Below are 144,179 nucleotides of genomic sequence, written 5' to 3'. Positions count from 1 at the left end.
TCTCTCTACCTTGTAGCACCCCCTATCTCCCTACCCCAGAACCACTTTCTCAGGCCCTCGTGTAGGCCAAATTCATTCACAAATTTTAAGAGAGTGACTTGGAGTAATTTTTCGCCACTTTTGAGAAAGTAGCAGGGCAGCTAAAATTGCCATCAGATATCCAAGAGAATAAAGAACAAGGAAAAGTGCATCTCAGGAACAGGCCCTTCGGCCCTCCAAGCCTGTGGCGATCATAAAGCCTGGTATGATGCCCTAACTAAAACAACATCTTCTGCCCTAAATCGGGCCGTATCCCTCTACTTCCTCCCTATCCAGATGCCTCTTAAATGTTGCTAATGTGCCTGCTTCCACCACCTCCTCTGGCAGTGCCACCACTCTGTGTGAAAAACCTACCCTGCACATCTCCCTTAAACTTGAACCTGAGGGCAGCACAGCGCGCAGTGGTTAGCACATCTGCCTCACGACACCAAGGTCCCAGGTTCGATCCCGGCTCTGGGTCACTGTCCATGTGGAGTTTACACATTCTCCCCGTGTTTGCGTGGGTTTCGCCCCCACAACCCAAAGATATGTAGTGTAGGTGGGTTGGCCATGCTAAATTGTCCCTTAATTAGAAAAAATAATTGGGTACTCCAAATTTATTTAAAAAAAACTTGTACCTGTGCCCCCTTGGAATTGACACTTCCACCCTTGAAAAAGCTTCTGACTATCCACCTTGTCTATGCCCCTCAGTCTCCATCTTTCCAGTGATTACAATCCTAGTTTAGTCAATCTCTCCTCATTGCCAACACCCTCGAGACCAGGTGATGTCCTGGGGAACCTTCTTTGCGCACACTCCAAAGCTTCCACGTCCTTCTGATAATGTGGTGACCAGAACTACATGCAGTACTCCAAATGCAGCCTAACCTAGGTTTGATACAGCTGTAACATGATTTCCCAACTCCTGTACTCAATGCCCCGGCTGATGAAGACAAGCATGCCATATGCCTTCTTAATCACCTTGACCACCTGTGTTGCCACTTTTAGGGAATTTTGGACCTGCATGCCCAGACCCCTCTGAATGTTGATGTTCCTAAGGGATCTGCCATTTACAGTATAATTTATACTTGGGTTTGATGCTCCAAAATGCATCACCTCGCATTTGTCCGGATTAAACTCCATCTGCCATTTCTGTACCCAAGTCTCCAAGGAGTGCAGGGAGGAGTTAAATGGCACTAATGGACACAGCATGTTTGAATCATTGAGGATAATTAGTCTAACCTGCTGATCATTTCTGGAAATGTGTTGCGGCTGTCTGGAGAGAATGGAATTTAATTTTCTACAGTGCCTCCCATGAATAAAGTCTGCCAACATTCAGTTTGTAATCTTACGTGAAAATTGATAGTTGGTCATGTACCAGAAGTTCCCTGATGTTTGTGAACTTGTACTTGTAACGCAATTCAATCTTTCCGGAGAGGAGGAAATAAGCAAAGAAAGGGTGATTTATAGAGCAGAAAAGAGTTCATGGGTGGGATTCTCCACCAGTGGGATGCTCCATTTTGCCGGCAGTCTGGGGATTTCCTGAAGGCGTGGGGCTGCCCCACAATGGGAACCCTCATTGACCAACCAGCATAACAGAGCATCCCGCCGGCATGCTGAAACAGAAATGTGGCGCGGTGGTGGTGTGTGTGTGTGGGAGGGGGGGGGGGAAATCCAGCCTCAGATTTCTGGTGCGGCGCGCTCATGCGATTCTCCGTCTCACCAGCCGGTCAGTGTGGCTTCCCATTGTGGGAAACCCCAAACTGTCGGAAACACCCCAGGCTGCCGGCAGAATGGAGAATCCCAACAGTGGAGAATCCAGCCCCATATCTTCAGTCTTGCCTTCTCACTTCGAGCATTAAACTTTTGAAAGTTCTGAGGAACCCAGCACTTTATCGTGTTATTTCCAGAGAGAGGATGTTCCACAAAAACCACCCATTTCCAAATGGCCCTGTCTGCAGCTGGAGAACAGTTCATCAGGGACAATTCTTAGACTTTGTTCAAGTTGCTGTGCTTAATTATAGATCAGACAGTGTGTAGAGTGTAATCCAGTAGAACCTGATTCTCATCTGATATCCACTTGGCACACACTTTCCAACAAGCATTCCAGATTAACGTGAAAACCGGGTTTCCTGACTTTCCTTTCCCCTCCCTCTTACCCACGAATTCGGAGACCAGCTGAAAGATCCCAATTGAGACCCCGCAGAAATCAATTAACACAGCACAGGCTGAGAATTAAGTCTGTCTTTATATGGTCTGTATAAACAAAGGTCTGCAGGTTAGCACGGTAGCACAAGTGGATAGCACTGTGGATTCATAGCCCTAAGGTCTCGGGCTCAATTCCCCGCTGGGTCACTGTCTGTGTGGAGTCTGCACGTTCTCCCCGTGTCTGCGTGGGTTTCCTCTGGGTCCTCTGGTTTCCTCCCACAGTCCAAAGACGGGCAGGTTAGGTGGATTGGCCATGATAAATTGCCCTTGGGACCAAAAAAAAAGATTAGGAGGGGTTATGGGGATAAGTGGGTTGGTGCAGACCTGATGGGCCTAATGGCCTCTTTCTGCACTGTATGTTCTATGTGAGGTGGGTTGGCCATGATCAATGCACAGGATTATGGAGATCGGGCGGAGGAGTGTGCCTCGGGTTACAAAACAGGACTGAATTATAGTTTATTTTTATATTAAAAGTATATATTTATGTATGGAATCCCTACAGTACAGATGGAGGTCATACGGCCCATCGAGTCTGCACCAACACTCTGAAAGAGCACTCCACCCAAGCCACCTCCTCCAGCCTATCCCAATAACCCCTTAACCTAATCTATGTCATGATATGAAGACACACACATAATGATATACAGACACGCAGCTAATGGACACAGAGAACAGGACAATGACCAATAAGCAGGCAGGATACTCAGGGGTGGGATCTGCCTATAAAAGACACAAGGCACTCACGCTCCGCCTCTTTCCACTGATGAACATCTAGAGAGTCGGTCAAGTGTGTTGTTACAATCTCACACATCCACCACGTGGCTAAGAGCTAGTCTGGTTCAGTCAGACAGAGTAACCACACTTAAATTAGCAGAGTCGAACTCACAGAGAACTGTGCTAACTGTGCTATTAGTTCAACAAAACTGATTGAACTAACTTCAAGGTCAGGAGTATGTTTTTGATCCAAGCTGCATCCAGTTGCAGCCAGTGTTAGACCTGTGTAACTAACACGACATGATACCAGGGGACTACTAATTTAAGGTGGCTTCCCTCAGTCCATTCCGTGATGACCAGCAATTGTATCCCGGCACCATGGAGAAGATTCAGGCTCCTCATCAGCTCAGGACCTCCAGCAATCTCAGTGCCAACTGGCGGATATTCAAGCAAAAGTTTCTGCTGTACACCAAAGCCTCAGACCTCGGGGGTGCATCCGATGCAAGAAAGACCACGCTTCTGCTCTCAACAGCGGGTGATCAAACCGTCGAACTCTTCAACTCGTTTAACTTCACCGCAGGCCAGGACAAGACAAAGTTTCAGACCATCCTGGACAAGTTCGATAGTCACTGTGAAGTGGACACCAATGAAATCTTCGAGCGCTACATATTCAGACAACGTCTTCAAGGTAAAGATGAATCTTTCAATGCCTTCTTAACTAGCCTCCGCCTGCTAGCGCTGTCCTGCAACTTTGGTGATATTGCAGACTCCATGATCAGAGACCAAATCATCGTTGGAGTTCACTCTGATCCTCCGAGAGAGCAGCTCTTAAAAATCAAGCGTATGACCCTACCAGTCGTGATTGAAACATGTACAGTGCATCAGTGCATGAGCACGCAAAAAATCGGAATTCCCAATACAAATCGGCTGAAAATGAGAAACTTGCCTCCCACTAGGCAGTGAGTTTGCAGGCCATCTCCCGGATGCAGCGCCTCGGCATTGAAGACAGCGGCCATCTCACGTGCTTTTCCTGGAGTCCCACGCATGTGCGATGCGAACGGGATAAAGAAGCGGCCGATACCTACTCTGCGCAGGTGCAGATATCTGCCGACCGCACTGCGCATGTGCGATGACGTACACCGTGTCATGACGCCCGCCGTCATGACGTGCCCAAACTGTGGCAACGCTCACTTAAAGGGACACTGCCCTGCAAGAGGCAAGCGATGTTTAAACTGCGGGAAACCTGAACGCTATGCAGCCTTGTGCAGGTCTGGACCACCAGTCAGAGGCCAGCGCTCCCAATTCCGACGACGGCGCACCCAGAATGTGCAACGACGATTACAGGATTCTGATCCTGGCAGTACAATGGATCCAAAGGACGAGTGCCTGGAGTCCGCCTACCGAGTGGGCATCATTACCACAAGTGAACATGCCACACCTAACTCATCTCGCATTCAGACCATCCTCGCTATGGATTTGGAGGACGAATGGCGGCGGTGATGCAGGTCAACCGCTGCTCCATCCAGTTCAAGCTGGACACAGGTGCTTCTGCCAACCTCCTCTCACAGGCAGACTTCAAATGCATCAAGAAGCCCCCCAAGGTCCTGCCAGCTCCTGGACTATAATGGTAATGCCATCCTGGCACTGGGGTCCTGCCATCTACTCGTCTCCAGCCGGAGTACCCATGCACAGCTAAGGTTTGAAATTGTCAAGCTGGACAGGGTATTCCTACTGGGTGCGCATGCCTGCAAAAAGCTAAACCTGGTGCAGTGGGTTTATTCAATGACATCCTCCAACATGGATCTTCAAGCTGGCATTGACGACATCCTCGCTCAGCCGGGAATCAAGGAATTCTCGTTCTTCTCACAGGTGCACAAAATATACACGCGTATCGACTTCTCAGCAGTGGGGAAATCGGTTCTTCCAGGAATCATAGGAGAAGGATACTCCGCAATAGTCATCTCCAACCATGCTCCGTATTACATGGATGTGAGGTTGGAAACGAGCCGTGCCCAGCGCCCCACATGGAGGCTGGACACGGACTGCCTGGCCGACAAGGCCTTCTGCCAGAAAACATCACAGGCCATAGGTGACTACTTGAATAACAGGAAGAACATGGAGGTCTCACTCTGTGTTCTCGGAGGCACTGAAGGCTGTGATCAGAGGGCAAATTAAAGCCTACAAGGTGCATAGCGAGAGGGAGGCCAGGCAACAAATGATCGACTCCATCCTGAAGGTCGACAGAAATTATTCCGAGGCCCCGACCGTAGAACTGCTGGCTGAGAGGAATAAGCTACAAATGGACTTTAGCCTGCTATCTACCAGGAAAGCAGTGTACCAACTCCTCCAGACATGGGAGACTTTTTATGAACATGGAGAAAAGGCTGGCCACCTATTGGCTCACCAGCTGAGAAAGCAGACAGCCATAAGGGAAATAGTGCAGGTAAAGAATGGCAGACGCAGACTGGTAGCGGAAGAAAAGAGGTTAATCGAGCAGTCGAGACCTTCTAATGAGGACTGTACACCTCCGAGGCCCCGACGGGGACACGGGGATGAAACAGTTCCTCGACAGACTGGAAATACCAGTTTTGGGGGACGACAGATGGGGGGAGCTGGAAGTACCAATAGACCTCCAATCATGGAGAACATCATCTCCATGCAGGCGGGGAAGGCGCCAGTACCGAATGGGTTCCCGATGGACTTCTATAAATAATTCGCACCGGCCCTGGCCCCACATCTAAGGAACATGTTCGCAGACTCACTGGCAAGGTGCGCTTTGCCTCCTACACTAGTGCAGGCCACAATTTCACTGATACCCAAAAAAAACAAAAGACCGGACAGAATGTGGATCATATAGGCCCATTTCGCTGCTGTATGTGGATACAAAAATACTCGCAAAGACCTTGGCTAAAAGGCTGGAGAACCGTGTACCAGAGGTGATCGCTGAGGACCAACCGTCAAGGGTAGGCAACTCATTGCGAACATCAGGCGGCTCTTGAACATATTAATGGCCTCCCCACAGCAGCCCCCCCCCCCCCCCCCCTCCCCAGCCGCTGGGGAGAAAATGTCATAATATATATCTATGTATATAGTGGAGTGAGTGCAGACAGGCAGTGATTGACACACAGGATGACCAGTAAGCACACAGAACAGAGCAGCCAATCACCAGACAGGACACTACCACTATAAAGCCAGAGGGCGCTAGGTTTCCCGCTCTCTCTGGACCCAGCCACTGAGACAGTCAGAGTTCGTGAAAAACACCATGTGGTAGTTAGTAAGTCTGGTTAGGCTAGTACTAGGTCTCCAGTCCAGTCAGCATTGTGTCAACCCACAGTTGAACATGTATAGTAGTTAAGACGTTAAATAAAATTGTGTTGCATCTTATCGAGTGTTCGAGGTCTGTCTCTCGCTACACTGCATCAAGTGCAGTCCACATCGATCCAGACTGCCCAACACATCAGAGAACACCAGAGGTGATCGTCTCCCTGGACGCAGAAAATCCTTCGACAAGAGGTTGAATGGAACTAGCTCCTGGAGTTGCTGGCACAGTTTGGACTCGGAGCAGGATTCACCATCTGAGAGAGACTCCTGTACAACGCTCCCATGGCAAGCATTCGAACTAACACTACCATCTCTCAATACCACCAGCTACAAAGAGGCACAAGGCAGGGATGCCCATTGTCCCCACTCCTGTTTGCATTAGCAATCAAACCCCTGGTGACAGCTTTGCGAGACGCGAAATGCTGGAAGGGCATCCAAAGAGGAGACAGAGAGCACAGAGTCTCACTCTATGTGGATGATGTGCTCCTGTACATCTCCAAGCCACAGGAAGGACTGCAAGCAATCATGCGGATCCTGAAAGAGTTTGTAACCTTCTCGGGTTACAAACTCAACCTGGGCAAGAGTGAGGCATTCCCAGTGAACCCAAATGGGTGAGGGACAGAGCTCGAGGGGCTCCTGTTTATAATAGTCCAAATCAATTCTGATACCTGGGGATCCAAATAGCCAGAGACTGGACACAGATCCACAAGTAGAACCTGACCAGCCTGGTGGAGGAAGTCAAAAAGGACCGACAGAGGTGGGACACGCTCCCAGTCTCCCTGGCAGGGGAGAGTGCAGATGTTCAAAATGAACATGCTGCCGAGATTCCTTTTCCACTTTAGGCCCATACCGATCTTCATCCCCAAGGCCTTCTTCCAAAATGTTGGGAGCGTAATTATGACGAGTGTGTGTATTGGGGAGGGGGGAAGAATCCATGAGTCCCCAAATCAAAACTGCAAAAGAGGAAAATAAAGGGAGGCCTGGCACTGCCAAACTTACAATTCTACCATTGGGCAGCAACAGCAGAAAGAGTGAGGGTGCACGAACCCAACTCGGAGTGGGTGCGGATGGAAGAGGCTTCCTGCAATGGAACAACCCTCCGGGCCCTAGCCACGGCAGCACTCCCATCCCTTTCGATGGAATACACATCTAACCCAGTGGTAACGGCCACACTGAAAACGTGGGGCCAACAGCACTTTGGGCAAACCAAGATGTCCCCCATAGTCCCCGTCTGCGGGAACCACAGTTTCCCACCAGCCATGCTGGACGCAACTTTTAAAAAATGTACACAAGACGGCGTAACACTGACAGTTAGGGACTTTTACATAGGGCACAGACTACTGACAGTGAACAAACTGATGGAGGAATGGGGATTGCTGACAGGACAGGAAATGAGGCACCTGCAAATAAAGCACTTCCTATGCAAAGAGACAGCAGGATACCCCTGGGACCCAGAGACCACACTTTTAGAGTAGCTGATGAACATGGACAGTAAGGAGGGGGGACTCTGTGGGAAAATATATGGGAAAATATACAGACAGCTACTGGACAGAACCCGAACCCCACTGGATGAGACCAGACGGAAATGGGAGGGTGAACTGGGGACGGAAGTGCGGGGGGGGACTCTGGAGCGAGGAGGGCCAACTCCACCTCCACCAGCGCAAGGTGATGCACCATCAATTACCACAAGATAAGAATGGTGGAACAATCGAGGCTTTATTGAGCAAGATGTTGTGCCTCCTGTAGCTGGAACCAGAATGGCTGCAGCGCCGGAGAGCACACACTTTTATACGCCGCCTACTGGGCGGAGCCAGCAGGCAGGGGTTTACCATTGTACCTGTAATATACGGGTAGTGCCATAATACGTATAATATGCCACTAGTGGTGACTACCACATTCACTCCCTGTTAAAAAAAAGAGTCTGGCGGGGGTGGTGGAAACATTACAAATTAAGTCTGTCGAGGGCCTTGACCCTCCTCTGCGATCGCCTCAATTCTGGTGGTGATGTGGGCGCCGACTTGGTCACCTGCGACTCCGGGAGTGTGTTTTCCTCGTCTTCGTCACCCCTGAGTGCATCCAGTGGGAGGACGGATCCTACTGGGGTGGGGGCTGCGGTGAGGTTCGCTGGAGGGAGGATGAGTGGCGGAGGGGTGAATGAGGCAACTGGGGGGCGGGTCGGTGTCAGGTCGGGGGTCATGGTTGGGGATCCAGCAGGTGCCAGGTACCGGAGGGAGACTGTCCTGGCACCTGTCGGGGTGTGTCATCTAGGCACACTGCGGATTTGCATGTAAGAGATGGACTTTTTCGACCAAGGGGTCCGACTTATGAGTCTGCAAATGTGTCCGGAGCAGAACGGGTCCAGGAACTGCCAGCCATGTTGGGAGCGAGACCCTGGGGGTGGACATCCTGGGGAAGGCAAACACACGTTCATGAGGGGTCTCATTAGTCGCAGTGCAGAGGAGCAACCGGATGGAGTGGAGCGTGTCGGGGAGGACCTCCTGCCAGCGAGAGACCGGGAGAATTTTAGACAGAAGGGCCAGCAGGACGGCCTTCCAGACCGTCCCATTCTACCTCTCCACCTGCCCATTTCCCTGGGGGTTGTAGCTGGTCGTCCTGCTTTAGGCAATGCCCTTGCTGAGCAGGAATTGTTGCAGCTCATCGCTCATGAAAGAGGATCCCCGATCGCTGTGGATGTAGGTGGGAAAACCGAACAGAGTGAAGATGACTGTGGCAGCAGTCATGTCAAGGCATGGGATGGCGAAAGGGAACCGGGAATACTCATCAATCACGTTCGGGAAATACGTGTTGCGGTCGGTGGAGGGGAGGAGCCCTTTAAAGTCCATGCTGAGGCATTCAAAGGGGCAGGAGGTCTTCACCAGGTGCGCTCTATCTGGCCGGTAGAAGTGCGGCTTGCACTCTGCGCAGACTTGGTAGTCTCTGGTGATGATCCTGACCTCCTCAATGGAGTAGGGCAGGTTGCGGGCCTTGACAAAATGGAAGAACCGGGTGACCCCCGGGTGGCAGAGGTCATAGTGGAGAGCCCAGAGTCGGTCCACTTGTGCGCTGGCACATGTACCGCGGGATAGGGCATCAGGGGCTCATTGAGCTTACCTGGGCGATACAAGATCTCATAATTGTAGGTGGAGAGCTTGATCCTCCACCTTAAGATCTTGTCATTTTTGATCTTGCCCCACTGTTTATTATTAAACATGAAGGCAACCGACCATTGGTCAGTGAGGAGAGGGAATCTCCTGCCGGCCCGTTAATGCCGCCAATGTCGCACAGCTTCAACAATGGCTTGGGCCTCCTTTTCGACAGAGGACTGCCGAATTTCGGAGGCATGAAGGGTGAGGGAAAAGAATGCCACTGCCCTGCCTGCCTGGTTGAGGGTGGGGGCCAGAGCTACGTCCGATGCATCGCTCTCAACCTGAAAGGGGAGGGACTCGTCGATCGCATGCACCGTGGCCTTGGCGATGTCTACCTTGATGCGGTGAAGGCTTGGTGGGCCTCAGCCGCCAGGGGAAAAACTGTGGACTGAATGAGTGGGCGGGCCTTGTCCGCATAGTTAGGGACCCACTGGGCGTAATAGGAGAAAAACCCCAGGCATCGTTTCAGGGCCTTGGGGCAGTGGGGGAGAGGGAGTTCCAGGAGAGGGCGCATGCGGTCGGGGTTGGACTCTAGGACTCCTTTTTCTACGACATAGCCAAGAATGGCCATGTGGTTGGTGCGGAACACGCATTTTTCCTTATTGTATGAGATTAAGGAATTTGGCGGTATGGAGGTTTGCGTTGTGGTCCTGCTGATCGTGGCCGCAGATGGTGCCGTTATCTAGGTACAGGAAGGTGGCCTACAGTCCGTACCGGTCAACCATTCGGTCCATCTCTCGCTGGAAGACCGAGACCCCATTAGTGACACCGAAGAGAACCCTAAGGAAGTGATAGAGACGGCCATCTGCTTCGAACGCAGTGTACTGGCTGTCCTCCGAGCGATGGAGAGCTGGTGGTAGGCGGACTTCAAGTCTACTGTGGAAAAGGCCCGATACTGCGCAATCTGTTTGACCATGTCAGATATGCGTGGGAGGGCGTATGCGTCGAGTTGCGTGTACCGATTTGATGGTCAGACTGTAGTCAATGACCATCCTGTGCTTCTCCCCAGTCTTCACTACCACCACTTGAGTTCTCCAGGGGCTGTTGCTGCCTCAATGACCCCTTCCCGCAGACGCTGTTGGACCACCAACCTGATGAAGGTCCTGTCCTGGGCACTGAACCGTCTGCTCCTAGTGGCAACGGGTTTGCAGTCCGGGGTGAGGTTCGCAAACTGGGGGTGGATCGATCTTGAGGGTCATGAGGCCGCAGATGGTGAGTAGGGGTAGTGTTCGCCGATTTTTAAAGTTAGGCTTTGGAGATGGCACTGAAAGTCCGGGCCGAGTAACAGAGCAGCGCAGAGGTGGGGGAGGACGTAGAGCCAGATGTTGCTGAACTCTACGCCTAGGACGGTGAGGGTGGCGATGCAGTACCCCCGGATTTCAATGGAATGGGATCTGGAGAACAGGGATCTGGGTGATGGGGTGTACCGGGAGGGAGCAGCGCCTTGCCGTAGTGGAGTGGATGAAGCTCTCTGTGCTCCCGGAGTCAAAAAGGCAGGTCGTCTCGTGCCCATTGATCTTCACCGTCGTTGTTGCAGTCGCAAGGGTGTGGGGCCAGGGCTGGTCCAGGGTGATAGAGGCGGGGCTGCGGCAGATGCTGGGAGATCCCGGGCTGGTCAGCGGTGGCGGAGGTAGCAGCAGGCGATGAACGGCCAGATAAGCAGGGGTCCTGAGGAGCCGTCCGAAATGGTGCCGAAGATGGCGGCGCCCACGGGCCGCACGCGGGGGGTATAGAAATGCCTGGCCTGGAAACAGCGGCGACCGACCGGGCCTGGCAAACAGAAACAAAGTGTTCTTTCTTCCCACACCCGTTGCAGGTCGCGCTCTGCGCTGGGCAGCGCTGCCTGGGGTGTTTGTTTTGCCCTCAAAAATAACACTTGGGCCCCCAGGGTTGGCTGGCTGCCACATGGCGCAGGCTTGCGGTGAGCTGGAGTCAGCAGCTGCTGGGGCCCACGATGCCCACGAGGGTGTCGCGCGGTTGGGGGCGTAGGACTGAACGTTACGGGAGGCCACTTCTAACGAATTAGTGAGCTGCCTAGTTCCCGCAATATCGAGCTTACCCCCTTCCAGTATTCGCTGGCGGACGTATGCAGACTTCATGCCCGTGACGTAAGCGTCCCTAATTAAAAGTTCAGTGTGTTGGACTGCCTGGCAGTCACAGTTCCTACCGAGGATCTGTAGGGCCCGCAAGAAATCATCCATAGTCTCCCCGGGGAGTTGCTGTCTCGTGGCCAGGAGTGCCTGGCGTACACTTGGTTCACAGGTCGAATGTAATGTCCCTTCAGGAGCGCCATTGCTTCGGAGTAGGTGGGCGCATCTCGGATGAGGGGAAAAATGTCAGGGCTCACCCATGAATAGAGGACTTGGAGCTTCTGCGCGTCCGAGGGTTTTTCAGCAGCTGCTCTGAGGTAGCCTTTGAAGCAGCTAGCCAGTGGGCAAAGGTAAATGTGGCGTTGGCTGCTTGAGGGCTCAGCTGCAGGCAATCAGGCTTGATGCGGAAATCCATCGTTTAAAAAATGTTGCTCAATAAATTGATGCACCGTCAATTACCACAAGATGAGAATGGTGGAACAATTGAGGCTTCATTGAGCAAGATGTTGTGCCTCTTGTAGCTGGAACCAGAATGACTGCAGCACCAGAGAGCACGCACTTTTATATGCCGCCTGCTAGGAGGAGCCAGCAGTCAGGGATTTATCATTGCACCGTTAATATTCAGGCTGTGCTGTAATACATATAATATGCCACTAGTGGTGACTACTACACAAGGCTCAGCCTCATGCAGTTCAAAGTGATACACAGAGCACACCTGACCAGAACCCGAGCAGATTCTTCCTGGAGGTGGAGGACAAATGTGAATGGTGCCAGAGGGGCAGGCCAACCACACCCATATGTTCTGGGCATGTCCCAAACTTGCTGAGTCCTGGACAGCCTTCTGAAAATGAAATGAAATGAAAATCACTTATTGTCACAAGTAGGCTTCAATGAAGTTACTGTGAAAAGCCCCTAGTCGCCACATTCCGGCGCCTGTTCGGGGAGGCTGTTACGGGAATCGAACCGTGCTGCTGGCCTGCCTTGGTCTGCTTTCAAAGCCAGCGATTTAGCCCAGTGTGCTAAACAGCCCCTCTGAGGCAATGTCCAAGATTGTGGGGGTGAGGGTGAATCCATGCCCAAATGTGGCAATCTTTGGGGTATCAGAGCAGCCAGAGCTACACATGGGGAAGAGGGCCGACGCACTAGCTTCCGCTTCCCGAGTCGCACAGAGGACCATCCTGCTCGGCTGGCGATCAGCAGCACCACTATCTGCTGCAACCTGGCTAGCTGGCCTTTCAGAATTTCTCCACCTGGAGAAGATCAAATACACCATGCTAGGGTCGGAGGATGGCTTCCTTACTGCATGGGGGCAATTTGTTGGCCTGTTCCAAAACCTGTTCCAAGGCCAGCAACAGCCAATAGATAGGGAATCGGGAGGTATCAAAAGGGAAAAGAAAGAAGGACAAGGAGGAACGCAAGGGACGCACAACCTAGGAGTGAGGGGGTGGGGGTGGAAAGCAGGCAGAGAGCCTGGGAGGGACAAATTGGCACAACACTGGGGGAGCTCTCTCCCCCCCCCCCCCCCACCAGCCACAAAAAGAGCAAAGAAGAAGCCGACAGAGGGAAAATTGAAAAGTGGGGGAACAAAGAGAAAGGGACACCTCCAGACTGACAGCAGGGTTAGGGAAAGGGGGGGGGGGGGGGGGGGTGAGGAGGGACATGTCGAGCTAGACGTCAACAGTATGTAAATAAAATAAAGAAAAGTAGGACAAGGAATTTTTTTCTACATTATATAATAAATGAAAACGAATGGCAAATGTACATAGTTTTGAAAAATGGCAATAAAAAGATTTTTTTTTTAAATTGTGAAAGCGACATCATGGCTGATGAGGGCGAGAGATCAAAGGTTGGACATAGAGAGGTGCGATAGTGGGGTTCCGGGCCGGACACAGGCTGGGCTACTGGGGTGGAGGTCGGTAATGGGCCGTGTGGCCGAGGCGAGCCCCCTTGGGATTGGGACATGGGACAGTGTCCAGGCACAAACTGCCATTACTGCAGCCTGCAAGTCAGCCATCTTGTTGTGCACCCCACTGACCACTCACCTCAGGGCCTAGTGCTCGTAGATGGTGAGAGGGGACATGTGGGGACGCAGCCCGCAGTGCCAACACAGGCCACCATCTAGCCTGGTCGGTTTTCAGTCAAAACCTGGCTCTTTGCCATTTAAAAAAAACTCCACCCTCTGCTTCCACTGCCTTTTGAAGAAGAAAGTCCCAGAAACGCACAACCCTCTGAAAGAAAATGTTTCTTCTCAACTCCTTCTTAAATGAGTGAGCCATTAATTTTAAGCAGTGACCCCAAGTTCTTGATTCTCCAACAAGAGGAAACCTCTTCACATCCTCTCTGTCAATACCCTTTAGGAGCTTAAATATTTTGATCAAGTCGCCTCTTCCTCTTCTGAAGGTGAGCAGGTAAAGGATAATGGAGGAGGAGCCTCCACCTTTGCGCAAATCCGGCTACTTATGTTTATGAGAGCAAAGACTGATGGGAGGATGGGAAAATTGACAGCAATACTGTCATATTGGAGGCCATTCAAGTCAGCGAGATAGTACGAGATAAAAGTCAGGATAATAGCTTTGGCTCTCTGAAGCAGTGTTCTTGAGTGCCAAAAGCTATTCTTTTGGCTGGAGAAAAACTTGAGCAGAATGGGAACTTTAGTGATCTCTGTATATGTACATGAAGGGTTAATGTGTAGTCAGTACAGTCAAATGATCACTAGAGGGCAACACTAACAAGGGGTATATAAACTGTTTTCCCGATTTCTTTGTAGCTAGAGGATAGACGTATAGCAAGCTCAGAGTGTAAAGTACATATTTCATTGCTAATCTAAATCTACCTTGTCTAATTCAAACACTAGTAAAAGTATTGAAGAAATGAACTCACAAGTAAATTGATTAGTTATTCAATAAATAAATTGTTATCACTGGACGACTTTGAGCACTCATCATCTAAGTTAAATTGAACTCGGCATAAACAAATAAGAAACAAATATTATTCCCATCTAATATAACAGGATCGACCTAGTTGTCATGGTCTACGTAGAAACCAACAACAATATATGTGGAAGTAAGAAAGAGGTTTGAGTGATAGCGTTTGAAAGGCTAGAAACTAGGAGGATATATGAAGGGAGAATGGGGGTATGAAAGGACTTGGAAGGGAGGTGAGAGATCATAAGAACGTTATCAGACAGCTGGACTGATATTCCAGCCTTTCTACCCAGTCTGCCTCATCATCCACATTCCTCTCATGCTGCCTTGGATATTTTTAGGCTTTGGTTAATATATTATTAGAATCACTTATTCGCTATTTGCTAATAGATTTTGTCAACATTTATTTTGGGGATTTTGTTTTTATTCGTCCATGGGACATGGGCGTCGCAGGCTGTGTCAGCATTTATTGCCCATCTCTAATTGCCCTTGAGAGGGCAGTTAAAAGTCAACCACATTGCTTTGGGTCTGGAGTCACATATCGGCCAAAACAGGAAAGGGTGGCAGATTTCCTTCCCGAAAGGACATTAGTGAACCAGATGGGTATTTCCGACAATCAACAATGGTTTCATGGTCATCATTAGACTTTTAATTCCAGATATTTTATTAAGTTTAAATTCCATCACCTGCCATGGTGGGATTCAAACCCGTGCCCTCAGATCATCACCCTGGGTTTCTGAATTACAATACCACTATCCCACAGCCTATCCTTGATTTACTGGCCAACCCTATTTGTCACAGAGAAGTTGGTGGTTGTCGGATTTCTTCATGAACCACTGTCTTCTGTGCAGTGAAGGGACTCCTGCTATAGGCAGGATTTTTCAGGTGGCAGTTTCCTGCCCTACCATGTGAAGCATAGGTGGTGAACATATTTCATGGAACCACTTTTAAGAATTTTCCCATGATCTGGATTTTTTTTCATCTTTAATTAGAAATAAAAAATATTTCCCGACCATAGATGTTACACGAACCGGTCTGAAATGACTAGGGTTAGCTCCGTCTCCTGTTAGTAAATTAGATATCGCTTCGACACTCTCCAATCCTCTGGTACACATTTGGCCTTGAATTTCCTGAAAATTTACACCACAGTAATCAAGTACCTGGGGTGGGATTCTCCGTTTCAGAGCTAAGTGTTGACGGTGGGACTGAATCGGTAGACTTCTACAACAACAAAATTTAAAGCCAGTCCCGGATCAATTCATGATCCGCTAATTGGATAGCACCGGCCCCATCGGCCCCACATTGTCCATCCATGTGCTTCAGAAACAAATCTCCTCACACTTCTCTGCATTGAACATCATCAGCTGCCTCCCAGCCGAGCACCAACTTGACTGTCTTTTGTGAGATTCTGCATTGTCCTCCTCACAGTTTACAGAACTTCCCAGTTTTGTATCATCCGCCAATTTAACGATTGTCCTCTGCACACACCCAAAATCTGGATCATTAATATGTCAGGAAAAGAAAGGGTGCAATACCAACCCCTAGTGGTTAGCCAGAGAAATATCCACTTAAAAAAAATATATATTTTATTCAGACATTTATACAAACAAACAACAAGGCACAAAACAAATAAGAACAGAAGTAAAGTTGTACAACATAATAAATAATCAACACCCATTCCCTCCACCCCCCTCCCTACCTCTCCTCCCTTATTGCCTTCCGCATTTTAATCCTCTTATTCCCCCACCACCTTATCCCTCTGCTGACCCCTCATTCTTCCTTAAAGAAGTCAATGAACGGCGTCCACCTCCGGGCGAACCCAGCGACCTGATCCCCTCAAGACGAACTTGATCCTCTCCAACTTCAGGAATTCCGCCAGGTCACTCACCCACACCCCCCGCTTTCGGCAGCTCCTCCACCCGAGCAAAATCTGTCTCCGAGCTTTCAGGGAGGCAAAGACCAAGACATCGGCCTCTCTCACCCCCTGGACTCCCAGGTCTTCCAACACCCCAAATATTACTACCTCTGGACTTGGGGCCACCTGTGGACTGTGGGCTATCTTCACCCCCAGTACCTTGGACATTACATCTTCAAATCCTGCCAGAACCACTTCAATTTTGGATATGCCCAAGATATGTGGACATGGTTCCCGGGCTCCCCCTTGCATCACCCACACCTGTCCTCCACTCCCTCAAAGAACCTCCCCCCCCCCCCCCCGCACACTCCCACTCCAGGCAAAAAGCAGCGGAGAGTGCGGGCACCTCTGCCTTGCCCCATGGTGCAACCCAAAATATCCCGAGCTCACCTGGTTCGTCCGCACACTTGCGACCAGCGCCTTGTACAGCAACAGGGCGCAGCCCACAAATCCCTGCCCAAACCCAAAACCAAACCATTCCAACACCTTCCACAGAAACTCCCATTCCACGTGGTCAAAAGCCTTCTCCCCATCCATCACCACTTCCACTTCCTGCCACTCTGGGGGCATCATAACGACGTTAAGCAACCTCCCCACGTTTGCTGACAACTGTCTCCCTTTCACAAACCCCGTTTGGTCCTCACCTATCACCCCCAATTCGCGAAGCCAACACCTTTGGCAACAACTCAGCGTCCACATTGAACAACAATATCGGACGGTAGGATCCGCAGTGCAAGGGGGAGATCCCCCCTCTCTCTAGCCCCATTAAATGTCCTCACCAGCAATGCTCCCAGTCCCCCCCAAAACGTTTCATGAAACACAACCGGGAGCCCATCCGGGCCTGGTGCCTTCCCTGGCTGCACCGTCCCCATACTCTCCATCAGCTCCCTCAACCCGATTTGGGGTCCCCAATCCCTGCACCAACTCCTCGCCCACCCTGGGAAACTCTAACCCATCCAGGAACTGTCGATTTCCCTCTCCTCGGCCAGGGCCTCTGACTCCAATAATCTCCAATAAAAATCCTCAAAACCCCATTTACCCCCACCGGGTCCAGCACCTCCCTTCCTGTCCTGTCATTCACTCTATCAATCCCCCTCACCACCTCCTGTTTCCTAAGCTGGTGGGCCAACAACCTGCTCGCCTTCTCCCCATACTTGTATGTTCCATCCCTGGCCCTCCATAACTGCCCACTGCCTTTCCCGTGGATACTAATCCGATCGTCATCTGGAGCCTCTGGCTCTCCCTAAACAATACGACCTCCAGGGCCTATGAATACCTCCTGTCCCCCTTCAGAATCTCCAACACCAGCCTTGCCATCTTAGTCCGTTCCGCCTTTTCCCTGTTTCCCCCAATCAAAATAAGCTCCCCCCCGAACCATCGCCTGAGCGCCTCACAGCGTGGCGGCCTTGACCTCCCCCATGTCATTCAGCTCCATGTACCCCCAAATGGCGACCCTCACCCGCTCACACACCACCTCATCTGCCAACAGCCCCACATCCAGCTCCACTGCGGATTCTGACCCTCCCCCTCCACTGACCCGGTCCACTCCAAATCCACTCAGTGCGGCGTGTGGTCTAAGACCACAAACGGTGTATACTCTGAGATGACCACCCCTGTTCCATCTGCCAACAACACCCTGTTCACCACAGAAAAGCCAATTCAGGAGTACATCCTGTGCTCATGGGAAAAATATGAAAATTCCTTTGCCCTCTGCCTCGCAAACCTCCACGGGTCCACCCCCTCCAACGTTCCATAAACTCCTTCAGCTCCTTCGCCACCGCTGACACCTTCACCGACCTCGGGCTTGACCGGCCCAAACTGATGTGTTATCTGTGCTGGTCTAACATCGACTGCAACTGGATGCAGTAAAACGAGAAACAGGCTTCCGACAGAGGATATGGTCCAACACTGTTTTATTGAACCTGTTGATTGCTGTACATAATCTGCTGTGCGTTGACACTCTATTTACCTCACTGATAACCTCCTACTGGCTTGACCAGACTAGCTCTCTATCACATGGTGATGATGTTCATTGGCCTGTGCACTGTGACTATCTCCCTGGCCGTGTCCTGTGAGAGAGAGAGAGAGAGCCTTAATGCCCTGTGGGTTTTATAGTGGTGGTGTCCTGTCTGGTGATTGGTTGTTCTGTGTCGTGTGTGTTCATTGGTTATCCTGTGTGTCAATCACTGCCTGTCTGCATCTCATGATATACATGGATGGAGATGATGACATATCCCCCTTTTTAAAATAAATTTTGGAACGTGGCTGTATATGCATACAGAACTGAGTATGTGGGGAATGAATGAACATATGTACATGGGAAGGTGTATACCGTGCAGATACAGAGCAAACTGAACAAAATTTACAAGATTTAAGTCTATAGATTCAGTCTTTGTGGTGGGCGCAAAATTCTTGTCGATCGCCGCAGAGGTGGAGGAGGGGACCCTGGCACCTGGACATGCGGGTTGGCTACCATCTCGGTGGCCTTGTGGACAGGTGGGATTGCTGACAGATCAGTGGCCTCGTGGTGCAAGGCGTCTGGAGGAGGCATGATGACACACAGAGAACTGCGGTCGGGTGATGGGCAGGGAACTTTACGCAGCGCCCTCCTGTTGCGCCGTAAAATGGAGCCATCAGCCATTTGGACAATGAAAAACCTGGGAGCAGCCTGTCTGACGACAACAGCTGGGGCTGACCAACCTCCCTCAGGCAGCTGAATGCAAACGACATCGTCGGGAGCCAGCGCAGGCAGATCCGTGGCATGAGCATCATACGTGATCTTTTGCTGGTCCCTGGATCGCTGCGCCTTCTGCAGCACCGTGAGGTGGTCAAGGTCTGGAACCTGGATGGCTGGAACAGCCGTCCTCAGGTTACGGTTCATGAGCAACTGCGCCAGAGACAAACCAGTCGACAGAGGGGTTGCCCTGTATGCCAATAGTGCCAGGTTGAAATCTGAGGCTGAGTCTGCAGCCTTGCACAGCAACCACTTGACAATATGGACCCCTTTCTCGGCCTTCCCGTTTGATTGCGGGTAATGGGGACTGGATGTGATGTGACTAAAGTGGTAGGATCGTGTAAAGTCGGACCACTCTTGGCTGTAGAAACATGGATCGTTGCCACTCATTACCGTGAGTGGTATCCCATGCCTGGCAAACGTCTCTTTGCAGGTTTTGATGACTGACTTGGACGTGAGGTCCGACAGTTTCACCACTTCTGGGTAACTGGAGAAGTAGTCGACCAGGAGCACGTAATCATGTCCATTGGCGCGAAAGAGGTCTTTCCCACCTTGGACTACGGAGAGGTCCCGATCTTGTGCTGTTGCAGCATTTCCTTGGACTGAGCTGGTTGAAACTTCTGGCATGTTGTGCAGTTGAGGACTGTGTTGGCAATGTTCTGGCTGATGCCAGGCCAGTAAACTGCCTGCCGAGCTCTGCGTCGACATTTCTCGACCCCCAGGTGACCCTCATGGATCAGTCTGAGCACCATGTTTTGCATGCTTTGGGGAATGACGATTCAATCTAGTTTAAGAAGGATCCCCTCAACAACCGTCAGCTCGTCCTGAATGTTGATGAACTGGGGGCACTGCCCCTTTTGCCAGCCATGGGCGAGGTGCTTCATCATACGTTGCAGGAGGGGGTCTTTGGCAGTTTCTTTACATATTTGTATAACTCATTCATCAGTGGCTGGGAGGTTGCTGGCACACAGCTGCATCTGTGCTTCAATGTGGCCAGTGAAGTTGCCCTGTTCACAAGGCGTGGTGACGGATCGGGATAGGGCATCCGCGACGATCAGCTCCTTACCTGGTGTGTAGACGAGTTCAAAGTCATATCGGCTGAGACGAAGAAGAATTCGCTGCAGCCTAGGTGTCATGTCATTTAAATCCTTCTGGATTATGTGGACTAAGGGCCTGTGGTCTGTTTCCACCGTGAACTTTGGCAGGCCGTATATGTCATGAAACTTGACTATTCCTGTCAGGAGACCCAAGCACTCCTTTTCGATCTGGAAATACCGTTGTTCAGTCGGAGTTATGGCCCTGGAGGCGTATGCCACTGGAGCCCAGGACGAGGAGACGTCTCGCTGGAGGAGCACCACCCCAATGCTGTCCTGGCTTGCGTCTGTGGATATCTTGGTATCCTTGGTTGGGTCAAAGAATGCCAGTACTGGGGCTGTGGTGAGCTTTGCCTTCAGCTCAAGCCACTCCGCTTAACGTGCGGGAAGCCACAGGAACACTGTTGACTTTTTACGAGATGCCAGAGGGCTGTGGTGTGGGATGCCATGTTGGGAATGAATTTCCCGAGAAAATTCACCATCCCGAGGAAACAGAGGACGTCTTTTTGTCCTCTGGGGTCTTCATGGCATTGATTGCCAGCACCTTGTCAGCATCAGGTTGCACACCCTGCTGTAAAATGTGGTCACCCAGAAACTTGATAGCGGACCTACCAAATGAGCATTTGGCCCTGTTGAGCTGGAGGCCGTTTTCATGAATCCTCTGGAAAACTTGTTTGTGGCGAGCGATGTGATCCTCTGGCATCATGGACCAGATGATCACGCATCCGCATAGACTCACACCCCCTCGATGCCCTCCATCATTTGCTCCATTATGCGATGAAGTACTTCGGAAGCTGATATGATACCAAAAGGCATGCCGAATGGAGTGTTAAACGTGCACAGCGTCCAACTGGACTCATCCAGCTGTATCTGCCAGAACCCACGGGAGGCGTTCGGCTTGGTAAAGAATTTGGCATGAGCCATCTCACAGGTTAACTCTTCACGCTTTGGGATCAGGTAGTGCTCGCCCATGATGTTGCGATTCAGGTCTTTGGGATCAATGCAAATGTGGAGTTTACCAGAGGGCTTCTTGACGCAGATCATGGAGCTGACACAGTATGTTGGTTCCGTGACCCTTTGAGATGATCCCCTGGTCTTGGAGCTCTCATAGCTGCGTTTTCAGATGATCCTTGAGAGGAGCCGGCACCCGGAGAGGTGCATGGATGACTGGGATGGCATTCGGTTTGAGCAATATCTTGTAACGATATGGGAGCGTGCCCATTCCATCAAACACGTTGTGGTATTGTGTGAGAATGTCGTATATCTCAGCCTGGAATTTTACATTGGGCGAAGCAGTCGCTGGTGTCGAGGACATGGCATGGACGCGCTGGACCAGATTTAGGAGTTTGCATGCGTGAGCATCGAGCAGGGATGCCGGACGATCTCGAATTGTAACGTCACTTTGATTGCCTTGTGAGATACACCTAGCTGACACAATCCACTGGCAGCTATGGCATTGCCATTGTAGTTAAGGAGCTGGCAGGCTGGTGGAATAATGCTAGGTTGGTCTTGGATGCTGTCGAGGTCCGACTGTGATATGAGGTTTGCAGATGCGCCAGTGTCCAATTTAAATTGGATGCGAGACTGGTTAACCATGACAACAGCACACCACTCGTCGTCAAGATCCACAGCGAGGATTGAAAGGCGGTTTGCAGGCGCGATGGAGGCCAGCTCACACATGATGATTATGCCCACCCGGTAAGGAGACTCGAGGCAGTCAGCATCGGGGTCCGTTGGGCTGTCGGGATCCGAATCCTGCATGCCTTGTTGTATGCGGCGGACAGCTCTACGCTGCAGCTGGGATCGCTGGCTGTTGGTCGGTGGAGCGGACCTGCACAAGGCCGCGAAATGCCCAGCTTTCCACACTATAGACATCGCCTTCCTTTGGCTGGACATTGCCGCTTTAAATGGGCGGAGCCACAATTTGGACACGTCAGGACGCTGAAGTCAGCGCATTCCGTGCGCCATCGCACATGCGCATCGGGGTCTTTGGCCTCATTGTCCACCCGGTCATGGCGCGCATGCGTAGGGACCCGGGAAAAGCGCGTGAAACGGCCACTCTCCTCGATGCTCAGGCCTTGCATTTTTGCGATGGCCTGCACCATTTCTGCCTCATGGAAGACTAGTTTTGCAATTTCTGCCGCCCTTATGCGGGAGTAACGATTCCTGGCATGCTCATGGGCAACGCATGTTTCGATGGCGATGGAAAGGGTCAACTGTTTGATTTTGAGGAGCTCCTCCCGCAGGGAGAAGGACTGGACCCCGAAAACGATCTGATCCCGGATCATGGAATCAGCCGCTGAGTCATAATTACATGACTGTGCCAGGATACGGAGATGGGTCAAGAAGGACTGAAAAGGTTCATCCTTACCCTGAAGCCTCTGTTGGAAGATGTACCGTTCAAAGCTCTCATTCACCTCAATGTCGCAGTGGTTGTCGAATTTAAGCAGAACCATCTTGAACTTCGTCTTGTCTTCGCCATCGGCAAACGTGAGCGAGTTATAGATGTGGATGGCGTCGTCCCACGCAGTCGACAGGAAAGCGCGATCCTTTGGGCATCTGATGCTGCCTCGAGGTCGGAGGCCTCGATATACAGGAGGAACTTCTGTCTGAAGACTTTCCAGTTGGCGCCGAGGTTGCCGGAGATCTGGAGTTGCGGAGGAGGTTGGATCTTTTCCATGCCTCTGGATGGCTGCGTGCTGGTCGTTGCAGATTCACTCGAGGTAGGTTTTTTAGAGTTAATAGCTCGCTGGTACCATGATGTGTTATCTGTGCTGGTCTAACATCGACTGCAACTGGATGCAGTAAAACGAGAAACAGGCTTCTGACACAGGAGATTGTCCAACACTGTTTTATTGAACCTGTTGAGAGCTGTACATAATCTGCTCTGGGTTAACACACTATTAACCTAACTGATAACCTCCTACTGGCTTGACCAGACTAGCTCTCTATCACATGGTGATGATGTTCATTGGCCTGTGCACTGCGACTATCACCCTAGCCGTGTCCTGTGAGAGAGAGAGAGCCTTAATGCCCAATGGGCTTTATAGTGTTGGTGTCCTGTCTGATTTGCTTCTGTGACGTGTGTGTTCATTGGTTATCCTGTGTGTCAATCACTGTCTGTCTGCATCTCATGATATACATGAGTGGATATTATGACACAAACTTGGCTCAATGACCATGTTAAAATGCCCCCTCCATGATCAACCGGTGAGAGTCCAGGTTAGGAATACTTCCCAGCACCAGCCTCATCAACTCGACATCATCCCAGTTTGAGGCATAAACATTTACCAGGACCACCGGCATCCCCTCCAGCTTCCCACTAACCATCACAAACCTTCCCCCCCCCCCCCCCCCCGAAACCTTCCACCATGTTCCCCACCACGAACGGCACCCATTTGGTCACCAGCCCCGCCACTCCCCTCGTCTTCATGTCCAAACCCGAGTGGAACACTTGCCCTACCATCCTTTCCTCAGCCTTGTCTGATCCCCTATCTTTAAATGCATTTTTTGTAGAAATGCCATGCCTGCCTTTAGACTCCTAGGGTGTACAAACACATGGGACCGTTTGACCAGCCCATTTAGCTCCCTCACGTTCCACGTGACCAGCCCCACCCCTTTCCCGGCTGATCAATCCCATCACTATTTGGGTCGGTCCTGGCCTATATCATGCGACCCTCCATGCTCACCCTCGAATGTCCACCGTTATCACTCCATTTCCAGCTACATTATGCCATCCACACCCTTGTCAGCACCCCCGCCCCCTCCCCCAATCAAAACAACAACCCCAACCCCCTCCACTGCACCAACCACCTGACCAACCCTCTCTGTGCTCCTGTTAACTAGCTCGCCCAGCAAGGCCTCCAAACCTCCTCCCAACCCCCACTCAATCCGCACTCCCTCAGGAAACAGAAAAACTGAAAAAGGTGCATTCACCCTTGATGCTCCCCAAGCACTTCACCACCAAGTCCAACAAAACATTTCAAAGGAGAAAAAGCTCTCCAACAACCACCAAAAACAAACACCTACTCCAAAGTTCAATGTCCTCCTTCTGCTGCCAGTCCACTTTCTCTAAAATACTCCATAGCCTCCTCTGGTGTACCAAAATAGTAATAATAATCTTTATTATTGTCACAAGTAGACTTACATTAACATTGCACTGAAGTTACTCTGAAAATCCCCTAGTCGCCAAACTCCGGCTCCTGTTTGGGTATACAGAGGGAGAATTCAGAATGTCCAATTCACCTAACAGCACGTCTTTTGTGACATGTGGGTGGAAACCAGAGCACCCGGAGAACATGCAGACTCCGCACAGACAGTGACCCAAGCTGGAATTGAACCTGGGACCTTGGGAACCGGGTACAACACTCTAAACATCACCCCCTTCTTGAAGAGGGCAGCCTTGACCCAGTTAAATCCAGCTCTCTTCTTTGCCAGTTCTGTGCCCAGGTCTTGGTGCACCTGCAGATCGTTCGCCTTCCAGGTGCCCTTCCTCGTCTGCCTCGTCCACCAAAGAATCTTCTCTTTGCCCAGAAGCAGTGCAAACGCACCACCATTACTCTCGGTGGCCTGTCCGCCGGTGGCCTCCTCATCAGCATCCTGTGCGCTCGGTCGATCTCCAGATGCCAATCAATGGCCCCCTCCCCCATCAGCTTTTCCAACATCTTGGCCACATACGTGATACCCTCAGTTATCCCCACAATCCACAAGTTTTGCCTTCTGGAGCAGTTCTCCAGATTCTCCACCTTCTCCTTCAGCCTCTTTTGGGTCTCCCGCATCACCCCCATTGGGTCTCCCGCATCACTCCCACTGAGAAATTTCTATTAACCATGACTCCCAGCCACTTGTCACATATTGAGTGCATGAGCACCCTCCTGAAAAACAAAGCTGCTTACTGATGAAAAACATTCAGCGCTACATGAATGCAGCCAACAATGCCCTATACCTCCAAAAATGCAGTCATTTTTGCAAATTATATCTCTTCCTTGTCTGTTTCTATAGGAAACATAATGAAATGTTGGCACGTTGCAACCAGTATACCCGAGGTCTGTCGGATCCCTATATCCACACCATAAGTGCTGCTGATTATTACAATCAGACAAGGAAGGGTAATATGACTTCCCTATTCTCCCACTCCTCACTTGACCGTGACCAGTTTTGTTTTCCTTCTTTTATGTATTTATTGAGGATGTGCTTTGCCAATTTTGTAAGACACACATGAATACTGTCAAGGGTGTACTGAATTACTTAAACTGTTCTTAGGTAAAACAAAAATGAGAAGTTTATTGAAGCTATTTCTGAACTAAGAAAAAGAGCAAAATGTGACAGAATTCATTAGATCACACATTCATCTGGACCCACACAAAAATAAGTACAGATGGCAGAATAAAGCTAATAAGGATTTTACAGTCCATGAGGAAAAAATGGATTAGTTGTTCCTGTATTGGGCTTGATGCAGTGCTTCAACAATGGGGACGTCTAGTTTAGCTGTTCTCTTGAATGCAATTCAGATTTAAATTTATTTTTCAATATAAATTTAGAGTACCCAATTCTTTTTTCCAATTAAGGGGCAATTTAGCGTGGCCATTCCAGCTACCCTGCACATCTTTTTGGGTTGTGGGGTTGAGATCCACGCCGACACGGGGAGAATGTGCAAACTCCACATGGACAGTGACTCGGGGCCGGTATTGAACCCGGGCCCTCAGCAACGTGAGGCAGCAGTGCTAACCACTACGCCACGGTGCTGCCCCTACTTGAATGCGATTCGTGGAGAAGCTTTACCTGACTTACAGTAGATTTCTTCTCAGGTTGGTTACTTTACAAATTGAAGGTACAGGACTGCAACAGCTTGTTTCAGCATTGTCCTTTTCAATTCTTCCACTCTCCTGCCTGGCAAGGTTCGCTTGAAATGCCTTGCTTGGGCTTGATTAGTTCATATCTGCTGCAACTATAGTTTCTGAATTGGCAATTGAATTTTGACGATTCATTTCAGAGTCGCTACTCATTTGTAGCAACTTAGCATGTCTGTGCCATTTCTTTAAAAACCCTACACATTTGCCTGTATAGGTTTTCAGTTTAAAAGCCAACCAGTGAAAAAATCAGAAATTATATTTTCAAAAACATCTTCAAAATATCTTCAGAAAACATCCGCTTGCCAATGTCCCCAGCAGTTTGGAAAGAGCCTGAGATATAAATGTTTAGAATCAAGGTGACCTTCACTGTCAGTACATGATCATGTTTTGGACTCAAATTCACATTCCAACACGTGTCACAGGTAAGGGATTGCTGTCCTGTGGAAATGCAGCCGCTCTACACACACCACTCCTTTGCAAGATTCAGGTATGATGTTCTATTTCTAAATGTTTATGTGCAACAATACTTCTGCAGCTTTCTTCTTAAACCCCATACAGGTCTTTGCTGTCTTCCTTGTGCTGCACTTCCACATGATTTGGGGGCCTTGTGGGTAAATCCAGCATCCAATCATGTTCATTAATTGAAAACTTTCATAGACTTTCATAGAATTTACAGTGCAGAAGAAAACAAGTAAACCTTATGTTTAACTTCCGCACTATAAAACATTCTTCTGCTGCCTTTGTGTTATAAAACAGCACCTTTGTTTAAAATGAATATCTATGAAACCTTCATCAATTCTGAATTAGCGGTTAGGTTTTGCATACAGCAACCCGATGCACCTGTACCTTCCTTTGTAATGTTTATTTTCGGGATCCAGCAGTTTGTCCTGTGTCTGGTGGGTGGTTCCTGAAGTCACTCTTGGCTCCACGAACAAATGGTGTTTACCCATATTTAACTGGGCTCAAATATTTCCAGTGATCTTCACACTGCCGTGATAGCTGTGATTTGTCAGAGTCAGTCTTCATCTCGGAGAAAAGGTAGGAAAAATTTCCGGTTTCAATATGAGAGGTTTTGAAATTTAAGAGAACCCAAATTATAACTCAAATATATTCAATTTAACATTGAGGTACGTGGAAGATTTCTCTTGTGTGTAATGTTTAATGGGATCGTAACCTTGTGGTCTATAGTTTACCATTACTATAGCACGGAGGTAATGCACCCTCCTTCAAAATATTCAGGTTCTTTTTAAAAGTAACAGAGAATTTTGGAGGAATCCTTTAATGTTCTTCAACTCTGATGATTGCAGTTCTACTCTGACTTTCCGATCGCTATAAAACAATTTCATGTTTGTATGAACCTAAAAGTAACAGCTTAAATTTAGAAAGTACTGATGGTGCTGATGTGAATCTTGAATGCACGCAGACAAAATATTAGCGTTTGCACCATTTGGAGAACAACCCCGAGTCGAACAACCACAGTCCAAAGATGTGCGGGTTAGGTGGATTGGCCATGCTAAATTGCCCGTAGTGTCCTAAAAAGTACGGTTAAAGGGGGGGGGGGGGGGTTGTTGGGTTACGGGTATAGGGTGGATACGTGGGTTTGAGTAGGGTGATGATGGCTCGGCACAACATCGAGGGCCGAAGGGCCTGTTCTGTGCTGTAATGTTCTATGTTCTATGTTCTATGTTCTGGCATTAATGTCAGGTTTAAAACTGCCAAAGTGACCTGTTAATTTTTGGGATATTTTTAAAAGGCTTATTATCGAGACTCCTTGGAGTGGCACGGTGGCACAGTGGTTGGCACAGCTGCTGCAGCGCTGAGGATCTGGGTTTGATCCTGGTCCTGGGTCACTCTCTGTGTGGAGTTTGCACATTCTCCCCGTGTCTGCCTGTGTTTCACCCCACAATCCAAAGATGTGCAGGTTAGGTGGATTGGCCACACTAAATTGCCCCTTAATTGGGAAAAAATAATTGGGTAATCTAAATTTATTTTTAAAAAATTATCGAGTCTCCTTAATATTACAAAGAAATTGACAATATCACTTGCTCTGTGACAATATTTAAAGTGTCATCTTTGGGTGAATGGCATTTGTTGGAACTTAATGTTTGGAATTTAGTGTTCTGGAGCTCCACTTGAAGTGGGCATGATCTGAGTCAGAGCCAGATAAAGCTGACAGTATAACTCCAGACTCAATAGCTGCACTTAACATTATACAGAGGGAGGGTGGAACGGTGGTGCAGTGGTTAGCACTGCTGCATCACGGCACCGAGGACCCGGGTTCGATACCCGCCCTAGGCCACTCGTGTGGAGCTCGCACATTTTCCCCGTGTTTTTGTGGGTCTCACCCTCACAGCCCAAAAATGGGCAGGATAGGCCACTCTAAATTGCCCCTTAATTGAAAAAAAAATAACTGGGTACTCAAAAGATACACTACACGGAGGGGATTTTCCCATAGCTTCCAGAGAGAGACAGCAGTAGATGTTCTGGACATGCCCATCCTGGTACATATTAATCCACTACAGATTCTCAGCACAAGTATATTTGCCTGGTTGTGTCCCTGTAGCCGCTGAGACCTTGGGATGTGTAACGGTGCTATATAAATGCATGCTCTTGGTAGAAATTCTTTATTGAAGGAAGATTTAATACAAAACAAATCTTGTTTTATGCTTTTAGGTTGAGACATTGGAGAAAAACATGAAAAGGTAGAATTCTCAAATAGACCCACTGAATGTTGAACTGCACAGCAGGTTAGTCACATCTAAAGAAGAGGAATAACTGAATGTTTAAGGTGAAACCCATCAGCAAAGTTATCACAAAGTATATTCACCTAAAACATTAACTGTCTTCACCTTATCGAATGTAGAGAAGGCTAGTAAATGTTTCTAACAATCAAGTTTTTCTTTAAAATATGATAATAAAAGGGATTGTTGAAATCAATCGTACAGCTGGTATAATTTATACCAGAAAATAGCTGTGATGGCCATGTTACAAGGTCAGACAATGATGGTCCAATAATAAACAAGTGGGCAGCAGGGTAGCATGGTGGTTAGCATAAATGCTTCACAGCTCCAGGGTCCCAGGTTCGATTCCCGGCTGGGTCACTGTCTGTGTGGAGTCTGCACGTCCTCCCCCTGTGTGCGTGGGTTTCCTCCGGGTGCTCCGGTTTCCTCCCACAGTCCAAAGATGTGCGGGTTAGGTGGATTGGCCATGCTAAATTGCCCGTAGTGTCCTAATAAAAGTAAGGTGGGGGGGTGGGGTGGGGGGGGGGGGGGGGGGTTGTTGGGTTACAGGTATAGGGTGGATACGTGGGTTTGAGTAGGGTGATCATGGCTCGGCACAACATTGAGGGCCGAATGGCCTGTTCTGTGCTGTACTGTTCTATGATCTAAGTGTTGGGACTGTTTTTGAAGACGGGTAGATTGGTTGAAGGGTAAAACCAGTTACCAAGAGAAATGAATGTTATTTCAGCACAACCAAGTTTAAATCTATTCTTCCTGTTTGATCATTCTTCCCATTTTTCCACATCCAGTAAAAACAGTCTGGGTCAATGATTTAATTTAGGTAATAACTTGGGTTTCGATACCCAATTCGATGAATTATTTTTTATTGAAAGTTCCTGGTAGCTTTACGGTTATCCCCAAGTTTTAGAATCCAGATAACATACCAGGTACGGAATTCGTACCTATTATCATAAATTCACATTCTGGGAAAAAGGTGATGTGCTACACGATCATATAGAATAAATGATAGTTTAACATTCTGAAGTCTGCTGTGCACATTTTCCAATATTCTGAAATGATAAATGGATGAGCAAACACCAGACCCAAACGCCAAACTGCGATTTGCCTACCAAAAATGTCTGGGGGTGGGGGTCTGCATCCAGCGACACAAGAATCACAAAATACGTTGAGTGGAGAATCGCTCGTGAGGCGAAAATAATAGCTGGTGCCTGCCGCCTGACAGAATGCCATGCTTTGGTGCCTCAACGGTGGCATTAATGCATTCTACTCCGCACATACAATAAATGCCATTGGCATATCATTAACGGGCCTGATCTGATATTCTCCGGGGCCTCCGCGCTGCTCCGCCTCCGCCAGGAGGAACTACCGATGGGAAATTTCCCTTGTGGTTTTAAAAATCGTGAAACAGGCGGGTGGCTGCTGAGGGAGAGAGAGGAGATAGGACATGCAGAGGCATGATAGTGGGCTGTCGTTCCTGCCACTGGGAAGGCTGACTGGGGAGGGGCATCTGCCAGGGCTGGGGTGAGCAGCAGGGGGGTGACGGGGATGAAGAAGCTGTGAGGTCGCGGTGACCCCCTTGGGACCGGGGTGTCCAGGCACAGAACACCATTGCCACTGTCTACAAGACTGGCATCGTGCTGCGCACCCCACTGATCACCCACAATGGCCCGTGGTAACGCAGAGTGACACGAACCGTATGGGTGCCCCCGCCCCACCACCTCCCGCACTCCACCCCCCCACTCTGCAACCCACCGATTCAGTCCTGGGGTCAACACAGGGCAGGATTCTCCATTTCAGAGACGTGTTGACACCAGGACAGAATCGATGGACTTCTATGGGCTAGCACTGGCACCTTGTGGAATGCGAGCGATTCCAATGGAAAATGGTGTTGGATTCGTCGGGGTCGAGAGGCTGACAAACTACAGCCGCATATACTATGGTGGTTACCACTGTTACTTCACAGCGCCAGGGACCCGGGTTCGACTCTCGGCTTGTGCCACTGTCTGTGTGGAGTCTGCACTTTCTTCCCATGTCTGCGTGGGTTTCCTCCAGTTTCCCCCCACAAGTCCCGAAAGACATGCTTGTTAGATTAATTGGATACTCTGAATTCTCCCTCAGTGTACCCGAACAGGCATTGGAGTGTGGCGTCTAGGGGATTTTCACAGTAACTTCATTTCAGTGTTAATGTAAGCCTACTTGTGACAATAATAAAGATTATTATTGTTATTAATATAGGCACATGTCACAGGTTTGACAGCCGGCTTCTGGAGCGACCAGGCCTGGATGGGCCTGGCTGCTGCTCGGGGGTCCCAGGTGGCGTGGTGCCACCCTGTTCTGCCAGCTGCCAATCAGATGCACCAAGGAAGTGAGGGGGGGAGGGGAGGGGAGGAGTCCGAGGCATGTTATGGTATTCTGGCACACCCTTGCGGGAATCACCGGCACGAGCCCCATCACTTCCTCTTCCCTCAGGCTGCCCGATGGTGCCCGGGCTACCTCATGGGGTGGGGGTGTGAGCCCCCGGCCACCTGGCATTGACAATCCTAGAGGCCCACAATGGTCCCGATCAGGGTCTCGATGCTCATTGCCATGGAGCACCTCCCTCTGGGTCTGTGACACATCATGCTTTGACTGTGCCAACACCTTCTGCGTCTGTGCCACATCAGTCAGTGACTTCACCTCCCTCTGGGTCTGTCCCACATCAGCCCCAGCCTGTCCTCTGACCGTCCGCCTACTCGGAGGTTCCTACCGTGGCATGTGTGTGGTGTGCACCAGATAGTGCCTCTGGAGCCTCTTCACTAAAGTGTCCAACTGAGGTGAATGTCTCTGGGATGGTGGAGCGTGTTGGTGATAGCTGGATCGGGAAGTCAGTGTCATTCCTAGGCTGGTGCTCCGGGTTGTCTTGGGCTGCGGCTCGACCACTGTCCATGTCCTCTTCCTCACTGCTTATCCACTTGGGTTAGCATTGTGATTGGGGCCGGGGCAGGGTACACCAGAAGGTCCCGCCTCATCACCAGGAGGTCCTGCAGGACATAAGACATGACGCATGATTGGACAGCAGGTTTGGGTGGTGATGGAAGGGGAAGGGTGTCGGGAGTGGCGTGGGGGTGACGGTGGTGATGGTGTGAGGGTTGTGGTGGTGGGGGGGGGGAGTAGGGGTGCTTTGGGGTGTTGATGGTGGAGAGAGATATGGAGGGTGTAGGTGAGGGTGGTGACAACGGGGTCCCCAATGCCGACCTACGTCTTGGCAACTGCCCTCTCTCCGGGCCTACCAACCAGGTCTAGTACCCGCTGCTCTGCTGTGGTGAGGGACCGCAGATCCGGCAGCCGCCCTCCAATCTTTTCCCTCTCCCAGCGGTTGTGGGCCATCTTCTCCTGGAGTGGGAGACAGAAAATGCACCGTGTTAGACAGTCGGACACATACAGCACAGGGTGTGGCTGGGGCACCCGGCCATGGCGGCCAGTAGGGGTTGGTTTAGCTCACAAGGCTAAATCGCTGGCTTCTAAAGCAGACCAAGCAGGCCAGCAGCACGGTTCGATTCCCGTACCAGCCTCCCCGGACAGGCGCCGGAATGTGGCGACTAGGGGCTTTTCACAGTAACTTCATTGAAGGATACTCGTGACAATAAGCGATTTTCATTTCATTTTCATTTCATAGGGGACCCCAGTTCAGCTAGCTTTCAACTCTGTGGTGCCCCACTCTCATCCCTCTCCACCCCATTCACCCCCCTCACACCCTACAGTCTCCACCTCCGCCACCCTCAGGGTCCAGTGGGAAGGTGTGATGGATTGGCCAGCATGCATGCTGGAATCACCCACATGGGTGGTTGAAAATGCTGCCATGGGCAGGTGTCAGACGTTGTCAAACAGTGCGGAGCACAAGAGCTCATCCCAGAGCGGGTCGCCATCATCCTCTATCTTGTGGTCCAGACCCGCTATTACTGCCAAACCAGGGTTCGCACCCGTTAGTGAGGCTGGTAGGAATCACGGAGGGGGTTTTAGGACAGGGGGATGGTCAGCCCAGGGGGTGGGGAGGGGGCAGATGGGAGGTCCGTACCGATGGCCAGGTCCCCAGTCAGTGAACCTGGAGACAATTAGAATGCCCTGTATGCGTTGGCCCTGGCGCACACGTTATGTAGCCTCCTGTGCCTGTCTGGGCCCCATGTCCTGCCCATCCTCACCCTCTTCATCGGATGAGGCCTGCCGTTCTGCCTCCTCCTCCAGCGTGTTGCCTCTCTGCTGTGCAATGTTGTGGAGGAAACAGCACCGGCCCACAACGGGCTATCCATCACAAACCGAAAGGGGTTCCACTCGATGAATGTGCAGCTGGTGTATGACCATGAGCTATACTATACTATAGCTAGTGCTATACTGGAGGGGCGCGCAGAGTGATCCAGGCACCTGAAAAACATCTTCAGGATGCCGAAGCATGCTCGATCACGTCCCTGGTCACAGATCAGGCATCGTTGTAGCGGTCTCCGCGTCTGTCTGTGGCCTCCGGATAGGTATCACCAGTCATCACCACAGTGGATAACACCTGTTGCCCTGGAGCCAACCCCTCAGCCGGGGGGGCATATCGAAGAAGTCAGGAACCTTCGAATGTGTCAGGATGAAGGCATCATGCACACTGCCTGGTTATCGGGCGCAGACGTGCACAATGTGCAGCTCATGGTCATACACCAGCTGCACATTCATCGAGTGGAACCCCTTTCGGTTTGTGAAGGATAGCCCGTTGTGGGCCGGTGCTCGTGTGGGGTCATGCATCCCGTCGTCACCCCTGGATCTGGGCATCTCGGTGATGATGACATACCCCACTGTCCGGGCATCATGGTGGTCTTGATGCACATTGAATCTGATACATTGCGCCGACCTGTCTTGCAGGGCCTCCGTGATGTCACGAATGTACCTGTGCTCCAAGGTCTAGGAGATTCCGGACAGGTCCACACTCAGCACCAGGAAGAGCCCTGTGGTGAAAAAGTTCAGGACGACGATTACCTTGACTGCCACCAGGGGCAGGTGTCCTCCTCCATTGCCCCACGGTGCCATGTGCACCATCATCTAGCAGATATATCACCTGCTCAGCTGGAATCTGCAACATGTTCGGTTCGGCAGGTCCTCAAGTGACAGGTGCTTCTTGTACACACGAGGCCTCAAGCGGTGCCTCCTTCCCACCTCCTCCTCGGCCTGTTGGATGGTTGGCCCTCTATCCTCACCGGCTGGATCCTGTTCCTCTGGGATCGACTCCACTGCTGCAGGGTCCTCCTCAAGCAGCTCCTTCTCGTACAACCTCAGTGCATCCCTCAAGCCTGTGGCGACTAGGAATTTTTAGTTTATTTATTCGTTCATGGGATATGGGCATCACTGGCTGCGGTGGCATTTATTGGCCATCCCTGAGGGTGTTCAAGAGTCAACGACATTGCTATGGATCGAGAGTCAGAGTTCAGCACCATCTGCAACTCCTCAGATAATGAAACATTCCATGTCCAAATGAAGCAAGACCTGGACAATATCCAGGCTCGGGCTGACAAATGGCAAGCTACATTCGTGCCACAGAAGTGCCAGGCAATGACCATCTCCTGCAAGAGAGGATCTAACCACCGTCCCTTGACATTCAATGGCATTACCATCGCTGAATCCCCCACAATCAACATCCTGGGGGTTACTATTGATTAGAAATTGAACTGCACTAGCCACATTAATACTGTGGCTACCAGAGCAGGTCAAAGGCTAGAAATCCTATGCCAAGTAACTCACCTACTGACCCCCAAAGCCAGTCCACCATCTACAAGGCATAAATCAGAAGTGTAATGGAACACTCTCCACTTGCCTGGATGATTGTAGCTCCAAGAACACTAAAGAAGCTCGACACCATGAGGACAAAGCAGCCCGCTTGATTGCCCCTTCTTCCAAAACATTCAGGCCCTCCTCCACGACGAACAGTGGCAGCCTTGTGGACCACCTTCTGAAGGGCAACTAGGGATGGGCAATAACTGTTGACCGAACCAGTGATCCCCACATCCTGTAAATGAATAAATAAAACATATTCCCCATCCTGGGAAAGACTCCAACCTGAGAACCTCCAGCCCAGCCCAAGCATCCCCTCCCCGACCGCCACTTTTCATTAAGGACCCCCTCGGAACTTTGGAGGTCAGTGAAGAGAGGGCACTCACCCCCTTGCACCCCCTCAATATCCCTGGCATCTGGTCCCCACTTAAAGGAACCAGTAGCAATTCACTCCCGGGTAACTTCCTGCTAATGGGGGGTGGGGATGGAGTTGTGGAGTGACTACCTGGAGGCTGCTGCATTCAATTTTAATCTCGCTAATGGGATTAAAATGAAAGCAAATGAGCTGTGATCAGAGGCGGGATTCTCTGTCCCCCCCCGGCCGGGTCGGAGAATCGCCAGGGGGCAGTGTGAATCCTGCCCCCGCCGGCTGCCGAATTCTCCGGCTCCGGGGTTTCGGCAGGGACGGGAATCACGGGCCTGTGCCATGGTGGCACTCTATCCCTCCGTACCGGCTGCTGTCAACCTCCGCCATGGCCGGTGGAGAGAAGAACCCGCTGCGCATACGCTGGGATGACGCCAGCACACGCTGGCGCTCCCACGCATGCGGCAACTTATGACGGCTGGGGGGCCATTCGGTGCTGGTTGGCGTGGCGCTAAGCCTTCCGGTGCCGGCTGGCGTGGCGCCAAACACTCCAGCGCCGGCCTAGTCCCTGAAGATGCGGAGGATTCCGCACCTTCGGGGCAGCCCGACGCCGGAGTGGTTCATGCCACTCTTCGGCACCGGAGTGGCCCCCCCCCCCCCCCCCCCCCCCGCCGGTTTTTGGAGAATCCCACTCTAGGTTCTTGTAATTTCCATCACAATCTGGTCAAGATTGGAAGACTGATTTGCGCCCGGCGCAAGTCCCGTTTCAGGTCTCCCCAATTGTCCTGACATAGTGAATTTGTGCCAGGCGCGGTACGACCAGTGAATCATCCTCATAGAGGGCTGGAGTCTCCGATTGTGAGACTATGTCCTCACACTGGCGTGGGAACGGTGGCGTATTACGAGCGGAAATTCGGCGCAAATCGGCCACCGATCCTCCATTTGGCTGGGGGCTAGCAGCTTGGCTGAAAGAACACAGCAGCACAAGTTAAAAGCATAGGCTCCAGTACAGGAAGTAAATCTGCTCCACCCAGCCTTATCCTTTTTGTTGCAGGCATTTCCCTGGGCTTATTTCCCGGAGTGTAGCTTGTGATGGTGCTGGCTGCCTCAAGGCAAACCAATTTCCAGGAGGGACTGCAAATAGGCGTAGGCCGCTTATTTGAATATGCAATGGTCCCACTGCCTGCATCAGATATGGATAAATAAAGCCTTTTGTTTTTCCTTATTAAATACAATGGTTGTGCGTGCTTTCTGTTTATCCTTTTTGGGGATTTAAGCGGCCATGTTGCACCTGGGGGGACCTCCCCAATGCAGGATGCTTGGATTTTGCAGCTTTTTCAGTTTAGCCTTTCCAACACTTTTCCCTTGCTTATATCTCACATCCTGCTTTAAATTAATGTTTTGTCTCCACCCCAATATCACTTCTTTATAAACTGATTCAAAGCAGTTACAAATTTCACTCAAATTTCTCTTTTTCTTATTGGGTGGAATTTTCCCAAGTGTCAGGTAATAAATGAAAACCAACATGTTTCTCTCCAGAAACACAGCCAGGGGGTGGAATTCTCCGCTCCCGTGATGAATTGCCGAGTTCACGACGGCCTTGGAGGCCGCTCCTAGCAACTTATTCACCCCCACCCGGGGGGCTAGGAGCGGCGCTCCGTTATTCTCGGCCGCCGGGCCTTGACGCAAGCACGCCGAGAATGACGCGACGGCAGCGCCTAAGTGACGTCAGCCGCGCATGCGCAGGTTGGATGGCTCCAACCCGCGCATGCGCGGCTGACGTCATGACAGCTTCAACCCGCGCATACGTGGTTGCCGTCTTCCCCTCCACTGCCCCGCAAGACGTGGCGGCTTGATCTTGCGGGGCGGCGGAGGGGAAAGAGTGCGTCCCTTTGAGACGCCGGCCCGACGATCGGTGGGCACCGATCGCGGGCCAGTCCCCTCCTGACCACGGCCGTGGTGCTCACTCCCCACTCTGCCCCAAACAAGCCACAAACGAGCATCTGCCGCCCATGTTCACAACGGCAGCGACCAGGTGTGACTGCCGCCGTCGTGAACCAGTCGGAAACGGCAGGCCGCTCGGTCCATCCGGGCTGGAGAATCACCGGTCGCCGTGAAAAACTTCGGGGGGGGGGGGGGGGGGGGGGGTGCTGATAAGGCCAGCAAGCCTGGCTTCACAGAGATCGGGACACCGTTTGTAAAGGGTGTCCGGTCAGCGTGAAAAAGGAACTCCCTCCCATCCTCTCACAACCATGGAGGGATCCCACGGGTGCGATTCTCCAAGCTCGCGATTCTCCGAGGTGTGGAGATAGGCGCCATTTGCGCCGGCACATTTGGCGCGGCACCGGCTGCGACCCGCAGGAATCTCTGGACAGGATGGACCGAGCGGCCGCTCCGACATGACAGAGTCCTGCCGCCGCTGTTCACCCCTGATCACTGCCGGCAGGAACTCTGCGGGAACGCTCGGGGGTGGCCTGGTTGGGGGGAGGGGAGGGGGCTCCTTCACCGGGGGGGGGGGGGGGGGGGGGGGGGGGGGGCCCTCCGATGGGGTCTGGCCCATGAACAGGGCCCACCGATCGGCGGGCTGGCCTCTCCCCCTCCCGGGCGTACTTCCTGGCGCGGCCGGTCCCTGAACACAGACCCTAAGTTGGGGCGAACAGGGCCCGGGCACAACCTATTCTAGCCCCCACAGGGGGCCAGCATGGCGCTGGAGCGGCGGGGTGAACCGCTCCAGCGCCATGCTGGCCCCCTGTGGGGGCTAGAATAGGTCGTGCCCGGGCCCAGTTCGCGCCGTCGTGAAACGCGACGGCGTTCATGACAGCGCGAACACTTGGCCTCCATATCGGAGATTCGCCTCCCACAAGCTTCAGGTCGGCACCCACTCCAGCACCATGGAAGTATTGGGGGCACTCCCCGCTCCACCACTGCACACATTACACATTCATCGGTGCACGCCCCTCCACCCCAACCCCCCAACCACACGTAAGAGGCAGCCCTGGGCAACACCCTGCCACTGCCCCTCCAATACCAAGGGGTGCCCAGCCTCGGTCCTCAACCCTGGGACCACCAGGCACCTCTGCAGTCGTGGCATGGTCATCACAACTGGTTTTTATTTTTGCCAGGCGTCGCATTCTGCAGGAATGAATGCTAAGGCGTCAAGCTATTTAATGAGATTTAAATATTTTTTTTATTTTAGAAATTTAGAGTACCCAATTCATTTTTTCCAATTAAGGGGCAATTTAGCGTGGCCAATCCACCTACCCTGCACATCTTTGGGTTGTGGGGGTGAAACCCATGCAAACATGGGAGGAGGGGGAATGTGCGAACTCTACACGGACAGTGACCCAGGGCTGGGATTGAACCCGGTCCTCAGCGCCGTAGGCAGCAGTGCTAACCACTGCGCCACCCTGCCGCCCATGAAATTTAAATCAATGTAAATTTATGGAAATGGGTGTGGACCTGATCATGTCACTGGTGGTTTGTGATGGGGGTGGAGATGGGGGGGGGGGGGGGGGGGGGGGGGGGGGGGCAGGGAGAGACCTGAAAAATCAACCCCACTGTATTTCACACTAGTTAACTGTATTTTCACTGATATATTTGCAGATTACTTCACATTATAATACTTGATTTAAGGTTTTTTCCTGTTGTTTCCTCATTGTTGTTTTAATTACTTTCTTAGCCTCTTTCCTTATTTTCTCAAATTCCTAATGGCTTTTATCACGGCTGTAAGAAAGAACTAAGGGGCATTTCTATACCACCTGTCATGACCTTTGGATGTCCTTGCTTGCATTACACACACCTGGGACTCTCAAACATTTTTAAGGATCCATTGGCTGATGCCGAGATTGGACAGAGAATAGGTTCCGATGCCAAAATCGCGTTGGGCGCCGATTTGATGCCAAATCGCAGTTCTCCATCACCTCAAAAGCGACGTCTGGTTTCCGGAATGCACATACAGTAAACACCATTTGCATGTCATTGGAGAGGCCAACCCGGTATTCTCCGGGGCCTCCACGATTCTCCCCCTCCGATGGGCTGAGTTCCCGATGGCGCAGTTCGCAGTTGTACTTCTAAAAATTGTGAAACCAGCATCATGGCTGATGAGGGAGAGAGAGAGGAAGTCAGGACATAAAGAGGCGTGACTGGGGGCTGACGGGCCAGACACTGCCCGGACTGGCTGGGGTAGGGGGGCTCCCAGCCAGGGCCGGGGAAGGGGGAATGACGGGTGACCAGGTCGAGTGGCAGGGGAAACCCTCCCATGGGCTGGGGCAGTGTCCAGGCACAGACTGCCATTGCTGCGTCCTGCAGGCAGCTAAATAAAAGCAAATTACTGCGGATGCTGGAATCTGAAACGAAAGAGAAAATGCTTGAAAATCTCAGCAGGTCTGGCAGCATCTGTAGGGAGAGAAAAGAGCTAACGTTTCAAATCCGTTGACTCTTTGTCAAAGCTGGAGTGGCCAACCCTGCAAGATAGCAAGGCAGCTATCTTGCTGCACACCCCACTGACCATCCATCTTGGCCCCTGGTTTGCAGAGTGACACCGGCTGTATGGGTGTCCCACCCGTGTACCACACTCTCCAACATCCCCCCTCACCAAGTACATGGACGCCACCCGCCGGCAGCGCATCAGATGGCCCACCCAAGGGCAATGGCCACAGTCCCTAAGAGGGTACTGGGCGGGGACCGCGGAATATACCGCTGGCAAGGACAGTGCCAACCGACAGTACCCTCGACATCAGGAACAGGGTCTAGAACCACAGGCCCTCACGGTGCAGCCACCGATGGGGCAAGGGTAGCGGGGAGTGGGGGGACATACAGGGGGAGCCCGCATTGCCAACCAGGGCCACCAGGTACCCTGTTGGACATGGTTGGGCATGGGGGTATGCACCATGCCAACATTTCGGCCTTTCACCCCCTGCAGACAGTGGATATTGGAATTCAACCAGCAATGATGGCCTTCCTCCTAGTCGCCGCAGCCCTGGGGAATGCCCTGCGGCTGTACGAACTGGTGCTGCTCAAGTTAGAGAAAGCTGCAGCAATGGGGCGTGCAGTAGTGGAGCTGTGATTCCCACTCTGTGACCTGCGTCCCCGTTGGCAGCCGTCTTCTGAGACGACTGGGCCTGGATGGGCCGGCTGCAGCTCGGGAGTCCCAAGTGGCTTGGTCCACAATATTTTGCCCCCCAGATGCACTAGGGACAGGAGGGGGTGGAGTCCGATGTTCTGTGGTATTCCGGCACCTCCCCTGCAGGAGTCGGCCCCACCATCGCCTCCTCCCTCCGAGTGCCCGATAGCCCCCGGCTACGCCATGGGACGGAGGTGCGAGCCGAGCTATCCCTTGAGGCTCCTCCACCACCTGGCGCTGCTAGTCCTGGAGGCCCGCTCTGGTCTCACCAGGGTCTGCTTGCTCGTGGCCATGGAGCACAGGGAGTGGACTACTTCCGTGAGGGACTGCGTCACATCACGCTGTGACTGTGCCACTGCCTTCTGGGTTTGTGTCACATCAACCAGTGACCGCGCAATCTCCCTCTGGGACTGAGCAACCTCCCTCTGTGCCTGTGCCATGTCAGACAGAGCCCGAGCAATGCCGCGGACATTCTCAGCCTGCTGTGACTGGGCCACAACATGGAGTGTTGTACGATTTCCAGGTGGCTCTGGAAGATGGTCACCTGTGAAGCGGAAATACTGACCTGGGCCGGGGCCAACGCCCACACAGAATGCACAGCCCTTGGACATACTGATCCATTGCCAAAACCCTCGGTCCCAATGCCTCCTTGTGGGAGTTATCCCCTTGTCCCACCACACCAGGGGCATGCTGGTAGCAAGCAGATCTGTGTCCACGTGATTCCCATCCACGGGGACTGTCGAAGCACAGTGTCATTAAGACTTATTAGCATGCTCCCACTGGCGTGTAGTCAGGGTCCTCAATCCCACTGCCAGTGTGGGGTCGGGGTATCATGAGCAGATCGACGCCCAGCATCGATCCAGATTTTGTCCCTGATGGAACCATCAATTCACCAGACAGGTGTTTCCAATATGAATCTAGGCTTTAATCGACTTACTTCAGAGCCAGCCTGTTACCCATTGATGAACTCTTAGTGAACTCAGGCTGACTCTGGACAAGGGTATTTATACAGCAGCACTAGGGGGAGGAGTCATGGGCGGAGTCAATCTGTCCAGTGGTCGAATTGTCCGCTGTGATCTGCAGAGTACCGGGGTTGCAGCCTCTTGCGGTGGCTGGACAGGTGTTGTGTGCTGGGGTACGATGGCGGACTCCAGGGAGGGTTGTATCCGAGCTTCATACTCCCCTGGTTCGACCGGGGACTGGGGACGCTGGGGGCTGGCCAGCGTGGGTGTGCGGAACTGGTGGAGCGAGCTCGTGGGCTCGGGAGTGTGAGGGAGGTGGAGGGTGAGAGGTCCTTCTGTGGGGGTAGAGGGAGCGCTGGATCCGGCGGATGCCAGATCCCGGAGGGATACTGTGTCCTGACGGCCGTCAGGGAACTCGACGAATGCGTACTGGGGGTTGGAGTGGAGCAGGCGTACCTTTTCAACAAGGGGGTCGGTTTTGTGTGCCCTGACGTGTTTCTTCAGCAGTACGGGGCCCGGCGTCCTCAGCAATGCCGGAAGTGAGACACCCGTGGTAGTGCCCCTGGAAAAAATGAAGAGCCTCTCGTGAGGGGTCTGATTGGTCGCCGTGCACAAAAGGGACCTAATAGCGTGGAGCGCATCTGGGAGGACGTCCTGCCACTGGGAGACTTGGAGCTTTCTAGACCGGAGGGTCAGTAGGACGGTCTTCCAGACCGTCGCGTTCTCCCTTTCCACCTGCCCGTTCCCCCTGGGGTTGTAGCTGGTAGTCCTGCTTGAGGCAATGCCATGTCGAGCAGGTACTGACGCAGCTCGTCGCTCATGAAGGACGAACCCCGGTCGCTGTGTATGTAGCTGGGGAAACCAAACAGGGTGAAGAAGCTATGCAGGGCCCTAATGACTGTGTGGGAGGTCATGTCGGGGCATGGGATAGCGAATGGGAAACGGGAGAACCCGTCTACTTGTTAGTTGAGGGGAGTGGCCCTTTGAAATCAATCGCAAGGCGTTCAAAGGGCCTAGAAGCCTTGACCAGGTGGGCCCTGTCTGGTCTATAGAAGTGCGGTTTGCACTCCACACAGATCGGGCAGTCCCTGGTGACCGCTTTTACCTCCTCGTTGGAGAAAGGCAGGTTTCGGGCCCTGATGTAGTGGGCGAACCGGGTGACCCCCGGGTAGCAGAGGTCATTGTGGATGACTTTTAATCGGTCGATCTGTGTGCTGGCGCATGTCCCGCGGGATAGGGCATCCGGAGGCTCGTTGAGCTTCCCGGGTCGATATTTAATATCGTAATTATGGGTGGAGAGTTCGATCCTCCACCTCAGAATTTTGTCGTTTTTAATTTTGCCCCTTTGCGAGTTGTCGAACATGAAGGCAACCGATCTTTGGTCGGTGATGAGGGTGAACCTCCTACCTGCGAGGTAGTGCCTCCAGTGACGGATAGCCTCCACAATGGCTTGTGCTTCTTTCTCGACTGCCGAGTGTCGGAGTTCTGAAGCGGAGAGGGTATGGGAGAAAAATGCGACTGGTCTCCCTGCCTGATTTAACGTGGCTGCAAGAGCGACCTCTGAGGCGTCGCTCTCAACCTGAAATGGGGTGGATTCATCCACCGCCCGCATGACCGCTTTGGCGATGTCCTCCTTGATGCCGTCGAAGGCCTGGCACGCCTCAGCTGACAGGGGAAATCGTGTGGCCCTAAAGAGTGGGCGGGCTTTGTCCGCATATTGAGGGACCCACTGGGCGTAGTAGGAGAAGAAGCCCAAGCACCGTTTGAGGGCCTTGGGGCAATGGGGAAGGGGGAGTTCTGGGCCCAGGACTCGTTTTCCACGACATAGCCGAGGATGGCTAGTCTGGTTGTGCGGAAAACGCATTTCTCCTTGTTGTACGTGAGATTCAGTTTCTGTGCCGTCTGGAGAAAACGGTGGAGGTTGGCGTCGTGGTCCTGCTGGTCATAGCCGCAGATGGTGACATTGTCCAAGTACGGAAACGTGGCCCGCAGCCCGTACTGGTCCACCATTCGGTCCATTGCTCGTTGGAACACCGAGACCCCATTATTGACGCCGAAAGGGACCCGGAGGAAATGGAAGAGGCCGCCATCGGATGCCGTGTAGTGGCGGTCCTACGGGCAGATTGGGAGCTGGTGGTATGCAGACTTCAGATCCACCGTGGAAAAGAGCCGGTACTGGGCGATCTGGTTTACCATGTCTGCAACCCTGGGGAGGGGATACGCGTCGAGGAGCGTAAATCTATTTATGGTCTGACTGTAGTCGACCACAATACGGAATTTTTCCCCGGTCTTAACGACCACCACCTGAGCTGTCCAGGGACTATTGCTGGCCTCTATAACCCCCTCACTGAGTAGCCTTCGGACCTCTGCTCTGACAAATATCCTATCCTGCAGGCTATACCGCCTGTTACGAGTGGCTACAGGTTTACAGTCCTTTGTGAGATTGGCGAAGAGAGGAGGGGGGGAATTCGTAGCGAGGCTGCAGATCGTGAGTGGGGGCAGGGGCCCTCCGAAGCTGAGGGTGAGGCTCTTGAGGTTACATTGGAAGTCTAGGCCCAATAAGAGTGGCGCGCAGAGTTCGGGCAAAACGTAGAGTTTGTATTTCGAGTAGCTAGCGCCTCAGATTGTGAGTGTCGTGGCGGCGCGTTCCTGGATCTGGACCGAATGGGAGCCTGAAGTGAGTGAGATAGTTTGCTGCACGGAGAAAACGGGGAGCGAACAGCGTCTTACCAGGTCTGGATGTATGAAGCTCTCCGTGCTCCCGGAGTCGAAGAGGCATGGCGTTCTGTACCCGTTGATATGGACCTCTGTCATCGAGTTTCGTAGATTCTTTGGTCGTGATTGGTCCAGGGTGACTGCGCTGAGTTGCGGGTAGTCGGCGCCTCGATCAGCTGTGCTGGAATGGCCCCGTGATAACTGCCCTCTTGAGTTCATAGTCGAATTCTTCCGCAGAGTTGTCCGAGCGCAGCGATGCCGAGCGCAGCGATGCCGATCGCACGTGGTGGGCGGCGAGGAAGATGGCGTCCAAGATGGCGGCCCCCATGAGCCGCACGTGGCCGGCCGCGTGGTGGAGATTTCCAAGATGGCGGCCCCCAAGGATCGCACGTGGCTGGAGGGGGCGGAGTCAGGGCATAGGCCGCAGCGTTTCGGGCCCCGCGGGCCTGCGTGTGAGGGGAGCGATTACTTCGAGTAGCTGAGGAGCTGGAAGCCAGGGCCCTTTTAGCGAGGCACACTCTTGCGTAATGGCCTTTTCGCCCGCAGCTGCTGCAGGTCGCGTTGCGGGCCGGGCAGTGCTGCCGCGAGTGCTGGTTCTGGCCGCAGAAATGGCAGGCTGGAGCAGCATAGTGGCTGACTGGTGCAGCATGGTGGCCGGGCGGCCGCGTAGCACAGGCCTGGGGGAGTCGCTGGTCGGGGCCCCATGATTGGGTCGCGGGGTCTGCGGGGAATGAGTTAAGGCAGCGGAAGGAGACCTCCATTGTGGTAGCAACTTCCGCAGTCGTTTCTAAGTCCTGGGCCCTCTTTTCCAGCAGTCATTGGCGCACATAGTTAGACCTGAGGCCCGATACAAAAACATCGCGTACGGCAAGTTCCCTGTGTTCAGCCGCGGTAACCGCTTGATAATTACAGTCATTGGACAAATTATTGAGTTCCCTTAGAAATTCGGCGAGTGATTCTGTAGGCCGCTGGTGGCGAGTCGTGAACACATGGCGAGTGTAAACTTCATTAATAGGCCTTACATAAATTTTATCGAGAACTGCTCGCGCCGCAGTATATGAACTGGCCGAGTTTAGTTGCGTAGAGATTCTGTGGCTCACCCTCGCGTGCAGTAGACTTAGCTTCTGATCCTCTGTCGTTTCGGCTGTGCTCGCTTCTGCCAGGTAGGCCTTGAAGCACCGCATCCAGTGGGAGAAGATTTCTTTGCATCCTGCGGGTCGAGTTCCAGGCGTCCAGGCTTGAGGGCCGATTCCATAATCGATCTTTACTGTTTTTAAGTCGATTAAATTGATGGAACCATCAATTCACCAGACACGTGTTTCCAATATGAATCTAGGCTTTAATCGACTTACTTCAGAGCCAGCCTGTTACCCGTTGATGAACTCGTAGTGAACTCAGGCTGACTGTGGACAAGGGTATTTATACAGCAGCACTAGGGGGAGGAGTTGTGGGCGGAGCCAAGGGTGGAGCCCAGTACAAGTTCCTGAGTACTCCCAGAGCTACTCCCCCTAGTGGTAGGATAGCGCTACTGTGCTTACAAAGACAGTGTGAATTATCATATATATATATAGTGGTGAGATAACCACTGTAGTTATGTGTACTGCAGTAGGGGGATGTATGCCTGTACCTGTAATACAGGTTCCTCCGGTAAGCCCCTGCCGGCTAGCTCCGCCCACAGGGAGCTTATGTATAAATGTATGAGAGCTGCTCAGACCCTTAGTCTACTGTTGCAGATGGAGGGACAACATCGTACAGCAATAAAGCCTCTATTGTACTAGTCTCTCGGCTTTGAGTATAATTGTTAGCGCCACATATATATATATTACGTTCACCACAGTCCCAACGCCCGATTCTCTGTCCCATCGGGAATGCGATCCTGGCGTGCCGGGTTGGAGAATCCCATCCGAAGTGTGGGCAAGTAGCGGTGTGGATCTCACCCAAACAATCGATGGGAAACACCCTGCCAAACTCGCCCAAAATGACACTTTGAAATGTTTTGGTTAAATTGCGCCCGACATTTCTAGCCAGCTTCCTCTCGTATTTTCATTTCCTTCTCCAGAATAATCTTTTAGTCCATTCCTGCTGCTCTTTATAGTCTGACCAATCACCTGACCTGCCACTCATCTTTGTGAAATGATGTGCTTTTCCCTTGTGTTTGATGCTTTCCTTAGTTCTTTACTAAACCATAGTTAGTGAGTCCTCTCCTTAGAATTTTTCTTCATAGTAAGAATATTATTTTGTATATTTTGAAATATCTCCTTAAAAGCCACTGCTGCCCTATTGATTTATCCCATAGCCAGGGCCGGTGCTAGGAATTGCGGGCCCAATTAGAAAAGTGATGGCGGGGCCCCTACTCTACAAAAGTAAAAATTTATGTATGTTTATATTTCGTGTAGTATGCTCGTCTTTAACCAAAAAAAAACATTAAATGCTTGATATACTAAAATTTTGAAAGACAATATGAAAGTTTTATTTTTTTAATCAGTTTTAGTTTTGAAAAACGTCTTTCACCTGATGCGACTGTTAGAATACAGAAAAGGCTTCAAACGGTAACTCTGTCGCCGCTGGTGCGGGGGCCCCTTAAGGTGCGGGGCCCAATTTTATAAAATTGGTCAAATAGGCTTAAAACCGGCCCTGCCCATAGCCTTCACTTCAGCTAGCTCAACTTTAAGGCAGTCATTGTTGCCCTTATTTAAGTTTAAAATGTTAGTCTTGGACCCACTATAGTTTTGTAAGAGATGGAGTCTAAGCTCTACATACACCAAACCAAAAGTGATAAAGGAAAATGTAACTAACGTGTAAACATCGTACTTGATGAAAAGGATAATTTGAATGACATGCAAATGTTATATTCAAATTTAGAATGTTGTAAAGGAGGCTTGACTTAAATGTTACTGATATATTTTGAGAATACACATCATTATTTGGAATGTTGTCATGTGGGACAATGACATAAGATAGATGATGAAAGATAAAAATAAACAAAAAAATGGTATGTTTTTAATTTGGTGAAGGGTGGATGTCATGATAGCTGACCACCCGGTGGAAGGAGGGTGGGTGAGTGCCATGGGAAGGGGTTCAGCGCCCGGTCCAGGTGATGTTATAAGCGGGTGCAGGGTGTGGAATCCACTGAGGGGGGCTGCTGAGGCCAGGTGTGCGGGGATGACAGCTGTGATGAGACTATTGCGGTGGCATCCTCGGAGCTCTCCTGCAAGGTGGTCTCCTGAGACACTGGAGAGCGGGCAACCCGGGATGGGCCAGCACTGTCAGCTGAAGGACTTGGGGGAGAATGAAAATGTGCTGAGTGGGATGGATGGGTCAGTCAGTATGGCAATAACGTCTCACGTTTGACAGGTCCTCCGGATGGAGCCCAATGGTTCCTCACCTCTGCGACGTCCGCCAGCCTCCGCATTGGTGACCGCCCTATCCTTGGCCATACCAGTCATCTCCAGGGCACGCTATGCGAAGGCGGTGAGGATTCTGACGTCTGGCACCCCTCCGCCACTCTGGGCCCTCTCTCGGCGATGTACAGGAGTTCAGTGCTACTCAGTAAACAAGATATGTGAAGAGATCAGATCAGTCCATAAGAGGGTCATTTAGAGTCTGGTAACAGCGGGGAAGAAGCTGTTTTTGATCCGTTTCTCAATATTTACCCTGTTCACACCCCTAGGATTCTTGAATATTGCTATCACGTCTTTTCACAGCCGTCTTTTTTTCAAGGAAAATACTCCCATCCTTATAGCTACGTATGTTTATATCCCTGGAATTATTCTTGTGAACCTTCACTATATCCTTTCCAGTACTTTGACATCCATCCTCGAGTACGGCACTCAGAACTGGACGCAGTCCTCCAGGTGCGGCCTAACTAGGTTTTATACAAGTTCAACATGACCCTCCTTACTTTTGTACTCAGTGCTGCTATTAATAAAGCCAAGAATACGATATGCTTTATTAACTACTCTTGCAACATGCCCTGTCATCTTCAATGACTTATGTACACATACACCGAGGTCAATCTGTTCCTGCACCTCTTTCAGAGTTTCTCCCTTTATTTTATAGTGTCTCCCTTTTATTAGCTTCCTTCACGGTCAAATATAGGTCTTTGCTCCTGAAGTGTTGGGCACTGTGGACTTGTGAAGCAGACATATGCCACCAACACTGAAGAAGGTTCAACACTATTTTATTAACTCTTATAAAATAATAGGCATACTATAACTGTGGGTTTACATGATGCTAGTTTAACTAGAGACCTGTGCCTGTCCGAACCAGTTGAATCTCTCAGCACATGGTGTGAGTCTGTACTGTACTTGATGAGCTCTTGTGCTTCTGAGAGGCAGCATCCAGAGTGAACGGGAAAAGTGATGCCCTCTGCCTTTATAGTGCATGTGTTCTAACTGGTGATTGGCTGCGGTGTTTGTGCATGTTGATTGATCCTAGTGTATGTTCATCAATGTGTGTCTGCACCATGGTATACTGGTGTATATTATGACAGCTCTGATACTCCAAAAAAAGTGGCACCAATTCCACATAAAATATAAGCACTCTCTGAACACCACCCCTTTAACCATATGTTAATCTTTCTAACTTTCTGGCATGTGGCTGGGGGAATAATTCAGATCTTCCCATCCCTCAAATCAGTTTCCTAAACTCCCTATGAAGCCCTTTCTTTCCTCTACGGTCAGCTCACTTGATGACTGGCTGCTCGTTCTTCTGTTCCATTATCTTTTCTCATCATTTTGAAATGTTCCTTACCCTCACACTTGAAAGACAACAGTGCCAAAAACTATTGGTCTGTTCTGGAAAATAAGTGTTGCCTCTCTAGTTAAGGACAGATTCCTTGCTTGTGAATATGGGCTAGATCTGACTAGATAAGAAAGTCATACACTTTTAAATTGGAATAGATTATGTTGGCATATTAAAATAAATGTAAGTCAAAATGTAACAGGAATTTAGGATTCAAGGCAAAATAATCAGTCACTCTATTCAAAATTTTTCAGATATTACTATCAATTTTGGGAGGCACGGTAGCACAGTGGTTAGCACTGTTGCTTCACAGCGCCCGGGTTGATTCCTGGCTTGGGCCAATATCTGTGTGGAGTTTGCACATTCTCCCCGTGTCTGCGTGTGTTTCCTGCAGGTGCTTCGGTTTCCTCCCACAAGTCCTGAAAGACAGGTTTGTTAGGTGAATTGGACATTCTGAATTCTCCCTTTGTGTACCCGAACAGGTGCCATAATGTGGCGACTAAGGGATTTTCATTAGGCCATTTCCTGGTTGGTTGTGATTTGACAACAAACCGTGTGCAATACAGAATTATTCAATGTAACCTTTGTCTACAGTCCTCACATTAGTTCTGTAACACATAGGTGCCGCATAGGAGACTGTTAAATACGTTAAGAGCACATGGTGTTCAGGGTAAGATCCTGGCATGGATAGAAGATTGGCTGACTGGCGGAAGGCAGAGAGTGGGGGTAAAGGGATCTTTTTCAGGATGGCAGCCGATGACTAGTGGTGTGCCTCAGGGGTCGGTGCTGGGACCACAACTTTTCACAATATAGAATAATGATCTGGAAGAAGGAACTGAAGGCACTGTTCTAAGTTTGCAGATGATACAAAGGTCTGTAGAGGGGTAGGTAGTATTGAGGAAACAGGCAGGCTTCAGAAGGACTTGGACAGGCTAGGAGAGAGGGTAAAGAAGTGGTAGATGGAATACAATGTGGAAAAGTGTGAGGTTATGCACTTTGGAAGGAGAAATGGAGGCATAGACTATTTTCTAAATAGAAAGATGCTTCGGAAATCAGAAGCACAAAGGGACTTGGGAGTCCTTGTTCATGATTCTCTTAAGGTTAACGTGTAGGTTCAGTCTGCAATTAGGAAGGCAAATGCAATGTTAGCATTCATGTCGAGAGGGCTAGAATACAAGACCAGAGATGTACTTCTGAGGCTACATCGGGCTCTGGTCAGACCCCGCTTGGAGTATTGTGAGCAGTTTGGGCCCCGTATCTAAGGAAGGATGTGCTGACCTTGGAAAGGGTTCAGAGGAGGTTCATAAGAATGATCCCTGGCATGAAGAGCTCGTTGTATGAGGAACGGTTGAGGACTCTAGGTCTGTACTCGTTAAGAGTTTAGAAGGATGAGGAGGGATTACTGAAACTTACAGGATACTGCGAGGCCTGGATAGAGTGGCCGTGGAGAGAATGTTTCCACTTGGATTGGATTGGATTTGTTTATTGTCACGTGTACCAAGGTACAGTGAAAAGTATTTTTCTGCGAGCAGCTCAACAGATCATTAAGTAGATGGGAAGAAAAGGGAATTAAAGAAAATACATAATTGGGCAACACAACATATACGATGTAACTACATAAGCACTGGCATCAGATGAAGCATACAGGGTGTAGTGTTAATGAGGTCAGTCCATAAGGGGGTCATTTAGGAGTCTGGTGACAGTGGGGAAGAAGCTGTTTTTGAGTCTGTTCGTGCGTGCTCCCAGATTTCTTTATCTCCTGCCCGATGGAACTAGTTGGAAGAGTGAGTAAGCCAGCTGGAGGAAAAACTAGAAGCAGAGGACACAATCTCAGACTAAAGGGACGATCCTTTAAAACAGAGGTGAGGAAGAACTTCTTCAGCCAGAGGGTGGTGAATCTGTGAAACACTTTGCCGCCGAAGGCTGTGGAGGCCAAATCACTGAGTGTCTTTAAAACAGGGAGATAGGGCAGCATGGTGGCACAGTGGGTTTGCCCTGTAGCCTCACGGCGCCGAGGTCCCAGGTTCGATCCCGGCTCTGGGTCACTGTCCGTGTGGAGTTTGCACATTCTCCCCGTGCTTGAATGGGTTTTGCCTCCGCAACCCAAAGATGTGCAGGGTAGGTGGATTGGCCACGCTAAATTGCCCCTTAATTGGAAAAAATGAATTTGGTACTCCTAAATTTATAATTAAATTTTTAAAAAAAACAGAGATAGATAGGTTTTTGATCAATAAGGGGATCAGGGGTTATGGAGAGAAGGCAGTAGATGAGAAAAGTATCAGCCATGATTGAATGGCGGAGAAGACTCGATGGGCCGAGTGGCCGAATTCTGCTCCTTTGGCTTATGGTCTTATAGTCTTATAACACACTCTGATCTAATCTGACTTGTACTGGTGGAATTCTGTTTTGGAATTCATCCCGTACACCTTTTATATTCTTTCAGATATTGGCTATTTGTCCTCCTTGCCAGTCCAGGCTTTCACAGTCTCTTCCATCTATTAATGATTCAATCTTGCACTAATTGCTGTATTTTGCTTCTGTTGGAGGAGACATCAGAAGCTGTTTCTGGTGACTGTCCTTTAAATACAACAAGTAGGTGTCTTGCTGTTGTACAGTGGAGCAATCCAGCATTACTTTAGAGAAGGAATCACAAGGTTATGCAGATATTCTTCAACTGCTGTTCTGCATTTTTGATTTTAAGCAATCAGCTATGAAGGTTGTCAATCATCATGACGGTTTCATGTATTTTTGATTAAGGCTCAGGATCTGTCCCAGCTTCCTGAAATGCCTGAATGCAATTTTGGGGCTTTCGGGAGCCTGTCATATTAATTTATTATTGCCACCTCCTGCAATATATTGTCATGAATCCCTGGGCTGGGTTCTCCGCCCTGCCGCGCCACATTTCAGTTTCACCCCGCCGGCATGATGCTCCGTTATGCCGGCCAGTCACTGGGGGACTGAATTCTCCGTTCTTGGGGCTATGTCTCCACGCCGGCGTCAAAACTGTGTTTCTGGCATGAAATGGCCACAAATTCCTAGCCCTGCAGGGGGCTAGCAGGGACCTGGCGTAGATCTAGCAGCTTTTGCTGCAGATACGGGCGCCTGCAATTCTAGGTCGGAGGCCGCACGTGTGCACGGTGGCGGCCTCCAGTCCAGCGGCCGCTGGACCCTAACAATAAACCAGCGATCGGCCGTGCGTCCAACCTGTCCGCCTGCACAAACATTTCCCGGCCGCCGATAAGGCTTCCCCTGCCCTCCGATCGGCCCGTCCCCAACCAGGGCGGCCGTGGACTGAGTACGCAGCAGCCAAGCGAGTATCTCGACCGGCTGGACCACATTAGATCCACGCAATTGGGACTTTGGTCGGGGGTGGAGAATGGCCCCAGGTAGATCCCAGGAGTGTGCCACTTTTCGGGGCCCGCAGAATCGGGAACTGCTGCCAGTCCCGATTCCTGGCAAGAAAATGGATTCTCCGCCTCGCGCCGGCTACGATTGCGTGTCGGGGTGCGGAGAATCCAGCCCGGGGTTTCCCATTGTGGGGCTGCCCCGTGCTGTTGGGAAACCCCCTGGGCTGCCGGCAAAACAGAGCATCCTGCCGGCGGAGAATCCAGCCCACTTCCAGGTTAGGTAACATAATCACTTGCCTTGCCTGAACGGTGCACTTGCACACATTCATCTATTTTACTGAGCCTTCAATCTTTGCGGTGGAGCCATCTGGCCCATGCACCAGCATGTACACATTGGATGGCAAGAAAGAGTATTCCATTGAAGTTGAAGATTTGTTGCACTGGCACTGTTTTTTGATGTGAGCAGAAATGAGCAGGAGAGTTGCTGCAACATCGGTTGTGACTTGTGACCAGATGATGGAATGTTCAGAAAAGGAATGCTCAGCACTCTACCTGCTGGTCATTCTACGCTGAAACAATTTAATCTGGAGCTCAACAAGCGGAAGAGATGTTGAGGCTGGGTTTGAGCAAAGAGTCCTGCTTTTTTCTGTGAGGTGATTTACAGGTGAGTTAAGATAACCATCAAACTGCATTCATATACTGCCAGGAACCTCTGGGTACCAGCCAAAGTCTTGACAAGAATGATCAATCAGCTCTGCAAGAAACCACAGGCTGGATTCTCCCGAAATGAGACTACATTCCCACGCCGGCATAAAAAGGTGGAGTTTTACTCCCAAAATTCCTTTGAAAAAGTTAGACGGATTCAAGCCCTGCAGGGGGCTAGCAAGGACCCGGAGTGAATCTCGCAGCTTTTGCTGCAGATATGGGCCCCACACTTCCGGGTCAGAGGCCGCACATGCGCTAGACGGTGACCTCCAGCGGCTGCACCGTGCTCCATGGCGGACTCAGACCACGGACAAAAATCCCGATCGGCCATGTGCCTGAGCATGTAACCCCGCACATTTAATCACCGGCTGCCCACAAGACCCCCCTAGTTTCCAATTCGCCTGCCACCTACCAGGGACTGAGTCCGCAGCCGCAATGCCAGCATCCTGAATGGCAATAGGTGGTTAGTTCCATGCTGCCGGGAACTCGGCTGTTTGGGAATGGAGGATTGCTGGGCGGGTCTCTGGCAATGGGGCCCTGGTCGCGTGTCATACTCGGTGCCAAGAGAATCGCCGGACCGGTGCCGGGCCTGATTAAGGCATGAAACTGGATTCTCCACCCCAGCGCCGGCCGCGATTTCGGCGCAGGGCTGCGGAGAAACCAGCCCCACATATCTTTCATGTGTCACACCACCCTGGTTAGTGCATCGCCAGTTCTAGCCCCACTTGACTGGAGTTGCAACACAGGTAAAATTTGGTTTTATTTAATTCCTTGGCTGATCCAAATGAATTGCAATCACCAGGTTTGTAACTTTAACATAAGTAACCTTTCATTATGTGCAGTACTATAATTGAACGGAATGTAATTGACTATGTAACCAGCCCTTCCTAACTACCACCACGGTCTACACACACATACACAGCCAAAAACACAGAGGGGAAAGGGTGGAGGAAAGAAAATATTGATAATAATAGAAGGATACAGATCTTTGATGCACTGGGATGATTTTGGGTTAGGGTCTTTAGGAGTTTGTTTTAATTTTGATATTTCTTCCCTCCAGGCCTGAGATGGTTTTCCCTGGAAAGGTACTCTATGTTTTCTGCAGACTTTGTATCATTCCAGGTTCACAGCAAAGGATGGGCTGGGCACTCAGTGTTCAGCACAATAAAAGAGGAGCTGCATTCTCCGCTGCCCGCTGCTGATAACGGAATTCCGGATACAGCGGAGAATCGAACATTGGGCATAAAACGATGCTCCGTTCCGCCGCTGGAGTTGGGATTGAGATCTGCGTCCTGTGCCAGTGGGAGGATGCAAAAAGGTCATTAAGACCAATTTGTATCCTATTAAGAGGCCAGGCACTGTATGGGGCTGGATTCTCCGATCCCTGACGCCGAAATCACGTTCGGCAAAGGGGCGGAGAATCCTGATAACGCCCAAATCGGGGGCGGCTCCGCCTTCGCGATGCTCTGCCCCTTGCAAAGCGGCATACTCTAGGGGTACGCGACACGCCTTATTCGTGGCCTCAGGGTAGGTGGATTGGCCTCACTAAATTGCCCCTAAATTGGAAAAAATGAATTGGGTACACTAAATTTATTTTAAAAAATCTATGCCTGAGGCCCGCCCCGTGATGTTCCGTCCCTGACCAGCCGAGTTCCCGGTGGCGTGGGATACCTGTGGTCTCACTCTTCGCCAACTCTGCATCGTGGCTGCGGATTCAGTTCAGCGCCTCTACGGGCAGGGGGGCTTCATTCGGTGCGGGGGGGGGGGGGGGGGGGGCACTGCAGTGGGGGGTGGGGGGGCAGAATAGGACGTGCGAGTGGTCGAAGGGCTGGACTATTTTTGAGGTCCAGGCCCGCGGGCTGCGTCCGCCATGAAGCACAACAGGGAATGCTCTGGGCCCTATCGCAGCTAGAGCCAGGTGCTCTATGCTGCCTCCTTGCTAGCCCCCCCCGGAGCAGGAAATCGGTAGTTGTTTTGCGGCAGCTTTCCTGGCATGGGGACTTAGTCTCCCAAACGGAGAATCCAGCCCTATATTCTCCAAGCTCACATGATTCTCCAGTCCTCTGTGCCAAGAATCACGTGGGCAAAAATTGGTGCAGGTCTTGACAAATGTGGCACTGCTGTGGTGGACCTCGGTGTGGGCCAAGGTGTAGCTCGAAGGGAGTTGCCCCCACACTCCATTGGAAGGGTACCCTCCTCCCCTCCTCCAAAACAATGCAAGTTCTGTCTACCCCATCCCCGCCAGAGATTCCCACCAGAGACCTATCAATTAGAGAGACCCCCCTATAAGAGGCATCACTGCCTGGAAGCCCCCTCATACGAGAGACCCCTTCCTGGAACCCCACCTCATAAAAGAGACCCCTTCCTTGAAGACTCCTCATAAGAGAGACTTCTTCCTGAAAGCCCCCTTCATAAAATAGACCCCCTGCCTGGAAGCTAGAAAGAATTCCAAAAAGTCACTGCTTTGATACTCACTTGTGTAATACACCCTCTGGCTCAGGCAGAAGAAGCAGCTCCTGTAAATTTCTGGAAAGAGAAAAGAGTCAGTTGGGTTTAAACCATGAACATTTATGCTTGTCGAGGGATTATTGGGCCGCCATTTTGAGCAGGTGGTCCTGTAGAGTGGTACAGTGGCTGGACCCCCCTCCCCCACCCCCCGCAATGCAAATCGGCACCCCCACCCCAGGATTTGCTAGGTCACCCCTCGCAGTACGGGGGTGACCTGACCCCCATCCCCACAACTCACTCCCCCCCCCCCCCCCCAGAGAGCTTCCCTAATTAGAGAAACCACACCAGAGCCCCTAATTGGAGAGACCCCCACCAAAGCCCCCCCCCCTCCCCTCCCCCCTCCCCCCAATTACAGAAACCCCTACCGGAGATGCCCCAATTAAAGAGACTCCCACCAGCTGTGAAACTAACTGCAATGTTTTTTTAAAAATAATTTTTATTGAAGAGATTTTTTTACATGAAAATATTTACCCCCCCTAACCATAGACTATTACAAAATATTCCCTCTTAACAAATATCCCCCCCCCGCCCGACCCCCCCGCGCGCGCTGCCCCTCCCCCTCCCCCCCCAAAAACAAACAAAGCAACAATTAACATCAAACATGAACTGCGAACAAATTTGTCCGCATTACAACCTTAAATAGCCCACCACACCCGTTGTTGCCACCCCCCCCCCCCCCCCCCCCCCCGGGTTGCTGCTGCTGCGACCTCTGCACCCTATCTTTGATCCAAAAAGTCGAGGAAAGGCTGCCACCCGCCTGAAGAACCCTTGTACCGACCCTCTCAGGGCGAATTTGACCCTTTCCAACTGGATAAAGCTTGCCATGTCATTAATCCAAGTTTCCACGCTTGGAGGCCTCGCGTCCTTCCACTGTATCAGTATCCTTCTTCGCGCAACTAGGGATGCAAAGGCCAGTACTCCGGCCTCTCTCGCCTCCTGTACCCCCGGCTCCACCCCAACCCCAAAAATCGCTAGTCCCCATCCTGGTTTGACCCTGGATCCCACCACCCTCGACACCGTCCTTGCCACCCCCTTCCAGAACTCCTCCAGTGCCGGACATGCCCAAAACATATGGACATGGTTCGCTGGACTTCCCGAACACCTGACACACCTGTCCTCACCCCCAAAGAACCGACTCATCCTTGTCCCCGTCATATGGGCTCTATGTAGCACCTTAAATTGAATGAGGCTAAGCCTCGCACACGAGGAGGAAGAATTAACCCTCTCCAGGGCATCAGCCCATGTCCCATCCTCTATCTGCTCTCCCAGCTCCCCCTCCCACTTGGCTTTCAGCTCCTCTACTGATGCCTCCTCAGCCTCCTGCATTACTTTGTATATGTCCGATATCCTCCCCCCTCTGACCCAGACCCCCGAGAGCACCCTATCGCTCGCCCCCCTACTGGGGAGCAAGGGGAACCCTTCCACCTGGCGTCTAGCAAATGCCTTCACCTGCAGATGTCGAAACACGTTTCCCGGGGGGAGCCCGAATTTCTCCTCCAGCTCTCTCAGGCTCGCAAACCTCCCATCTACAAACAGATCCTTCAGCTGCCTGATGCCCACCCTGTACCAGCTCTGGAATCCCCCGTCCATATTCCCCGGGATGAATCTATGGTTCCCTCTTAACGGTGCCTCCATCAGACCTCCCACTTCCCCCCTGTGTCGCCTCCACTGCCCCCAGATCTTGAGGGTGGCCGCCACCACTGGGCTCGTGGTATACCTCGTGGGAGGGAGCGGCCATGGCGCCGTTACTAGGGCCCCCAGGTTTATGTTGCCACAGGACGCCCTCTCCATTCGTTTCCAAGCTGCCCCCTCCCCTTCCATCATCCACTTGCGCACCATCGATACATTAGCCGCCCAGTAATACCCCGAAAGGTTGGGTAATGCCAGCCCTCCACTCTCCCTACTCCGCTCCAAGAAGACCCTCCTCACCCTTGGGGTGCCGTGCGCCCACACGTAGCTCATGATGCTGCTCGTCACCTTTTTGAAGAAGGCCCTAGGGAGGAAGATGGGCAAGCACTGGAATAAGAACAGAAACCTCGGGAGGACCGTCATTTTAACGGACTGCACTCTGCCCGCCAGCGACAGCGGCACCATGTCCCACCTTTTAAATTCCTCCTCCATCTGTTCCACCAGCCTAGTGAAGTTCAACTTGTGGAGCGTCCCCCAGTTCCTTGCCACCTGCACCCCTAAATATCTAAAACTCTTTCCTACTCTCTTCAACGGGAGTCTCCCGATTCCCTCTTCCTGGTCCCCTGGGTGTATCACAAATACCTCACTCTTACCCAAGTTTAGCTTGTACCCCGAAAAGTCCCCGAATTCTGCTAGCAGTTCCATCACCTCCGGCATTCCCCCTTCTGGGTCCGCCACGTATAGCAGCAGGTCGTCCGCGTATAGGGATACCCGGTGCTCCTCCCCGCCCCTTGTCAGCCCTCTCCACCCCCCTGAGCCCCTCAGTGCCATCGCCAACGGTTCAATTGCCAGTGCGAAGAGCAGGGGGGACAAGGGGCACCCCTGTCTGGTCCCCCGGTGGAGCCCAAAATACTCCGATCTCCTACCATTCGTCACTACACTTGCCGTCGGGGCCGAATAGAGCAGCTTCACCCATTTAATAAATCCCTCCCCAAATCCAAACCGTTCCAGCGTCTCCCACAGGTACTTCCACTCCACCCTATCAAATGCTTTCTCCGCGTCCAATGCCACCACTATCTCCGCCTCCCCCTCCACTGCCGGCATCATGATGACGTTTAGCAGTCTCCGCACGTTCGTATTGAGCTGCCGCCCTTTCACAAAACCCGTCTGGTCCTCGTGTATCACCCCTGGCACACAATCCTCTATCCTGGTAGCCAGGATCTTTGCCAGCAGCTTGGCGTCCACATTCAGGAGCGAGATAGGCCTATATGACCCACACTGCACGGGGTCCTTGTCCCGCTTCAAGATCAGAGAGATCAGTGCCTGCGACATTGTCGGGGGCCGAGCTCCCCCCTCCCATGCCTCGTTGAAGACTCGCACCAGCACAGGGCCCACCAGATCCGCATATTTTTTGTAAAATTCCACCGGGAACCCGTCTGGCCCCGGCGCCTTCCCCGACTGCATATGCCCAATCCCCTTGACTAGCTCCTCTAACTCTATCTGCGCCCCCAGCCCCTCTACCAGCTCCTCTTGGACCTTGGGGAACCTCAGTTTGTTCAAGAAGCCCTCCATCCCCCCTCCCCTCGTCGGCGGCTCTGACCGATACAGCTCCTTATAGAAGTCTCTGAAAACCCCATTTACTTCTGGCCCCTTCTGCACTATGTTCCCACCCCTCTCCCTCACTCCCCCAATTTCTCTAGCCGCATCCCGCTTGCGGAGCTGATGCGCCAACATCCTGCTCGCCTTCTCCCCATACTCATAAATCGCGCCCTGCGCCCTTCTCCACTGTGTCTCCGCCTTTCTGGTGGTCAACAGGTCAAACTTAGCCTGCAAGCTACGCCGTTCCCCCAGCAGCCCCTCCTCTGGTGCCTCCGCATATTTCCTATCCACGTCCAGAAGCTCCCCCACCAGCCTCTCCCTCTCCTGTCTCTCCCTCCTTTCCCTATGTGCCCGTATGGAGATCAGCTCCCCCCGGATCACCGCCTTCAGGGCCTCCCATACCATCCCCACCTGCACCTCCCCCGTGTCATTAATGTCCAGATATCTTTCAATGCTCTTCCGGACCCTCTTATACACCTCCTCATCCGCCAGCAACCCCACATCCAGGCGCCACAGCGGACGCTGGTCTCGCGCCTCCCCCATTTCCAAATCTACCCAGTGTGGCGCATGGTCTGAGACCGCTATGGCCGAGTACTCCACTTCCCGTACTTTCGGGATCAGTCCCCTGCTCAATACAAAAAAGTCAATTCTAGAATAGACTCTGTGGACATGGGAGAAAAAGGAATACTCCCTCGCCCTCGGCCTCCCAAACCTCCAGGGGTCCACCCCTCCCATCTGCTCCATAAACCCCTTTAACACTTCTGCCGCTGCCGGCCTCCTACTCGTCCTTGAACTCGATCTGTCCAACACGGGGTCCAGCACTGTGTTGAAGTCCCCCCCCATGATCAGGTCCCCTGCCTCCAGGTCCGGAATGAGGCCCAGAAGGCGCCTCATGAAGCCAGCGTCGTCCCAGTTCGGGGCATACACGTTAACCATCACCACTTTCTCCCCCTGCAGCCTACCCTTTACCATGACATATCTACCCTCTTTATCCGCCACCACCTCCGCCGCCACGAACGACACCCTCTTCCCTACCAGGATCGCCACCCCTCGGTTCTTTACGTCCAATCCTGAGTGGAACACCTGTCCCACCCACCCCCTTCTCAGGCGGACCTGGTCCGCCACCTTCAAATGGGTCTCTTGTAGCATTGCTACATCCGCCTTCAGCCCCTTCAAATGTGAGATTACTCTCGTTCTCTTGACCGGCCCATTCAGCCCCCTCACATTCCAAGTGATCAGCCGGGTCGAAGGGCAGCCCGCCCCTTTCCCCTGCCGACTAGCCATATCCTGTCCCCTGCTCGCCCCGAGTCAGCCCTCCCTTTCTGACCCGCTCCCCATGGCGATGGCGCCCCTCCCCCACCCCTCCAGTCCTCAACTTCTCCTCCCTGGCCTTTTCAGCAGCAACCCGGTGGCCCCCCCCTTCCCCCCTCCCCCTCCCCCCCCCCCCCACCCCCCTCCCCCCCCAGGCTAGGACCCTTCCTAGCCGCGATGCACCCTCCATAGTACTTCCGTAAGTCAGCTGGTTTACGCTGACCCGGCTGCCCCTGCCACACTCCGGCTCCTCCCGGCATGGGGGACGTCCCCCCCCTTACCACCCCTCCTTGACCCTACTCCAGCGCGGGAAAGGGAGCCATTGCTGACCACGCCCCTTACTCCCACCCCCCTCCCTCCTCTGCCCCGTGCGCGGGAAACCAGAGGAAAGCCCGCGCTTTCGCCCTGCCCCTCCCCGCCCCTCCATCTTCAGTTCCACCCCCGTCCCCGATCTCACACCGATAAATACAAAACAACCAAAAACCCCACAAGAAACACATACCCCCGGCACTCCCCCCCCACCCCGCCCTCCCAACATAACATTATAAATAACAGGAAAAAGAGAAAAAAAAAAAACTGGTATAGAGAACAAAAAAGGTCCAAAAATACGGCCAAGTGAAAATCCAACCAAAAGAAAGCCACGTGACCAGCTTAAAGTACCAGAGCGGCAACGACCGCCAAGTATCCCCTGGCTCTAGTTCGAGTCCAGCTTTTCTTCCTGGACAAAGGCCCACGCCTCCTCCGGGGACTCGAAATAGTGGTGCTGGTCCTTGTAGGTCACCCACAAGCGCGCTGGCTGCAGCATCCCGAATCTGATTCTCTTGGCATGCAGCACCGCCTTCGTCCGGTTGAACCGGGCCCGCCGCTTTGCCACCTCCGCACTCCAGTCCTGAAAGATCCTCACCGTCGAGTTCTCCCATTTGCTGCTCCTCTCTCTCTTGGCCCACCTCAGCACCCTCTCCCGGTCACTGAATCGCTGGAACCGAACCAGCACCGCCCTCGGGGGTTCGTTTACTCTTGGCTTCCTGGCCATTACTCTGTAGGCCTCCTCCAATTCCAGGGGCGAAGGGACGGCCCCTGCCCCCATCAGTGAGCCCAGCATTTCTACCACATACCCCTGGAGGTCCGACCCCTCCAGCCCTTCTGCCAGGCCCAGGATCCTCAGGTTTTTCCGCCTCATGCGGGTATCCATCTCCTCCAATCGGTTTTGCCATCTCAGGTGGAGTGCCTCGTGCACCTCCACCTTTCCCACGAGGACCGTGGCCTCCTCCTCCCTCACAGTCATCTCCTGCTGCAGCTCCCGAATTGACGCCTCTTGGGTCGCCTGTGCCCCCATCAGCCTGGTGGTCGTCGCGTTCATCGACTCCAGCAGCTCCACTTTCAGCTCCGTGAAGAAGCGCAGGAGAGCGGCCTGCTGCTCCTCCGCCCATTTCCTCCAGTCCTCGGGTGCGCCGCCGGCCGCCATTTTGGATATCTTCCCCCGCTTTTTTCGGGGAGCTGCTGCCGCTTTTTTTCCTGCCCCACTTCGGGTGACGACCATAAATTGTTCGGGGTTCACCTCTGGGAACATTCCCCCACCGGGAATTGCCGTTCCAGCGCCGTTAGGGGCCCTCCAATCGGCCCGAAAACACCTTCCTAACAGGAGCAGCCAAACGTGCGACTTAGCTGGTCATAGCCGCAACCGGAAGTCCCAACTAACTGCAATGTTGATAAACCTCAGGTATGAATGACAGTTCCTAGACCACAAAGACAGTTTAAGTGCTTTATGTTAGTTTCACAGCTGGGTACTTCAAAGCCACTCAAGTGTGAAGGGGAATGAATGGAACAATACAGACAGCTGTGTGTGTGAGGAGACTATCAATCATAGCCTAGTGAAAACAATTCCATCAAAAAATGATGAATGAATGGCTTGCAGACCAAAGATCTGAAGGAGTTTAAACCCAAGTGACTGGTTTTCTCTCTCCAGGAATTTACAGGAGCTGCTCATTCTGCCTGAGCCAGAGGATGTATTACACAAGTGAACTTGCTCATAGTCCAGTATCAAATATGGATGTAAAAGACTTAACTTCCTAAATATTCAGATGTAATGTAGAGGCCACACCATTTATAATTATATTTCTGCACATCTTTTGACTCATTAAGTCAAGGTCTTCTTCATGGTTTTCCATATTTCTTGGAGTTTTCGAGGCAGTTTGGATGATCTGTAACATATGGCCACACATTTGATCCCAAACTTATTTATTGGGCTGTCTTTTGATGCTAGGATAGTCAACCAGTGTGCATTGTCAGGAAGAACCATGTTATGACCAGCTGCGGAAGTGTGCAAGGGACCTCACACCACCCCGCCACCCCTTCTTTTACAGAGAAACATACATAGAAAATAGAAGCAGGAGGAAGCCATTTGGCCCTTCGAGCCTGCTCTGCCATTCATTCTGATCGTGGCTGATCATCAAATTCAATACTCTGACCCCACCTTCCTCGCCATATCCCTTGATCCCTTTAGCCCCAAGAGCTATATCTAATTCCTTCTTAAAATTACACAACGTTTTGGCCTCAGCTGCTTTCCGTGGTGGTGAATTTTACAGATTCACCACTCTCTGAGTGAAGAAATTTCTCCTCACCTCAGTTCTAAAGGTTTATCACATGCATCTCTGATTTCCTGTCTAATGCTATTCCCAACATTACCACTGCAGTTTGATGGTCTGTATCCCACCCCTATGAATGCTGTTTTCCGCGTGGTGTTTCTTAACTCAAGTCATACAGATTGCACATCGTTTATGCTAATATCTTTCCTCAATATTGTATCAATATTGTCTTTAATCAACAATGCAACTCCCCCATCTTTTCCTTTCTGTCTGACGTTCCTAAAAATTGAATAGCCCTCAATGTTTAGTTCCAAACCTTGGTCACCTTGTAGCCATGTTTCTGTAATCCCAACTAAATCATACCCCTTTTCATCTATCTGCACAACTAATTCATCCATTTTATTTAGAATGCTCCGAGAATTCCCATACAAAACCTCAAGGCTAGTCCTTTTAAAGTTCCTTGTCCCGTCCCTACTATTTAAAAAAAATATAAATTTAGAGTACCCAAATTTTTTTCCAATTAAGGGGCAATTTAGTATGGCCAATCAACCTACCCTGCACATCTTTGGGTTGAGGGGCTGAAACCCACACAGACACTGGGAAAATGTGCAAACTCCACCCAGACAGTGACCTGGGATCAGGATCAAACCCGGGTCCTCAGCGCCGTACGTTGCAGTGCTAACCACTGCTCCACTGTGCTGCCCTCGTCCCTACTATTTTTTTACTGTGTCCTTATCTGATTCTGGCCCTTAATTTCTCTGCCGTTCACTTTTCTTATTCTCCTTGGTGTTTTTTTCTCTGTTCTTGATTCCCCCTGCTCTGAATCCATACATCGGTTCTCATTCCTATGCCATATTAGTTTAAACCCTCCCCAAACACTCGAGCAAGTACCTGCCCTCCCCCAAGGACACCAGTCTCGGTCCTGCCCAGGTGTAACCCATCCATTGTGTACTGGTCCCACCTCCCCCAGAACCGGTCCAACTCCTCATTGATCGGAACAGGTTTCTTGAAATGTAAAGGGATGAATGTGCCAATTCAGTGTATCCAGTTAACTGTTTACGCACTGATTGCAATTAAATCAGTCAAATAGGTTTATTTTAATTGAAAGAAGACGTTAGATTTTATTGTGCTGGGGGGGGGGGGGGGGGGGGGGAGGAGGAGGGGGGGGGGGTTTCAGGGGGGCATTGTATATGTTAATTTAATTTATTTTTTATTTATTTTGTTGTTCATTGGGTTTGGGGGGGTGGGGGGGGGGGATTTGTGATATGCGTTGTTACGGGTCCATGGGGTGTTTATTATTGTTATTATTATTCTGTTATACATTTTTCAAAAAATTTCAATAAAAATTATTTAAAAAAAAAAGATTTTATTGTGCTAAAAAACCCACCCATATATAAAAAATATTAAAAAGTTAAACATCCAAGCCCTGCACACACAAGCACACGTGCAAAATTATGTGTTACAAAGTAAAGGAGGCAGCACAGTAGCACAAGTGGCTAGCACTGTGGCTTCACAGAGCCAGGGTCCCAGGTTCGATTCCCCGCTGGGTTGTTGCCTGTGCGGAGCCTACACATTCTCCCCGTGTCTGCGTGGGTTTCCTCCCACAGTCCAAAGATGTGCAGGTTAGGTGAATTGGTCATGCTAAATTGCCCCTCAGTGACCAAAAAGGTTTGAAGTGGTTATATGGTTACGGGGATACGGTGGAAGTGAGGGCTTAAGTGGGTTGGTGCAGACTTGATGGGCCAAATGGCCTCCTTCTGTACTGTATGTTCTATGTTAATTTTTGGACAAATTAAGATTTAATCAAAAAATAAATGAATAAAGAGTTGACTGGTTGTAAGTAGCTCACTGCGCTGGAAGGAGAAATCCAAAAGCTCTGGTTTTGGGCTCCTGAAGTTTAAAGTTGTAACTTCTTTCCTGGAATGTTATGGTGGAGATTGATGCCTTCTTTGAAAATTTTCTGTCTGCTGCCCACAATCTGATAGAAGGAAAGAGTAAAAACTTAATTGAAATGGTGAGAGAGACAGAAGAGGCAAGCTGATTTCTACCCTGCAGCCGGTGTCTTCTGCTGCAAAACAAGCAGTGTCCCTCTCATAAAAATGATGCTCAAAAGGTGGCAAACTGTTTCTGTCACATGATGAGGGTCCATTGATACACGATGGAAAGTTGAGACTGTCTGCTCATGGTGGCAATGTTGTTTCTGCCAGATGGTCAAACCAATGAGTGAAAATAGAGGGTAACAGTTGCTTTTTCGTACTTCGTAGTGCATTATCAATTTCAACAGCTCTGTCTTTTGTTACTGGACTAGGCTGGTGTCAGGAGGTGGAATTCTCCATTTCTGAGACTAAGCGTTGACGCCAACACAAAATCCGTGGACTATCACGACAGCAAACCTGGACCGATTCTGCTACTGTTGATGGGCTAGCTCCGGCACCACGTGGAACACAATCGATTATAATGAGAAACGGTGCCGGACTCACCGGGTTCACGATTGACACTCAGGAGGCTGACAAGCTGCAGCCGCATTTACACACTCCACTCCCTTTTACACCATCCCAGCCAGCAAGATGGCAGCAAGGAGAGCAGCACCCTGCTTCATGGAGTCCCTCCTGGACGTCGTGGGGAAAGGAGGGTGACCCTGTACCCGGATCGGGAAGGAGGTTGTCAGCTGCTGCCATTCGTTGTGCCTGGGCGCAGGTGGCAGAGGTGGTCAGCACCACCAGTAACACCGTCCGGACTGGGCAGCACCCTTTCAGCCCCCTTGATCTCTGCTACCCAAGGCTGTCTTCACTATGAGGTTATCAATTAATCCTACCTCATTGAACAACACCAGGTCCCGTGCTGTCTGATTGGCTCCACAATGTGCTGTTCTAATAAACAATCACAAAAACATTCTACGAACTTCTCATCCAGGTTATCTTTGTCCATGTGACTTTTTCAGCCTATGTGCAGAGTAAAATCCCCATGAGCTCTGCCATACCTTTCTGACAAGCTCCCCTGGCATCGTGTTTCAGGCACTCAGCACCCTCTGCATAAAAAACCTCCCTCGCACATCTCCTCTAAGCGTTGCCCCACGGACTTTAAACTTATGCCCCCTGGTGACTGACCCCTCCACCGTGGGAAAGAGTCCCTGCCCATTCACTCTATCCATGCCTTTCATAATCTAATAACCCAGAGATTTATTACTTTTGAGGTTCTGGTTTTTAATTTAGTGTCTAGCTCCTCATACTCTCTTCACAGAACCTCTTTCCTAGTTCTACCTATATTGTTGGTACCTACATGGACCATAACCACTGGTTCCTCAGCCTCCTGCTGCAAGTTCCTCTCCAGCCCTCAGTGGATATCACAAACCCTGGCACTGAAATTGTGTTTGGAATATTGGAATCAGGCCTCTGGGATATCCTGACAGTTTTCTTTTTCTTTGTGCCTGCACAGTCACACCCAAGATATTTCTTCCGCGCTGCTTAGGTTTCTGGGTTCTGGAACTGCCTTATCCTGTATCACCCGGTGAAATAAAGCACCTAGCTTTGGTGAACAGAATAGTTCCACAGAATCACAGACGTGTTAAGGTACAGAATGGGGATACTCGGCCTCTATATTTGCTAATAGCTGTCAGACTGTACATTCCTGTGACACTTATTTATTACAGTTCTGGTACTACTGGAAGGGCTTTGGATGTAAATCTTGCAATTGCCTTTCAAATTGTTACTGTTGCCTTTCCATATGCCTGCCAATAAGAATCATCATGATAGCCACTAATGTTTCATCATAAGTGGTCTGATGTAATGATACCATGGCCTGGATTTTCTGCCACTTAGCTCCTATTTTTATGCACTTCAACTTGGCTCTACATTTCTGGCTGGGTCTTCCAGGCCTGGTTTCTTCATAGATGTGAAGAGGACATTGGCAATTTTAAGAAAGCATGTGATCCAGATTGCATCGGGCGGAGCGAGTCGGGTGACTCGTGCAAGTTCCCTCACCCGGTGCAGACCCTGAGTTGGAGCTCTGACATGAGTCACCTGTTGTCCTTGGCTCCGCGCCAGGTGCAACGTGGTGGCTGAATTGTGCCCTAAGCCTGCAGGCCTTCAAGGTTCAAACAAAGGGCTTTATTCAGGAGATGTTAAGACTACAAGCTGTTGTGTTACATTGCACCTCCATTCTCTGTAACATCTATACTCCCCGTTCTGTGCTTTTCCGGAACAGCGCTATGGATGGCTTGTTGAAAAGTCAATGTCGGCTCAGCTAGCAACTTCCTCTGAGTTGCCGCATTGGTGATTGCACAAAACAGCTGGTCTCGTAACACCTCTGACAAAGTTTCACCATAGTCACATTTACTCTTTGTATCTACTGTGAGTCACACAGTACTCTGCAATCTTGCACAGCCTGGAGAAGAACTCGGCAAGGGATTCCCCAGGGGTCCTCTCTATAGTGTTAAACCGATAACGTTGGACTATTACAAATGGGGGTTGGATTAAAATGTTGTCCCACCATAGTCACAAGCTCATCAACCATTTTACTGTCAGGTGTGGCTGGGTAAGTTGTCATGATATGCAAACATGTAACCAATGAACACTCAGAATAGGACACAACCAATGGGCAGTCAGGAGACTCAGAGGTGGCATCACCACACGGGGGCATGACATAAACACTATAAAAGGGATGAGGCACTCACACCCTGCCTCTTTCCACAGACCGACATCTAGAGAGTTAGACAGGGTTGATCAGCAGCATCACACCCCAGCATGTGGCTTAGAGCAAGCTGGTACAGTTAGACTGAGTTACTACAGTTAGATTAGCAGAGAGTCGAACTCATTTGAGAACTGTGTTAATAGTTCAATAAACACGTTAAACTCATTTCAGAATCTGGAGCATCCTTTAGTTAAGACTGCATCAAGTAGCAGCCTGTGTTATCCGAAGCAGCATAACACAACATGATACCAGGAGTGACTGTTCAATCTATTTATTTCAACTCAGCAAGATCCGTGACAACCAACTACTGCATACAGGCACAATGGACAGTAGTACCAGAACTGTAATGGCGCATCAGAAGTGTGGAACATCGAATGCGTGACTCTGATCCAGTCAGTGCGATGGATCCAGATGATAAATACCTGGACCACACTTACCGAGTGGGCATCATTACGAAGTGTGAATATGCCACACCGGACACATCGCAAATCTAATCAATCCTGGCCGTGGATTCCGAGGACGAATGGCATGCAGTGATGAAGGTCAACCACTGCCCCATCCAGTTCAAACTGGACACAGGTGCCTCCGTCAACCTGATTTCACAGGTGGACTTCAAGAGAATCAACAAGCCCCCCACAATCCTTCCAGCTGCCTGCAAACTCCTGGACTAGAATGGGAACGCAATCAAGGCACTGGGATCCTGCCATCTGCAGGTGTCCAGCCGACACACACAAGCAAGCTTACGCTTCGAGATTGTTAAACCAGACAGGACGTCCCTGATAGGTGCACACACCTGCAAGCAACTGAACCTCATTCAAAGGGTCTACACCATGATGCCGTCCCATTTGGATCTTCAGGCCAGCATCAATGACATCCCAACACAGTACCCAGATGTATTTAGCGGGATGGGCACGCTGCCGTACGAGTACAAGATTCTACTGTGGCCTGATGTCAAGCCAGTGTTCCACGCACCACGACTAGTCCCTGCTCCACTGAGAGAGCGTCTGAAGGCAGAGCTCATGAGTCTACAACAAAACGGCATCTCCAAGGTCAGCATAACACAACATAAGTAAGGCTTTTTATCATCCCAAACGTTGGTGCACCACCGGTGGTTAGCAAATTAACCACTTGGTGTTCGTTTTCAGTGATGTAAGTAGTAACGCATTTTTGGTGTGCATTGGTTCCAACTCTCCAGCGCAGCATCAAATACATCCAAACGTCTGTGAAGAGGCATATTGCATCAGAAAAAAACTTCCTATCTGTATATAAAAAGTTTAAGGAGGTGGCTTTGGCAGCAAAGACAATACTCCAATTTTATCCCTTGTCACCAGTTTTGTGAGGGCCAGGAAGAATCCGGCACGGGTTTGTAGAGTCAAGCAGAAAGTAAATTTATTTCAAAGAAAACACAGGACCAGTAGTTCACTACTGGTTCCCTCGCTAGTCGGTACCACACTGGCCAGCTCTATTTGTACAGATGCACTGCTAATGATTGCCCAAACCCCTCTCATTGGGCAATCTCATATTCCTCAAGTACCATGGGGCTAACCAAGTGTCCCCAGCCAATAGGATCCGGGAAGGTTATAACACACTGTTACATCAATGCGGACTCTCAACAGAACCACTTCTCCAGTATAGGTTTTTAACACTATCTTTGAGGATACGTCAGAGCTTTTCTTGATAAGTAGTTTCTGGTACCAAAGAGACAGCCGCACCAGTGTCCACCTCTGGCTGACAGTCCCGGAATGGAGTGACCCAGTAACTGTTTGTTTCACTAGGATTAGACAATACCTTTAATCACAAGTCACCTGAGGACTGTGAATTGAGTTTCTTCTCATGTTCTTTTTGTACTGCGTGGAGGATGATTTTTCCTTTATTCATTTTCCCATTTGAATTATTTGGCTCTTTCTTTTTTGAACTTTTGCCTGAAGCGTGCTTCTTTTTTTAACAAGCACGTTCACTGTGGCCATTTCTGCCACAATTCCTGCACATGTTGATGCCTTTGCACCAACTATCTGCTGCTGGGAAACCAGTTTTTGCACATCTATGGAAAATGCGATTCTATGTCTGTGTTCCAGTTTTGGCTGACATCTTGTGAATCCTTGTGCTTAAACTCAACTGTTGAGCTTTTGTGGCTGCATATTCACTGAAACCTTTCATCATCACAGAAAGTTTCGGTTTCATGAACGCAACCAAGAAGAAGGTGAATCAATAATGCAGTTTCTACCCTGAAAAGACTGGCTGAACACTACGGATTATGATGAAATAATGGAAATAGTTGAATTATTGTGGGTGTTGTAGGCAGCTGAGGCTGAGCGACAACATATTTGTGAGGTTCTGCTCAGAGTGTAGAGAATCACTAGATGGCAGTGTGGAGGCAAAACTGTATTGAAACTACCTTCCAATGATGATATACCCTGCAAAAGAATATTAGTTCTTTTTGAGGCTCTGCTCACAGCATTGAGGAGTAATAGAAGGTTCAATCACCTTGTGCTGATTTGTTTTTTAAATTTAAAAAAATGCAGATGAGAGAAATTGATCAGAAACTGAGGAAAGGAATTGCAGTTATAGGACATCTGGGGCAATGCTGTAATCTAGAGGGGAGGAAAAACATCAGGCACGTAACTCTGAATTTCATGCAACCACATCACTTCAGCACTTCATTCTCCCATCATGATCAGGCGTCAAGGACACTTTGAATGTCACTGCAGCCTGACTGCACAGTGTTGGAGGCTTTGAATCATATCTCCATTGTGCATATAATAGAAACAGAAAGTGATGAAAATACTCAGCAGCTCCAGCAACGTCAGTGGGGAATCAATGTTTCAGATTAAGGATCTTTCTTCAGAACCAGAGACCCTGTTCTGAAGAAAGGTGCTTGACCTGAAATGTTAACTCTATTTCTTTCCCTTTGATGGTGTCAAACTTTCTGAATATTCCCAAAACTTTCTGTATATATTTCAGATTTCCAGCATCCACTGTATTTGTTTTTTTGACGCGATATAGAAGTTTTCTAATCACATATTTGTATTCTCTTTTCCAGTTTTTTCAATATTTCTGTGAATTTCAACCTGTGTAATGATGGCTCAACGTATGTTTATATTATGCTGCCTTTTGTTGTTGCTAGTCTGTCAACATGCAGACGTTGAAGTTGGCCGGCAACATCGTTCAAATCCTCCTCTTCGGGTGAGTAACTACCTTCTATAAATTCCAGATTCCAGATTCTCGAATTCCAGATTTCCAACATAGTTTCTAACTGCTCGGAAATGACTGAACTTCCTCTAATCAATTGTTGGAGCCAAACTTTGCAGGTTCAATAAGCAAGGAAGTCTCGTGCCATATCCCCTTCATCTCTAGGAGCCGTTTAATCATGTTGATCTTCAGGGAGGGGCTTCAGGTGAGCATCTGGTGGGATGTAAAGCAAAGAATCTCATTGATGGAGCCCACCTCCTTGCCCCAACTGGTTTATTTTTGCCCTCTTTGGGCGATAGACATAGAAGTGTCATAAGACAGCAAGAGCTATGAAGACTCTGCATGCTGAACATTTCCAAAATACACACCTGATTACAACTGCAAATTCACTGCACCAAACCTGAACAGAACTTCCGCTTCAGACTTGGACCATGAAATTATTTCACTGGAAAACACTGAGCGATTGTGTAGCACATTAGAAATTCCTGCACCACTGTGGTAGTCACCACTGATGTATATACTGTATATTTAGGATGTCGATATAGGTGCTTTACAGTAAGGCCCCTGTACTACAGGTACTGCTGGCTCCGCCCAGTAGGTTGAGTATAAATATGTGTGCTCCCCGTACAGCAGCCATTTGGTCAGCTGCCGTAGGAGGCCACACATCTCAGTGTAATAAAGCCTTGATTACATCCTACTCTCGTCTTTGCGTAATTGATAGAGCATCAATTTATTACACTGAGTTTTTCAGAGATGGACCTCCGCATCAAGCCGGATTGCCTGCAGCTGCATCCTCGAGCAGACAACGCCAAAAAGGACTTTGAACATTGGCTAGCCTGTTTCGAAGCGTACATCGGGTCTGCGCCAAACACAATTCCAGAAGCTCCAGATCCTTTACAGATGGCTGAGCTCCAACATCTTTCCCCTCGTCCAGGATGCGCCGACCTACGCAGAGGCCCTGGTGCTACTGTCGGAAAATTACACTCAGCGGACTAACAAAATCTACGCCAGACACCTCCTCTCCATGCGGTGCAAATTTCCCGGTGAGTTGGTGGAAGATTTCTGGCGCGCCCTGCTCACCCTAGTTAGAGACTGTGACTGTCAGGCTGTTTCGGAACACTCGAATTTGCTGATGAGAGACGCATTTGTTACAGGCATAGGTTCTGACTACATCCGCCAGCGCCTCTTAGAGGGGGCCACGCTCGACCTCGCGGTGTCAAAAAACTAGCACACTCACTTACGGTCGCATTACACAACATTCAGGCCTATGCCCCCGACCGCGCGGCCCAACCCCCTGTGCATTGTGGACTCTGCAGACAGCCGCCCCATCGTGGACCCCATCAGCGACCGCAATCAGCCAACCCCACACCTGTGCCGCGCAGCAGCCAACCAACCCCGGGGGGCCCAAATGCTACTTCTGTGGGCAGTCAAAACACCCCCGACAGCGCTGCTTGACGTGCAGCGCCCTCTGCAAGGCCTGTGGCAAGACATTTTGCTGCAGTGTGCCAGGCCCGCTCAGTCGCCGCTATTGTCCCGGCACCCCCCCCACATACGGCCAGTGGGCGCCGCCATCTTCCCCTCCTCGGACCATGTGCGGCCAGTGGACACCTCCATCTTGCTCGACTCGCAACACGTGCGGCCCGTGGGCGCCGCCATCTTGTTCCTCCCAGGACGAATGGGTGCCACCATCTTGCCTTCCTCACGACACGTGCAGCCCCAGGGCCCTGCCATCTTACCCAACTCAGGACCTTTGCCCGTCTCATCCGGCCGCTCAACGCCTGCTGCGCCTCACCTCGGTCATGATTGACCAGTCTCGACCACACAACCTCGCGACTGCTTCAACTAACGTGAAAGTCAACGGATATGAGATCTCTTGCCTGCTGGACTCAGGAGCACTGAGTGCTTCATTCACCCCGATACGGTAAGGTGCTGGACCCTCGCGGTACACCCCGCTAACCAGAGAATCTCCGTGGCCTCCGGATCCCACTCCATGGCGATCCAGGGGTATTGCATTGCCACTCTCACTGTCCAGGGCATGGAGTTCAGTGGCTTCCACCTCTACGTCCTCCCCAACCTCTGCGCTGTCTTGCTACTCGGCCTGGACTTCTAGTGCAACTCCAGAGCCTAACCTTGAAATTCGGCGGTCCCGTATCACCCCTTATTGTGTGCGGCCTCGCGACCCTTAAGGTCGACCTGCCTTCCATTTTTGCAAACCTAACCCCGGATTGCAAACCCGTCGCCACCAGGAGCAGACGGTGCAGCGCCCAGGACAGGACCTTCACCAGGTCTGAAGTCCAGCGGCTGCTTCGGGAAGGCATCATCGAAGCCAGCAACAGCCCTTGGAGAGCCCAAGTGGTAGTAGTCGTTGACTACAGTCAGACCATCAATCGGTACACGCAGCTCGACGCGTACTCCCTCCCCCGCATATCTGATATGGTCAATCAGATTGTACAGTACCCGGTCTTCTCGACAGTGGACCTGAAATCTGCCTCCCACCAGCTCCCTATCCGCAAGGCAGACCGCCAATACTCTGCATTCGAAGCAGATGGCCGCCTTTACCAATTTCTTAGGGTTCCCTTCGGCATCACCAACGGGGTCTCGGTCTTCCAACGGGAGATGGACCGAATGGTTGACCGGTACGGACTGCGGGCCACCTTCCCGTACCTGGACAATGTCACCATCTGAGGCCACGATCAGCAGGACCATGACGCCAACCTTCCCAAATTTCTCCACACCGCCACTCTCCTCAACCTCACGTATACCAAGGAGAAGTGTGTGTTCAGCATGAGCAGCTTAGCCATTCTCGGCTCTGTGGTCCAGAATGGAGTTCTAGGGCCCGGCCCCGATCGCATGCGCCCCCTCATGGAACTCCCCCTCCCCCACTGCCCCAAGGCCCTCCAACGGTGCCTGGGGTTCTTTTTGTATTATGCCCAGTGGGCCCCAAACTATGCGGACAAGGCCCACCCACTCATCGAATCCACTGTTTTTCCTCTGATGGCCGAGGCTTACCAAGCCTTCAACCGTATCAAGGCCGATATCGCCTAGGCCGCGATGCACGCGGTCGACGAGACGTTACCATTCCAAGTGGAGAGCGATGCATCAGATGTTGCTCTGGTCGCCACCCTCAACCAGGCAGGCAGACCCGTGGCATTTTTTTCCCGCACCCTCCATGCCTCCGGAATTCAGCACTCCTCCGTCGAAAAAGAGGCCCAAGCCATCGTTGAAGCTGTGCGGCATTGGAGGCATTAGCTGGCCGGCAGGCGATTCACTCTCCTCACTGCCCAATGGTCGGTTGCCTTCATGTTTAATAACACACAGCGGGGCAAGATCAAAAACGATAAAATCTTGAGGTGGAGGATCGAGCTCTCCACCTACAATTATTTGTAGATTTTGTATCGCCCCGGTAAACTCAACGAGCTCCCCGATGCCCTATCCCGAGGTACATCTGTCAGCGCACAAGTGGACCAACTCCGGACCCTACACAACAACCTCTGTCACCCAGAGGTCACACGTTTTTACCATTTCATCAAGGCCCGCAAGCTGCCCTCCTCCATCGAGGAAGTCAGGGCGATCACCAGAGATTGCCAGGTCTGCCGGAGTGTAAACCGCACTTCTGTGCTCCTGGTGAAGGCCTCCCGCCCCTTTGAACGCCTCACCGTGGATTTCAAAGGGCCCCTCCCCTCCACCGACCGCAACATGTATTTCGTCAGTGTGGTCGATGAATAGTCCCGATTCCCCTTTGCCGTCCCATCCCCCGACATGACGTCTGCACTGTCATCAAAGCCCTCAACACCACCTTCGCTCTGTTCGGTTTCCCTGCCTGTGTCCACAGCGACCGGGGATCCTCATTCATGAGCGATGAGCGGCGCCACTGCTCAACAGGGGCATTCCCTCGAGCAGGACGACCAGCTACAACCCCAGGGGAAACGGGCAGGTGGAGAGGGAGAATGGGACGGTCTGGAAGGCTGTCCAGCTGGCCCTACGGTCCAGAAATTTCCTGGCCTCCCGCTGGCAGGACGTCCTCCCCGACGCACTTCATTCCATTTGGTCGCTCCTGTGCACCGCGACTAATGAAACCCCCATGAACGTCTCTCTGCCTTCCCTAGGATGTCCACCTCCGGGGTTTTGCTCCCGACAAGGCTGGCAGCTTCAGGACCCATTCTCCTCCGTAGATATGTTCAACTCCACAAGGTGGACAGGTTGGTTGAGAGGGTACAGCTACTTCACGCCAACCCACAGTACGCTTACGTTGCGTACCCCGACGTCCGCCAAGACACAGTCTCTCTCAGGGACCTGGCACCAGCTGGTTCCCCGCACACACCCCCCTCCGATCTGGCGCCACCCTCCCTTCCCTCGGCAAACCCCACCGCAGCCCCCGCTCCGGGACAATCCATCCTCCCCTTGCCCACACCCGGTGATGAAGAGGATTTCGACACGCTCCCGGAGTCACCGAAGACCAAGCCGCCGCTGGAGTCACCACCAGCACTATGGCTCTCTCGACGACAGATCAAGGCACCGGACCGCCTGAATTTGTAATATTATCTGTACTTTTAAAACACAATTTTCTGTATATAGTTCTCTGCCACCCCCACTGGACTCATTTTTGACAGCGGGTGAATGTGGTAGTCACCACTGATGTATATATTGTATATATAGGATGTTGATTATAGGTGCTTTACGGTAAGACCCCTGTACTACAGGTACGAGGGTAGATCCCTGCCTGCTGGCTCCGCCCAGTAGGCAGAGTATAAATATGTGTGCTCCCCATACAGCAGCCATTCCGTCAGCTGCTGTAGGAGGCCACACATCTCAGTGTAATAAAGCCTTGATTACATCTTACTCTCGTCTTTGCGTAATTGATAGTACATCAACCACCATCTGAGTGAAGGTGCCAATCTGTTTAAAAGGGAAGTAAGTTTTACTGGAATTTCAGAAATGTGTGTGAAAATTTTATGCCTGTGAGTCCATAATGTTGTTGGAACTCCACGGAGAATGAAACTCTTCATTGTTATATTTGTAAAGAATGAATATGTTCTGTTTTTTTATTCAAATGGATCAATTACTGCTGAGCCTGGAGGATTTCACTCTGATTTGCATTTTTTCTTTTAAAAAATGCAGAAAAATTGTATTTGCATAATTTGGAGATACAAAAGGAAAATTCAAATTTCATATACAGATGAACTTCTAAATCAGAGTTTTATCCATCAGCACACCTGGTACGATTTGTTGTCTGTTCAAATTAGACAGAATGTATATATCTGGTGTATGAAACTTTGAATTTGAGTTTATAACAGATATGGTTGTCTGTAATGTAAATGTGAACTGTTGTGCAAGCCAGAAAAGCTTGACAATTCACTGATTGCGATAAGTAAAAGGAAGGCTTGCATTTCTATATATTTTAACATTTATTCTTTCATGGGATGTGGGTGTTTTTGGCAAGGCCAGCATTTGTTGCCCACCCTAATTGCCCTTGAGCTGAGTGACGTGCAACACCATTTCAATGGTCATTAAGAGTCAATCACATTGCTATGGGTTTGGAGCATATCAGGCCAGACTGGTTAAGGGTGGCGGATTTCCCTCCCTAAAGGACATTAGTGACTAGATGGACTTTTACGATAGTCGATTCAGGGATCTCATATGAAGACTAGCTTTTCAAATCCCAATTATTAATTGAATTCAAATTCCACCAGTTGCCACAGTGGATTTAATAATCTTTATTAGTGTCACAAGTAGTTTTGCATAGACATTGCAATGAAGTTACTGTGAAAATCGCCTATTCGCCACACCACACTGTTCGGGTACACAGAGGGAGAATTCAGAATGGCCAATTCACCTAACAAGGACGTCTTTCAGGACTTGTGGGAGGAAACTGGAGCACCCGGAGGAAACCCACATTGAACCCTCACCCCAAAGCATCAGCCTGAGTCTACATCTGTCTATGACATTATCATTATGTCACCATATTGCCCCGAATTCCATGTCTTCAAGATGTCCCAAAGCATTTTACGATTGAAGCACTTATAAATTGTAGTCACTGTTGTAATGTAGAAAACAAGGCACCCAATTAATGCACAGCAAACTCCCACAACCAACAATGTGATAATAACCAGATCATTTGATTTAGTTGAGGGATTAATATTGGTCAGTCTGGAAGAACTCATTTTCTTTTCATTCAAAATACTATGGGATCCTGCCAATCTGAAAAATGGCACCTCCCTCAATGAGGCAACTCGACAGGAGTACACAGGGATGTTGACCTTAATTTTGAGTTCAACGTTGTGGAGTGGAACTTGAAACCACAAGCATCAATTTTATTTCATACTCCATATTGATAAATTTTTCCACAGTGTTTGTACTATTGCCTTAAGGCGCTGAGGACCCAGGTTCGATCCCTGTCCCGGGTCACTGTCAGTGTGGAGTTTGTACATTCTACCTGTATTTGCATGGGTCTCAGCCCTGCAACCCAAAGATGTGCAGGGTAGATGAATTGGCCACGCTAAATTGCCCCATAATTGGAAAAGGTAGAATTGGGTACTCTAAATGTATTATTTTAAAAATCCATGTTGTGAATGAATAGAAGGCTGGAATGCAATGGCCAAATCAACAAATGGTAACAACAGATGTGGTTGTTTTTAAAATGCCCATTTTTTAGACCTGTTACTTACAAAACTCCATTGATGCCTGTTTCATTTCTGCATTCTATCACTATCAATTATTCAAAGTCCCATTTCCTGTTAAAGCACTTGCTGGAATAGATGCAAACAATTGTATTGCTGCAGAATTATTAGCTGATGGCATTGCTGTGAATAGAGGTTGATTTCTACATTGAAATAATCTTGATAGTTATGATAGACAAAAATATATCAGACTTGACCTGCTTAATTTTCTGATTTGGAGCTCAAGTAAGATTATTTTGCTAGAGATTGGCAAAATCAATTTTACGAAGGATCTTTACAACCAAAAAACAGAGTGCCTTTTATCAGATCTGCTTGACTAGATTGAATCTTGGTGACAGCTTTGTTTAACTCCTTCCATCACCAAGAATCCAGCTATGTAATTAAAACAAAATTGGACAGCTCACCAAAAATGGATGCGGTGATCTCCCTGTGTGATGAACCTACCCCTTTGATGAAAATCAAGGCAGCATGCAGACATCATGCTGTCTGCTCATGCTAATGATAACCATATGCAGTAAGCACCAAGTCTAATGTTCATTTGCTACACATGTCAGCAGATGCCCAAAGTTGTAATTTCCAAGGGCAACTTAAGGTTAGCAGCTTTTAAAAGAGAGATCCATGGTGGCTGGAGCAGCTGCCGAGAGCAGGTTCTCGCACAGGCATCATAAGACCATAAGAAATAGGAGCAGAATTAGGCCACTCGGCACATCGAGTCTGCTCTGCCATTCAATCATGGCTGATATTTTCTCATCCGCATTCTCCTGCCTTCTCCCCATAACCCCTGATCCCCTTATTAATCAAGAACCTATCTATCTCTGTCTTAAAGACACTCAGTAATTTGGCCTCCACAGCCATCTGCGGCAGAGTTCCACAGATTCACCACCCTCTGGCTGAAGAAATTCTTCCTCATCTCAGTTTTAAAGGAGCGTCCCTTTAGTCTGAGATGGTCTTCTCTGGTTCTAGTTTTTCCTACCTGTGGAAACATCCTCTCCACGTCCACTCTATTCAGGCCTCGCAGTATCCTGTAAGTTTCAATAAGATCCCCTCTCATCCTTCGAAACTCCAACGTACAGAACCAGAGTCCTCAACTGTTCCTTATACGAAAGGTTCTTCATTCCAGGGATCATTCTTGTGAACCTCCTCTGGACCCTTTCCATGGCCAGCACAGCCTTCCTTAGATACGGGGCCCAAACCTGCTAACAATACTCCAAATGGGGTCTGTCCAGAACCTTATACAGCATCAGAGGTACATCCCTGGTCTTGTTTTCTCGCCATCTTGACATGAATGCGAACATTGCATTTGCCTTCCTAACTGTCGACTAAACCCGCATACAGTATTAACCTTAAGAGAATCGTGAACAAGTTCTCCCAAGTCCCTTTGTGCTTCTGATTTCCTAAGCATTTCCCCATTTAGAAAATAGTCTATGCCTAAATTCCTCCTTCCAAAGTGCATAACCTGACACTTTTCCACATTGTATTTCATTTGCCACTCCATTGCCCATTCTCCTAGCTTGTCCAAATCCTTCCACAGCCCTCTTGCTTCCTCAATACTACCTCTACAGATCAATGACATATGGAGCTTTGAACGTAACAATGATGGCCAGTTCTTAAGAAAGGGCATTTTAAAAACAAACCATATCTGTTGTTATCATTTGTTGAGTGAACTATGCAGTAGTTCGGTCATTGTGTTTTTCAAAGAAGTTCTGCTTATTAATAGTTTCTCGCACCACAAAGCCACTGCTGCACACCCCAGGCGGCACCTCAGCAATCCTAGAAATCTGTTGCAAGACAGGTTGCTAAACTGTTCTCACACCCACATGTCCCATTGAGCACTGGTATCCATACCATTGTCGCAGTAGTGCTGCATGGCAGTAAGCTGAATGTTGATGGTCTCAGTCTAAGCTTCCACTGTATCACCCAGATGTTGAGTGGATGCTGCCAGTGTTGCAATGGAAGCTACAATATTTACTACCAGTCATCGGTGATGGAGTTGGAAAGAATGGGCTCCAAACTCTGTACAAACTCATGTGGCATGGTGGCACAATGGTTAGCACTACTGCATCGCCGTGTCAGAGACCCGAGTTTGATTCCGGCTTGGGTGACTTTCTGTGTGGAGTTTGCACACACTCCCCATGTCTGTGTGGGTTTTCTTCCGGGTGCTCAAGTTTGTTCCCATAATCCAAAGCTGTGCATGTTACAGCACAGAAGGCGACCATTTGGCCCATTTTTGTCCATGCCAGCCTGAGGACACATAGGTGCCCTTTCTAATCTCACCTTCCTGCACCCGGCCCAAAGCCGTGTTGCTTACAGTACTGTTTTTATATAACATCAAAATTGGGCATGGATGCGATGGGTATGGTGGTGTGGAGGGAGTTCAGATCGTTGCGTGTTGGAACATCTTCTAAAATCCGTCCGATCTTCAAATGAGCCTCCCAAGATGGGTTGCCACGGTAATCAGCCACCTGCTCCATTGTGTCCGGCAGGCCATTTTCAGACCTGCTGCCATTTTTAGAACCTGCCGTAATTTCCCTGTCTCAGACAACACCCAACCCCTCCCCCGAATCTGGAGGCTAGCAACAAATTGAAGTTAGCCCACTGGGTGGCAGAAAGGAGGGTCTCATTTCACTGTCCCAAAAAGGTGCAGGTTAGGCAGATTGGCCATACCAAATTTCCCCCGACTGTCCAAAGATTAGGTGGGTTTACGAGGATAGGATGGGGAAGACAGTGGCAGAGTGGTATTGTCACTGGACTAATAATCCAGACACCCAAGATAATGCTGTGGGATCCCAGGTTCAAATCCCACCATGGCAGATGGTGAAATTTCAATTCTATAAAAAACTGGAATGAAAAGTCTAATGATGACTAAAACCATTGTCGGATATCGTAAAAACCCATCTGGTTCACTAATGTCCTTCATGGAAGGAGATCTGTCATCCTAACCCGGTCTGGCCTATATGTGACTCCAGACCCACGCAGCAATGCGGTTGACTCTTAGCTGCCCCCCACTGAAATGGCCTAGCAAGCCATTCAGTTCAAGGGAAAAGTAGGGGTGGCTGACAAATGCTGACCCAGCCAGCGACCCTCGCATCCCAAGAACGAATAAAAAAAAAAGTGGGCCTAAGTAGGGGGTGTTTTCGGACGGTCGGTGCAGACGCAATGGGCCGAACGGTCTCCTTTTGCACTTTCGGGATACTGTGAAATCTATCCTAGTCTTAAATATATTCAACAATGGAGTATCCATATCTCTCTGGCGTGGTGAATCCAATGAGAATCCCTGCCTGTTTCAATGAGAGTGCCTCTCATTCTTCTAAATTCCAGATAACAGAGACACACTTTACTCAGTATCTCATCATAGGACAATCCTCTCATCCCAGAGACAAATCTAGTGAACGTTCGCTGTACTGTCTCTAATGCAAGCTATACCCTTTTTAAAATATGGACACCAAAACTGCAGAAAGTGTTCCAGACGTGGCCTCACCAAAGCCCTGTACAATTGTAGCAATACTTCTTTATGGTACTAAAATCCCCTTGCAATAAAGACCAACATGCCATTTGCCCTTCCAAATGCTTTATGATAATTAAAAATTCCCTGTACGAGCACACCAAGGTTCTATAAACAGAAACATTTACAAGTTTCAAAACCATTTTTTTCAAATATTTTTTAAATCTCCTCCTTTTTCGCATTTTCTCCCAAATTTACACACAACAATAAACAATGATCTGGAACGAATGTAATGTAAATCCCCATATCAATAACAACGATCCCATCCTCCCACCAAACCTGACATTAGCCCGCATGTTAACATAAACAAATGACAAAAAGGAATCAGGAATCAACCATAGTCACCATTAACACATACAGTCCCTCTCCCCCCAACCCTCCCAGCACCCTCCACCAATGTTTGATGGGATCCAGTTCTCGAAAGTGCTGAATGAATAATGCTCATCAATTGTAGAACCCCTCCATCCTTCCCCTTCAAATTTGACCTTTTCAAGCGTCAAGAGTTCTAGCAGGTTCCCCCGCCACGCCAGGGCACAGGTTGGAGAGGTTGATCTCCACTCTAACAGGATCCACCTTTGGGCGTTCAACAAGGCGAAGGCTACAACATCTGCCTCCGCACTCATTTCCAATCCCGGCTGGTACGACATCCTGAATATGACCTCCCGACGGCCCAGGTCCAGTTTCATGTGCACCACTTTAGAGATTACCCTAAACGCCTCCTTCCAGTAATCCTCCAGCTTTGGACAGGACCAAAACATATGAACGTGATTTGTGGGGTGCCCCCCGCAACGTTCACACACATCTTCTACCCCCTCAAAGAGCCGCCCTTGTAAGGTGCGCTCTGTACACCACCTTCAGCTGTATCACCCCGAACCTCGCACACGAGGTGGAGGCGTTCACCCTCCGGAGCACCTCACACCAGAACCCCTCCTCTATACCCTCTCCCAACTTTTCCTCCCATTTTGCTTTGATCCCTTCCAGTGGTGCTTTCTCCTCTTCCAAAATAGCCCCATAAACCACTGTTTTTACCCCCTTCTCCAGTCCCCCTGTCGTCAGCACCTCCTCCAGCAATGTGGATACCGGCTCTACTGGGAAGCTCTGTATCTCCTTTCTGGCAAAGTCTCGAACCTGCATGCATCTAAATATTTCCCCCTACTCCAGCCCATACCGCTCCCAGCTCCTTCAATCCCGCAAAATGACCCCCAAGAAACAAATCTTTTACTGTCCTAATTCCTTTCTCCTCCTATCTCTGAAAATTTCCCATCCCACTTCCCTGGCTCAAATCTATGGTTCCCCCGAATCGGCATTTCCCTTGACTCTGCCCCCAACCCAAAGTGCTGTTGAAACTGCCTCCAACGAAGCTATTACTACTGGACTCCCTGAGTATTGGGAGCGGCGCTGTTACTAGTGCCTTCAATCCCGACCCCCTACCCAATCCCGACCCCCTACCCAAACTCTCCTCCATGCTGACCCATTGGGAGTCAACCCCTTTGACCCAGCTCCGTACCTTCTCCACATTCGCCGCCCAGTAATAGTACATCAAGTTCGGAAGACCCAAACCCCCTGCCTGCCTTCCTCTCTGTAGTATCACCTTTTTAATTCTGGCCACCTTCCCTCCCCATATGAACGAGGTAATCATCCTTTCAATCTCTCTAAATAATACCTTTGGCAGGAAACTCAGCAGGCATTGAAAAATAAACAGAAATCCCGGCAGTTCATTTTAACCACCTGTACCCGGCCTGCCAGTGACAGAGGGAGACCATCCCACCTTGCCAGATCAGCTTTCACCCTCTCCACCAAATGAGAATGTTGTACCTACAGAGCCATCCCCCCACTCCCCCAATCCCGAGAAACCTGCACCCCGAGGTATCTAAAGTGAGTCCCTCTCTTACGGAATGGAAACCCCCCTCACCCTGCCCCCACCCCTGGCCGAGACATCATAAAATATTCACTCTTGTCTAGATTTAATTTGGACCCTAAGAAAGACCCAAACACCCGAAGCAGCTCCAGTATTCCCCCTATTGACACACTTGGATCCGACACTTATAATAACAAGTCATCAGCGTATAAGGATGCCCAGCCCCGCACTATCCCTTTCCATACCCCCAAACTTCTTAATACGATGGCCAACGGCTCAATCGCAAGTGCAAACAGCAGGGGGGACATAGGATATCCCCGCCTAGTCGCACGGTGGAGAGAAAGTATCTCGAGCTGATTTTATTTGTGCGCACACTGGCCCTCGGCTCCTTATACAGTATAGTAGATTTACCCAGTCCACAAACCTGGGTCCAACTCCAAACCGCTCTAGAACTACCATCAAGTACCCCCATTCTAACCGGTCAAATGCTTTCTCGGGGTCCATTTGCACAATCACCTCTGTTTCCTTCCCCTCCGCCTTTGACACCTCACCCGTGCAGTTAAAACCTCTATATTCCTCGATCACTTTTTCAATTTTGTCACAGAACCCTCAGTCCCACATCTAACTTCCACCATGGTCTCTGCACCATCCCCCTCTCCAGTACCTATATCCACCCAATGTGGAGCATGATCTGATATTGCAATTGCTGATTACTCTGACCCTTTAACCCCAGCCAGCAGCACCTTCCCCACCATGAAAAAGGCAATCCGTGAGTAATCCTTATTGACCGCTGAGAAAGACGACAACTCTCGCTGCCTTGGGTGCAGAAACCTTCAAGGGTCCACCCCTCCCATTTCCACCATTAGTCCAACCAGCTCCTTCACCCCCACCCCCTTGACGGACTAGCGAGCGTGGCCATGTCCTGTCCAATTTGGGCTCCTGCACCATGTTCCAGTCCCTCCCCCCCCACTGTCAGTTTGTGTGTGTCCAAGTTGGGGATGGCCCCACACACCTTCTTCGCAAATCCCACATCATCCCAATTGGGACCATATACACGTGCCAGTGCCACTAGCCTCCCCTCCAGCACCCCTGTCACAATCACGTACCTACCCCCTGATCTGCAACCACCTTCTCCATTTGGAACCGTACCCTTTTGCTGACCATTACCACGACCCTTCGAGCTCTTCCGTCAAATCCAGAATGAAACACCTGACTAACCCAGCCATTTTGAAGTCTCTCTTGGTCCCTCACCCTCAGGTCAGTCTCCTGCAGTATTGCTACATCGACCTTCAAACTTTTAAGATGTGCCAGCACCCTTGACCTCTTGACTGTGCCTCCCAGCTCCCTCACATTCAACATGACTATCCTAACTGGGGGTCTCTCAACCACCCCTGCCCTTCTTATCCACCATCATCATACCACCGGGCCCTGCCCCATGAGCCTGACCCGTTCCTTTCCATTATTAACATTGAACCCCCTCCTCCCTCCTAGTATCCTCTCCTGAATTTACCCTCGAAAAAAATCTCTATCGATCCCCCGGCCGCCCCCATTTGCTCGCCTCGTAGGCCCATCGAAACCTGCTACTCAGGCTCCAATGTTCGCAGCCCTCCTCTCACCTCACCTCCATTCACTAGCCGACTTTAGTTAGCTAGCGAGGGTGATCCCCCTCCCCCCGCAAAAGGCATACTGTCCCCTCCCACCCAGTCCCAGAAGAAAAAGAAAAACAATCTAACCCATGCAATTTAACGAAATAACATATTACCATTGCAACAAAAAAAAGAGCTAAAATGCCAATCAAACCAAACAAAAACTTCAACTCTATAACAATGTGAAGTCAAGTAAGTTACAATACAAGTCAGTGAAAAGAAAGTTACAACATTTATACATTTTCCAGCTCCCCAATCACAGTCCACGATCCCTCTTCCAGCTCCACTCCTCACTTCTGTCCCAAACATTCTGCCTTCATGAACGCCTCAGCCGCCTCCACCGTTTCAAAATAAAAATCTTTGGCATTGTAAGTCACCCTCAGTTTTGCCGGCTGTACCATACCAAATCGCAGTTCCTTGTTGTACAGTGCCGCATTCACTCAGCTGAACGTTGCTCGCCTCTTTGCCAACTCCACTGTCAAGTCCTGGTAAATCTGAACTGTAGCACCATCCCACTGCCACCTCGCGTTTCTGCTTCGCCCAGTTTAACATCTTCTCCTTCATGTGGTATTTATGGAAGCAGATAATTACTGCTCTCAGCGGCTCATTCACTTTAGGTTTCAGCCTTAACAACTGATAAACTCGATCCAGTTCATACCGGGAGGGGTCTTCACCCTTCCGCATCAACCCTGCCAGCCTCTTTGCATGGTACTTACATGGCCTTGAGCCCTCTGCCCCTTCAGGCAAGCCCACAATTCTCAGATTTTGCCGCCTCGAGCGGTTCTCCAAGTCCTTGAGCTTTGCTCGGAGTCCTCTGTTTATCTCCACCATCCTCTGTAGTTTGTCTCCCATCGAGGTGAGCTGGTCGCTGTACTGTGATATGGCCTCCTCCACTTCCTTCATCTTTGCATCCTGTTCTCTCACCTTGGCCGATTGCTTTGCCACATCCACCCTCACCAGGACGATTGCCTCCTCCACCAATGATTTATCATAGAATTTACAGTGCAGAAGGAGGCCATTCGGCCCATCGAGTTTGCACCGGCTCTTGGAAAGAGCACCTTACCCAAGGTCAACACCTCCACCCTATCCCCATAACCCTGTAACCCCACCCAACACTAAGGGCAATTTTGGGCACTATGGGCAATTTATCATGAGCAATCCACCTACCCTGCACACCTTTGGACTGTGGGGGGAAACCGGAGCACCCGGAGAAAACCCACGCACACACGAGGAAGATGTGCAGACTCCGCACAGACAGTGACATAAGCCGGAATTGAACCTGGGACCCTGGAGCTGTGAAGCATTTGTGCTATCCACAATGCTACCGTGCTGCCACACAGGATTTCAGTGCAACCGCCACCTCCTTCCTCAACGCCTCAATGTGCCTCGCAATCTGCTTCTCCAGCTCCACAGCCATCACCTCGGTCATCCTTTCGACTGTAAGTAGCGCGGCCCCACCACTCGGTCCGGCATCCGCCATCTTGTCAGCGCTTTTACTGGTCTTCTCCTTCGGCAGTGAACCCACGTTTCCTCCCTTCTTCACAGCTGTTTTTGGCATCCCTTAACCACTTAGTATTTTTCTCTTTCTTTCTACAATCTCGAGATAAATAAATAATAAAATAAATTTTAAAAAAAATTAAATAAAAAAAGTTAGAATAAAAATAATAAAAAAATATATTTTTAAATTTAAAAAAAATTCAAAAATCAAAGTTCAAAAACTCTCTACTCCTGGGATCGGACTTACTTCAAACATCCTAAACATTCATTTTTAGCGCGGGGCCACCCGGTGTGCGCTGCTCCCTCTCTACATTTGTGCTGGATTCAGGCCTCGCCTCAGGCCACGCTCCTACCCCGCCTCGGGGTTGATGGGGCAACCTCCGGTCACGGGGGTTCCCACCGGCTCCAAACCAGCCCGACTTGGCACCCGTCCCTCAGGCCCCAACTGTCATAATATACATCTATGTATATAATGGAGTGCAAACAGGCAATGGTTAACACACAGGATGACCAGTAAGCACACAGAACAGAGCATCCAATCACCAGACAGGACACTACCACTATAAAGCCAGAGGGCACTAGGTTTCCCGCTCTCTCTGTACCCAGCCATTGAGACAGTCAGAGTTTGTGAGCTAGCCAGTGCAAACACCATGCGGTAGCTAGTAAATCTGGTCAGGCTAGTACTAGGTCTCCAGTCAAGTTAGTATAGTGTCAACCCACAGTTGAACATGTAAAGTAGTTAAGACATTAAATAAAATCGTTTTGCATCTTATTGAGTGTTGGAGGTCTGTCTCTCGCTACACTGCATCAAGTGCAGTCCACGTCGACCCAGCCTGCCTAACACATCACCAACGGCCGAAGAAATTGCGACCGGCAAACCCACGGGTTAATCCCCAGAAAATACCGAAATGCCACCGACCGGCAGGAGCCTCTCTCCAGCGCGACCGCTGTGCTTGCACGCATCACCGGAGGTCCAAGTTTCAAAACCTTCAAAAGCTATTCTGCTTTTCTACTCTTACAGCCAAAATTAATAACTTTTGATTTCCCCATATTACACTCCATCTGCTGCCTTGTTGCCCACTTACGTGGACTGTTTATATCACTTTGCAACTTCTGTGTCCTTCCCACAGTTTACATTTCCACCTAACGTCTGATCATCAGGAAACTTGAACTCAGTACTGTGTTGATTTATTGATATAGATTGTAAATTGCTGAGGCCAATTCATTGATCCTTGCAGCACTTAGTCACAACCTACCAACAAGAATATGCCCTACTTATGCCATTCTTTGCCTCCAGTCCATTAACCAAAAATCCATGCACAATAATGTATATCCCCGGATAATGCATATCCATCAAATCCATGAGCCCTCATCTTGCTTTTAACCTTTTCTGTGGCACCTTATAGAAAACCAGGCAATATGCATTTACTGGTTCCTCTTGATCTACCCTAGTAGTTACAACCTCAAAACAACTCAATAAATTTGTCAAACAGGGATGGAATGTAACCAGTGGACCATCTGGCAAAAACCTAGGCACCTGAAAGGACAACTGCAAACCCAGAACTGTCAAACCTACAAAATGCTCCTTACTAACATCTGGGGCTTGTGCCAAAATTGGGAGAACTGTGCCATAAAATATTCGAACAACAGCCTGACATAGTCATACTAACAAATTATATCTTGCAGATAATGTCCTAGACAACACCATCACCATTCCAGGGTATGTCCAATCCGACCTGCAGGACAGACCCAGCAAATGTGGTGGCACAGTGGGGAGGGAGTTGCCCTGGAGTCCTCATCATCAACTCTGGGCCCCATAATGTCTCAAGTCATCAGGTCAAACATTGGCAACAAAATCGATCCCGGCCCCGGGTCACTGTCCGTGTGGAGTTTACACATTCTCCCCGTGTCTCCATGGGTCTCACCCCACAATCCAAAGATGTGCAGCGTAGGTGGATTGGACATGCTAAATTGCCCTTTAATGAAAACATTTTTAAAAAATCGTTGTGGAGGAGACCAGCACATCAGTGCAAAAGATCAGGCTGAAGTTTTTCCTACAATTTTCAACTAGAAGTGCAAGGTGGACGAAGTATGTTGGCCTCTTCTGGAGGCCCGCAGCAACATAGATGCCAGTCTTCAACCAATTTGATTCCCTCCATCTGCATTGGATACTGCAAAGGCTATGAGCCCTGACAATATTTTGGTAATAGTACTGAAGACTTGAGCTCCAGAACTTGTGCATCCCTTGCCAAGCTGTTCCAGTACAGCTGCATCACAGGCATCTACCTAGCAAGGTGGAAAATTGCCCAGCTTTGTCCTATACACAAGAAACAGGACAAATCAAATCAGGCCAATTACCGTCCCATGAAATCAACTTTCAATCATCAGTAAAATGATGGAAGAGGTCATCAATAGTGCAATCAAGTAGCTCTTACTCGGCAATAACCTGCTCATTGGGCTCTGTTTAGTTCCACCAGGGTCACACAACTCCTGACCTCATTATAACCTGGGTTCAAACATGGACAAAAGAGTTGAATGCCAAAGATTAAGTGAGAGTAACTGCCCTTGATGTCAAGGCCGCATTTAACTGAGTGTGATATCAAGAAGCCTGAGCAAAACTGGAGTCAATAGCAATCAGGGAGAAAGCTACGCTGGTTGGAGTCATATAGAACACAAATGAAGATGGTTATGGTTGTTGGGGATCTCCAGGGCAACACTGCAAGAGTTCCTAAGGGTAGCACGGTGGCACAGTGGGTTAGCCCTGCTGCCTCACGGCGCCGAGGACCCAGGTTCGATCCCGACTCTGGGTCACTGCCCAGGTGGAGTTTGCACATTCTCCCCCTGTTTGCATGGGCTTTGCCCCCACAACCCAAAGATGTGCAGGCTAGATGGATTGGCCACGCTAGATTTCCCCTTAATTGTAAAAAATTAATTGGGTCCTCTAAATTAAAAAAAAAAAGGGTAGTGACCTCGGCCCAATCATCTTCAGATGCTTCACCAATGGCCTTCCTTCCAACATAAAGTCAGAAGTGCGGATGCTCAGCACTATTCCCAACTCCTCAGATAGTGAAGCAGTCCATGTCCAAATGCAGCAAGACCAGGACAATATCCAGGTTTTGGCTGATGAGTGGCAACTAAAATCTATATCACACAAGTGGCAGACAATCACCATCTCCAACAAAAGAGAGGATCTTACCATTGCCTCTTGACATTCAAATGCATTACCATCACTAAATTCCGCAGTATCAATCCTGGGGGTGACCAGCTCAACTGGACTAGACATATAAATATAGTGGCTACAAGAACAGGTCAGAGTCCAGGAATCCTGTGACAAGTATGTCACCTCCTGACTCCCCAAATCCTGTTCACCATCTACAAGGCACAAGTCCAGAGTGTGATGGAATACTTTCCCCTTGCTCGGACGAGGACTGCAACACTACTCAAGTATCTTGACACCATCAGGACAAAGCTCACTGGATTAGAAACTCTTCCACAAATATTAATTTGTTCCACCACTGATACGAATGAGCAGCAGTGTGTACAAGATGCACTGCAGGAACTCACCAAGACTTGTTTGGCAGCACCATCCAAACTCACAACCACGACCATCTCGGAGGACAAGGGCAGCAGATGCATCGTAACACCACCACCTGCAGGTTTCCCTCCAAGTGACTCATCATCTTGACTTGGATGCCGCTGGATCAAAGTCCTGGAATTCCCTTCCTAGCATCACTGCAGGTGGATCTATACCACATGGTCTACAATGGTCCAAGAAGGCTGCTTATCACCAGCTTCTCAAGGGCAATTAGGGATGGGCAGTAAATGGTGGCCTAGCCAGCAAAGCCTACATCCCATGATCAAATTACAAAGATCTAATACTCCCAAAGATGTTTTATACATTTTATAGATGATGGGCTGGGTATTACTGAAGTAAATTTCTGCAAATGTCCATTATCTAATCAACTGTTCAGCCCATTGTGAAGAGATGGTTCCGAGATTGTTGGATGTGAAAAGGGGGAAGTGGAAAATTAGAAGTCAAGTGAAAATCATTGATCTTGTCACAAGCATGTTTGGCACAAGACAAGTGTGGAAGTCTGATTGTTAACATATTATTTCAAAGTGAAGTTATGAAGTAACATTTGTGTTCAGTTTCTTGATCACATTTGTTGTTACTTAATCGGACAAACTTTCCGAAATTGAATGTGTGAACTGAGGCAACATTCTAACAAAAACGTATCTTCACTGTTCCTTCCAAAGAATTGGTAAATGTTGTGAATTTGCAGTATTTTTACACTGAACTGTGCAATCTAATAACCTCAATGCATTCTCATTTAGGCAGAAGAAACTTCCTTAACAGAAGACAGTAATATTCAAATCCATCTCAACAGACAGAAGAGAAATGGTAAGAGATTAGCACATGTTATTATTTTAGGACTTCCCAGAGGTTCCCTAAATGTGAAGGTGACATTCAGGAATGATTTCCTAACTTTGGCCAGGATTTCCGCAAAAGATTGGATGGACCAGTCAAAAGTCGATTGACTTTCAACAGGATCGGAAAATCCTGCCCTTTATCCTTTTGGACTAGGAATTGTTTAAAATTGTCAAATTGGCTTAGAAATAATAACATTATTCTAGTGTCATTAGTCAACAGAAAAACAACACACGATTGGGGATAATCAAAGCCTGAATTTCAATGTATTAGGAAGAAAACTATGGTCATTGTTGTCAACCTTTCATTGAAATCCTTTAAACTCGATGAGTCGTTCACTATCGTTGTTTATTCATAAAGGTCAGGAACTCCACTCTGTCAGATTATCATCCAGATGTAAATCATTAAAGTCACCTCATTAAGTCTTCCCAACACTGTTGAGAATAGACTTTTGATCTACAATATAGCACATTGACATTCATTCCAAGGATATAGATTGGGCAAATTAAATTAGTCACAATACCATAGAGGAGGAATTCCTGGAGTGTATACTGGACGGTTTTCCGGATTGATACATTGAGGAACCAATTGAAGAGCAGGCCATCCTAGACTAGGTACTGTGTAATAAGAACAGAATCATTGGTGATCTAGTTGTACGAGACCCCTTGGGGATGAGCGACCATAATATGATATAAATATATAATTTTTCATCAATATGGAGAGTGAAGTAGTTAATTCTGAGACTAGGGTCCTGAATCTTAATAAAGGAAACTACTATGGTATGAAGCACAAGTTGGCTATGATAGATTGGGAAACGTGACTTAAACGGATGACTGTGGATAGGCAATGGCCAGCATTCAAGGAGCACATGAAATGAAATGAAATGAAAATTGCTTATTGTCACGAGTAGACTTCAATGAAGTTACTGTGAAAAGCCCCTATTCGCCACATTCCGGCGCCTGTCCGGGGAGGCTGGTACGGGAATCGAACCGTGCTGCTGGCCTGCTTGGTCTGATTTAAAAGCCAGCAATTTAGCACAGTGAGCTAAACCAGCCCCTCTGGGTGCGTATTGAGAAGGAAACTCCCAGACGAGACTGTAACTGTAGGTCAATTAGCATATTGATGGCCCATCTCCGAGAACAAAGGATTAACATTCAAGTAACAGATACTAAGGCAGACACCCCGGCGCCAGAAAAGACACAAACAAAACAAGGCCAACGGCCACCAAAGACACACCCAGCCATCAGGGCACCCACCCCTTTATTGGTTGAGATCAATACCGATGATCAAGATGCAGTCCAATTAATTGGGGCCAAGTTCAAGGCCCGTCCAAAAGCGCGCGAAGCACCCTTTGGGTATAAGAAGGAACCCCCACAAGAGATTCGCTCTCTTGGACTCGGCTCTCGAAGCAGAGAGACCCGTCCACCAGCTGCACCAGAAGCAAGTAAGCCCAATGTCAACGCTCGCCATCAGACAGACGACCTTGGGCAAAATGCAACAATTGGTTATTCCTGTCTGGCACAAAAGTAAAACGGAGAAGGTGGCCTGTCCATGGCTTACAAGGGAAATTAGAGATAAAATTCGATCCAAGAGGATAGCTAATGTAACCCTATTATTTAAAAAGGGAGGTGCAGAGAAAACTGGGAGTAGTAAGCCTGATGTCAGTAGTGGGGAAAATTCTAGAATCCATTATCAAAGATTTTATAGCACAACACTTAAAAAATAGTGTCACGATCAGACAGTCATCATGGATTTATGAAGGGAAAACCGTGCTTAAAAAATCTACTGGAATTTGGGGAGGAGTAACTAGTAGAGTTGATGAGGGGGAGCCAGTGGATGTGGACTTTCAGAAGGCTTTTGGTAAAGTTCCGCATAAGAGATTAGAACATAGAACATAGAACATCACAGCGCAGTACAGGCCCTTCGGCCCTCGATGTTGCGCCGACCGTGAAACCCCTCTAGATTAGTGTGTAAAATTAAAGCACATGGGATTAGGGGTAGGTATTGAGATGGATAGAAAACTGATTGGCAGACCAGGAAATAGAGTAGGAATGAACGGATCTTTTTCACATTGGCAGGCAGTGACTCGTGCAGTACCTCAGGGATTGGTGTTAGCACCCCAGCTATACACAAATATATATTAATGATCTAGATAAGGGAACAAGATGTCATATCTCCAAATTTGCAGATGACACAAAGTTGGGTGAGCTGTGAGGAGGATGCAGAGGTCCTTCAGTGTGATTTGGACAAGTTGAGTCAGTGGGCAAATGAATGGCAGATGCAGTATATTTTGGAGAAATGCGAGGTTATCCACTTTGGTAGCAGAAACGAGAAGGCAGACTATTATCTGAATGGTCATAAATTAGGAGAGGGGAATGTGCAATGAGACCTGGGTGTACCAGTCACTGAAGGTAATCATGCAGGTACAGCAGGCGGTAAAGAAGGCTAATGGTATGTTGGCTTTCATTGCGAGAGGATTCGGGTACAGGAGTCTTACTGCAATTATACAGGGACTTGGTGAGGCCACATCTGGAAAATTGTGTGCAGTTTTGATCTCTTTACCTGAGGGAGGGTGTTCGTGCTTTCGAGGGAGTACAGAGAAGGTTTACCAGACTGATTCCTGGGATGGCGGGACAGACCTATGAGAAGAGATTGAATTAGTTAGGATTGTATTCACTGGAGTTCAGAAGAATTATGGGGGATCTCATAGAAACCTATAAAATTCTAACAAGAGTAGACAGGGTAGATGCAGGAAGGATGTTCCCAATGATGGCTGTGCCCAGAACCAGGGGTCACATCTGAGGATACAGGGTAGACCATTTAGGACAGAGATGAAGAGAAATGCCTTCACCCAGAGAGTGGTCGGCCTGTGGAATTTATTACCACAGGATGTAGTTGAGGCCAAAACAGTGTATGGCTTCAAGAAGCAGTTAGATATAGCACTCAGAGTGAAGGGGGTTAAAGGATATGGGGGGAACGTAGAATTAGGCTATTAAATTAGATGATCAGCCATAATCATAATGAATGGCGGAGCAGGCTTGAAGGGCTGAATGGTCTCCTCCTGCTCCTAATTCTCTATATTTCTCAGTATGGAGGCAGTAATAAGTACGTAGTCGACCATTAGTCTGCTGCAGTTTACTAGCCCTTTAGATGACCCCCAGGATCGTTGGAAATATGATGTATTCAATAAAAACAATTTTCTAATCATCCCATGCAGTTGGAGAACTTTTATTCACACCATCTCATTGGGTTGGATACCTATGTTTTATTTTCAGTTACAGGAAGTCTTCTGAACAATTTGGGATGGGGTCAATGACTAGACAAAGCAGTAGGTGGAAATTCTGCTGAACTGAACTTCTGCTGTCTGACAAGAGACCAGGGAATTTCAGGTCTACTGTTTTTAATTTTGAAAACACTATACAATTCTTATGCCAGTAATATGTTGAATGCAACAGCTTTAAATACACGGGGCACGATTTAATATCTGTGTTCCGCTATTAAATCAGGCTCCCTAATATCTGCAAAACAGTGTCGACACCCTCGGCGATGCTCCTCAGTGACTGGGAAGTGCCTGGAGTGCCCCGGCAATACCCACTTGTGACTGAGACACGTCCCTCAGCTCTGCCCCAGCTATGTCCAACTGAGAATGGGACATGTCCAGCATCGCCTTGGCTATGCCAATATAGGACTGGGTGAACTTCCCTTGCGACCAAGACGTTCTCTGGACGGCCTCGCATATGTCCACCTGAGACTGGGACATGCCCCGCAGTGCCTCACCATGGTCCGCCTGGTACTGGGTCATGTCTCCCAGAGACTGGGGCATGCTATCGAGGCACTCAGCCATGGCCATCACTGACTGAGTCTTGCCTTGGACACTTTCACTCATACTGCCGACGTCGTACACCAGGCTCTCCACTGCGGTCGCCACCCTAGCAGTGTTAGCCTCCATGCCACACATTGTCGGCACCATCTCCTGCGCCTGTAGCCTCTGGGACCCCTCCAATCAGATATGGATCTGCTGAAGTGTCACTGACATTCCCCTCAGAATCTCACCTGCACCCTAGTGTCTGCCTCAGCTCCAGGTAAACCTGGTCCAGAGGCTAAGCATCTGACTGGGACCCAGATGGGTCCTAGGACCCAGCAGACCTCTGACTGCACTCTCGCCTGCGGGTTCCTGCTCCACCTGATGTGTATCAGCAACTTTGTGGTGCACACCAGGATGTGCCCCAGAAGCCTGTCCACTACTGTCGCCCACCAAGGTGTGTCTCTGCGCTGGTGGAGGGTGGGTATGACAGTTGTGATGCTTCAATGGTGGTCTGCTTGGAGCTGTTCTCCGAGGTGTTCTTATTGGGGACCATGCAGGGTGGGCTGGAGATCCTGCGGGGTCAATGGAAGTGACGGGTCATCTGGGTGGGAGCTGGTGGAACCTCACCTCTGTGCTGTACGCCAGTCACTATGTTGGTTACTGATCTGGCCTTGGCCACCCCTGTGACCTCTAGGGCCCATTCCTCCTATGGGATGAGGACTCTGATGTCCGGCCCTCTCCTGCTCCCTGTAGGCCAACCTGTCCTGTGGGAACACAAAGCCTTGTTAACTGCATGTGTTATTCATCGCGGGGGTGGGGGTGGGGTGGGTAGGCTCGTGGTGGAGGGTTCGGGGGGGAGGTTCATGGGGGGGGGGGGGGGGGGGGGGGGCTCGGGCCGGGGCTGTTTGGGAGACGGCCTGTATGGGGGAGGGGAAGAGTGGGGGAATGAGTAGTATTGGCAGCTGTGGGGGGAAGAGTCAATCCAACCATATGGCCCAATGGAGGTTGTTGATCTCCTTGCGGTACTGGGTGCCGGTCCTCCTGGTCACACTTCCTGAGCTGACAGCCGCTGCCACTTCACCCCCCCCCCCCCCCCCCCCCCCTTCCCCCCCCCACCACCACCAAGGCATTACTGGCTGCCCTGTGGATGACCATCTGAGACCCTCGGGGGAACAGAGTATTCCATCTGGCCTCTACCGTGTTCTGTAATCTGCCCAGGTCGGCATCCCCGAATCGTAGGGCTGGTCTTCTCAGCGGTATGTTTGCAAGCTGAGTGGGATTGACTGTGCAGGTTCGGTTTAAGTGCTGCTCTCGCTTGTTGGTGGGGGGGCTGGTGAGCGCAGTCCCAGAGAATCAGCTGACGGGACCACAATAATAATAATCATTATTAGTGTCACAAGTAGGCTTACATCAACACTTCAATGAAGTTACCATGATGATCCCTTAACTGCCACACTATAGTGCCTGCTCGGGTACACAGAGGAAGAATTCAGAATGTCCAATTCACGTCATTTGGGACTTGTGGGATGAAACCAGAGTGCCCGGAGGAAACCCACGCAGACACTGGAAGAACGTGCAGACTCCACACAGACAGTGACCCAAGCCGGGAATCGAACCTAGGTCCCTGACTCTGTGAAGCAACAGTGTTAATCTATCATTTAGGGCATGAAGCCTGTGGGGCCTCATTAAGCGGACCCATTATTTTTTTGTCATGGCGACGGCCTCGCTGGGCTGAGCGTCGGGAGTCTCGCTGTAGTTCCTGCTCACTACCACAGTTCGAAGCCTTTTGGTTAAATCCCGCCCACAGTTTCCTTTAATATTAAACACTTCAATGTTTGTAGAGTAAAACTGAATTAGAGAAGTGAACTGGGATACGAGGCAAACCCCATTGAACCTTCGGACACAATGGGCAATTTAGCTTGACTAATTCACCTTACCCGCACATCTTTGGACTGTGGGAGGAAACCGGAGCACCCGGAGGAAATCCACGCAGACACGGGGACAATATACAAACTCCTCTCAGACAGTCATCCGAGCCAGAATTGAACCCGGGTCCCTGGAGCTGTGAGGCAGCAGTGCTAACCACTGTGCCACTGTGCTGCCCATTTAATAATAATAATAATTAATGCACTTTGAGGGAAATAATAATTAACAGATGCAGGTTGCTCAGTAGGTCATTTTTAAAATTCAACTGTGGCCAGCTGATATTAAAAATAAGGGCTGGAAACCAGCAAGGAAAGCAATCCGGGTCTTTGATCATAGTCATCTTCATGTCTATGGTTAACGACAATTAGCTATTATTAAATGTAGAGCCAACATTTTTCAAGGCTGGGCTGGCTTTACGCCAAATTCTCAGAAAAGGTGAAGAGTTAGTTGGATCGAGTAAAATCCCCTACATAGTCATTAACGTGGAATTTTATCAAATGCCTTTTGAAAGTCCAGCGACATCCTCCTGTCGAACTTACAAAGTGCACTTGGCTGTCTATTTTTGAAAGACCTCGAGATGACTGATTAGGCAGGAGTTTCTTCATCCAAATCAATGTCAATTGTTGTTTATTAAGTTTTGTTGTTTAGATAGTCTCCATATTTATTGCGGATAATAAATTGCATTAATTAACAGGAAATGCAAGTAAGACTCGTCAGTTTTTAAAAATAAATCCAGAGTACCCAATTATTTTTTCCAATTAAGGGGCAATTTAGGATGGCCAATCCACCTAACCTGCACATCTTTGGGTTGTGGGGGTGAAATCCACGCAGACAAGAGGAGAATGTGCAAACTCCACACGGAGAGTGACCCAGGGCCGGCATTTGAACCCGGGTCCTCAGCGCCGTAGGCAGCAGTGCTAACCAATGTACCACGTGCCGCCCTCGTCAGTCTATAGTTGCCAGTTATTGTTTTGTCCCCTGTGCATGGGCACCAGGTCAGACTGTTTGCAATCTTCATGGATGTCACCGATTTCATTACCGCTGATGTTTTGTTTTTTGCCCATGGTAAATTATTAACCAGGTTTAACTGTTTTGCTGGGAAATATTGCTGTTAATTATTTTGGCATTGAACTATTTATTTGTTTAATGTTACAGTCAATCAACAACATGAATACAAGCTGGAGGTTGCACTGAACGTAACAGAAAATGACATGTCTAAAATTCGTGAATTATCACTGAAATTGCTTCAGAGATTATCGCATCCCATTAATTTGACATTTGAAAATGGCACATTTAATATAACTGACATCACGCTTACAACAGGTGAGTGAGAACCGAATAAACCAAAAACCTTATGCAACATAAGCCACTTGTAAAAAAGTATATTTCATTTTTTTATATGAGTTTAGAGTACCCAATTATCATTTTCCAATTTAGGGGCAATTTAGCGTGGCCAATCCACCTATCCGGTGCATCTTTAGTTTGTGGGGGTGAAACCCATGCAGACACGGGGAGAATGAGCACACTCTGGGTCCATGGCACCTTAGTCAGCAGTGTTAACCACTGTGCCACCGTGCCTCCCCCAAAAAAGTATATTTCACACATCTTAAAATCTGTCTGTGGCTCACTGTCAGATGGTAATTAACCAAAACTTTTAATGTTATTCTTTTTCACTTGACAATTTGATTTTACCTGAAAAGTCTCTGTGAGATGAGGTTCAGAAAAAATACAAGACGCGATCTTTCGGAAACATTTTCAAGTGCTGCACCGAGCAGGAATTGCCACGAGTTTCCCAGTGCTTCGCCCAGAAAGGCCAGCAATGCTATTGGTCCACTTAACGTGGCCTCACGGGCTTTCCGCTCTGAATGCTGGCTCACTAGCTGATTCGCTGGTACCGCGTTTGCCAGCCCCCTGCTAACAATGTCGAGCAGCACTTAGGCTGCACTTGCTCAGCCAACCCCAGCCAGCTGACAACAATGGCGCCGAGGAGACCAACCCCAAGATTTGGAGATGCTTACCTGGGGAGGCTGCTGGATGCAGTGGAAGCCAGAAGGGATGTCCTGTTCCCCCGAGGGTGCCGGAGAGTGAGCCACAAGGCAGCGAGTGCAGCCTGGGACGAGGTGGCGGCAGAAGTGGAGAGCCTGCTGCACGACTTCGGCACCATGAGTGAAGGGGTTGGGCAGTCGGTGACGGCCATGACTGAAGGTCTCGGCAGTATGTTTGCCTAAATGGGGGATGTCACCCAATACCAGAGGTTCTGTGGGACGTATTCCGCTGTCAGATGGGAATGGCCGAAACGCTGCTGACCTTGTTCCAGTCACAGGTGTGCATGACTGAGGCACTGCAGAGCATGGCCCAGCCACTGGGGGATGTGTCCCAGTCACTGAGGAGCATCGCCGAGGGCGTCGACACGATGGTGCGGACTATGTGGAACCACCAAGGCTTGCAAAGCTAGATGATGCAGGCACAGACGGGGTTTGAACCAGCTGACCCACCATCCAAAGGTAAACCCCAGGGCCCTAGGGAAACCAACTGGGAGGAGGGAGCACTGAGTACCAACACGGTGCCATGGGGCAGGGACGGTGGTCACCAGCTCCCCTGAGTTCCACTCCCCTGATGAGGCTGCTTCTCGGGGTTAGCATACGGGACAGGGAGGCACAGCTGTCGATGTGCCATCGACAAATGAGCAGAGACCACCGGCTGCAGAGCCCCCAGAGGATGCCCACCGGGGCATCGAAGGCCAAGGGATGAGGTAAGCAGCTGGCTGTTTCTACCTTAGATGTGCATCCTGGGGACATACCTAGACGTAGTGGTAGAGCTAGGTGGGCCAGGCACGTTGAGCATCACTGAGGGCACCGGGGTAAGGGGGAGGAGTTCAGTAGGGGTGTGACGGGAGTGGGGTTGGGAGATGGGGAGGGGGGGGGGCACTATTGGGAATGGGGTATTTTACAGCACTTAAACAACTTTTTGCACAAACATTATGATGCCTCTGTCACTTTCTTCCGCAATACAGGCTGACCCCAGACCCTTTGCCTACCTCTCCAGGCAAGCCCCCCTCCCCGTGTCACTAACCCACCCTCCAGCCGTGATCATATCCCGGGAGCTGTGTCCCATCCCCTGGGTGTTTGGATTTTGCCTGCTGCGTGTGTGATGTTGACTCCCAGAAAGTATCCAGGCATCAAGGTGCGATCGAAATGATAGGCAATGACATCTACATGCTACATGGCCCGCCTACCCACAGGAATCCATTTGGCATGTGTGAAGTGCTCACTTAACCATGAATGCAAATTCCCTATTAGCGATTGCCTTCAGCCGTGCAGCCAGAGGCCGCAGCAGACAGTGATCGGTGTGGCAGACAGGCAGGGACAGGAGTTGTCCTTGGAATGGGATTGGGATCCAGGGGTTGGCGTTGTGGTGCCATCAGCGATTTGCCCCCCCTCCCCCCGCCCCCCCAGTTGCCCTCCAGCATATCCCCCCACCCTCCTGTGGGGCCCACCCCTGTGGAGGGTCCCCCACCCCCCGCCGAGTACTAGGGTGGCAAGCCCAGCGCCCCTGGGCTCTTTGCCTGTGAGCAAGATGGCTACTCATCTCCGCGGTTCCCCACGGACGCCCTTTCGACAGGTTCACGTTTTTCAAAAGGAGTTCTAATCGGCGCAAGCATGACCACTTGCTGGGGAGGCCGCTGAATTACAGGAGGCTCTTGTTATTTATATGGAAATGGGGCTTAAGTGGTTATAATTGGTTTCTCACCATGCAACGGCGAGATTACGATTTTGCCTACGGGAGCGGACGTGTTGCATCACAAACTGTTTGTTTGCTGCTATTCACCGGCCTCGTTATGCTTCAGCGTGAGTGTAACCAGGCCGGAAGATCACATCCACAGTAAAGAAGGAGGAACTTGGTGGATCCTCAAGTGCAGACATCTGCTTTCCTTTATCAAGTACGTCTGCCGCCTTACTTGGTAAAGTCAACAACAAGAGTCTTGTTGAAACTATTGTTGTTAAATCTACTGATGAGTGTGGTGCTGTTGTTGTCTGGCATAATGACCTCTACGTAGTTGAGACTGAAAGTCAATTTAGCACTTGTTGCTATCTGCCCCTGGACTACGATTCCACCAACAAACATTAAGCTATTGTTTCCAGGACTACGTCTGAGCTAGTGACGTCTTGACATCGTCCCTCCATGGCCTCTAAATTGTTTTTTATTCATTTATGGGATGTGGGGGGCTGCTGGTTAGGCCAGCATTTATTGCTCATCCCCAGTTGCCTTTCAGAAGGTGACCTGCCTTCTTAAACTGCTGCAGTCCTTGAGGTGTAGGTAAACAAACTGTGCTATTAGGGGGGGAGTTTCAGGATTTAGCCCCAAATCCAGTGAAGGAATGTCAATATATTTCCAAGTCAGGGTGATGAGTGACTTGGAGGGGAATCTCCAGGCACAGTAACACAGTGGTTAGCACTGTTGGTTCATAGTGCCAGGGTCCATTCCTCGTGAGGGTGAGGACTCTGACGTTTGGCCCCTTGCCGCCCGTCTGGGCCCTCTACCATTTGTTGTGGGCCAACTTCTTCTGTGGGACAGAGAGGCCATCGTGAGCTGCACACTTCGTTCATCACAGAGGGGGGAGGGGGATGGGGAACATATTGGGGGGGATGGGGTGCAGGCATGGGCAGCACTGCTGGACATGGGTGGACTGGGGCACGTTCTGATGCTGGGTGGTATGGTGACACGTGCATCGTCATTGAGGGGGAAGGGGAGGTGGGGCCAGTGCCCGGGAGCTGGTGCCAATCCACCCGTTTGGCCCGGTGGAGGTGGTTGACCTTCGAACGACACTGGGTGCTGGACCTCCTGGTGATGCCCCCTGAGCTGACGGCCATTACCACTTCCTCCCAGGTGACACCTGCTGACCTGTGGCTCACGCTCTGAGCCCTTCGGGAGAACAGGGTACCCCATCTGCAGTTGACCACATCCAATAATCTGGCCAGGTCGTCATCCCTAAACCTTGGGGCTTGTCTCCTCTGTGGCATGCTGTGTAGAGTCTTCTTTGCCGGATCGGTTTAAGTGCTGCTTCCCCTTGTTGGTAGACAGCTGGCAGACGCAGTCCCTCAGAACCAGCCGGCATGACCATTATTAGCGGCCTGAAGCCTGTTGCGCCTCATTAAGTGAACCAATTAACGTTTGATACCGGGAAATAAGAGAGACCTTTGATGATGGGGATATGCTGCACGGAAGGCAGCATGAGTGGTGGTGTCCAAGGCAATTCTATCCAAAATAGCCCACCTGAACTGGACAGCACGGTGGCACAGTGGTTAGCACTGCCGCCTCACAGCTCCAGGGAACCGGGTTTAATTCTGACCTCGGGTGACTGTCTATTGTGGAGTTTGCGGTTTCATCCTGTGTCTGCGTGGGTTTCCCCCGGGTGCTCCGGTTTTCTCCCACAGTCCAAAGATTTGCAGGTTAGGTGGATTGGCCATCCTAAATTGTCCCTTAGTGCCCAAAAGGTTATGTGGGGTTACTGGGTTACGGGGACCCAGTGGACCCATGGGCTCTTTACAAGGGAGTGACCTCCTCTCCTGCTAATGAGCCTATCCTCTCCGAGGCCAGTCTTCGGCCCATGTCCCGCACCTCCCCTGGCTCGCCCTCAGGCAACTACTGTCATCCACCCTCCACTTTGAAAGTACCCTCCTCATCAATAGTATTGTCCCCCCCCCGCCCCGATCACTCCACCCCCCACATAAATCTTGAGCTCATGCCCCACTGCCTCCGTCAACTAGCCTGACAGCCCCACCCATGATTTCTCCCCCCTCCCCCCCCCCCCCCCCACCCCAGCTCTTAGTGCAAACAATCAAACAAAGGCAAGCAGTAAAAGCAAACAAACAATCTATCCCTAGGTCCAAACACAGAGATCCACCCCTCATCCCTTAACAAAGAACTGTAAACCAGCCTAAAGCCAAAAACAGAAAAAAGAAACACCAAAACAAAGTTTTTGCAATACAGTACATTTACCACTTCTCCTGCATCAAAGTTCAAAGTCCTCTTTCTCCTGCCAGTCCATTCTCTTTCATGAAGTCCACTGCCTCCTCCGCCGAGCCAAAGTACAACTCCTGGGCCCCATAGGTCACCCATAGGTGAACCGGGTACAGTAGCCCGAACTTTACGCCCTAATTGTACAGGGCTGACTTGACCTTATTAAAGCTCGCCCTCCTCTTTCCCAGCTTTGTCCCCAGGTCCTGGTACACGCGGATCTCGACACCTTCCCAGTTACAACGCCTCGTTTGCCTGGCCCACCTCATGATATGTTCCTTATCCAGGAACTAATGCAACCGTACCACCATTACTCTCGGCAGCGCACCCCACTGGGGCTTGCGCATCAGCGCCCTGTGGGCTCGATCCACTTATAATAGCTGGTCAAATGCACCTTCCCCAAGCAGGTCCACGATCCAGATGTTCTGCCGACAAGATTGTTTCTCAAGGTCCTCCACTTTCTCCAGTAGTCGCTTCTGTTGGTCTCACATCAGATCCATTTCCGCTGCCATTGAGTTGGACTGTTCTTCATGCTCCTCCGCGAGCTCCTCCAACCTCTGGATCTCCTGTCCCCGGGCTGCAAGTCTCATCTCAACGCCGTCAACCAACGCCTTGATTGAGTCCACCGCCTGGGCCAGGTCCTCCGAACTTTCCTTCCGCTGCTGGGTGAACTTCTCTTCAAGATGCTCACTAACTGCTCCATCGACCACTGAACCGGTAGGGCCGGACCCTGCCCATCCTGCCTCAGCCAACTTGTTCGCTTTTTTCCGGGCAATTCTGATCGGCCGCTCCAAAAACTAGAGTTCACTCTCTTCTGCTCGTACTTCTACACATTTTTCCTCCAAAATTCCTGCTACAAACTGGGGCAAGGACCACAAAAAGATCACCATGAGCGGAGCTACCAAATATGCAGCCTCTCACTCCATCGCAGCCGCCAGATGTGTGAGCCAAGTTTTTTACACAGAAGGTATTGAGTGCCTGGAACACCCTGCCGGGGGAGATGGTGGAAGCAGGTATGATAGCGGTGTTTAGGAGGCATCTTGACAAAGGCTTGAATAGGATGGGAATAGAGCAATCTGGACCCTGGGAGTGCAGAATGTTTTTGTTTAGACAGGCATCTTCATTGGTGCAGGCTTGGAGGGCTGAAGGCCCTGTTCCTGTGCTGAACTGTTCTTTGTTCTTGGTTTCATGGCTAGATTGAGGGCATGATCTACCTGCTGAGTCCCACTGGGACAGGGGTGTGACACGGCAGGTAAGTGCAGGGAGAGGCCTCCACGGGATTTACCCGGCTCGCAACGCCTCGCGAGATCTAACCGGGTCTCACAAGACATTGTAATCTGGATCCTCCCCGCTGAGGTTCAGTATTTGGCAAATTTTTATATTAGACTGAGTAGCTAGTCTCACCTGATCTACCCGAGCCGTTGGGATCTAACCCATTTGCCTTGGAGATCTTTGGTGAGGCCGTTTAGTACTGGTCCCCACAAATGGGGATCAGATGGATCAGAGGCCCCGGGTGGTTGGCCCCTGGCAGGGTGACATCCTGGTACAATTGGTACCACCCACGTGTCTTCGTACTGCTAGCCTGGCACCTTAGTGACACTTCCCTCAGAAACCCATGAGAATGTTGCCCTGCTGCTGAGGAATTAATATACACTGTTTAGCACACTTGAAGCAGCACTCCATAAAATAATTTCTCCCTTGGGGAATACTGACAATGTTTTAATGACCTTTTAATTTGTTCTCCTAGTTTGTCAACATGTGAACAATGAAACTCAGTGCACGTGTGATGGTGGATTTATTTGGAATTCAACATTTTGTAGTAAATACCAGTCTTGCAGTGTGAATATAACAGAAGACCGAAGCTGTGACTGTATCAGGAATGAGCCAACAGAAGGGACATACTGTGACCTCCCAACTGTGTCAACAACCCCCACAACTACACCAAGAATGACAACACCTACCACGCTGTCAACAACCCCCACACAAAGTACCGTACCCACAACTACACCACGAAATACAACAATGCCTATCACGGTGTCAACAATAAAATTGACCATAAAAGGTAATAGAGGTATATTGAACAATGTTTATTCTTGATGTGAGCTGACTAGCTTGAATTATTTTAAAGAAATAACAGTAATGCTTCTGAGCAGTGTAAAAAATCTAAATTCGTCGTGCATTTTCAAGAGAATGATTGAAAACTGACATTTAAGCCAAGGTTCTCATGGGGTCATGGAGACTCAGATCTGGAAATGCCATCCCCCATTTGCCATCCGACAAATCGTATTTTCTCAGTAGAGACATGGGAAAAATCTGAATCCAGAAGGTCCACTGAAACTCATTGCTGGGATCAAGATAATCCCGTTTTCACTGGAGCAAGGGCCTGACAGCAAAGTGTATAAGTTACAATTTTTTAAGAAAGGCATAAATGCTTGTCAAGTGTGAATAAGGTCTGAAAAACTGTGAAGCTATCAAGTAATTTAAATGTTTATAGAGTCCAACCATCCTCTGCTTTCTGCTTTCTCACTCAACAAAAAATAAACATGTCAGTTTTGAGGGGGTCACGGTGGCACATTGGTAAGCACTGCTTGCCTCACGGCTTCGAGCACCCGGGTTCCATCCCAGCCCTGGGTCACTGGCTGTGGAGTTTGCACATTCTCCCCGTGTCTGCATGGGTCTCACCCAAAAACTAAAGATGTGTAGGGTAGGTGGATTGGCCAAGCTAAATTGCCTCCTAAGTGGGAAAAACATTTTTAAAAAGGGAAAAAAACATAATTTAAATTCTGCCCTTTAAATTTTCAAATAATGCAGCCGACCCATCTCTGTGAGTTTAAACTAATCTATGCCTGCAGTTTCAATAGAGATTTATTGACATCTCCCTAAGCATTGCTGATACAAAGAGGAATGCTGTTGAAGAATTTTGTCTTGCATTCTCAGGGCAGATGCAAGAATACCAAATTTCAAAGCGTGTGAGAAAAAAGAGGGTGATTGTTTGGCAAGTATATTCTAATTGGCGCAGCACGGTAGCACAATGGGTAGCACTGTTGCTTCACAGCTCCAGGTTCCCAGCTTCGATTCTCAGCTTGGGTCACTGTCTGTGTGGAGTCTGCACGTTCTCCATGTGTCTGCGTGGGTTTCCTCCGGGTGCTCCGGTTTCCTCCCACAAGTCCCGAAAGACTGTTAGGTCATTTGGACATTCTGAATTCTCCCTCAGTGTACCCCAAAAGGCACTGGAATCTGGTGACGAGGGGTCCCGTACCAGCCTCACCGAACAGGCGCCGGAATGTGGCGACTAGGGGCTTTTCACAGTAACTTCATTGAAGTCTACTCGTGACAATAAGCGATTTTCATTTCATTTCATTTCATTTTTCACATTAACTTCATTGCAGTGTTAATGTAAGCCTACTTGAGACAATAAAGATTATTATTATTATTATTATTAATTGGTGATGCATTGCCATGGAGAATGCACCAGGGAATAGTTATCCCCAAGCTGGTCCGCTCTGCAACTGCCACAGTAACAACTAGATCAAACAGAGTCAACTTGCCTTTTTCTAAAATCAAACCGAAGCTAGAGGGATATCTCTTTCCTCATGGATTCTTAATGGCAACATCTCACCAATCAGTGTCACTTACTAACCAAACAGCCCCCTTTTTGTCATGCAATATTAATTGTTGTCCCCTTTGAAATTTGGTACTCTTGCATCTATCCGAATGAATACAAGACATAAACTTTGACAGTGCTGTTGGGGAAGGTTCAAAATAATGTGGCAGGGAGACGGGAACCAATGCAGGAAGTCGGACGGAATTAAAACGGGGCCAGAAACAAAAAGCAATAAGGGGGAAAGTGTAAGGCAGGGAAGCGATAGTCAAAAATCAAAAAGGGCCTCAATACAGGGTACAGTAACTGAGGAGAGTGTGAAAAGTGATGAGGTCAATGCAGGATTAAGGGAGTTGTATCTAAATGTGCGCAGTATATGGAACAAGGTAAATGAGCTTGCTGCGCACATTGAAATTGGCTGGTACGCTGTTGTGGGCATCACAGAGACGTGGCTGCAAAGGGATCTGAGCTGGAATTTAAATATCCAAGGATATAAGTCCTAGCAAAAGGACAGGCAGATGGGCAAAGGGGGCCGGGTTGCATTGTTAGTAAGGAATTAAGTTAAATCGATAGCAAGGAGCTATATAGGATCAGAAGGCACAGAATCTATGTGGGTAGAGTTGAGGAATCGCAAAGGTAAAAAGACCCTGATGGGAGTTATGTACAGGCCCCCTAGCAGCAGTCAGGATATGGGGCAGAAAATAAATCAGGAGACAGAAAAGGCATGTAAAAAAGGCAATATTACATTAATCATGGGGGACTTCAATATGCAGGTGGGCTGGGAAAATCAGGTTGGTAGTGGATCCCAAGAAAAGGAATTTGTGGAATGTCTAAGAGATGGCTTTTTATAGCAGCTTATGACAGAGCCTACGAGGGAACAGGCAATTCTGGATTTGATGATGTGTAATGAGGCAGACTTGATTAGAGAACTTAAGGTGAAGGAACCCTTAGGGAGCAGTGACCACAATATGATAGAATTTACCCTGCAGTTTGAGAGGGAGAAGCTGCAATCAGATGTAATTTACAATTAAATAAGGGTAACTACAAAGACATGAGGGAGGAGCTGGCCAGAGTTGATTGGAACAGGAGCCTGGCAGAGAAGACAGTGGAACAGCAATGGCTGGATTTTTTGGGAGTTATTCGGGAGGCACAACAGAAATTCATCCCACGGAGGAGGAAACATGCTAAGGGGAGGACAAGGCATCCATGGCTGATGAGGGAAGTCAAGGACAACATAAAAGCTAAAGAAAAGGCATACAAAGTGGCGAGGATTAGTGGGAAGCTAGAGGATTGGGAAGCCTTTAGAAGAGAGCAGAGGACAACTAAAAAACCAATAAGGAGGGAGACGATGAAATATGAGTGCAAGCTAGCTCGTAATATAAAGGAAGATAGGAAGAGTTTTTTTCAATATATAAAAGGTAAGAGAGAGGCAAAAATAGACATTGGACCACTGGAAAATGTGGCTGAAGAAGTAATAATAAGAAACAAAGAAATGGCAGATGAACTGAATAGTTAGTTTGCATCAGTCTTCATGGTGGAAGGCACCAGTGGGATGCCAGACCTCCAGGAGAACCGGGGGCAGAGGTGAGTGCAGTGACCATTACTAAGGAGAAGGTTCTGGGGAAACTGAAAGGTCTGACCGTGGATAAGTCACCTGGACTGGATAGACTACATGCCAGGGTTCTAAAAGAGATAGAGGAAATTGTGGAGGCATTGGTGATGATCTTTCAGGAATCACTGGAGGCAGGAAGGGTCCCAGATGACTGGAAAATGGCTAATGTAACACCACTGTTTAAGAAGGGAGGGAGGGGCAGAAGATGGGAAATTATCGGCCGGTTAGCTTGACTTCGGTCATTGGTAAGATTTTAGAGTCTGTTATTAAAGATGAGATCGCAAAGAACTTGGAAGTGCTTGGTAAAGTAGGACTGAGTCAGCACGGCTTTGTCAAAGGGAGAACGTGTCTGAGAAATCTGAGAGATTTTGAGGAGGTAACAAGAAAGTTAGACAAAGGAGAACCATTGGATGTGATTTATTTAGATTTCCAGAAGGCCTTTGACAAGGTGCTACATAGGAGACTGTTAAATAAGTTAAGAGCCCATGGTGTTAAGAGTAAGATCCTGGCGTGAACAGAGAGTTAGCTGACTGGCAGAAAGCAGAGAGTGGGGATAAAGGGGTCTTTTTCAGAATGGCAGCAGGTGACTAGTGTTGTGCCTCACGGGTCTGTGCTGGGACTGCAACTTTTCACAATATACATAAATGATCTGGAAGAAGAAACTGAAGGCATTGTTGCTTAGTTTGCAGATGATACAAAGATCTGTAGAGGGACAGGTAGTATTGAGGAAGCAAGGGGCTGCAGAAGGATTTGGACAAGCTGGGAGAGTGGGCAATGAAGTGGCAAATGAAATACAATGTGGAAAAGTGTGAGTTATGCACTTTGGAAGGAGGATTTTAGGCGTAGACTATTTTCTAAATGGAAAAATGCTTAGGAAATCAGAAGCAAAAAGGGACTTGGGAATCCTTGTTCATGATTATCTTAAGGTTAATGTGCAGGTTCAGTCGGCAGTTAAGAAGGCAAATGAAATGTTAGTATTCATGTCAAGAGGGCTAGAATACAAGACCAGGGATGTACTTCTGCGGCTGTATAAGGCTCTCGACAGACCCCATTTAGAGTATTGTGAGCAGTTTTGGGCCTCGTATCTAAGGAAGGATGTGCTGGCCTTGGAAAGGGTCTAGAGGAGGTTCACAACAATGATCCCTGGAATGAAGAACTTGTCATATGAGGAACGATTGAGGACTCTGGGTCTGTACTCGTTGGAGCTTTGAAGGATGAGGGGGGATCTTATTGAATCTTACAGGATACTGTGAGGCCTGAATAGAGTGGACGTGGAGAGGATGTTTTCACTTGTAGGAAAAACTAGAACTAGAGGACGCCATCTCAGGCTAAAGGGATGATTCTTTAAAACAGAGATGAGGTGAAATTTCTTCAGCCAGAGGGTGGTGAATCTGTGGAACTCTTTGCCGCAGAAGGCTGTGGAGGCCAATTCACTGAATGTCTTTAAGACAGAGATAGATAGGTTCTTGATTAATAAGGGGATCAGTGGTTATGGGGAGAAGGCAGGAGAATGGGGATGAGAAAATATCAGCCATGATTGAATGGCAGAACAGACTCGATGGGCCGAGTGGCCTAATTCTGCTCCTTATGGTCTTATGGTCTTGACAGCATGTCTCTTTGTTACAGCAATTTGGTTTTTAAATTTAAAGTGCTCAATTCATTTTTCTTTTACAATTAAGGGGCAATTTAGCATGGCCAATCTATCTACCCTGCATGTCTTTGGGTTGTGGGGTGAGAAGAGATCCACGCAGACATGGGGAGAATGTGCAAACTCCACACGGACAGGGGGCCGGGATCGAACTGTGTCCTTCGCAACATTAGGCAGCTGTGCTAACCATTGTGCCACCATGCTGCCCCATTTATTTCAGCGATAACCTTAAATACTACCATTATGGCATTATTATTGCTGGACTACTTCCATAATCTTTCATTACAGTGGGGAACTATAAATTCACAGTTTGATTGACAGGTCCAAGGAACAGCTGTCCTTTCCCTCTCATAAAACCATATTGACTGATCATTATATGATTTTCTAAGTGCAATGTTAAGACTTCTGTAACAATAGATTCCAGCACTTGCCCAATGAATGATGTTGAATAACTGACCTGTTGTTTCCTGATTTCTCTCTCCCTCTTTGCTTGAATAACGGTGCTACTTTTGTTAACTTCTAGTCTGCTGGGATTTCCAGCATCTGTAGTATTTTGCTTTTATTGACACATTCTATATATTTGAAATAATAGAAGTTATTTTTTGCAGAAAAACAGAACCATGCACTCAGAATTTTTACTCTGATATTCACGGATGATCTAAAAAATTCTTCCTCTACCTTATTTAAAAATAGAACAAAAGAATTTAAGGAGCTGGTATGTATGTAATGGCAAACATTATAAAATCAAAAATTGTTCTTTCCAAACTCAAGCTATCTGCTACTGTTGGTGAATCTTGCCTTTCAGCGGTATACAATAGAAATTTTGGTTTGAGTCCTTGCATTAAAGATCTAAAATGTTTCAAAGACAGTTAATTGAGAAAATATAATCATAACTGCAATGTTTATAAACATCTAGGAGTTAAGTGTTTCACTTACTCTTTTTCTCAGCAGAAAGCACTTCACTCCTTTTGATGTGGTCAGGAGCTGTCAATCAATGCTCATGTTTCCAAACATTGAGGCTATGTTCAGAGCAGGGTACTTGAGATGCATTCGAGCGTGAAAGGAAATGAAAATGAATAATCCAGACATCTGGCTGTCTGGAAGCTAGTACCCTGTAAATTGCAGCCTACTAAAAGCTATTTCTCTTTTAAAGTGTATAGACGCCTCACAGATCAAAGGATCTGAGGTGGTATAAAGCCTTCTGACTTTCTTTTTAAATATAAATTTAGAGTGCCCAATTCATTTTTTCCAATTAAGGGCAATTTAGCGTGGCCAACCCACCTACCCTGCACGTCTTTGGGTTGTGGGGGTGAGACCCACGCAAGCACGGGAAGAATGTGCAAACTCCACACGGACAGTGACCCAGAACTGGGATCAAACCTGGGATCTCGGTTCCGTGAGGCAACAGTGCTAACCACTGTGTCACCGTGCTGCCCTGCATTGTGACTTTATAACAGCTGCTGCTTTCTAGACATTGCTCTGCAGCAGGAAATGTAAGAGATAGGTACGTGAAAAAGCTATGATTTTTCACAGTTTCTGCCTGGACTGTTCTTTAGCTTCCAGGCAAGGGTACTGATGTGGGGGTCTCTGATATGGAGTCCTCTGATAAAGGGTGTCCTCTGATATGGGCAGGTCCTCTGATATGGTGGAGTGTCCTCTGAAATGGGGGGTCCTCAGATATGGCGGCCTGCTGATATTGGGGAGTCCTCTGATATTGTGGGAGTACTCCGAAAGAGAAGGGGGTCCGCTGATAAGACAGGGTTCTCTGCGATAGTAGGGTTCCCTAATAGGGGGTCTCTGGTATGGGAGAATTTCCCTGATATGGGGGTCTTATGATATTGGGGCTCCTCTACGTACATAGATACACATGTAGAAGATAGGAGCAGGAGGAGGCTTTTCGGCCTTTCGAGCCTGCTCTGCCATTTATCACGATCATGGCTGATCATCCAACTCAATAGCCTAATCCTGCTTCCTTCTCATGACCTTTTATCTCATTTGCCCCAAGTGCTATATCCAGTTGCCTCCTGAATATATTCACTATTTTAGCATCAACTACTTCCTGTGGTAATGAATTCCACAGGCTCACCTCTCTTTGGGTGGTGATATGGGAGGGTCCTCTGTTATGGGGGGGGGTTCCCTGACATGGCTGGTTTCTCTGATATGGAAGGGTTCTCTGATGTGGAAAGGTTCACTGATGTGGAAAGGTTCACTGATGTGGAAAGGTTCACTGATGTGGATGTGTTCTCTGGTATGGGGGAATTTTTGAGATGGGGGTTTCTCTGATATAGAAGTGCTCTCTGGTATGGAGGGGTTCTTTGAGATGGGGGGGGGTTCTCTGGTATGGAGGTGCTTGGCAGAATTTGCATTGTTGGGGGGAGTGAGCCCTCCAATGGACTTTTGGGGCACCTACCTTAAATACCTGGACCCACCGCGATGTCTACTACGTCAGGGCGCACCAGCAAATACTTGGTGAATCCCAGGCGAGCGGGCCAGAGCATCATGGAGGTGTGGAGAATCCCATGTCCAGCCTGTTACTAGGATACAGATGGGTTCAAATGACCCATTTTCATCCTCCTGCTAATGCGGGACCAGGGAATCAGAAACAGATTGTTACCTGCCGCTGATCCCGTTTTTTTCCCCGACATGAGATTCTCTGCTACAGGCGCCATTTGCAAAGAATCACCCCCATTGTCTACACCGCAGGGAATCTCCATAATTCAAAACAATGTTTTATAGCCATCTCTTTGTAAACAAGTAAATGGTTAAAATCAATCATTATCTCACCTTTTACGACTCCTTAATTAGAGCTTTTGTTTTTTTCAGAAATGTTTTTTGTGGCATTTCTCTTTTTTGCATCAGTGTGTATGGGGTACACTGTGAAGAGCATGGTCATACGCTAACAGATATACAACATAACAATAGTCCAACCCTAATCTGCCGAACATATTTGCAAGTTTCAGGGTGGGGGGGGGGGGGGGGGGGAAGACAGGGTCCCCATCCGGTACAGGGTGTGGTCAGTATGTATATACCTTTGTACTTCCCTAATCTTTTGACCCTGTTTCTAAGTCCTTCCTTTGTGGCTATGTTTTCAACCTTCTGCTGTCTGTCTTGTTGGTTTCTGCCCCATTGCCCCCTCCCCTCCCTATTCCCTTTCCTCCCCCCTTCCTCCTTCCCTTTCCTTTGTTTTGTGGCTCATCTGCAGATCGACTTTCCTCCTGCTCTATTGGCTGTTGGTCAAAAACAGGTCCTGGAACAACTTGGTGAAGACGTGGAAGCCCTCTTCTGAGCCCCAGATGGTGAATTTGATTTTCTCCAATTGGAGAACTTCCAACAGGTTGGTCAGCCAGTCTGCAGCTTTGGGTGGTGCTGCTGATCGCTAGCCGATCAGGTTTCTCCAGCAGTGAGTGAGTGTCCTGGCATCTGTCGGCATTTCCCTACGGAGGAAGTTTCTGATCTGTATGTATCGTCGCCCATTCCCTTTGGGCAGTTGAAAACTCTCCATCAATTCTTCTAGCGTCGCTAGTCTGTCCTCCATGTAAAGGTCATTGTCAATGTCCCCCCCATCTTCACCTTTTAAAGGTGGCTTCCATTGTGGTGGGCGAGAACCTGTGATCGTTGCAGGTGGAGGCCATGGTGGACATATCGGTCAGGCTGAAAGTTGGTTCAATGCCCAGAATGAGGCCATTATCACTGGGATTGTTGAGTGCTTGGCTGGTGGGGCTGGGAGCCCTGCTGGGCCCCCCCACATACACACAAACGGCAAGATCATTTTGTCTACTGTGATTAAAAAAAAGCCTTGGTGATGTAGATAGGTGTGGATCTGAACAGGAAGAGAAACCTGGGCAGCCCGTTCATTTTGATTGTCTGCACCCTCCCTGCTAGGGAGAGTGGGAGTGTGTCCCACCTCTGCAGGTTCTTCTTTACTTCCTCTACCAGGCTTGTCAGGTTCCATTTGTGGATCCGTGTCCATTTGTGGGCAATTTGGATCCCCAGGTAGCGGAATTTGTTTTGGGCTTATTTGAACGGCTGTCCCTCCAACCCTGCCCCTCCCCCTTGCTGGTTCACCGGGAAGATTTCACTTTTGCTCAGGTTAGCCCGAGAAGGCTCCAAATGCTTTCAGGAATCTCATGATCCCATCCATGCTGCTTCAGGGGTCTGAGACGTAGAGGAGCAGGTCATTTGCTTAGAGTGAGACTCTGTATTCTCTGCTCCTCTCTGAATCCCCTTCCAATTTTTCACCGTACTAAGGGCAACCGTCAGTGGCTTGATTCCCAGGGCGAATATAGAACCAGGGACATTGGGCATCTCTGCCTTGTAGCCAGCATGGTGGCACAGTGATTAGCACTGCTGCCTCACGGCATCGAGGTCCCAGGTTCGAACCCAGCCCAGGGTCACTGTCCGTGTGGAGTTTGCACATTCTCCCTGTGTTTGCGTGGGTTTCGCCCCCACAACCTAAAGATGTGCAGGTTAGGTGGATTGGCCATGCTAAATTGCCCCTTAATTGGAAAAAATGAATTGGGTACTCTAAATTAAAAAAAAAAATATCTGCCTTGTGCCCCTGTGCAGCTGGAATTATTCAGAGCTAGTGGTAATCTGCAAGCTTGCCATGGGAGCACTGTACAGGAGTTTCACCCAGGCGGTGAACTCTGCTCCAAGCCCGAACAGGTTCACAGACTCACTAGTAAGGGGCGCCCTACCTCCAATGCTAGCACAAGCCTCAATCTTGCTGATACCCGTGAAAGACAAAGACCCGACTGAATGCTAGTCCTACAGTACCAGTACTTCCATGAGGAACCTCCACTCGACTCTGGGTCAAGAGAGATGATCGCCTCTCTCTGGAAGGGGTCAATATCACGTTCAGCAGGTTCTGATGTTTGATGGTAGCTGTCTACCCTTAACAAAGTCTGCCTGCTCCTCTGCGACCACCTCTGGTACGTAGTACTCCAGTCGCATAGCCAGGATCTTGGCTATTATTTTCATGTCTACATTGAGCAACAAGATGGAGTGTAGGACTAGCATTTGGTTGGATTTTTGCCTTTCTTGGATATCAGCGAGATTGAGACTTGTGCTTGGATTGGAGATAGAGTGCCACTTGCTGGCAAGTCTGTGAACTTGCCCCAAAAGTGCGGGGCCGATGCTGTCCCAAATCTTCTGGAGTATTCCATCTAGTTCGGGCTTCTTCCCCGCCCACATGGAGTTCATGCTCTCCATGACTTTTCCCAGTTGTAGTGGAACTTTCAGCGCCTATTTCCAATCCTCCCCACGACTGCATGTCCAGTCCATCGAGGAACTTCTTCATCCTCGCCTCCCCTTCGGGGGGGGGGGGGGGGGGGGGGGGGCTTGGAGGTGTACATCCCCTGGTAGAAGGCCTTGAATGCTTTGTTGACCTTTTCCGGTTCAGCTACCAGCCTGCCATTGTTGTCCCTAATTTGTGCGATTTTCCTCATGTCTGCCTGCTTTCTCAGCTGGTGAGCCAGCAGATGGCTAGCCTTATCTTCGTGTTCGTATAGCGTTCCACCATGACTTGCGGAGTTGATGCACTGTTTTCCTAGTGGACAGCAGGTCAAAATCCATTTGTGTCTTTTTCCTCCCCACCGAAAGCTCTACATTCGAGGTCTCGGAATATCACCGGTCCACCTCCAGTATGGAGTTGACCTGTTGTTGCCTAGCCAGCCTCTCCTGCCTGTCTGTTCGCGCTTTATAAGCGATAATCTCACCCCTGACCTCAGCCTTCAGCGTCTCCCAGAACGTGGTGGGTGAGACCTCTCTATTCTGGTTATTGGTAATATACCCGTCTGTGACCTGTAACATTTTCTCACAAAAAGCCTTGTTTGCAAGGAGGGCCATGTCCAACATTCATATGGGGTGTTGGGCATAGCCTGTCACCCCACCTCAAAGAAGTCAATGAGTGTATGAGTGTGCATAACCTGTGGACCTGGGAGAAGAAGGATAACTCCTTCTTCCCTGGGTGTGTGAACCTCCACAGGTCCATTGCCCTCATCTGTTCCATAAACATGCCTAGTTAAAACATAGAACATAGAACAGTACAGCACAGAACAGGCCCTTCGGCACTCAATGTTGTGCCGAGCCATGATCACCCTACTCAAACCCACGTATCCACCCTATACCCGTAACCCAACAACCCCCCCCTTAACCTTACTTTTATTAGGACATTACGGGCAATTTAGCATGGCCAATCCACCTAACCCGCACATCTTTGGACTGTGGGAGGAAACCGGAGCACCCGGAGGAAACCCACGCACACAGGGGGAGGACGTACAGGGGGAGGACGTGCAGACTCCACAAAGACAGTGACCCAGCCGGGAATCGAACCTGGGACCCTGGAGCTGTGAAGCATTTATGCTAACCACCATGCTACCCTGCTGCCCCTATAGTTCTTGAGCCACATTTGAGTTCTTCCCCGACTTGGGGCTTCATCCATCCATCCGTGAGTCCTGTGCACAGTTAAAGTCGTCCCCCCCCCCCCCCCCCGCCCCCCCCCCCCCCCCCCCCCCCGCCCCCACCACCACCACCATGATTAGTCGGTTCGTGCCTATGTTGGGTATTTCCACCATGATCTTCCCAGTTGGGAGCGTATACATAATTACCAGGACTAGCGGTGCCCCTTCCAGGACATTGCTGACCATGACGTACACTCCCCTGAGTCCGTAACCTTCCTTGTCGCGGAAAAATGCTGTCCTCCTATTGAGCAGTATGGCTACCCCCTAGCTCTCGTCCCAAAGCAGGAATGGTACGTCTGTCCCACCCGGCCCTTTCTTATGCATAGTCGGTCCTTCTCCCTTCTCTTGGCTATGTCAGCTTCCATACTTTTTAGGTGGGTGAAAACTCTAGATATTCTCACTGGGCCCTTAGGTCTCCTGATTTTCCAGATGACTATTTTAATGGGGGTTTCTGTTCTCTCCCTCCTGCAGGATCAACCATACTTACCTGGTGGATGCGCCCCCGCACTTGTTAGGTGGCCATCCAAGATGGCTGTGCTCACCGTACTCACCATGAGGCTGGGCCACTGCACTCCAGTGTTACCCTTTGTCCAGGGGCCGCGAACCATATGTAAACCATGTGGATGGTTTGTGTCTGTTTGTTTAGGGACCCTCCAAAGTGTCTGCCTGCGGTGCCATTTTATTTCCTATTGCCATGTGAAGCCTGTTGTAGCCATCCTAGAGCCCTCTCTCCCATCCCTTTGTTCCCCTTATCGTTCTGCTTCTCCGCTTCCTCCTCTCCCCCTCCCCCTGCTATTTTCTCTCCTTCCCCATTTACCCCTCTAACTATCCCCCCTTGGGTGGTGTATACGCATCCTGTCGCCTGGCGCTCTCTCCCCGGCAGGGGGGGCGGGGGGGGGGGGCACTGCGGCCCTCCCTCACTCGTACCTCCTGGTGTTAGCTTTCCCGCTACTGCAGCGGCCCCCCTCCTGGGGTCGATCTAGACATATCCTTTGCCCACTACTTTTCTTCCCCCTCTTCCACCTTCTCACCCTCTCCTGTGCTCTGCTGCCTTTGCTCCCCCCCTTTCTGTGTTTTAGCTCTCAGTTCCAGAGCAAGGTGGTACAGTCCCACGCAAATTGTCTTTTCGCATTTTAGTCTTTCCAGCTGACCGCTACACCATTTTTCTGTTGCTGCCTTCCCAGCGCATTCTCTAGGACGAAATTGTCCACGTTCGCAGGATCTGGAAGTAGGGTTCCCTGCCCTGGAAAGTGATCCATAATTTGGTTGGATAATTTGGTTGAACTTCCCAAAGTACATTCCACTTTTGAAGAGGGCCACCTTTGCTCGGTTAAACTCCGCCCGGCCCTTGGCCAGGTCTGCCCCAATGTCCTGTTGTATCCAAATCTGCCGTCTCTCCCAATTGCAAGCCTTTCGTGGTTTTGATGCCAGTCCATCTTCACGATTATTTCCCTCGGCTGCTCCCAGGCCCTTGGTTTCGGCTGGTGACCTGTGGGCTCTGTCTACCTCTGGAGGGTTGGGGAAACTGTCCCTTCCCACCAGTTTTTGCAGCATCTGGGCCACGTTGTTTGTGTGGTTCCTGCTTTTGGTTCCCTCCGGCAGGCCCACTATCCTCAGGTTTTGGGGCCACGACCGACCCTCCTGGTCCTTTATCTTCCCTTTTAATTTCCCCTGCGTCACCACCAACCTCACTATCTCCGTCTCCAGGGTGACGATCCGGTCGCTCTCATCTGGGCTTTTCCAGCTCTTTAATGGTGTTCCCCTGGGCCTCCTGTTGCCTCACCACCTTGTCCAGCATGGCGGCCAGTGCTTTCATGACTGCACCTTGACTGCTGCCTTTATGTTGGCCTTGATGTCATCTTTGAGCTCCCTTAGCTCCCCGGTGAGGAACTTGTTCCATCCCCCCTCTGACAAGAGGTAGCTTCATTTGTGGCTTGTTGGTCCTGTGATGATATGCATGAAGCAAGTTTGTATATAATGTTAGGCACGACCTCCGACCACTAGGTGGCAGTGTAAACCCATCACATGACCTTGTGGTCTGGGAGTTGGGAGTAGGTCATGCTGGAGGATAGACATATTTTGCAGTAATTCCACAATAATTAATTAGTGTTAGTAGTTTATTATTTTATTTATCCTAGTTATCTTATCACCCAGTTGTTCTATGATAAATTGTTAAAACTAAATGTGCTGTTGTTCATCATTCACTTCGGCCAATCTACACAACATGACAAGTCCTTCTTTTTCGGTGTTTCTTCACCTTGAAGATCCGCTGTTCCATTTGCTTGATTCTCCTGGCTTCTGTTGCTTTTTGCCTCCTTCTGGCCGCTGGAGCTGCTATTGTTCAGCATCGCTCTTTGTATTTCGATTGGAGAGGGTGAGGGGATGATTTTTTTTCCCGTTTAGGTGAACAATTCCAACTAAAGAAGCCTCATTTTGAATTCTTAGGAGGAAAACCATCTTTCTTGCATCCACTTAGCACATCCACGTCACAGGAAGACTAGCTTTGGTTTGTAATTCATTTTGGTGTGGCACAGTGGCACAGTGGTTAGCACTGCTGCCTCACAGCTCCCGGGACCTGGGTTCACTTCTGGCCTCAGGTCACTATCTGTATGGAGTTTACACTTTCTCCCTGTGTCTGCGTGGATTTCCTCCGTGCTCCCGCTCACTCCCATAGTCCAAAGATGTGCAGGTTAGGTGGATTGACCATGTTAAATAGCCACTTTGTGTCCAAAAGTGTTAGGCGGGTTTTAGGTGGGGTTACGGGGATAGGGTGGCGGCGTGGGCTTAAGTATGGTGCTCTTTCCAAGGGCCTCTGCAGATGCGATGGGCTGAATGGCCTCCTTTGGCACTGTAAATTCCATGATTATGATTCTATAGGATGTGGGCATCGCTGGTTAGGTCAGCATTTATATCCTATCCCTAGTTGCCCTTCAGAAGGTGGTGGTGAGTTACCATTTTGAACCACTGCAGGTCATGTGGTGTAGGTACACCTACTGGGGTATTCGGGAGGCAGTTCCAGGATTTTGACCCAGTGACAGTGAAGGAACAGTGATATATTTCCAAGTCAGGGTGGTGAGTGACTTGCAGGGGAACCTCCAGGTGGTGGGGTTCCCAGGTATCTGCTGCTTTTGTCCTTCTAGATGGTAGTGGTCGTAGGTTTGGAACATGCTATCTAAAGAACCTTGGCGAGTTACTGCAGTGCATCTTGTAGATGGTACACACGACTGCCACTTTTCGGCGGTGGTGGAGGGTCTGAATGTTTGTGGAAGGGGGGGGCAATCAGGCAGGCTGCTTTGTCTTGGAGGCGTCGAGCTTTTTAAAAAAAATATATTTTTATTTCACATTTTCAACATTTTTTACAACAATACACAATCTCCCCCCCCCCCCCCCCCACCTCTCGACAGCAATGAGACCAGGTAGCATTGTGGATAGCACAATGGCTTCACAGCTCCAGGGTCCCAGGATCGATTCCGGCTTGGGTCGCTGTCTGCGTGGAGTCTGCACATCCTCCCCGTGTGTGCGTGGGTTTCCTCCGGGTGCTCCGGTTTCCTCCCACAGTCCAAAGATGTGCAGGTTAGGTGGATTGGCCATGATAAATTTTTTTAAATTTTTAAAAAATAAATTTAGATTACCCAATTATTTTTTCCAATTAAGGGGCAATTTAGTGTGACCAATCCACCTACTCTGCACATTTTTGGGTTGTGCGGGCGAAACCCACGCAGACACGGGGAGAATGTGCAAACTCCACACGGACAGTGAACCAGAGCCGGGATCGAACCTGGGACCTCAGCGCCGTGAGGCAGCTGTGCTAACCACTAGGCCACCGTGCTGCCCTTGGCCATGATAAATTGCCCTTAGTGTTGGGTGGGGTACTGCGTTATGGGGATAGGGTGGAGTGTTGAACTTGAGTAGGATGCTCTTTCCAAGAGCCGGTGCAGACTCGATGGGCCGAATGGCCTCCTTCTGCACTGTAAATTCTATGTAAAAAAAAAAATTCTATGTAACACAAACAAACCCCATTCTCTGGTGGAACCCCTCATCCGCCCTTTTCAGAGCAGGTTTCACATTCTCCAAATACAGGAACTCCATTCAATCCCCCAGCCATTTCAAGGCACTGGGGGGAGAAGCTGACCTCCACCCCAACAGAACCTGTTTGCGAGCAATCAACGAGGTGAAGGCTAAAACATCTGTCCCTGCTCCCATCTACAGCTCCAGCAGGTCAGATATACCAAAAATGGCCTCCAGGTGACCCGGCTCCAATTCCATCTGCAGAACCTCAGACATGGTGCTGAAAAACGATCCTTAATATTTCCCCAACTTCGGGCAAAACTTCGTCTGCAATCCCGACCCTTTACAAGAACCCACCTCCATCCACTCCCACAGTGCCTGCATCTCCTTACTCCAGCCCTGCACCTTCTCCGCATTCGCCACCCAGAAAAACTGCAACATGTTTAGATAGGCCAAGCCCCTAACTGCCAGCATCTTTGGAGCACCGTCTTCCTTATCCTCGCCACCTTCCCTGCCCACACTAATGACGAGAGCAGCCGATCCACCCCACAACAAAATGCCTTTGGCCAGAAGACTGGTCGACAATGGGACAAAAACAGAGACTGTGGCAAAATATTCATTTTGACTGTCTGCATCCGGCCAGCCAACGACAAAGGGAGACTATCTCATCTTTCCAAATCCTCCTTCACCTTCCCCACCAGGCTCGCAAAATTTAGCTTACGGAGTCCCGCCCAGTCCCGCGCTACCTGCTACCCCAAGTACCTAAATGGTAACCCTTCCACTCTCTTCCACTCTTCCCTAGTTCAATTTATACCCAAAAATGCCGCAAATTTCCCCAGCAACCCCATTATATCCCTCACCAATAAGCTCAGGTTCAAAATGTACAGCAGCAAATCATCTGCATACAGAGACACCCTATGCTCCCCCCCCCCCTCACTATCTCCCTCCGTAGGCCAGAAATCGTCAACACAATAGCCAAGGGCTCAAACAACAATGCAAACAAAACGGAATATGGGGCATGTTGTGTCGAGCATAAGTGTTGTTATTGGTGCTGCACTCATTGCCAGAGGATTTCTAGCCTTTGACCTGTTCTGGTAGCCACAGTGTTAATATGGTTTGTATTAATAATGGTGACCGTGAAACAACTGGATTGCTCCAAAAATGTATCTGGCTCACTAATGCCCTTTAGTGAAGGAAATTGCTGCCCTTGTCTCAAGTGGCTGGCGTCTCACTCCAGCCCCACAGCAACGTAGTTCACTGTCCTGTGAAGGGGCTTAGCCATCCACTAGATTCATGGAATCATAGAATCACTACAGTGCAGAAGGAAGCCATTCAGCCGATCGAGTCGACACTGACCCTCTGAAAGAGCACCCTACCTAGGCTTGTACCCCACTCTATCCTCGTAAATCAATCAGACCAGGGCAGCACGGTAGCACAAATGGCTAGCACTGTGGCTTCACAGCGCCAGGGTCCCAGGTTCGATTCCACGCTGGGTCACTGTGCGGAGTCTGCATGTTCTCCCCGTGTCTGCGTGGGTTTCCTCCAGGTGCTCCGGTTTCCTCCCATAGTCGAAAGACGTGCAGGTTAGGTGGATTGGCCATCCTAAATTTCCCTTAGTGTCCAGAAAGGTTAGAAGGGGTTATTGGGCTATGGGGATAGGGTGGAAGTGAGGGTTTACGTGGGTTGGTGCAGACTCGATGGGCCGGTTGGCCTCCTTCTGCAATGTATGTTCTATGTTCTACCCCACATCATCTTTTGGACACAGAGAGGCAATTTAGCATGGCCAATCCATCTAACCTGCACATCTTTGGAATGTGGGAGGAAACCGGAGCACCCGGAGGAAACCCACGCAAACACGGGGAGAACATACAAACTCCACACAGACATTCACCCGTTGCTGGAATTGAGCCTGAGTCCCTGGCACTGATAGGCAGCAGTGCTAACCACTGTGCCGTGTATTCAAGACAGCCTTCTTAGGGACAACTAAGGACAGGTAATAAATGTTGGCCTTTCCAATGATGCACACATCCTCTGGATCAATAAATAGAAATTGTTGGAAAACCATTTTCATTAAAATACCTGATAAGCTCTTTCTCGGTTCTAGGTAATAATTCAGTAACTGATATGTGTTTTTTTTTCTCCCCAAAATGGAGTTCTTCTTGGCTATTACCTTAGTGTGGCTATTGTGTTCTTATCAGCCAAAGTGGTTGTAAAATCCCATAAGGGGTATTGGATTTAACAATTACTTAGGGGGTCCTTTCAGAGAATCAGCTAAAATATACTGGAAAAGAAAATTATTCTTGAAAAATTACTGAATCTGCAGAAATATGGTTATAAAATTGACTAAACTATTGAACCCTGACCATGACTGTCTATAGATGCTGACTAAATATTGCAAAAGATGTGTTGTACAAATATGTCTAGAGAAGAAATATGAGGGTACATTCGACAAATTTGCAACAATCTCGTAACAATGGTATGAGCTGAGACTAGACATGACGTAAAAAGGTTGATCGTGGGTAAGAATGCATGAGAACCATGTGATGTCAGGGGAAGGATAATTAATTTGCAGTAATTGATTAATGTCTAATTAACCAATCACCTGTTAAGTGACAGACACTTTCCCGAACGAATCAAAGGGTGTCTCAGCTGAGAATCAGAACCATTGAAAGTAAATAAGGGGCTAAACCATAGATAAGAGTTTCCTTAAGAATGTGATCCCTATGACTGATTATTAGAAGAATTTTAACTTTCCGAGATTCTTGAAGCATCCGTGAAAATTACTTCAAAACCTTTGTTGAAATCACTTTTATTTTGTAGCCTTTTCTGGAACTACTTTTATTTTGCAGCCTCTTCTTTTACTCTCCTATATCGCACGGACTTTTCTCTGTACTCTCAAAAAATTTTTGATTTAATTTTGTGCAAATGTGTTAAGTGAATTCATAAAAAATAAAGAGTGTTTTGGATACCCCTTCAACCGGACTGAGTACCTTATCCCAAGTAGAGATAAGAAGATCTTTCAGAGTGGGAATGCTTGTCTTCCCTGTGATCCTTGGGGAGTATGAACTCCCCTGCTAGGGGTGGGGTATCTCAATTACCCAGTGTATATAAGGTCAACCAGTAAGGCACCGACCAGAATAGGAACCCGGCAATCATCTACTAGGTAGCGTATATATAGTTTGTATAAATAAAACTCCATTCTTACTTTACTCGTTGGATGTCCGTGTTCATATTAAAGTAGTACAGCTATAAGTCTGAAACCAACTCAAAATATATAAATTGGTGGATTCTCAAGAGTCCATTAATAATGCTGTAGTTAGCAGCTGTAGGTTGTGACTCTGTGGCCGTCAGTTTTGAAATGCTAAATCCTATGAAGATGCTGTCTGGAGGCATTCCAGATGGTGATGTCACTGAACGGTGAGTATGTGCCACACACAGTCAATTTCACGGACCATTATGTAATGTCAATATTGCAGTGGAGCTTGTGACACTCATGTTGTAAATGATACAGCAAATTCATACAGGGACATCAGGTAATTAAACTCAAATAGAACATAGAACAAACAGTGCAGAAGGAGGCCATTCGGCCCATCACGTCTGCACCAACCCACTTAAGCCCTCATGTCCGCCCTCACTTCCACCCTGTCACCGTAACCCAATAGCCCCTCATAACATTTTTTTGGTCACGAAGGGCAATATATCACGGCCAATTCACCTAAGCTGCACATCTTTGGACTGTGGGACGAAACCAGAGCACCCAGAGGAAGCCAACGCAGACACAGGGAGAACGTGCAAACTCCGCCTAGACAGTGATGCAGTGGGGAATCGAACCTGGGTCCCTGGCGCTATGAAGCCACAGTGCTATCCACTTGCGCTATCATACTGCCCTACTTATGCTACCGTGATGCGGTAATGGACTCTTGAGAATCCACCAATTTATATGTCCAAAAGTTTTGTCCGAGATCTGTTGCTACACCATTAACTGCACAAAAACAGAATCTCACTGTCTGTCCATCATTGACATGCTCTCGAGTAAGACGAAGTTGCGCTCAAGATGGAATCTGATCTTACCACAAAAGGGTAAATTTTATTTTCACTCATGTTGCAGATGCCTGGTTTCCCTCACTGACCTGGCATTTCAGCAACCTGGCATGCAAAAAACTTAGAAACCTAAATGTAAAGGATAAATCTAAGTATCCACAGATGCCATTAGATGCCACGCCACAACTAACTTTGTGTCACTATATTGTAATGTCATTCACAGTATTTTCCTGTAGGATTAAAGTTGGTGTCAACCTTTTGCTGTTTACACATTTATTTTTCGAATATAATCTTTCTAATCCATTTCTACCTGTTTCTCTAGTTGCAAAAAACCTATCGAAGTGTGCAAAGCAATGCTGTAGTAAACATTCTAGGATACACGTAAGTAAAAAATTTTAAGAAAATACTCTTTTACAGTCGCATTTTATTCTTAAGGTTGAACATAGGAAAGTAGAAGCTGGAAAGTGAACACAAGAAGGAATAGAAACATTTATGAATTTTATTGAGTGTCCACGATGGTAGGTTTTCCTTATTATTGCCATTGGCTGGACCCCAAATATCTGCTGTGAAATAAAAAAAAACAATGGGCGCGATTTACCGGCCACGTCCTGCCGGAATTGGGACGGGACATGGGCAGTAAATCCTGGGAGAGGCCTCTCCCAGGATTCTCATCAATATGCGACATTGCAATCCGATCCTGCTCACAATGGCACTGCCAAGCGTTTCCCGTCGAAACACGATAAAAACCAAGTGCCGTTCGATAGCGGGGCCGTTCCCAGTGCTACAAGAGCTGGGAACGACCTCTCTAATCTCCCCCAGAATGGACTCCTTTTCTTTTGTTAGATTGTGCCAAATGTTGAGATGGTTTACTTTGTAAAAGATCAACAGGGTCTACTTCTAAGAGGTGGGCACTAACCTACAACCTGGCCAGTTTTGGCAATGTTTTTGGATTCCTCACTTCACGCGCATGCAAATCATAAAAGATGCTCAAATCCCACAAATCTGGATGGCAGAGTGGGACGAGGCCGTGACCAGAGTTGTATTTTGTCTCTTCTGGTGAAATATGCTCCCCTGCAGATTAACATGTCCACATCCTGCATTCGATTATGATTTAACAGCCTTGAATACAGGGCTTCAGTTTTAAATTATTTCATTGGATAGGAGCATCGCTGGCTAGACCGGCATTTGTTGCCCAACTCTAAATGCCCTCGAGAATGCGGTGGTGAGTTGCCTTCTTGAACCATTCCATCTTGTGTAGGTACTCCTACAGTACTGTTGTGAAGCCAGCCTCTACCGTAAAGTTGGTTTATTTCCAAGACTGCAGAGCCCCCACGCACACACTTTCCCAGTTGCCCTATTTTTCAATGTACAATTACCCATGATCTGCTAAAAACATAATTGCCATTGAACCTAAACAATGTAATTAATAATACTTTGACAGATTCCACTTGTTTCTTTTCAATTGAACAAGCTTTCAAACAAATTTTTAAAAAATTATATGTATTTTCCCATCTTGTTTGACTCACATTATAACAATGAGTATATCCCATATTTCCTCTACTTTAAACAATTTTATTCTCAATCATTGATAAAAAATGACAAAGCAAAGAAAATATAATGTTTCCATATCTTCATATAAGCACAAGGTGTCCCTCTTTCAGTTCATCTAATATGTCTGACAGTTGGTAACTTGCATCCATCTCTTTTATTTTGGTAATATCTCATCTTTTTAATATTTCCTTTATGCTAGCAAGATTAATTTTCAACTTTTTTTTCAGTGACACCCTTGATTGAATGAACATTGTCCCAAAGAGAGTGAATATCCACATAAAGAGCAAACATTTCTCATATTGCCCTTTCTATAGCATTGTCTTCAGTATATTAGATGAGTACATCCCCATATATATTGCTTCTACTAACACCAGTATGAAGAAGGGGGGGGGGGGGGGGTGAGGAGTGGTGGGGGGAGGATCCACCCTGACTAACATCTTGTTCACCAAATCTTTCTTAAAATCCAGGATCTGGATTCTCCATTGGCGGGATCCTCCGTTTCACCAGCAGCACACTCACGGCCTTGGATTTCCTGATGGCATGGGGGTGCCCACAATGGGAAACCCCATTGGCCGGCTGCCAGGTAGGAGGATCCCTCTGCCGGCAGGGCCGTGCCGCACCAGAAAACGGGTCCGGCAGTTGGAGAATCCTGCCCCTAATCTTTGTTCAAACTTTGTCTTGTCTAGTCTAGATTTAGCCTTTTACATGCCATCGGAAAGCAGTATTGTATTGGTATTGTCACTGGATTAGTAATCCAGAGACCAAGGGTCATTCTGTGAGGACCCAGATTCGTGTCCCACCATGGCAGAATTTGACGTCTGGACTTAAACCTCTAATGATGACCATTGTCGATCATCATAAAAACCCATTCATTTCATCGATGTCCATTTGGGAAGGAAACCTGTCACCTTATATTAACTTGGTCTGGCCTACATGTGACTCCAGACCCACAGCAATGTGGTTGATTCTTCAATGGCCTATAAAACCACTCTTTATCAAACCACTAAAAAAAGTCTAAAACTCCTGGAACTCCCTCCTAACAGTACTGTGAATGTTCCTAAACCACATGAACTGCAGCAACAATTTTTTTTGAGAACTTTTTTCGATGCACACCCACCTGTGTAATAAGACTGGCTCTCTGGTATTTCAGTGTACGCAGAAAATTCTTTCCAACTTTCCAACCATTTTTGATTGGCATCTGTTATTAACTTACTTTCTAACTTATTAGTAGCCACTAGAATTTGCAATGATAAGGGCTTCTATTTCTAGTAGCATTCATAGCCTGTTCCATTATCCTTGTCAAACTATGACCGCTATTCATCTTCCCCTCTCTTTCTGGATTACTGCTACACAATCTCCCCCCCCCCCCCCCCCCCCCCCCCCCCACCCCTGCCAGAGGAGTCCTTTTCGCAAGTCTGTTATCCTTTTCTTTAGGGCTGTGATCACTTCCTGGTCCACTTTAAGAGCTCACACTATGTTTTCTGGCCCTTCACATCTTTACCTCTTTGCCAATCCACGGGTCTGACCTATTGTCCATCATCTTGCACATTCAGCCAATGTTTGTATTTGCTGATGCATATTCCTGCTCTCTCTATAATGGTGCCATCCCCTACAAACTGGCCCCTACTGCCATATATCTTACTTTAGTGCCCACTTTGGGATTGCCCTGTGCCACTTCATATTCAGCCATCCCTCCATCCACCGTAATCTGCTCCCCATAACTGTCCAACATATGCATGCATGAAGTGAATTTTCTACACTCTGTTCAGGTTTTGTAAATATTTAATCAGTGCTAATTAACTCTGAAGAATGTAACCTCACAGTTTGATTCCCTTGGAATCTTACCAGGTCCTTTACGTTTTTATGCCCTTCTCTTTTGTAATGTAGGATCAAACTATTTCTGATGGCTTTATGCGGTGCTGTATGGTTCACCAAATTTCCTCCAAAACTTCAGCCTTGATGAAAACTTTCCTACCTGCATGTAAGGTATTAAAATGAGCAGAGAAAGTAGAGCTGATGGTAGTTCTTTCAAGTGCAGGGAACATGCAAAAGGGCTGAAGGCAGCTTCGGATCCCTTCCACACACCAACTGCATTTGCAGCTAAGCAACAATGGATGATTTTAATCTAATCAGATTGACCGTCGTAACCTGGACGAAGAGTTCTTCGAATGCTCTTGGGGTAGTCTTTTCGAACAATATGTTCTGGAACCAACCAAAGAGCAGGTTAAATTAGACTTGGTATTTTGTAGTGTGACTGGATTAATTAATGACTTCAGAATGAGGACACGCCTAGGAAGAGGATACCACAATATGATTGAATTTTACATCCAGTTTGAAATGGAGGAAAGTGGCTCTAAGAATAGTATTTTAAACTTCAATTAGGGGAATTGTATGAGCCTGAAAGCTGAGCTAGCTGAAGTGAACTGGGATACCAGGCCAGAGGATAGTTCAATAGCAAAGCAGTGGCAGACTTTTAAGAGGCTAATTCAGAATTCTCAGAAGGCAGGAGAATGGGGATGAGGAACATGTCATGAATGATCGAATGGTGGAGCAGGTTGAATAGCCGAACTCTGCTCCTATATCTTATGGTCTCGCAGAGTTAATTAAGTTTAGAAACTCACTTAACTCTGCTCACGCCGGATCGAGTGGCCAACTGACATTTATTGGCCTTGCCGAGGATACCCCTGGTTTTAACACTGGGCTCCACAAATGGGTATCAGGCAGAATGGCATGAGCGGGGGTCTTCCAAGCGATTGGTGGATCCTGGGTAGTTGGCCTCTGGGTAGGGTGGCACCCTAGCACTGCTGGTGCCACCCAGGCACCTTGGCACTGCCAGCCTGGCACCCTGGCAGTGCCACCTAAGTGCCAGCTTTCCCTGCCAGGGCACAAGACAGCAATAGAGTGCATTAGAAAGCGGGGCCATTCCCGATGCTAACCCTGCCCAGAACAGACTCTGTTTTTTTGGCTAGATGTCACTGGACTAGTTAGTAAAGAAACTATACACTACTGCCTCAGTTGGCTGTATAATAAGACGATAAGATATAGAAGCAGAATTAGGTCATGCTTCATCATTCGAACATGGCTGATTTGTTTCTCATCCCCGTTCTTCCCATATTCACTGGCCCTCTTATTAATCAAGAACCACTCTATCTCTGTCTCAAAGACATTCAGTGATTTGACCTTTTTTTTTATTCATTGGATGTGGACATCGCTGGCTCTGTCAGCATTTATCGCCCATCCTGAATTGCCCTTGAGGATCTGTTAGTCTGGAGTCACATATAGGCCAGACCAGATAAGGATGGCAGATTTCCTTCCCTAAAAGACATTAGTGAATCAGATGGCTTTTTACAACAATTGACAATGGTTTCATGGTCATCGTCAGACTTTTAATTCCAGATTTTTATTGAATTCAAATTTCACTACCTGCAGTGGCGGGATTTGAACCAGGGACCCTAGAGTACTCTGGATCTCTGGATTACTAGTCCAGTGACAATACCACTATACTACTGCCTCCCCACAGCCTTCTGTGGCAATGAGTTCCACAGATTCACAACTCTCTGGCTGAAAACATTCCTCCTCATTTCATATTTAAAAGGTTATCCCTTCAGTCTGATTCTGTGCTCCTGAGTCTAGTTTCTGTAGTGGAAACATTCCTCACAATTTTATGTAAGTTTCAGTAAGATTCCCCCTCATCCTTCTGAACTCCATCGAGTACAAATCCGGAGTCCTCAACCACTGCTCATATAACAAGCCCTTCATTCCTGGGATCATTCTTTTGAACCTCCTCTGGGCCTTCTCCAAGGTCTGCACATCCTTCCTTGGATACAGGGCTCCAAACTGTATGGAAAATGGAATCTGACCAGAGCTTTATACAGCCTCAACAGCAGATCCTTGCTCTTGTACTTTAACTCTCTTGAAATTAATGCTAACATTACATTTTCCTTCCAACTGATCCTGCACTCTATCCATTTTCATGTGAAACATTTTATTACGATATTTATAATTTTATAAATAATCCCAGTAAACAGTACAAATGCAAATATAAACATAGTGCAGAAACCATCTCCATCCCTAACAAGTTCCACCTACCCTAAACAGCAAATAGCCTAACTCCGCCAACCCCCCCCCCCCCCCCCCCCCCCCCTCCCCAACCCCCACACACTTTTTCTTATTGCCTCTGTTGACAGTTAGTTTTCCCCGAAGAAGTCCACAAACAGCTGTCACCTCCGGACGAACCCTAGCATTGACCCTCTTAAGAGAAACCCAGTCATGTCGCTAACCCAGATCTCTGGCTTCGAGTCCCTCCAGGCTAGCCATATCCATCTCTGGGCTACCAAAGAGGCAAAGGCCAAGACGTCGGCCTCTCTCGCCCCCTGGACTCCGGATCTTCCGACTCTCCAAAAATCGCCACTCTGGACTGGGCACCACCTTTGTTTTTAGTACCGTGGACATGACCTCTGCAAATCCATGCCAGAATCCACGAAGCTTCGGACATGCCCAAAACATATGGACATGGTTTGTTGGCTATCCCTCACACCTCGCACATCTGTCCTCAATCCCAAAAAACTTGCTCATCCGGGCCACCGTCATGTGTGCCTTGAATTGTATCAGGCTGAGGCTGGCACATGATGAGGACATGTTAACTCTCTCAAAGCATCTGCCCACAGACCTGCCTCTCTCACCCCCTCTAGCTCATCTTCCCATTTGCACTTTAGCTTCTCTATCTGAGTTACCTTCAACTCCATAAGTTCCTTATAGATAGCCAAGACCTTCCCCTCTCCCAACCCCGTTCTAGAAACTACCCTGTCTTGTATCCCCCGTGGCGGTAGGAGTGGAAAGGTTGAAACCTGCCTTCGCAGAAAATCCCGTGTCTGCAGATATCTAAACCCATTCCCTCACGGCAATTCAAATTTCTCCTCTAAATCCTCCAAACAGGGTAAGCTCCCATCTATGGATAAATCTCCCATCGTCTCAAATCCTTCTCTCTGCCATCTCCGAAACCCCCATCCAGCCTCCCCAGAACAAACCGATGATTATTACAAATTGGAGCCCAGACCAATGCTCCCTCCACTCTCATATGCTTCCTCCATTGCTCCCAGACTCTCAGGGGCACCACTACCACCGGGCTTGTGGAATATCGGGCCGGCGAGAACGTTATCAATGCCCCCAGACTTGTGTCCTTACACGATGCTGCCTCTACTCGCTCCCACACTGATCACCCCCCCCCCCCCCCCCCCCCACAACTACCCACTTCCTAATCATGGCTATGATTGCCACCCAGTAATAGTTGCTACATTTCGGCAGCCCCAACCTACCCTCCCCTGGACAACCCTCCAGCAGCAATTTATTCACTCGCGGGGTTTTACCCGCCCACACAAAACCCAAAATCACCTAATTTGCCCGTTTAAAAAAGGTCTTTGGGATAAAGATGGGGAGGTCAGGAAAACAAACAAATCTCGAGAGGACTGTCATTCACCCTCCCCGCCAGTGACAGCGGGAGCATGTCCCACTTTTGAAAGTCCTCCTTCATTTGTTCCACTAGCCGGGTCAAATTTAGTTTATGTAACAGCTCCCATTCCCGTGCCATCTGGATTCCCAAATAACGAAAGCTCCCTCCCACCACTCTGAACAGAAGCTCTCCCAGTCTCCTCTCCTGCCTCCTTGCCTGGATTGCAAACATCTCACTTTTCCCCATATTCAATTTGTACCCCGATACGTGCAGTGCGGTCAGCCTAATTTGAAGGTGGTTTGTGGAGGGGCTGTTGTCAAGTGACAGTTAAACCCGAAACACTTCGTCAGTGTATCCCACCCGACCACCTCTAACAAAAAAAAAACCACGGTTGTTGGGAAGCGGGAGCAGGGGCCTGTCGTGAAGGTGAGTGAGTGCCTTTAAATTTGCTTACCTTTCAGCAGGGTTTGAGGGAATATCAGGTAAGCTCTTCCTTTCTTTTTCTTTTTCTTGTTTTTTTTAAATCTAGAGGTGATGTCAGGGAAGGCAGTACAATGCTGCTCCTGCAGAATGTTTGAGGTGAGGGACACCGTCAGTGTCCCTGCTGATTTCATCTGTGGGAAGTGCACCCAACTCCAGCTCCTCAAAAACCGTGTTAGGGACCTGGAGCTTGAGCTGGATGAACATCGGATCATTCGGGAGGCAGAGGGGGTCATAGATAGGAGCTTCAGGGAAGTAGTTACACCAAAGACTGGAGATAGATGGGTAACTGGAAGAGGGACTGGGAAGAAGCAGTCAGTGCAGGGACCCCCTGCGGTCGTTCCCCTGAGTAACAAGTATACCGTTTTGGATACTTGTGGGGACGACGACTTATCAGGGGTAAGCCATGGGGTACGGGCCTCTGGCACGGAGTCTGTCCCTGTTGCTCAGAAGGTAAGGGGGGAAAGGAGTAGAGCATTAGTAATTGGGGACTCCAAAGTCAGGGGCACAGATCAGAGATTTTGTGGGAGCAAGAGAGACTCACGTTTGGTATGTTGCCTCCCAGGTGCAAGGGTACGTGATGTCTCGGATCGTGTTTTCCGGGTCCTTAAGGGGGAGGGGGAGCAGCCCCAAGTCGTAGCCCACATTGGCACTAACGACATAGGTAGGAAAGGGGACAAGGATGTCAGGCAGGTCTTTAGGGAGCTAGGATGGAAGCTCAGAGCGAGAACAAACAGAGTTGTTATCTCTGGGTTGTTGCCCGTGCCACGTGATAGTGAGATGAGGAATAGGGAGAGAGGGCAATTAAACACGTGGCTACAGGGATGGTGCAGGCTGGAGGGATTCAGATTTCTGGATAACTGGGGCTCTTTCTGGGGAAGGTGGGACCTCTATAGACAGGATGGTCTACATCTGAACCTGAGGGGCACCAATATCCTGGGGGGGGAGATTTGTTAGTGCTCTTTGGGGTGGTTTAAACTAATTCAGCAGGGGCATGGGAACCTGGATTGTTGTTTTGGGGTACGGGAGATTGAGAGTATAGAGGTCAGGAGCACAGATTTGACTTCGCAGGAGGGTGCCAGTGTTCAGGTAGGTGGTTTGAAGTGTGTCTACTTCAATGCCAGGAGTATACGAAATAAGGTAGGGGAACTGGCAGCATGGGCTGGTACCTGGGACTTCGATGTTGTGGCCATTTCAGAGACATGGATAGAGCAGGGACAGGAATGGTTGTTGCAGGTTCCGGGGTTTAGGTGTTTTAGTAAGCTCAGAGAAGGGGGCAAAAGAGGGGGAGGTGTGGCGCTGCTAGTCAAGGACAGTATTACAGTGGCGGAAAGGATGCTAGATGGGGACTCTTCTTCCGAGGTAGTATGGGCTGAGGTTAGAAACAGGAAAGGAGGTCACCCTGTTAGGAGTTTTCTATAGGCCACCTAATAGTTCTAGGGATGTAGAGGAAAGGATGGCGAAGATGATTCTGGAAAAGAGCGAAAGTAACAGGGTAGTTGTTATGGGAGACTTTAACTTTCCAAATATTGACTGGAAAAGATATAGTTCGAGTACATTAGATGGGTCTTTCTTTGTACAATGTGTGCAGGAGGGTTTCCTGACACAATATGTTGACAGGCCAACAAGAGGCGAGGCCACATTGGATTTGGTTTTGGGTAATGAACCAGGCCAGGCGTTAGATCTGGAGATAGGTGAGCACTTTGGAAACAGTGACCACAATTCGGTAACCTTTACGTTAGTGATGGAAAGGGATAAGTATACCCCGCAGGGCAAGAGTTATAGCTGGGGGAAGGGCAATAATGATGCCATTAGACATGACTTAGGATGTGTAGGTTGGAGAAGTAGGCTGCAAGGGTTGGGCACACTGGATATGTGGAGCTTGTTCAAGGAACAGCTATTACATGTTCTTGATAAGTACGTACCAGTCAGGCAGGGAGGAAGGGGTCGAGCGAGGGAACCATGGTTTACCAAAGAAGTGGAATCTCTTGTTAAGAGGAAGAAGGAGGCCTATGTGAAGATGGGGCGTGAAGTTTTAGTTGGGGCGCTTGATAGTTACAAAGAAGCGAGGAAGGATCTAAAGAGAGAGCTAAGACAAGCAAGGAGGGGACATGAGAAGTCTTTGGCAGGTAGGATCAAGGAAAACCCAAAAGCTTTCTATAGGTATGTCAGGAATAAAAGAATGACTAGGGTAAGAGTAGGGCCAGTCAAGGACAGTGGTGGGAAGTTGTGTGTGGAGGCTGAGGAGATAAGCGAGATACTAAATGAATACTTTTCGTCAGTATTCACTCAGGAAAAAGATAATGTTGTGGAGGAGAATGCTGAGACCCAGGCTATTAGAATAGATGGCATTGAGGTGCGTAGGGAAGAAGTGTTGGCAATTCTGGACAAGGTGAAAATAGATAAGTCCCCGGGGCCTGATGGGATTTATCCTAGGATTCTCTGGGAAGCCAGGGAAGAGATTGCTGAGCCTTTGGCTTTGATTTTTATGTCATCATTGGCTACAGGAATAGTGCCAGAGGACTGGAGGATCGCAAATGTGGTCCCTTTGTTCAAGAAGGGGAGTAGAGATAACCCTGGTAACTATAGGCCGGTGAGCCTCACGTCTGTTGTGGGTAAAGTCTTGGAGAGGATTATAAAAGATACGATTTATAATCATCTAGATAGGAATAATATGATTAGGGATAGTCAGCATGGTTTTGTGAAGGGTAGGTCATGCCTCACAAACCTTATCGAGTTCTTTGAGAAGGTGACTGAACAGGTAGACGAGGGTAGAGCAGTTGATGTGGTGTATATGGATTTCAGTAAAGCGTTTGATACGGTTCCCCACGGTCGTCTATTGCAGAAAATATGGAGGCTGGGGATTGAGGGTGATTTAGAGATGTGGATCAGAAATTGGCTAGTTGAAAGAAGTCAGAGGGTGGTGGTTGATGGCAAATGTTCAGAATGGAGTTCAGTTACGAGTGGCGTACCACAAGGATCTGTTCTGGGGCCGTTGCTGTTTGTCATTTTTATAAATGACCTAGAGGAGGGCACAGAAGGTTGGGTGAGTAAATTTGCAGATGACACTAAAGTCGGTGGAGTTGTAGACAGTGTGGAAGGATTTTGCAGGTTACAGAGAGATATAGATAAGCTGCAGAGCTGGGCTGAGAGGTGACAAATGGAGTTTAATGTAGAGAAGTGTGAGGTGATTCACTTTGGAAAGAATAACAGGAATGCAGAATATTTGGCTAATGGTAAAATTCTTAGCAGTGTGGATGAGCAGAGGGATCTCGGTGTCCATGTACATAGATCCCTGAAAGTTGCCACCCAGGTTGATAGGGTTGTGAAGAAGGTCTATGGTGTGTTGGCCTTTATTGGTAGAGGGATTGAATTCCGGAGCCATGAGGTCATGTTGCAGCTGTACAAAACTCTGGTACGGCCGCATTTGGAGTATTGCGTACAGTTCTGGTCGCCTCATTATAGGAAGGAAGTGGAAGCTTTGGAACGGGTGCAGAGGAGATTTACCAGGATGTTGCCTGGTATGGAGGGAAAATCTTATGAGGAAAGGCTGATGGACTTGAGTTTGTTTTCGTTAGAGAGAAGAAGGTTAAGAGGTGACTTAATAGAGGCATACAAAATGATCAGAGGGTTAGATAGGGTGGACAGTGAGAGCCTTCTCCCGCGGATGGAGGTGGCTAGCACGAGGGGACATAGCCTTAAATTGAGGGGTAATAGATATATGACAGACGTCAGAGGTGGGTTTTTTACGCAAAGAGTGGTGAGGCCGTGGAATGCCCTACCTGCAACAGTAGTGAACTCGCCAACATTGAGGGCATTTAAAAGTTTATTGGATAAGCATATGGATGATAATGGCATAGTGTAGGTTAGATGGCCTTTAGTTTTTGACTTCCCATGTCGGTGCAACATCGTGGGCCGAAGGGCCTGTACTGCGCTGTATCGTTCTATGTTCTATGTTCTAAAATCGGCCAAATTCCCCTAAGATCCGTTAATCTCCTCCATCCCCCCTATGGGTCGGAAATATAGAGGAGCAGGTCATCAGTGTATAGCGAGACCCTATGTTCTAAACCCCTCCCCTCATCCCCCCGGACCAACCCCTTCCAATCCCTTGATGCTCTTAGCGTCATCACCAGTGGCTCTCTGGCCAAAGCAAACAGCAGCGGGGAGAGGGGAAATCCTTGTCTGGTCCCTCGGTGCAGTTTAAAATAGCCCGACATCAGCTGATTCATTCGTACACTCGCCACCGGTGCCTGGTACAAAAACCAAACCCAATCAATAAAGTCCCGCCCAAACCTGAACCATCCTAACTCGTCCCACAAATAGTTCCATTCCACCTGGTCAAAGGCCTTTTCTGCGCTCATCGCGACCACTAACCCCCCCCCCCTCCCCCCCCCCCCCCACCCGCCCTCCCTCTGAGGGCATCATGATCACATATAAGCGCCTTCTAACGTTGGCCATTACCTGCCTGCCCTGAACAAACCCCAACTGGTCTTCCCCTATCACCTCCGGGACACAATCTTCTATCCTTGAGGCCAAGATTTTGGCCAACAGTTTGGCATCAACATTCAAGAGGGAGATTGGCCTGTATGACCCGCATAGCTCCGGATCCTTCTCCTGCTTCAGGATCAGTGAGATCGATTGTTTGGTGAAGAACCGCCCCCCTCTCCCATACCTCATTAAATGGCATCACCAGCAGCAGACCCAGCATCTCAGAGAACTTTTATAAAATTCCACTGGGTAGCCGTCCGGTTCCGGGGCCTTACCTGACTGCATGGCCTCCAGCCCCTCTGCTATTTCTTCAATCTCAATCGGGCTCCCAACCCCTCCACCAACCCTTCCTCCACCTTCGGAAACTTCAACTCTCCCAAAAACTGCCTCATCCCCTCCGCCCCAGCTGGGGGTTCCGACTCATATAGCCGACTATAAAACTCCTTAAACACCCCGTACACCCCTGCTGGGTCCGCCTCCCTTTTCCTTAGCTGGTGCGCAAGCATCCTACTGGCTATCTCTTTATACTCATATATCGTCCCCCTCGCCTTCCTCAACTGCTCCACCACCTTCCCTGTAGGCAACAAACCAAACTCCATCTGTCGCTTCTGCTGCTCCTTCAATAACCCTGCCTCCGGGGCCTCCGAATATCTCCTGTCTACCTGGAGTACTTCCTTAACCAACCTATCTATCTCTGCTCGCTCCACCTTCTCCCTATGGGCCGTATCGATATTAGCTCCCCTCTAACCACTGGCTTCAGCGCTTCCCAAACCGTTGCTGCTGAAACTTCCCCGTGTTGTTTATTTCCAGATAGTTCTGGATGGACTCCCTCATATGCCCACACACCCCCTCGTCCGCTAACAGCCCTGCATCCAATCTCCATTGCGGGCACTGACCACCCTCCTTGCTCACCCGTAGATCCACCCAATGTCGGGCATGGTCCGACAGCGCTATCGCCGAATACTCGGTATCAAGCACCCCCGCCAGTAAAGCCCTGTTCAAGATAAAAAAATTGATGTGGGAGTATACTTTGTGCACATGGGAAAAGAAAGAAAACTCCTTCGCTCTTGGCCGTCGGAACCTCCAGGAGTCTACCCCCCATCTGCTCCATGAACCCCTTTAGTTCCCTCGCCACTGTTGGCACCCTCCCTGTCCAACCTTGGATCAATGACCGTATTAAAGTTCCCCCCCACCCCATGATCAGCTTAAGCGAGTCCAGGTCCACGATCTTCGCTAACACCCGCGTCATAAACTCCGCATCATCCCAGTTTGGTGTGTAAATATTCACGAACATCACCAGCATCCTCTCCAGCTACCCGCTCACCATGATATACTGCCCCCCACATCCGCAACTATATTCCCTGTCTCAAATGACACCCACTTATTGATCAGGATCGCGACCTCCCTAGTCTTCGAATACAACCCCGAGTGTAATACTTGCCCGACCACCCCTTCCTCAATTTGGTCTGATCCATTACCCTCAAGTGTGTCTCCTGTAGCAATGCCACTTCCGCCTTCAATCCTCTCAAATGCGCGAACACGCAAGCCCTCTTAACCGGCCCATTCAGCCCTCTAATGTTCCATGTGATCAGCCTGGTAGGAAGGTATCCCACCCCCCTGCCGATCAACCATCATCATCCTTCTTAGGCCAGCCTCCTGTGCTCGTGTCCTGCGACTCCGTAGGCCCGCCCTCGGGCCACCACCGTCCTTGACCTCCAATTTGTCTCCAAACACCAATCCCTCCCCTGTCAGCAGAACAATTCCCTCCCCCCATTAACAGAACAACAATCCCAATCTCCCTCAACAAACTTATCACCTGCTTACCCCTCACTGTGCTTCCCTGAGCCAGCCCATCCAGCTAGCCTGGTCGCTCCCGCCCATGGCGCCAAACTTTCTACCCACTATTGTTCACCCTTCTCCACCGCTCGAACATACATATTCAAAATAGCACAGTCCCCAACAAACACACAGAAGAAAAAAATCCACCCCCCTGTCATAATATCCACTCATGTATATAATGAGGTGCAGACAGGTAGTGATTGACACACAGGATGACCAGTAAGCACACAACACTGTGCAGCCATTCACCAGACAGGACACTATCACTATAAAGCCAGAGGGCACTAAGTTTCCCGCTCTCTCTGGACCCTGCCACAGAGACAGTCAGAGTCCACGAGCTAGCAAGTGCAAACACCATGGGTAGCTAGCACGTCTGGTCAGGCTAGTACAAGGTCTCCAGTCAGTTCAATATAGTGTCGACCCAAAGCTGAATATGTATATTAGTTCTATCGTTGAATAAAACAGTGTTGGATCTTCTCCAGTGTTAGACGTCTGTTTCTAGCTTCCCTGCATCGAGTTCAGTCCACCTCGAACCAACCTACCTGACACATGATCCTCCATCCCCCCACAAGAAGAACGTTGATTTACAGAACTGAGCAATGGTCCAAAAATTGATGCAGAAAGCACTCCATGTACGGTTCGAAACAAAAAAAACTTTTACAGAATCGCTACAGCATTACCAGCCCCCCCCCCCCTCCCCCCCCCCCTCGAGTTCAGCGTCTTCAGTCACCTGCCAGCTTTTTATTTTTAACAACGTCCATCGTTTCATCCGGCGATCCAAAATAATGCTCCTGACCCTTATAGGTGACCCACAAATGAGCTGGATGTAGCATTCCAAACTTCACCCCCTTCTTGAAGAGGGCCAATTTTACTCTATTAAATCCCGCTCTTCTTTTAGCCAGTTCCGCACGCAGGTCCTGGTAGGTTCGCAGCTCGCTGTTCTCCCACTAGCAGCTCTGTGTCTGCTTGGCCCACTGCAAAATCTGTTCCTTATCCAGGAACCGGTGCATTCGCACCACCATCACCTCGGCAGCTCATTCACACACGGCTTCCTCGCAAGCGCTCTATGCACTCTGTTCACTTCCAAGGGTCGAGCAAACGCCCCATCACCCATTAAATTTCCAAGCATACTTTCCACATACGCCCTCGCGTCGATCCCTCGCTGACCTCCGGGAAGCCAACAATCCTCAAGTTCTGTCTATTGGACATATTCTCCAGGACCTCCACCTTCTCCTGCAGCCTTTTCTGGTGGTCCCCCATCAGCACCACTCCGCCTCCAGTGCAGTTAGCTGGTCCTTGTGCTCGGCCACCTTCTCCTCCACCTTCTGGATTGCCAGTCCGTGGGCTTCTAGACCATGTTCCACCCGATTGATCGATGCCTTGATCGGGTCTAAACTTTCCTTCTTTTGCTTGGTAAAACTCTACTGAATGAATTTCACCAACTGTATCGTTGACCACTGGGCCGCCAAGCCAGGATCCTGTACCTCCACCATGTTTTCCTGTGCTGTAGGTTCTGCACCTGCCTTCTTTACTTGGCTATTTCTTCTTATAAGATCACTTCTGGTCCATGTCTCCATATACTGGTGGGAGATTCTCCTCACTGTCTCACCTGCCACCGATTTTTCTAATAAAATTCCAAAAAAGTCAGGAGAAAAGGTCGTCACAAGCGGGAGTTACCCAATACATGACCTCCTACTCCATGGCTGCCACCGGAAATCCCTGCATGATATCCTTAAGAGAATCCTGGACTAGGACTCCCAAGCCCTTTGGACCGCTGGTTTGTGATGTGAAGCAACACCAGCAGCATGGGTTCAATTCGCATACTAGCTGAGGTTATTCATGAAGGCTCCCCCTTCTCAACATTGCCCCTCACCTGACGTGCGGTGACCCTCAGTTTAAATCACCACCAGTCAGCTCTCAAAGGGAGAGCAGTCTTTGGCCCTCTTGGACTATGGTGATATTTACATTTTTACTCCAAATGTAGTCTCACTTGAGCCCTGTACATCTCAAGCAGAACCTCCTTTTGTGTTCAATTCCCCTTGCAATAAATTATAATATTATATTAGTTTTCTAATTACCTACTGTACCTGCATTCTGGCCTTTTGTAATTCATGTACTAGGATTGGTGGAGAGGGTGTTAGAATCGATCATTTATGAGGTTATACTGGAAAACTCAAGGCAATTAGGAACAGTCAGCATGGTTTTGTGAAAGGAAAACCATGTTTAACTAATTTTGTGGAGCTCATTGAACAAGTATAATGAACTGTGGATAAAGGGGAGCCTGTACATAAACTGTACTTAGATTTCGAGAAGGCATTTGCTAAGTCGCCACATGAAAGGTCATTGCGGAAAATAAAAACTGATGCTCAAGGAGTTAACATATTAACATCGATAGAAGACTGACTGACTAGTAGAGAAGGGAAATGCATAAATGGGTCTTTTTCTGATCGGCAGGAAGTGATGAATGGAGTTCCACATTGGTCTGTGATGGGGTTTCAACGTTTTACAATTTATATCAATGACTTAGATGTGGGGATTGAAAACATGGTAGTTAAATTTGCAGATGACACAATAATAGGTAGGAAATTATGTTGTGAAGAGGACATAAGGAGATTGTAGATAGATGCAGATAGGTTAAATGAGTGGGCAAAGGTCTATAAATGGAGTATTAAGTGGGACGATGTGACATTTTTCTCTTAGATAGAAAGAATAAAAAACCCAGAGTATTACCTAAATGGATAATAACTGCAGAACTACGAGGTGTAGAGAGATCTGTGTTTTTTAGTGCATGAGTCACAAAAGGTTAGTATGCAGGTGTAGCATGTAATCAAGTTAATGGAATGCCCTCCTTTATTTTGATGTGGAGATACCGGCGTTGGACTGGGGTGAGCACATTAAGAAGTCTTACAACACCAGGTTAAAGTCCAACAGGTTTGTTTCAAACAAGAGCTTTCAGAGCACTGCTCCTTCCTCAGGTGAATGAAGAGATATGTTCCAGAAACATATATATAGACAAATTCAAAGATGCCAGACAATGCTTGGAATGCGAGCATTTGCGGGTAATCAAATCATTACAGATCCAGGGAGAGGGATAATCACAGGTTAAAGGGGTGTGAATTGTCTCAAGCCAGGACAGTTGATAGGATTTTGCAAATCCAGGCCAGATGGTGGGGGGTGAATGTAATGTGACATGAATCCAAGATCCCGGTTGAGACCACACTCATGCGTGCGGAACTTGGCTATAAGTTTCTGCTCGGCAATTCTGCGTTGTTGCGTGTCCTGAAGGCCGCCTTGGGGAACACTTACCCGGAGATCAGAGGCTGAATGCCCTTGACTGCTGAAGTGTTTCCCGACTGGAAGGGAACATTCCTGCCTGGTGATTGTCGCGCGATGCCCGTTCATTCGTTGTCGCCGCGTCTGCATGGTCTCGCCAATGTACCACGCTTCGGGACATCCTTTCCTGCAGCGTATGAGATAGACAACATTGGCCGAGTCGCACGAGTATGTACCGCGTACCTGGTGGGTGGTGTTCTCACGTGTAATGGTTGTATCCACGTCGATGATCTGGCACATCTTGCAGAGATTGCCATGGCAGGGCTGTGTAGTGTCGTGGTCGCTGTTCTGAATGCTGTGTAGTTTGCTGCAAACAATGGTTTGTTTGAGGTTGCGCGGTTGTTTGAAGGCAAGTAGTGGGGGTGTGGGGATGACCTTGGCAAGATGTTCATCTTCATCGATGATGTGTTGAAGGCTGCGAAGAAGATGTCATAGTTTCTCCGCTCCAGGAAAGTACTGGACGATGAAGGGTACTCTGTCAGTTGTGTCCCGTGTTTGTCTTCTGAGGAGGTCGGTGCGTTTTTTTGCTGTGGCGCGTTGGAACTGTCGATTGATGAGTCGAGCGCCATATCCCGTTCGTACGAGGGCATCTTTCAGCATCTGTAGATGTCTGTTACGCTCCTTCTCGTCCGAGCAGATCCTGTGAATGCGGAGGGCTTGTCCATAGGGGATGGCTTCTTTAATGTGTTTAGGGTGAAAGCTGGAGAAGTGGAGCATCGTGAGGTTTTCTGTGGGCTTGCGGTAAAGCGAAGTGCTGAGGTGACCGTCCTTGATGGAGATGAGTGTGTCCAAAAATGCAACTGATTTTGGAGAGTAGTCCATGGTGAGCCTGATGGTGGGATGGAACTTATTGATGTCATCGTGTAGTTGTTTCAGTGATTCTTCGTCGTGGGCCTTCAGGACACGCGGCAACGCAGAATTGCCGAGCAGAAACTTATAGCCAAGTTCCACACGCATGGGTGCAGCCTCAACCGGGATCTTGGATTCATGCCACCATCTGACCTGGATTTGCAAAATCCTACCAACTGTCCTGGCATGAGACAATTCACACCTCTTTAACCTGGGGTTACCCCTATCTCTGGATCTGTAAAGATTTGATTACCCGCAAATGCTTGCATTCCAAGCATTGTCTGGCATCTTTGAATTTGTCTATATATATGTTTCTGGAACATATCTCTTCATTCACCTGAGGAAGGAGCAGTGCTCTGAAAGCTCGTGTTTGAAACAAACCTGTTGGACTTTAACCTGGTGTTGTAAGACTTCTTACTATCCTTTATTTTGAGAGGAATTGAACAAAAAAGTAAGAACTTGATGCTTCATTTACACAGGGCATTGGTGAGATCACATCTCACATACTATGGGAGGAATTCTCCTTTCCGGGGACTAAGACCCCAAGCCGGTGGGAAACCTGGCGTGAACCACTCCGGCGTCAACAGACCCTGAAAGTGCGGAATCCTCTGCACTTCCGGGCGCTAGCTGGACTCCGGAGGTGTTGGCGCCGAGCCAGCCGGCACCGAAGGGACTGCGTGAGTTTGCGCATGTGCCAAAGGGCCGGCGTGATCTTGCACATGCGCCAAACCTCCGGCGTGTTTTGGCCCATACGCGGGAGGTTTCTCTTCTCCGGGCCGGCCATGGTGGAGCCCTACAACGGCCGGCGCGGAAGGAAGGAGTGGCCCCACGGCACAGGCCCGCCCACAGATTGGTGGGCCCCTATCGTGGGCCAGGGCACCTTGGAGGCTCCCCCCCCCGGGGTCGGATCCCTCCGCGCCCCCCCCGAGGAGGACCGCCCCCGCCGACTTACCTGCCAGGTCCTCCATGTGGGACCATGTCTAACCCACGCTGGCGGGACTGGCCAAGAACGGACGGCCGCCCGGCCCATCGGGGCCCGGAGAATTGCCATGGGGGCCGCTGCCAACGGCCCCTGACCGGTGTGGCGTGTTCCCAGCCCGGAAAACTGCTCCAGAGAGTACGGCAGCCGGTGTCCGGGGGGGGGGGGGGGGTTCGCGTCCCCCCCCCCCCACCCCCCCCCCCGGGGATTTTCCAGCGGAGAATCCCGCTGTAGGTGTAGTTTTGCTCTCCTTATTTAAGGAATGATGTAAAAGCATTGGAGGTGGTTCAGAGGAGGGTTACTGGATTGATACCGAGGATTAACAGGTTGTATCATGAGCAAAGGGTGGACAGACTAAGCTTGTTTCCACTGGAGTTTAGAAGAATGAGGGTTGACTTAATTGAAGTATAAGATCCTGAGTGGGTTTGACAAGGTGGATGTGGAAAGGATATTTCCTCTTGTGTTTGAGCCAAGAACGAGGGGGCACTGTTTTAAAATTAGAGTTTGCACTTTTAGGACCGAGATGCGGAGAAACCTTTTTCCCTCAGACACATGTTTTGAGTTTGGAATTCTCTATTCAGAAGATGGTGGGGGCGACAATTTTTTTAGCACAGAGGTTGATAGCTTCTTGTTTGCCAAGGGAATCAAAGATTATCAGGAGGAGATGGGTTTGTGGAGTTCGAAACACAAGTCGATCAACCATGATCTCATTGAATGGTGGAGCACGCCTGAGGGGCCGAATGGCCTACTTCTTCTTCTATTTATTATGGTCTTATATTGTTCTGTACTACCCATGAAACCTTTGTTCATGTGATTCATGGATTCCTCTAGGTCACAGAAAATATTCCCCCATTTATATATTTTTGGTGTGGTCAGTTAACTCAAATTGAAGCAACAGGTTAATAAAAATTAGACAATTTAACAAAACAGTTGGGGCTAACTAAAGCCAAATTAACAAAGGAAATTTAATAAGCTAGATCAAAATATAATTCTCAGGATGTCCATATAGCTCTGTCACCGCTGTACTTAATCGTCCCTTAATCGAAAGCCTTAATCGTGCCGGTGGATACCGCATGCTCCCTCTCCTTGGGACACATGGCCATAAGTGTAGTCAAAGAAGAGGAGCAGACATTCAGGCCAGCGATACCTTGGCTGCCTGCTGCGTGGACTCATTAATAGCTAACTTGGAGAGGCCCAGGAGGAGCCATTCAAGGGGGATCCTCCTCCATCCTTCCCCAGTCAGATTAAAATGTGATTGTTGGAGAAATGAAAGAAACAGCTCCTTTACCTTTGTTGAGGGAGGCAGAAGAATTCAGTGTAATTTTTTTATTTTCTGACATTTCATGGGAATTGGTCACCTTTTGCCAACAGCGGTGCCTAGACATAACCTCTTTTTTGTCAGATGTGGTCATTGCCTGGTACTTGTGTGGGATGAATGTGCTACTTATCAGCCCAAACCTGAATGTTATCTAGGTCTGGCTGCATCTGGATACAGATGGCTATTGTAAATATTTTTTATTTTTAAAATTCAGAGTACCCAATTATTATTTTATTTCCAATTAAGGGGCAATTTAGCATGGCCAATCCACCTAACCTGCACATCTTTGGATTGTGGGGGTGAAGCCCACGCAGACATGGGAGAATTTGCAAACTCCACACGGAGAGTGACCCCGGGTCGGGATTTGAACTCAAGTCCTTAGCGTCGCAGTCCCAGTGCTATCCACTCCGCCACATGCCACCCTGGTTATTACAAATATAACGTGCAGCCACCAAATATGTGCATGTCAATTGGATGGCACATTAATGCACTCAACTAGAGAATAATTGTGTTTAAGAAATGTTATCTTGATTGTCTTGAAAAGATAAAAAAGCCATTGCATAAATGTAGTAGGCTGGATTCTCCATTTCAGCAGCTAAGTGCCAGCTGAAATGGAGAAGTCACAGGCGTTTTATGACGTTTTAAAAAAGATAAAACGCAGCATACGTATGCATAGATTAGTACTGAGAAGTGAGTCCAAAAATAAAAGTAAAAAAAAACATGAATCGGTCATTGACTTGTCCATGCGAAGTGGATGGTGAAATGTTGCAGCTGTTAAGTGTGTGCTTCTGGTAGCGTGACTTCATCAATTTAGCTGTTGGCTTGGAGATTCTTGATTCTGCAGTTTAGTTCAGAGGATTTACCTCAGGGGCGCCATGGTGGCACAGTGGTTAGCACTGCCTCACAACTCCAGGCCTCGGGTCACTGTCTATGTGGAATACTTTCTCCCTGTGTCTGTGTGGGTTTCCTCCGGGTCCTCAGGATTCCTCCCACTGTCTAAATATGTGCAGGTTATGTGGATTGGCTATGCTAAATTGCCCCTTAGTGACCAAAAAGTTAGATGGGGTTACTGGGTTACGGATATAGGGTGGAAGTGTTGGCTTCCGGTGGATGCTCTTTCTAAGGTCTGATGCAGACCATGAACCAAATGGCCTCCTTCTG

The 144,179-nt window shown here is 49.2% G+C and overlaps 1 protein-coding gene across 1 annotated transcript; it reads left to right on the top strand.

The window, feature by feature from the left end:
- The first annotated feature begins 53,563 nt into the window (after positions 1-53,563).
- LOC119967935 (G8 domain-containing protein DDB_G0286311-like) lies at positions 53,564-123,117 on the top strand. Its single transcript, XM_038801033.1, has 7 exons — positions 53,564-53,578; positions 69,855-69,997; positions 89,519-89,585; positions 96,499-96,666; positions 103,109-103,423; positions 104,299-104,360; positions 123,055-123,117. Exons 2-7 carry the CDS (start codon positions 69,890-69,892, stop codon positions 123,115-123,117), a joined length of 783 nt encoding a protein of 260 aa, XP_038656961.1. The 5' UTR covers positions 53,564-53,578; positions 69,855-69,889.
- Positions 123,118-144,179: the final 21,062 nt, after the last annotated feature.

This window comes from Scyliorhinus canicula, chromosome 6, assembly GCF_902713615.1.
Source record: "Scyliorhinus canicula chromosome 6, sScyCan1.1, whole genome shotgun sequence".
Classification (NCBI taxonomy): domain Eukaryota; kingdom Metazoa; phylum Chordata; class Chondrichthyes; order Carcharhiniformes; family Scyliorhinidae; genus Scyliorhinus; species Scyliorhinus canicula.
Note: the sequence above shows the minus strand (reverse complement) of the source record. Positions and strands in the feature narration are given on the sequence as shown.

Bases quoted from the DNA above. Each gene is read 5' to 3' on its own strand.
- LOC119967935 (XM_038801033.1), top strand. From the start codon at position 69,890: ATGATGGCTCAACGTATGTTTATATTATGCTGCCTTTTGTTGTTGCTA. The intron at 103,424-104,298 runs GTAATAGAGGTA...TTGCATTCTCAG, and splicing joins AATAAAATTGACCATAAAAG to GGCAGATGCAAGAATACCAA. The intron at 104,361-123,054 runs GTATATTCTAAT...CTGTTTCTCTAG, and splicing joins AGAGGGTGATTGTTTGGCAA to TTGCAAAAAACCTATCGAAG.